At 47.2% G+C, this 121,896-nt stretch overlaps 7 protein-coding genes and 1 pseudogene across 9 annotated transcripts; 1 reads left to right on the top strand and 7 right to left on the bottom strand.

Moving 5' to 3' along the window:
• Positions 1-200: 200 nt before the first annotated feature.
• Positions 201-3,674, bottom strand: MZB1 (marginal zone B and B1 cell specific protein). The gene is made up of 4 exons (XM_049786048.1): positions 3,300-3,674; positions 956-1,080; positions 491-601; positions 201-391 (listed from the first exon to the last, which is right to left on the bottom strand). Exons 1-4 carry the CDS (start codon positions 3,561-3,563, stop codon positions 235-237), a joined length of 657 nt encoding a protein of 218 aa, XP_049642005.1. The 5' UTR covers positions 3,564-3,674; the 3' UTR covers positions 201-234.
• A 2,383-nt stretch (positions 3,675-6,057) lies between these two features.
• Positions 6,058-8,949, bottom strand: PROB1 (proline rich basic protein 1). Its single transcript, XM_049787357.1, has one exon. The coding sequence runs from the start codon at positions 8,947-8,949 to the stop codon at positions 6,058-6,060; it is 2,892 nt and encodes a 963-aa protein (XP_049643314.1).
• Positions 8,950-10,983: 2,034 nt separating this feature from the next.
• On the bottom strand, positions 10,984-19,269 carry SPATA24 (spermatogenesis associated 24). 2 transcript variants are annotated; one of them, XM_049786033.1, is made up of 6 exons: positions 19,128-19,269; positions 17,021-17,086; positions 16,532-16,662; positions 16,371-16,441; positions 11,472-11,574; positions 11,241-11,370 (listed from the first exon to the last, which is right to left on the bottom strand). In XM_049786033.1, the coding sequence occupies exons 1-6, from the start codon at positions 19,242-19,244 to the stop codon at positions 11,241-11,243; spliced, it is 618 nt and encodes a 205-aa protein (XP_049641990.1). In that variant the 5' UTR covers positions 19,245-19,269. The 2 variants fall into 2 exon arrangements, with proteins under 2 accessions (XP_049641989.1, XP_049641990.1); XM_049786032.1 differs by lacking the exon at positions 11,472-11,574 and having other exon boundaries at positions 10,984-11,370.
• Positions 19,270-25,418: 6,149 nt separating this feature from the next.
• DNAJC18 (DnaJ heat shock protein family (Hsp40) member C18) lies at positions 25,419-62,847 on the bottom strand. Of its 2 annotated transcripts, none has more exons than XM_049786025.1 (8): positions 62,729-62,847; positions 60,175-60,361; positions 51,018-51,163; positions 47,635-47,820; positions 44,791-44,900; positions 43,713-43,822; positions 38,312-38,484; positions 25,419-25,704 (listed from the first exon to the last, which is right to left on the bottom strand). In XM_049786025.1, the coding sequence occupies exons 1-8, from the start codon at positions 62,766-62,768 to the stop codon at positions 25,700-25,702; spliced, it is 957 nt and encodes a 318-aa protein (XP_049641982.1). In that variant the 5' UTR covers positions 62,769-62,847; the 3' UTR covers positions 25,419-25,699. The 2 variants fall into 2 exon arrangements, with proteins under 2 accessions (XP_049641982.1, XP_049641981.1); XM_049786024.1 differs by lacking the exon at positions 25,419-25,704 and adding an exon at positions 28,515-28,742.
• A 10,209-nt stretch (positions 62,848-73,056) lies between these two features.
• ECSCR (endothelial cell surface expressed chemotaxis and apoptosis regulator) lies at positions 73,057-76,168 on the bottom strand. Its single transcript, XM_049787356.1, has 5 exons — positions 76,132-76,168; positions 75,908-76,021; positions 75,107-75,205; positions 74,889-74,925; positions 73,057-73,252 (listed from the first exon to the last, which is right to left on the bottom strand). Exons 1-5 carry the CDS (start codon positions 76,166-76,168, stop codon positions 73,093-73,095), a joined length of 447 nt encoding a protein of 148 aa, XP_049643313.1. The 3' UTR covers positions 73,057-73,092.
• Positions 76,169-76,925: 757 nt separating this feature from the next.
• On the bottom strand, positions 76,926-87,601 carry LOC126028343 (40S ribosomal protein S23-like; annotated as a pseudogene).
• A 10,013-nt stretch (positions 87,602-97,614) lies between these two features.
• On the top strand, positions 97,615-100,874 carry SMIM33 (small integral membrane protein 33). The gene is made up of 2 exons (XM_049787355.1): positions 97,615-97,713; positions 100,491-100,874. The coding sequence occupies exons 1-2, from the start codon at positions 97,615-97,617 to the stop codon at positions 100,872-100,874; spliced, it is 483 nt and encodes a 160-aa protein (XP_049643312.1).
• A 2,582-nt stretch (positions 100,875-103,456) lies between these two features.
• STING1 (stimulator of interferon response cGAMP interactor 1) lies at positions 103,457-111,567 on the bottom strand. Its single transcript, XM_049786023.1, has 7 exons — positions 111,470-111,567; positions 110,630-110,856; positions 110,344-110,530; positions 110,022-110,130; positions 108,198-108,436; positions 104,425-104,611; positions 103,457-103,717 (listed from the first exon to the last, which is right to left on the bottom strand). Exons 2-7 carry the CDS (start codon positions 110,854-110,856, stop codon positions 103,539-103,541), a joined length of 1,128 nt encoding a protein of 375 aa, XP_049641980.1. The 5' UTR covers positions 111,470-111,567; the 3' UTR covers positions 103,457-103,538.
• Between the last annotated feature and the right edge of the window lie 10,329 nt (positions 111,568-121,896).

Below are 121,896 nucleotides of genomic sequence, written 5' to 3'. Positions count from 1 at the left end.
CACTCTCCTCTCCTGACCCCCGTTCACAACCCCATTCATACCCTAGTTTTATGTGCTGTGACAGGTATTGGCCCCTGGCCGCTGGAGAGCCACATCTGCCTATCCAGGCCCCCAGCAAAGAGGAGTCACGGCTTGAAGGATTTTACTTTTATTAAGAGTTCACAAAGGGAAGGGCGTGAGGGACAGGTTGGGGGCTGCAAAGGTGGATTGGGCTGATCCTTCAGTCTCCAGGAGCTAGAGATCCTCCCTTGTTGCCTGCAGCCCCTTAGAGCAGACCCCCTTTGGTCCGCCACACAGCAGCGTTTCCAGAGTCCCTTGGCCCTGTTGATAGGCGTTATAGATCTGATCTTCTCCAAATTCGCCCACGAAGTGCAAGCAGGTCCTGGATAGTCTGGGGGGTGGGTGGGAACAGGACCCTCAGCCTTTAGGTGGCCCACACGGGGTATTCAGGCCTCCTGAGCCCAGACCCACCCCCACTCCCAGTTATCACCTGATGGGCCAGAGCCCCCCGCTGACTATCACGCTGATTCTCTGCTCTGGGCCCTGGTTAAGCCCTGGGCCTGTGAGTCGTTTCACCTGGTTCACTTCTCGAACTCCATAGCTGGAAACAGCAGAGATAGGGGAATTAGTGGGGATGGGGGAATTAGTGGGGATGTGTGGAGCCCAGCCAGCTGTTGAGGGGCCCATCTCCACATGATGTGAGTGTCCAGGTTGTTTGCTGAGTCCAGCCTCCCACTCTTGTCTTCCCTGTGGGTAGCTGAGCACAAGCACCAAAAGTGGTGCCTCTGCCCAAGGTACACAGAGATCTCGGTTTCTGGCCACCTCTTACCTCCCCTCAGCCCCCTAGCTCCCAGCAGAGCCCCCTGGTGTATGTCTGGGGAGTAGCAACAGAATGGGAACCACCCTTACCAACCCTGCCCAGAGGAGGAGGAGGAAGGGCCCATTGGCAACTCACTCCTGCCAGGACTGTGAGCAGCTCTGGTCCAGGACGTCTGTGTATTCTGACTCACGCAGCTCCAGGCGGCCCCTGGCATCCGGAGTCTTCAGCTTGGCTTCCGCATTTGCCAGGTGTTGCCACATCTGGAATAAAGAAGTCCCTGAAGCCAAGGTTTTGGAAATTTTGGGGTAAGGTTTTGGGGAGGGAGGTCAAGAAGAGCTGGAGGATCTTGTGGGAAGAATGAGGTGTCAAGGGACCCCTTCAAACTGGAAGCATTCTGTCTGGAGCTGTACAGCAGGTAAAGTGCTGGCCTTGCATGCAGTTGACCTGGCTTCGATTTCTGTCATCCCATATGATCCCCTGATCTGCCAGTTATGATTCCTATGCACAGTCAATAAAGTCCTGATCACTGTGAGGTATGGCCCCAAAGTGATATAGATATAGATATAGATAGATAAAACAACTGGAAGTATTTACAGTTATTCAAATGATCAACAAGGGGGAGGACAAAGAGAAGTTACAGGGTGTATACACAAAGAAACAGACTAATGTAAGTTGAGATCTTACTTTTTTTTTTTTTTTGGTTTTTGGGCCACACCCGGCGTTGCTCAGGGGTTACTCCTGGCAGTCTGCTCAGAAATAGCTCCTGGCAGGCACGGGGAACCATATGGGACACTGGGATTCGAACCAACCACCTTAGGTCCTGGATCGGCTGCTTGCAAGGCAAACGCCGCTGTGCTATCTCTCCGGCCGAGATCTTACTTTTTGTTACATTGTGGCTAGAACTGGAGGGGGTCATGCTAACAAAATAAGACAGAAAGAGAAAAATAAATATCAATGTTATTTTTCTCCAGGATACACAGAAATAAAGCAAGAAGACACGATGTCCAAAGCAAACCCTTTGGACTCTGACCATGGAATGAGATTACCCAGGAGATCAGTAAGGTCAAAGGTGAAGAGAGCTGAAAGGGTCCGGTGGATACTGATGGAGGGATATTGGCACTGGAGGTGGAACAGACCTAGTGATATTTCAGACCTACTGATATTGGGGGGCCGGAAAGATAGCATGGAGGTAAGGCATTTGCTTTTCATGCAGAAGGTTGGTAGTTCAAATCCCAGCATCCCATATGGTCCCCTGAGCCTGCTAGGAGCAATTTCTGAGCATAGTAACCCCTGAGCATAGTAGTAACCCCTGAGTGTTGCCGGGTGTGACCCAAAAACCAAAACCAAAACCAAAACCAAACAAAAAACCGGGCCCGGAGAGATAGCACAGCGGCGTTTGCCTTGCAAGCAGCCGATCCAGGACCTAAGGTGGTTGGTTCGAATCCCGGTGTCCCATATGGTGCCCCGTGCCTGCCAGGAGCTATTTCTGAGCAGACAGCCAGGAGTAACCCCTGAGCACTGCCGGGTGTGACCCAAAAACCAACTAAACAAACAAACAAAAAAAAAAACATTCACTAATGGGACTGGAGAGATATTACAGTGGGCAAGGTGTTTGCCTTCCTAGGGCTGACCCTGGTTCAATCTTTGGCTTCCCATTTGGGATCCTGAAGCAGCCAGGAGTGATTCCTGAGTGAAGAGCCAGAGTAACTAACCCCTGAGCACCACCCATGTAACCCAAAAACAAACAAAAAATTCACACTCTTGTAAGACAAATTATATCAAGTTGAAACTTGAAAACAGGAAGCATCTGGGGAACAGGTCCTCAGCACCCGAAAGTCTATCATGGTGGAATATTCAGCTGTGGAGAGTGGGAGTCACTGAGGTGAAGGTTGGGCCCAGGCTAGGGGACTGGAGCTGAGCGGGGCAGCGGGGATGGGAGGGCTGGCTCCTCCTGCAGACACAGCTGCCTTCACAAGCTATTTTCGGCCACATGAACAAGGGAAGGAAAAAACAACACAAAACTCTGAGGCCAGTCTCCAGGGAGGTATGCTCAAGGCTCTGCACATACATTCACACTCAGGGTACTTAGATATGTCCACACAGGTGCTCACACACACAACTTCACAAACACATAATTCATACACACAGGCACTCATATAACAGATGCTCATACATGTACACACGTGCTCACATACATGTGCTCACACAGAGGCACTCACACACATGAACAGGGCACACTACTCTTCCCACTCATGTTTTAGGGGTGGGGCCACATCAAACCTAAGGGTCTGAGAGGCAAAGTTGGTGCCTCTCAAATGGTGGGTGAGGGACATGTTCTAGGACTGTTCTTTACGTAGACTAGGATACAGAGGGAGGGTAGGGTGAGGAAGTGATGCCAGGATCTGAGCGGGTCCAGCTCCAGGCCCTGTGGTAATCAGAGGTGGGGTGTGAGGTGAGGTGAGGGTGGGCTGAGACTCACCTGGTAGGCCACCGCCCTGCAGGCATCGCAGCGCAAGTGAGGGGGCATGTGAGCTGAGAACTTCTCCTCCTCATCCAGCTGCGGGGAACTGGCTGTGAGGGGGAGCCTGTCCCCAAAGTCCCCTGAACTGGCCCCTACTCTCAGCAACAGCAGGAGCAGTGCCAGACTCAGCTTCATGGTCCAGAGGAGCTGGCTCAGAGAGTGGGGACTGTGGTGGGGGTGCATATATGTCTGTGCAGTGGAGGGACCACCCCAATAACTCATGCAACCAATGGGGAACTAATATCTCACTCTTCCCCCAGATACCAGAGGTGCCACGTGTACATCTCCTCTGGTGGGGCTTTTTTTCTTTTTAAACAGTTCTGGGGTGGACGGAACCCAGTTTTCCATATGCAAAGCATGAGCTCTACCTCTGAGTCACATCTAGAAGGACCTGGGACAGGCCAACTCAGCTCCAATTCACAGATGGAACACAAAGATCAAGAGGACCAGTGAGATAGAACAGGGGTTAAGGCACATGCCTTGCATACAGCTAACCCCAGTTCAATTACCAGCATCCTCCCTTGAGTACTGCCAAGAGAAATCCCTAAGCCTGGGGTAAGCCCTGAGCAATGCCGGATGTGGTCCCCCAAAATAATGATAATAGTAAATAAAAAAAAAAAAAAAGAGCAAGGTAGGCTGAAGCAAACATACAGTGATAAGACTTGCACACAGCTGACCTATGTCTGACCCCAGCACCCCATACGGCTCCCAAATCAGCCAAGAGTATTTTCTGGGTGAAGTTAGGAGTAACTTTGAGCATCGCCTAGTGTGATCCAAAAAATAAGACCTGGGCCGGGCGGTGGCGCTCGAGGTAAGGTGCCTGCCTTACCTGCGCTAGCCTAGGAGACGGACCGCGGTTCGATCCCCCGGCGTCCCATATGGTCCCCCAAGCCAGGAGCGACTTCTGAGCGCATAGCCAGGAGTAACCCCTGAGCGTTACCGGGTGTGGCCCAAAAACCAAAAAAAAAAAAAAAAAAAAAAAAAAAAACAAAAAATAAGACCAAGGAGAGGGTTGGGGTTGGGCAGGGCCTGTGGGGGCTGCAATTCCCTCATGCCAAAGCTTGCCCTGTGGCAGTGCCCTACTATTGGTGGAGATGGAGGAAGTAACTGATAATCTTTTTTCTTCTAGCCCTGAGGATAATGAGATTCAAAAATGACAAATCAAATTGTATCAGCTGAGATTGGAACCCAAGCCTGATGGAGTCGCAGCCCACCAGCCCCTCTACTATGGGAAGAGGTAGTCTACAGTGTGGCTGGGCCCCTTCCTGGAGGATAAGTGTTTGCTGAAGTGGATATACTACAGTGTGTGGTTTCTTCTTCGTCTGAAAGGCTCCTCCACCAAGCCATACCTGAGAATAGATGGGGAAATCAGACATCTGACACAGGCTGTCAGCCTCTGGAGCTCAACAATCAGTGGTTTATTGCACAGCAGGTTGAGGGGCTGCCACGGCCCCTCTCCATGTTCAAAACCAGCATTTCTGCCCCCGAGAGGGGCCAGATCATTTTGACTTAGGGCTCAAGCAGGGGGTGGGGCTCCAAGGGACCCAGACTCTTGAGAGACCTGGAACTTAAATTCTGACCCTAACAGCACTTCTTGCAGTGCCCAGTCTTGCTATCACACCCCAGTGAGAGACGCAGGCACTTCAAGCTCACACCACATGGGACTTTCACACAGAGCAACCCCAATTCATGCACACACACCCTGCTCTATCTCCTTCTGCTCTCCTCAGTGACCCCAAAATTCCAAGCAGTTGGGATTCAGGGTTGTGTCCCGTTCTCTGCTGTGACCAGTCTGCAGAGCTGTCCCTGACCCAGGCTTCGTGGCCACATCTGTTACTAAGAAACGGAACCAGCTGCAGATCCCATGTCTTCCTCTCTGCCCCTTTTACTGCCACTCTGACTCACCCTCCATGCTCCACTGAGGGGTCTAAAGGCCCCTTTGGGACATCCACTCGCCATCCTCCTTGCTTATAAATCCTCCTCAATGACTCACTTCACAGCCCCCATGAAGCCAGCTCAGCTCTGAGGACTCCCAGAAACCAAGTAAGTGGAAGGGTTGAGGGGGGAGAGAGGGGCAGGTCTGGAAACTCCAGACATTCGGCCCCTGCTCAAAATTCCAGTGAACCCCTACAACCTCCTGCACCTTTCTGCCCTGCCCCACCGTCACGACTGCCCGCCTACTGGCCCTTGAACCTTCCAAGGCATAGACTGGAGAGCTTGGGTTTGCCCTTCATCCCACTAATGCTCATCAGTGTCCAGTGTTCCACCTCAGGGAGAAGCCTATGGCTTACTAGCTTAGTGGCAATCCACCCTGAACCAGACGCCATTTCTTGTTGCTCCACCCAATACATCCTCGAGTGGTCACTGGGGACAAGTGTCTCTCTATCTCTGTTTCTCTCTCTGTCTCTATTTCTCTCTCTCCTCTCTCTGTCTCTGTTTCTTTCTCCCTCTCTGCCTCTCTCTTTCTCTCATACACACTTACATACACCCTGGGGATACTTGGGAAGGGGGGCTCCAGTTTTGTTGGGAAGGAAGCAGGCCACCTTTTCCTGAGCTCCAGCCCCAACAGCCTGTAGTAGTGTCAGACATTCTGGGAGAGAGAGAGAGTCAGGGGAGCAGAGGTGATGGTGGAGAAAAAGAGGAAGGCAGGAGCTGGGGGCCAGCGTCTCCAAGGCCATCAACAACAGGTCCTGGACCTGTGGTTCAGGCCCTAGCGTCACACGGGGAACACCGAAGCTTTGCTCAGCGGCGCGGGCCCGGAGCTGGGAGGCGGTGCGCAGAGGAACAAAGGAGGCGCGGGGCTGGGGGTCCCGCTGACTGGCAGGTAGTACATCCCGTCCAGGGGCCCACCCTCCGAGGCCCAGGGGAGCTGGTGGCCACTGAAGGCCGGTGAGGCCGGGCCGGGCGGCAGAGGGAGGCCGGCCAGGGGCCCGTAGGCGGGCGGGAGGAGGCCGGGGCCCAGCGCCAGCGGGGTGTAGACGCGGCGCGAGGGCCCCGGGGGCGAGGGCGGCAGCAGCACCTCCACGTACTGCCCGCTCTCAGGGTCGAAGAGCAGCCGCAGCCGAGGCTGCCGCGGCGCCTCCACGAAGTAGTAACGGCCGCTCTCCGGGTCCACCAGGACCTTCCCGGGCGCCGTGGCCCCCGGCGGCCTGGCAGGCCCCAACGACCGGCCTTCGCGGGCACCGTCAGCGGGAGGCGCCGAGGCCGCGCGGGGCTGCGGCTGCGGCGGGGTCGATGCTGCTCCGTGGCCCGCTCGGGGCTCCCTTGAGAGCGGCTCTGGGGCTGTGGGACTGGCTTCAGGACGGGCGGCTCTCCCCTGCGGGGAGCCGGGACGGGGCGGCCGCTGGGGCGAGGAGCGACCACCCTCGCCGTCAGGGACCGGGCGCCGGTGCTCTGCAGCGCGGTTCTCGACGCCGTCCGGCGGGCGGCCCAGCGCCAAGGCACCGGGCAGGCGGATCTCGGTGCGCGCGAAAGGCTTGGCCGTGCTGTTCTCCGCTCTGCGCCGCGGGACGCCGCCGTTGGGCTGCATGGTGTCCCTGGGGACCGGGTCGTGCGTCGGTTCCGGAGGCTCGTACGGGTGCGACACGACGGGCAGAAAATCCTTGAGGAACACAGAAGTGTAGTGGGCCGGGGCGGGCATCCCCGAGGCCGGGAGCTCCGGGGTTTTGGAGGCGCCGTTCTCCTCGGTGACAACGGGGTCCGCTGGAGGCGCCGGGTGCCCGGAGCCCTGGGGCCCCACGGAGAAGCTGGGCGCGTAGGTGGTCTTCAGCATCTGGCGCACGTCACGGGGTCGCGGGATGGCCACGCGCTTGCGCCCCGGGGCCGCTTCTTCAGGACCCCAGTCTTTGGAGCGCTCGTTGCCTTCCAGGGTATCCGCCAGGCGCTCGAGGGGCAGCTCGGGCACAGCTCTCTCCGGCAATCTCTGGGTGCCAAGAGTGCGCATTTCCCGCGAGGACGGGCTCGGAAGCGTCGTGGACTCGACGGCCCCGGGTTTGGTCAGCGCCACCTCCACGCGGGCGGAGCCGTTCAGGGCTTCCCGCCGAGACACTGCAGGGGGGCTCTGCGCATCAGGGTCTCCCGACTGCCACGTCTCTGCAGGATGCTGCGCAGCCTCCCAGGAGGACAAGGCTGGCGGGGACGGGGAAGGGCTTCTGCTCCCCGCCTGTGTGTGCGCTCCTGCTAGAGGATGCGCGGCCTCCCACGGGGAAGGGGATTCGAGGGACGGGCTGTGGGCCCCGGTGACATCTTGCGGCCACGGGGAGAAAGCAGGAGGGGACGGGCTCCTGCTGCTGGCCGTGTCTTCCACGGCGGAGGCTTCTGCTTCGGGCTCGGGGAGCGGCGGGTCACTCACCCTGCGCGCGGCTCGGTTCCACGGTGGCAAGTGTTGGGGGCCGCGCGCCGTGCCGTTCGGAGCCTGGCGCAGCGGGCTCACGGCTTTCCTGGGCACCTCCCAGGGCTCCCGCGTCTCCAAAGGCGGACTCTGTGAGCTCGGGAAGGTCCGATCTCGGCTCTCCCGGGGGAGCCGCGCCTTCAGCAGCTGCTGGCCTTGTGCCGCGTGGGTCTTCTCTCCCGACTGCAGGAAGATGCTGGAACTCACTGGCCCCAGCGGCTCGGTGCCAGGCGCGGGCTTGTCTCTCCGAATGGCCCGCTCCCGGAGGCTGGGCCACGGTCTGGGGGCCCTGACCGGGGCTGAGCTGTCAAGCGCCCGGGGCAGCCGAGGCCTGGCGTGCTCCGGGGCCACTCGGGGGCCGCCGCGCGCCGCTTCCTGGCTGTCGGGCTCCGGCCGCCTCGCGGGCTGGCAGGCAGCGGCGCACGGGGCCAGGGGCGCGGGGCCCAGTTTTCTGGCCAGCGCCGTCTGCACGAGGTTGGCGGCGGCCTGCAGGCGGCCCAGAGACTCGTCCAGGGAGCCGGTGCGCAGCAGCAGGCGCGGGTTGGGCTCGCTGGCCTCCCGCGGCGGGCTCCGGGCCCGAGGACGCAGCTCGATCTGCCGCTTGGGCACCGTCCGGGCTCTCGCGGGGGCGGCCCGCTCCTCCAGCGCCACCTCCACGCACTCGAACTGCGTCGGCGTGGCCGGGCTCGGCGCGGCGGGCCGCAGCTCCAGGTAAGTGGCCCAGCGGGAGCCGCCGTCGGGGCCCGGGGGCTGCGGCGCGGCGGGGTCGGGAGAGCCGGTCCGGGGCGGGGAGACGCTGCAGAAGGCCGGCGCGGTGGGCAAGGGCGCCTCGCTCTCCGCGGCGTCGGCGCGGCGGAAGAGGGGCCCGGCGTTGAAGATGACCTCCATCTCCCCCGACGGCAGTGTGCGCAGCTGGGGTGCGGCCGGCCGCGGGTCCGAGCCCGGGCCCTGCGGGAAACCCGAGCCGGGCGCGGGCTGCTGGCGGCTATTCTGGGCGCTGACGGACAGGCGAGGCTGCGCGCCCGCCCCCGGCGCAGGGGCCACCCGGGGCCACCCTGCCCGGCCCTCCGCGTCCGCCCCCACGCCCGGGGTCTCTGGGGAACCTGGAGCCGTGTGGTAGGAGCCGGAGGAACCCGAGGAGTCCTGGCGCCGCGCGGGTGTCGCGGACAGCCGCCCCGGGAGCCCGGGCAGGGCGGGCTGGCCGAGCGCGGTCAGCATGGTGGGGCCGGCGCCGCGCACTAGCGCCCTCGCACTCGCCTCCGGACGGACGCCCGCGCGTCCCCGCCCCGCCCGCGGCCGTGGGGTCACCGCGCCTTAAAGCGGACGCGTCCCCTTCGGAGACGGTGGTGCTGCGGGGGGACCCGGGGTCGGGCCCGACCCTACCCGCTTCTCGGACCTGGAGGCCAAGGCCAAGTTCTAACTTGGAACCAGTTGAGAAACTGAGGCTGGCTGGGTAGGGGTCTGCTTGCTAGACACGGGTGTGCAGTGTGGGACAGGGTATAAGGCCTTTAGACCAGGAAGTCTGCTCTTCCCTGCAGACCCCAGCGACCTGTTGTCTTCCCTCTGCTACCTCCAACCCTTCTTCCGTGGCCCTCACCAGAAGGGCAGGCTTGGCTGGAACTCTTGCATCCAAACCGTAGAGTAAGGCCTGAAGGGCTCTGCCTGTCACAGGTAAGCTCTCCCTTCCTGGGATTTCAGGAAGGTCCTGCTACCCTTGGGTAAACCACTGCCTTTTGTGGGGTCCTAGTGGAAGGGCCTCCCGATTTTACACTTTTGGTGGTTCTGAGAATAAGTCTGATGCTGAGGTGCTTACCTGGCAACCCTGGGCTGGATGTTGGCCTGTGTCTTAAGATTCTGCAGAGGCAGTCCACCCCAGCTCAGGCCCTCACCTCTTCCACCACCGAGCCTTGGTGCCAGCGGGTGAGACCTAGACATCACCTGAGTGACAATGGACACTGCATGTTTGCTTAACTCCTTGCTTCAAGGTCCTAACTCAGAACTGTGGCAGGTACCATCCCACCATAATTGTAGGCACCGCACTGGCACACTGAGCCAGAGCACCAGAACTTTTAGACTCTCTTTTGTTTTGGGGCCACAACAGGTGGTGCTCAGGATAAACTCCTAACTGGTTTACTCATGTTTCACTCTTGGCTGGTCTCAAAGCACTTTATTGGTGCTGAGGGTCAAACTCAGGTCTCCCTATACTTTCACTTTGGCCCAAGTCAGAGCACCTTTCAAGACTATTTTCTCACCTTCAAAATACACCGCTTGGTCACCTTCCCATTGTGAAGATTAAGCAGCTTTTGTTTGGAAGAGGTGAAGATGTGGTTCTCATATATCAATATTCTTATATCCGATGGAAATCAATTTCTCAAATTTGTTGTTTTGGGGTCGCACCCGGTGGTGCTCAGGGTTTATTCCTTTTTTTTTTTTGTTTTGTTTTGTTTTGTTTTGGTCACACCCGGCAGTGCTCAGGGGTTACTCCTGGCTCCAGGCTCAGTAATTGCTCCTGGCAGGCACAGGGACGACCATATGGGACTCGAACTGGGATTCGAACCGATGACCTCCTGCATGAAAGGCAAACACTTTACCTCCATATCTCTCCATATCTCTCTGGCCCCACTTTTTTTTTTTAATTTTTATTTTGACCAAAGTGGATTACAAATCTTTCACAGTAATTTTTAGGTACATAGTGATATTGAATCAGGGGCACTCCCACCACCAATGTTGTCCTCCCTCCACCCCTGTTCCCAGCATGCATCCCACATCCCCTTCCTTTACCACCCGGGTTGCTAGTATAAGTGGTACTCAGGGCTTATTCCTGGCTCTACATTCAGAGATCACTTCTGGAAAAGCTCAGGAAATAAACTGGGAAATAAACCCAGGTCAGCTATATGCAAGGCAAGCACCCTGCTTGCTGTTCTCTCCAGTTCTCAATTCCCCACATTTATTGTCATCCTGTAATGCCCCCGATGTCTTTGCACAGGGCTTCTTGCACACATGGACACACATACTTTTGCACACACAGACACATTCAAAGCCCTTCCTGATCTGTAGCCAAGCTCCGAGAGTTAAATTTACCAGGGCACTGGAAGTGGGTGGGGTGTTACCGAGTAACCAGGAATTGTTTATATAGGGAGGGATTAAATGCCTAGAGCAAGAATAGCACTTATTAGATCAAAAGACTTGACACTTGCCCTAGCCTACAAGTCTGTACCCCAAGCTATTACCTGAGAGAGGGGATATGACAGATTGAGATCCGGGCAGCATCCTTGGGTCAGGCATGTCCTGACAGGTGTTGTCCAAGGCTTGCCCCAACGCTTCAGGTCACTGAGGCCCAGGAGACAGGCAGGACGTCGTGCCTGCTGCCCTCCCGCTCCTCTTGGTAAGGCCTGAGGGGAGGGGGCATTGTACGTGTTGGGGAATTGGGACAAGATTGGTAGGAATAGGAAGCCCCACAGCAGAGAAGGCAGAGGTCAGTATTATAGCCAAAACAAAGCGACCACATTTTATTTTTCCCTGCGACGCTGACGCCTGTGGGCCTGATGGGTCCCGGGAGCTTTCTTATGCTTCTGGTCCAGCACCTGGGCCATGTAGTTCTCCTGCTGCTTCTGGATCTGGCAGTCAGATATATGATTCCTGCAATGGAGCCGGCTGTGCATGGGCTGGCCCAGGGCAGGGACCAGCATTCTGGTTCTCCACATCCATTAACAACCCCCAGCCTGGCCCATACCCCTCACCTGAAGATCTGTTTCTGTTGGTTGATAACTTGCTGCAACTCCTTAATCTCATTCTCTTTGCCATTAAGTATATCTTCTTGCTTTATTATATGAGACTCAATCTCTGTGGGGGAGAGAGGCAGGGGAGGGTGGTTCCCAGCCGCTGGCCCTTCCTGAGATAACGGTGCCCTCCCAGGGCTTGGTACTCGCTTCCTCCCTCTGGGGCTGGTACAGTGGTTGCTAAAACAGTGGTATGAATGAGTTTACTGTGGAGTCTTCATAGAATACAATGTCTGATGATGTACATATAATGAGAACCAGGTTGACCTGCAAGCAGGGAATGGAGGGCCCATGGAGAGGGCAATGTGGAGGGGAAGGTAAAGCTCTTTACAGATACCTTCTTTCCCTGGCAAGACCATTTATTCTTTTGCTCCTTTTTTGAAGGGGGGCATACCCAGTGATGCTCAAGGATTACTCCTGGCTCTGAACTAAGGAATTATTACTACTGACGGTGGACAGCGGACCAAATAGGATGCCAAGAATTGAATCCGGGTTGACCACCTGAGAGGCAAAGCCCTACTCATTGTTCTCTCCATCCCCCAAACCACTTCTAGTTTAACAGTACAACCCTCTCCAAGTCTTCCCATCCTCTTTCCTGGCTTTATTTTGCTTCTTGAAATTTTTGTTTTGTTTTGTTTTTAGGCCATACCCAGCGGCACTCAGGGGTTGCTTCTGGCTCTGTGCTCAGAAATCGCTCCTAGCTCAGGATACCATATGGGATGCCAGGGATTGAGCCCAGGTTCTACCATTGTGCTATCACTCCGGCCCCTTCTTGGCACTTACGTTTTTCATTTGTATTTGCCTCTATTAGGTTATAAATCCTAAAAGGAGAAGGATCCTCGCTTTCTTTTGTTTTGGGGCTGCACTCAACAGTGCTCAGGGTTTACTCTGGTTCTGCACTCAAGGATCACTCTGGAGGACTTGGGATGATATGGTTGCTTGGACTGAGCCTGGCGTGGCTGCATGCAAGGTAAGTGTCTGACCTGCTGTGCTATCTCTCCCCAGTTATTTTCTTCTTCTTCCTTCTTATTTTTTTTGGGGAATGAGGGCACCCACTGCAGCTCTCAGAGGTTACTTTTGGCTCTGCACTCAGAAATCACTCCTAGCAGGCTTGGGGGACCATATGGGATTCCAGGGATTGAACCTGAACCAGTTGTGTGCAAGGCAAATGCTCTACCTGCTGTGCTATCACTTTAGACCCCAGGACTTTTTTTTTTTTTAATTATTTCATTTAACCCCCAAGTCTAAAATAGTATCTGGGATTAGTGAGCAGGGTGTCTCCTGGGAGATAAAAGATTTATTATTTATTTTTTGGCTTTTGGGCAACACCCGGTGGTGTTCAGGACTTACTCCTGACTCTGCACTCAGATTTCACTCTTAGTGGGGTCAATGAAATCATTTGAGGTAGTGGGAATCGAACTTGGGCTAACCATGTGCAAGGCAAGCACCCTATTCACTGTACTTTCTCTCCAGCCTCTGGATAAAGCTTTTAGAAACATCACCTTGCTCAGTCATCTCTGCACAAACAGACTGACCAAAGGCCAGCTGGCGTTCAGCCAGGGGAGACTTCGGGGGAGAAACTGTGCTAAAGGAGGCAGCCCCTGAGGGGAAAGTTGGGTTAAGACTGATCAGGGAGGGCCAATCGGTAATACAGCAGGTAGGGCACTTGCCTTGACAGCTGACCCAAGTTCTACTCCCAGCCTCCTATATGGCTCCTCACGCTCTCCCTACAGGAGTGGTTCCTGAATGCAGAGTCAAGAGTAATCCCTGAGCGTCACTAGGTATGGCCCCAAAACAAAAACAAACACAGAAACTAATCAGGGAATGGAACAAGATGAAGTTTCAATAAGATTCACATAGGTAAGGCAGTAGGAGCACAGCCCACGAAAAAGGAAAAGGAACACGGTTTGAGATAAGTTTAAAGAACCAAATCTACAAAAGGAGGTGAGAGGCAGGGGAAGACACACATCAGGGGGAAGCTCAGATCACCAGAGCCTCAGATGAGGGCCTGTTCCTACTGCAGGATTCAGGACTACCACAAGGCAGCTAGACTGTCCCCAGGATTTACACAACCATCCACAACAGTCCAAGCAGCAGGTATTTCTGGGAAAAAGAATGTCTATGGCACCAGAGTTGCCAGAGAAAGCCCTGAGTTGCCCTGAGGGAAATTCGGGATGCCCAGGTAGAGTGTAAGGACTAGGGAACCCATGGCCTTGGGTATGGAGGCAATATTGCTTACTGGGTGGTCAGACAATCAACTATAATGTTTGTCAACTCATCTGGCCAAATCAAAATGGCAGCCTTCTGGCACCTTATAAGGTGGGTAACTCAGCAGAGGGAGAGAAGTTGGACTAGTGGGGAGGGAGCACCTGAGTCTCCAGAATAGGGGCCCTGGATCTATTTTTGGCTTGGATACTCAAAATTGCTGTAGTGCCTGAAGCAGCTGCTATATGTGCCATTCACATCTATAGTTACTAGGGGACCTTCCAAGCAGTGCTTGGCGGACTCAGGGGCCACTCTTGGGGAAACACTGTCAGTAAGAAGAGGATTCCCTGGTTCATTCCCGGATCTCGGCACCAAATAAAAACAAAACAAAAACAAACAAACAAACAAAAAAACCCCAGAGGATTCAAGAATGCAGAACCCTGAGGATGCAGAGCTGTTTAGGACCAAATTTTGTTTTGTTTTGTTTTTTGGGCCACACCCGGCGGTGCTCAGGGTTTACTCCTGGCTATCTGCTCAGAAATAGCTCCTGGCAGGCACGGGGGACCTGGATCAACTGCTTGCAAGGCAAACGCCGCTGTGCTATCTCTCCGGCCCTGTTTAGGACCTTTTAGTGCTTGGGGGCCTCTAGGGTCATATTGGCAGTGCTCAGGGGTCCATGTGGTGCCAGGGTTTGAACTTGAACCCTATAAGCTTTGCAAGCACCTCTCATCACTGAGCTATCTTCTTTTTTTTTTTTTAAGGCTAGTCAAGTGAAGCAGTGGGAGTGGAAAAGGAACAAAGAAATCTGTAACTGGCTGTGATCAATTAATTGTAAACACCACTGCACTCGGATCAGCCAATCTTCTAGCCCCATATATATCTTTATAGTAGGTAAAGGGAGTTTTGCACCTGGGAAAATGAAAGTGCTGTAGAGGTCTGGGGACACTGAGTCCCCCCATAACTCCCATAACTCACAGTGGCACCGAATGAGCCAACAAGTGGTCATAGGCATATGCAAAGAAGAAATGAAAACTAGTAGCTCCCAGAACTATTTCAGCTGGCCCATATATTTCTTTGGAAACTTCTAGATTAGTTTTTAAAACTAAAAGTCAGAAAAGCTAGCATTAACATGGGCTAGAGAGATAGTACAGTAGTAAGACACTTGCCATGCAAACTGCAGACCTTAGTTCAATCCCTGGCACCATCAATGTTCCTCTGAACCCTGTGTCATGAGTGATCTCTCAGCACAGAGCCAAGAGTAAGCCCTGAACTCCATGAAGGTGTGATTCAATAACCAATAAATACAACAAATTAATAAAGAAAACAGATAGTTAAGAGATAGCATAGGAGTTAAAGGACCAGCATGTGGCTTATCCTAGTTAAAATTTCAGCATGGTATAGTCCCCTAAAAACACCATATGTGATACTTGGAGTCAGGAGGAAGCCATTGGGTATGGCCACCAATCAAACCCAACCCAATCCTGATTTTTCTGGAGCTAGAGATAGTCCTCTGGTCTAAAGCACTTGCCTTGCATAGGGCTAACCTATTCTATCCCAGGTCTGCGGAGTCCCTTGAACACTGTTGGCTGTGGTCTCAAACAGCCCCGTTAATAAAATTAATAAAAAAATTAATAAATAAGTTAATAAAAACTGCTTTCAGTTTCTCTTTCTCTTTCCATATCCAGCATCTCAGGGCTTATTCCTGGCTCTGTGCTCAAGGATCACTCCTGGTGGTGCTCAGGGGCCAAGCGCCTTACCAATTGTACTATCTCACAGAAATAGGTCCATCCAGTTTCTTTTCAAAGATCTGGTAATAATGGGTCTCAATTCCCACAGCAGAGGCTCTGATCCCCAGAGGAGGACGGCTTCACACACCCCCATACCCACCCACTCTTTCCTACTGTACCCATGCTGAGCCTCAGGTCCACACCCACATAGGACTATACTTGCTCTTTGTTCATGTCATAATTTCTTTTTTTTTTTTTGGGGGGGGGGTCACACCCGGCAGTGCTCAGGGCTACTTCTGGCTCTATGCTCAGAAATTGCTCCTGGCAGGCTCGGGGGACCATATGGGATGCCGGGATTCGAACCACCATCTTTCTGCATGCAAGGCAAATGCATTACCTCCATGCTATCTCTCCGGCCCTCATGCCACAATTTTTTTTTTTTTTAGGTTTTTGGGCCAACCCAGTGATGCTCAGGGGTTACTCCTGGGTAGGCACTCAGAAGTCGCTCCTGGCTTGGGGGACCATATGGGATGCTGGGGGATTGAATCGAGGTCTGTCCTAGGCTAGCACAGGCACCTTACCTCTAGCACCACCGCGCCAGCCCCCCCTTTTTATTTTCACAGTTTCTAATGCCCATCAAAAGTTGGAAAATAAATGTTGGACTAAGAAGGTTGTATGTTTCACGAAAAAGGGAGCGAGCCCATTTCTTTATGGCCATGAAGAATATTGCACACCAGCTGCTTCCCTCATTTCCGTGACCTGCCTGGTCCCTGAAGGCTTTTGCGAAGGTGAGACCCACAGGGGCCTGCCTGTATCCTCAGGCGGGAACAGAAGTTGGGGTGAAACCCTGTCCGGGGCACAGGCACTGGGCAGTTAGGGAAGAGCCCGGGTATGTAAGCGTGGGAGGGTGTGCGCATCTCCCGCCTACCATTGCATTTGGTGATGAGCTGGTCCTTCTTGCTAGACTCCTGCAGGGCTTTGCTTTTAACATTTGAAAGCCTGGGTGGAGAAGATAAGAAAGGATGGGAAGGCTGACAGCAGATGGGACCCTCCAGTCCCCCTCTCTACCCGCTACCAAGGCCCACTCACGCCTTTTCAAAGGCCAGCTTCTCTTTTTCCAGCTGTTTAGATAGCACCTCTACCTCTCCCAGGGCAAACTGCAGTTTCTCCTCTTCCTTGGCCAGGAGAACTTTGGTCTTGGCATGAGCAGTTTTCTCTTCCTGCAGGGGCAGCAGTGACCCATTATCTCCAGCCCGAATCTCTGGGTCCCATAACCAGCCCCTTTCTCAGAGGGCCACAGGGAAGCCACAGGAAGATTCGTTGTTTCTGTTTTTGTGCTAAACCCAGAGATGGATCATTCCTGGCTCTGCATTCAGGAATCACTCCTGGCAGAGCTTGGGGGACAGTATGAGATATCAGGAATGAACCCTGATCAGCTTGCGGTACTGGTACTACCTCTCCAGCCCCCAGGCACTGTGGGACTGGAAGGGCTCAGGGGTCAGCACCCAATGGTTCTGCTAGCCTCTAGAATCTTGGGAAATGGGGAAATAATAGGAGCCCGCAGAGACCATCTCTTACCACCAGCTTCTTCTCTACTGCCTGAAACTCTTCTTTACTGACAAAATTTTCATCCTGGAGAACCATCTGCAACAGACATTGACTCAGGGTGGGCCTGGGTGGAACTGGATGCCACAAAAAACAGAATGGGCAGTGGATGGTGCCTAGGGCATCTAGACTAAGATTAGGCTTCTGAAAAGGGGGTTTTTGTCTCTCAACATTCACTGAGGTTTAAATATTTACACTTGGGACTAAAGTGATAGTATAGTAGGTAGAATGTTTGCTTTGTCAGCAAATGTTTAAACTATTATAAATATGTTAAACTATAATAAATAAAATTTATAAAGCATATCAAATCCAGTATATCAAAGATGCATAATAAACAGTGCAGAATTTTTTGTTTGTTTTGGGGCCACAACCTGGCAGTGCTCAGGAGTTACTCCTGGCAGGCTCAGGGGACCATATGGGGATCGAACCCTGGTAAGTCCCAGGTCATGCAAAGCAAATGCCCTATTGCTGTGATATTGCTCTGGCCCCAACACTGCTGAATTTCTTTTTTTGGGGGGAGGGGGGGTTTGGGCCACACCTGGTGACGCTCAGGAGTTACTCCCAGCTATGCGCTCAGAAATCAATCCTGGGGTGGGGGAGAGTAGGGGGGGGAGAGGGCCTCAAAAAAAAAAAAAAAAAAAAAAGAAAATCCTGACTTGGGGGACCATATGGGACTCCGGGGATCGAACCAAGGTCCGTCCAGGATCAGCTGCATGCAATGCAAACGCCTTACCACTGCGCTCTCGCTCCAGCACCAACACTGCTGAATTTTAAGAAAAGAATAAATTCACTTGCCAGGTCAGCCTGGCAAGGAGCAAGCAGTATATGGAAGTGAGAGTGGGCCAGAGCCAGGAGCACTGGGACAGTGGTGTGCTTCAGAACTGCTTGCCAACAAGATGTCAGACCTGAGAACGCACAGTTAAGTTGGGTGAGCTGGAAGAAGGAGGCGAAAGAGAAGAGTTTCCTGAAAATACTCAAGACAAAGGCAGTTACTAAGAGGAACTGCTGCGCACCCAGGAGACTGCAGGGGATTCAGTTGCCCAAAGCTGTCTACAACCGTCAGTGAGAATTAAGAGCAGTCAGTTTGGGGATGGAAAAAAAACCTTCTCTCGCCGCCTTAGCATGACAGAAGAACACAGAACAGAACAATGAGGAACTCCGTCATTTTCAGGCTAGCATTTGATCAGGTTTATCAAGTTAATTTGTGGCTCCAATTGGGGCGTGACTGAGAGGGGCAAAAAAAGCAAAGGAACTAACTGTAAGGAGTGAAACGCCTTCTTATAATGCAGTGCTTCTCAATTATTATCTGTCATGCCCCCCTAGGAAGAAGAAAACATTTTTTGCGTAACCCCCCCCCCGCGACTGTAAATAGTCTCTTTATTAAAAAAATCTTTAAGGGGGCCGGAGAGATAGCATGGAGGTTAGGTGTTTGCCTTGCGTGCAGAAGGACGGTGATTCAAATCCCGGCATCCCATATGGTCCCCCAAGCCTGCCAGGAGTAACCCCTGAGCACTGCCGGGTGTGACCCAAACAACAAAAACAATCTTTAACCTGCAAAACAAAAATATCTAAAATAATTTGCACTGATTTTTAGTCAGAGGTGATGTCCGGATGAATGGCTACAATGAGCACGTTTTGCAATGCATGGCTTTTCGAAGCGGGGTTGGAAGCAGGACACAGCGGCTCTCAGCTCCAGAGACGTTCAGAGACATAAACAGCGCCCCCAGTATTTGAGAAGCACTGAATTATGTGTTGTTGCTTTTTCTTGCTTGGGACCCTGGGGGGCTCCTCGTGGAAAACTTGCACGAGAACCAAGGCAAATGCCGGGTCATCCATCCCCCATCAGATGGGGACACATCCAGCAGGCCCCAGCAGCGCGAGCACGGAACAAGGCTTGCAGGTAAATGCGTGCAGTCGAGGATCCGCCAAGACCCAGGCCCGGGCCGCACTCGTCCAGGCCCCGCCTCCTCCGCGACGCGATTGGCCCAGAGCCGCCCGAGGAAGGCCTGGCTCCACCCCCACCATGCAGGCTAACAGAAGGGCCTCCACGCTGCCCCATCTCCCTCCCCGGTTTCCGTACCACGTTCCTCAGCTGGTGGATCAGTTCCTCCTGAGACTCAATCACGTCCCGCAGTTGGTCGAAGGCGAGACAGACCGACCCCGACCCCCCCTGCGACCACCCCAGGGGCGTCGCCATCTTTCGCCCCCGCCAGCTCGTTGGAAATGGCAGCAGCCGGAAGCCGCGCCTCCGCCGCCACCAATGAGAAGTCGACGCCACAAAGCGCCCCGGCAACGGGGGCGGGGTCTGCCTTTGTTCGCGGGGATGTCCCGCCTCTTAAAGGGGCCGCTCGCCCGGGCCGCGGGAAGCGGCTGGCCTGCAGGGCGTTTGCCTTCAAGGAGGATTTGCACGTTACGGTCCGTGCTCTTACGGAATCTAGAGGAGCAGGCCGGACCTGGCAGGTCCGCACATGCATTCAGGGCAGCATGCAAGCATTGGTCCCAAGCCTTTCCCTATGAATCAGCAAACCCTGAAGTTGGCAACTCTAGTTTCTTTAACGTCTTAGGAGGCTCGAGTGCACAACATTAAGGGAAGACCAGACATTAAATAAAAAAAAGGAAAAAGGAGAGTGATCACCTAAGGTAGAGTTCTCATGCCTATACCAGGCTCTTGGTAAAAGTATGAGAGCCTGTTAAGCTGCCGGACAATAAGGCTGTGGATCGCAGATCTTGCCCAGTTTTCTATTGATCTATTTAAAATTTTTTTCTATTCTTCGAAACCTAAATGAGATTAAGATTGGGGAAATCAGAACTAATATTTATCCTGTGAGCATTCACTTTTTCTCACATCATTATGCTTTAATAATATTATTTCATGTGATCCTAGTTGTAATCATGTGAATTGTATTTTAATAGTTCCATTTTACAGATGGTGAAATACAGGTTTTCTGAAGATAAATAACGCTGCTACCCTTAGTAAACCTTAGAATAGTTCCCCCTCCCAAAAGATGCATTACCTATTATTTATCTATCCACAGCCAGGTTTATTCCCAATTCTGTGCTCAGGAATTATTCCTGGTGAGCTTGCAGGACCAAATGGGGGGAGGCAGTGGTGTGGGGATTAAACCTGGGTCAGCCACATGGAAGGCAAGCACCCTAACCACTATTACCTCTCTGGTCCCTATCTTTCATATGTTCTTCAGATTGAACCCATCTCTATTGATCAATCTGAAAGGTCTGAAGCAGGATAGTCCAATAGCATATCTGATAACCATGTTTTGCAGCAGCACTGCCCATGATGGCTGTCAACTAGTCACATGTGGCTATTTAGTTTTTTTTTTTTCTCTTTATTTTTGGTTTTTGGGTCACATCCAGTGGCCCTTGGGTTTCTCCTGGCTCTGCTCTCAGAAATCACTCCTGGCAGGCTGGGGAGGACCATATATATGTATATATATATATATATATATATATATATTGGGATGTATATATGTATATATACAAGCTCTCTCCAGTCCAATTCAGCACTTAAAATGTGGCTATGTGGTTGAGGACTTACATTAAAGAGTTTTAATTAATTTTGGGGGCACATCTGACTGTGCTCAGGGCTTACCCCTGGATATATGTTCCGAGATCACTTCTGGCAGGGTTCAGGGAACCATGTATGATGCCAGGTATTCAAACTGAGTTTAGTCACATGCAAGTGCCTTACCCTCTGAAATGGCTGGTCCTTGTTTTAGCTTGGGAACCAAAACTGGTGGTATTCTGGGTCTTTTTCTGACTCTGCTCTGGTGGTGCTCAGGGAACCATATATGCTGCCAAGGATTTGAATTGGGATCAGCCACATACAAACATGTAATCTTATACTATCTCTGTGGCCCAATTTATTAACAATTTTTTGGGTTTGGATTTTGGGCCACCCTACTATGCTTCAGGTACTCCTTGGTGGGGACCATATGGAATGCTGGGTATTGAATCCTATAGACCCCTTCCAAGGCAAGTGTCCTACCCACTGGCTGTATTACTGATACAGCCCCAAATTCATTACCATTTAAGTGGTAAATAGCCAAATGTGGCTACTGGGCTGGACTGTGTGGGCCCTGAAGGTGCTTTGTGGATTGTGTATCTTAGTACAGAGCTCTCTCAAACTTTATCACATGTGAATTTTCACTTGAGTTACCCTGGACAAAGTTGTACATTTCCTTTGATGTAGTGATCCCTAAGTCTTTTCCATGAACTGTGTTCTCTCTCTAGGATCTTTCATGAGGAGCTTCTTAATGTCCCTTAGCACTCAATATTCACTTCACCTCTGCCAGCTGGAACAACTGGAATTTGCCTGCCAAATTTTGGGAAAAACTTCAGAGGGCAGTAGTAAATGGGAGGTTATGAGCAAAAGAGAATCTTGAATCTAGCTCTGAGCCCTTTGAGATGCAGACACATAAAGGATGGCCATTTGTTTGGGAAACTGCTCACACTGTGTTAATAGACCCCCTGGGTTCCTGGTGACCAGGGTTCAGCCAGGCTCAGGATCACATCATATCACATCACATCACATTACATCACATCACATCAGTCCATGTGACTCTGTGACCCCAGTCTGGGAAGGGCTGCCTTTCTCTAGCAGGGGTTCCTCAAACTTTTTAAACAGGGGGCCAGTTCACTGTCCCTCAGACCATTGGAGGGTCTGACTATAGTAAAAACAAAACTTATGAACGAATTCTTATGCACACTGCATATATCTTATTTTGCAATGAAGAAACAAAACAGATACAAATATAATATGTGGCCTGCGGGCCATAGTTTGAGAACCACTGCTCTACAGGGTTGTTATTCTGGTTCATGTTCTGATTATCTATTGCTATGTAACCCTACCCTACCCCACCCCCCATAAAACAAAAATTATAGGTTAAATGATTTGGGGGCTGGGGAGAGAGCTCAAAATGTTGGGGCACATATCTGGCATTCACAGGGTTGAAGTAAATAAACTCTCTGACATTGCATGGACTCCTAGCATGGCCAGGTATAGCCCTGGCAGCCCCCTGGCTGGACCCCTGGCAGCTGAAGAGACCCAACTGAAACAACACAAAGTGATAATTTGGGGCTGGAGTGATAGTACAGTACACCGGGTAGGGCATTTGTCTTGCACATAGCCAGCCCAGGTTTATCTCTGGCATCCCTGAATACAGAGTCAGGAATAACCTCTGAGTGTCACTGTTTGTGGCCCAAAAGTAAACTAAAGGACTCATTTCTTTTTTGTTTTTAATTATATTTTTGCTACACCTGCTGGTGCTTGGGGCATCATGTAATATTAAGAATTGAAACTAAGAGCTATTATTGCCTGGTCCTCAATACTTAAGGCCTGGTTATTGCCATGGCCCCCAAAATCTAGACCTGGGTCTAAAAACTGGCAGAGTATCATTTCTGTTCTATTCCAAAGTTTAAGGAGCCAGAGTCCAGATTCAAGAAAAGGAAAAATAGCTTTTCAATGAAAATAGCTGAAGAGTTGGGCCTCTCTTCTAGAGGAAGTACGTAGAGGAAGTATAACAGGGTACACCTGGTGCTGCAGGGCTGTTCTATGCTGTCAAGGAATCACTCCCATCAGTACTCAGCACATGTGGTGGCAGGGATCAAACTGGGGTCTGGGGGCTGAAGACAATAAAGAGGGTACCATGGATAGGGCAATTGCCTTGCAAACACCTGATGCTAGCACCAACATCTAAACCAAAAATACCTTCAAATAAGCAAGCTAGGATTGGCCACACATGAGGCAAGAGCCTAAATTCTTTTATTTGGAGGGGGGGGGGGTTTGAACCACACTGGTGATGCTCAGGGGTTACTCCTGGCTATGCGCTCAGAAATCACTCCTGACTTGGGGGACCATATGGGAGGCCAGGGGATTGAACCTCGGTATTTCCTAGGCTAGCGCCACAAGGCGAATGTTCGCCTTACCATGTGCCACTGCTCCAGCCTCAAGAGTCCAAATTCTTGCACTATCTCTCTCAGATGGCATATTATTCCAAGACTCAGTTCTGATAAAACTAGGCTGAAAATTAGTCTAGTGATAGACCATTGATAAATACAAAAATCCAAAAAATAAGTAATTTACATTGTTTCTATGCAGAAACCAAAAGAGAAGAATGGGGGTGATTTAAAGGGAGATGTAGGGGGCCAGAGTGATAGCACAGCAGTAGGGCATTTACCTTGCATGCGGACTATCTGGGGTGGATCAGGGTTCAATTCCCGGCATCCCATATGGTCCCCGAGCCTGCCAGGAATAGTGAGCACCACTGGGTGTGGCCTCTCAAAAACCAACAACAAGAGAGATTTAGCATGGGTAGCGCTTATAGGAGATGGTTTCTGTGAGTCATTGATGTTTGAATTAAAACCTCATACAGGGCATACAGGGAAAGATGTTGGGGCAGGTGAGGGAAAAGAAGCTTCTTAAGGGCCGGAGAGATAGCATGGAGGTAAGGCGTTTGCCTTTCACGCAGAAGGTCATTGGTTCAAATCCCGGCATCCAATATGATCCACTGTGCCTGCTAGGAGCGATTTCTGAGAGTGGAGCCAGGAATAACCCCTGAGCACTGTTGGCTGTGACCCCCTCCCCCCAAAAAATTTATTTAAAAGAAAAGAAGCTTCTTAAATAAGAATATACAAAGGGAATTGTAGAGTATAGTAAAAGGCAATATTAAAGTTGTAAATTGCAGAAAAGAAAAAGACAGGGGCAGGGCAGTGGCGCTAGAGGTAAGGTGTCTGCCTTGCCAGCACTAGCCTAGGACGGACCGAGGTTTGATCCCCCGGTGTCCCTTATGGTCCCCCAAGCCAGGAGCGACTTCTGAGTGCATAGCCAGGAGTAACCCCTGAGCATCACCGGGTGTGGCCCAAAAACCAAAAAAAAAAAAAAAGACAAAGTGAGGGGTGCAGAGGAATAGTGCAGCAGTAGGGCGTTTGCCTTGCAAGTGGCTGACCCAGGATGGACCTGGGTTAAATCCCCAGTGACCCATATGGTCCCCCAAGACAGGAGTGATTTCTGAGTTCCTAGACAGGAGTAACCCCTGAGCATCACTAGGTGTGGCCCAAAAACCAAAAACAAGAAAAAGACAAAGTGAGCAAGTTGATAGAGGCCAGAAAGTAAATGGAGTCTTGTTAAATGTTAAGATGGGTAAACTCCTGTCTCTATTCTCAGGAATCACTCCTGATGGTCTTTGGGGTGACTATATGTGCCAGGGATCTGAATAGGGTTCAGTGCAAGCCATTTAACCCCTATACTATTTCTCCAGCTCTGAGCTTAGTTTTTTGGGAGCTACTCACAACCAGATACTTAAGGGACCATGCAACTCTGGGGATCAGTCTGGGACTTCCTCATGCAAACACTTCAGGTACCTCTCCAGGGCATCACAATTTACCATCTTAACAGGCATGAGGGAGGACAGACACCTTGTGCTACTGGGATTCCAAACACTTCTGCTCCCGAGTTATCCCCAGCCAGACCCCTGATGCTAAGCAGTGTTGGTCCGTTCATCACAGCACTGTTAGCTCAGAGCACTATGGAACTGTGTCCAGAGTTTCCGCCTGCTCTGACCTTACAGCACCGACAGCAGGGGTCAGCAGCATCTCCCAGCCTCAGTGGCTCCAAGGGAATCAGGCAACACACAGCACCCAAGGTCCAAGAACAAAGGGAAACAAGCCATTCTTTTCCGTATAGAAAATTGTTTAATTTCCGTTTCTGTTCAAATACACTCAACCTGGATGCAGCAGATCAGGTGACCTGATCTTGGAGCTGATTCCATTTGTGTCAAACCTGGCTCTGGCCACAGAACACTCACATCTTTAATTCCAATACTGAATGTGATGCAAAAGATGTCATGACTATCTCACACTTGGGTATATAATTACTCAGTGGTCACCACACAAGGCATTAACAATGCAGACTCAGGGGAAAAAATAGTCAGATGTAGAGTAAGCAGCTTGGCCCTTTCTAAAAATAAATAGATCACTAAGCTTACATCTTTTTTTTTTTTTTTTTTTTTTTTTTTTGGTTTTTGGGACACACCCGTTTAGTACTCAGGAGTTACTCCTGGCTATACGCTCAGAAGTCGCTCCTGGCTTGGGGGGACCATATGGGACGCCGGGGGATCGAACCGCGGTCAATCCTACGCTAGCGCTTGCAAGGCAGACACCTTACCTCTAGCGCCACCTTCCCGGCCCCAAGCTTACATCTTAAATGAATCAAAAATAAATACTAAGTGCGTGCCAGTGCCTGTGAGGAACAGTGCATGCAAAGACAATGGACTTGCATGTGTGACCTGTGGTAATAGGAAGCTTCTGGAATCCGAACAGCGCCTCCTAGTGAAGTCAATCCTGAGTGTGAGGCTGAAAATGAGGACACACACTGCCAGGCTGCTGGGTCCCATGGTCCCTTGGGCTTTGTAGTTTAGTGTCATTTTTAGTAGAGTCCAGCAGAAAGCATAGCAATGACATTTTTCTTACCACTCTTTCTCCCAAGCCCTGAGGCCTGGAGCTCATCCAGAAAGTTCCTAGTGTTCTTGTTTGAGCAGATGAAAACTAGGGTTGCCAATGTGGGGATCTGGATCTCTTCTTGCTGTAGAGTCCTTTGTGATGAAGCTTTTCAACCATCCCTCACAGCCACGTGCATTCTCATCCTAATGAATAAGAGTTGTTTCTGTGGGCACCTCACAAGCACCATCTCCAGTTCTGCTCCCCTCACATGTCCACAACCTGCTCCTCCCACTCATACACAGCCCTGTGCTGCACATCAAGTGCCAACAGCACGAATAAGCTTTATTGAAAGCATTTATATGGTTAGGGAGTCTTTCAAAGGGTGCAGGCTAGGGGAAGATGCTTTTTTTTTTTTTACCATCATGCAGACAGCCCTCTAAAATATAACCCAGGAAATGATAGTCTAACAATATGCTGGGCAGTATCAAATAGATTAAGCTACCCTTCAACCCAAAGCAAATGCCATTCCCTGGAGGAAACCCAGATGTGAGGATTGTATTCTATTGGGTAATAAATAAAAAAGTACCACTGCTGCTATAAAAACAAGTCATAGACCTTGCATTTAATGGAGTTAGTATTGCCTCTATTTATATCATTGCAGATAATTCATCTCTGCCGTGAAACTCATAAAATGTGTGCCTATACTATTCATGGACAGCTACAGAGTGTCTTTTAGGCTGTCAAGTCAGTTTAATTATGGCCCATTTTCAGGTTGGGATTGAGGAGAGGAGAAGCTTGATTTCTGTGTGTGTAGAAAAACCTACCACACACCTATCTGGCTCACAGGCACATTTTCAGTGTGAAAGTCCTCTTCCCTCATTAGAGGGGGGAAAAAAGCCCCCAAACCAGGATAGACTGAGTTGGGTAGTGAGGTTGGGCCATCTCTGTTCACACTCCCACAGAGGAGCAGTTGTCCCCTCCCAGGCACCAGGCTGCACTCCTTACCTCTGATCTCATGTCCTGACCTTGTGCAATGCCCATATGTAGAACCTGCTAGTCACGTCTGCCTACATCATGGTTAGCAACTGCAAGGAGAAGCTCTACCCTGGAAATTAGTTTTAATGTAGCCTCTCCTCCCAACAGAATTCTTCTCCCGTCCTGAGGAAAACAGAGTGCAGATTAGTTACTGACTCATCCTTCCACATTCAGATTTCTAAGAGTCTGGGTGGTTCAATCCTGGTTCCTTAGAGGAACCTCATTTTTTTTTTTAATACATAGACCTATTCTTCTAGCTCTTCTGAATGGATGCAGAGCTGCCATAGGATGATGATGGTCATAGGCTGGGGGGTGAATCCATATTTTCAAAGGGGCATCCCTAGAAAATATTCTGCTTGAACCATCTGGCTAGAATCACCTGAGAAATGGTGTGTGTGTTTGTGTGTGTGTGAGATCTCTCATCTTTGTATCTGATCATTGGCCTAGCACTAGCTAGGTGTATGATCTAGGTCAGTCACCCCACCAATCTGAGCCACTGTCCTCATTCTGAAAAATAAACTAATATGTCTATTTCACAGAATTGTGAGGAGACTAAAGTAAGAAAATATATGTGCAATTTCCTGCTTCATATTAGGCACTCTCGAAAATGCTGTGTGTAGGGGCTGGAGAGAAAGTACAGCAGGTACTATACAGAGGACATTTGCCTCATATGTGGCCGACCTAGTACAGTAGGTAGGACATTTGCCTTACATGTGGCCAACCTGGATTCAATCCTCATATGGTCCCCTGAGCACCACCAGGAGTAATTCCTGAGCACAAAACCAGGAGTAACTCCTGAGTATTGCCAGGAGTGACCAAAAAATAAATAAATAAATAAAGGGGAGGGCACGGAAAGATAGCACAGTGGTAGTGCGTTTGCTTTGCATGCAGAAGGACAGTCGTTTGAATCCCGGCATCCTATATGGTCCCTGAGCCTGTCAGGGACGATTTCTGAGCATAAAGATAGGAGTAGCCCCTGAGCACTGCCGGGCGTGACCCCTCCCCAAAAAAAAGAAAAGAAAAGGAAAGAAAGAAAGAAAAATGCAAGAATGCTCTCCTAAAAAAAAAAAACCACGTTTTTCATAAGGTTCACTAAGACAAGCAAAAAAATGTTGGGTACACAGCATCTCATACCATAAACTACAGGACACCAGGTTAAACAAGTTAACTACTGGAGCACACCCAGACCCCTATTTAAAGAAGCTCTTTTCCCACCTCCAGCCTTGAGCAACAACCTGACAAGCCTCCTCATTGACCACTGAGCTTCCCAGGGAAGGGCCGAGGGCAGGACTCAAGTATGACCTACAAGAAGAGATTTTCTGGGGTCCATGATGGAGCAGAGAACCTACACTGAGCAGCTGTGATGCAACTGTGTACGTACTCTCCGGGCCCACCCCCTTTCTGCTGCTGAGGGGACCACCATACTGTTTTACTCCAAAGCACTTCATTTCTGGGACCTCTCTACAAGGCAGGGCAGGCAAGAAAATCAGACCCAGTAGGTCCCTAATGCTCGGAATTAACTCTAACCAGCGATTAGGCAGAAAATGACTGACAAGGACAGTTTACATTTTTCAAAAATACGCTTCCACTTCCTTTAGAGAATGGAAAGCTGAGTCGAAACATGTTCCAAAGACTGAATTCCTATGGAGCTCAGTGACAGTAATGAAGGAAGAGGTAAAAGTCTTCGTGTGAACAGTAAACAACTAAGATCAGCTGCTTTGGCTAAGTCAAGGACTCAATGGGTACTGGGACTTAACTGAAGAGGAAGCAGGAGGAAGCAACATGGATCTATCTGGGATATTCCTGGAGCAGGGAGGTCTGGAGCAGGGGCACTGACCTGTTACTGTGTCATCAATTTAATTCAGATAAGCTGTTCCCGGGCCCTGGCATCAGCCCCCAGGAAGGATTTGTGATGACAAATCTGGCTCCATGCTCAAGTGCCTTCAACTCTGCCCACCAAAGTTAGCACATTTTAAAATGTTCACCAGATGTCCTACTTTTGTATTATAAAATGGAGTTAGGAACATAAATAGTAACAAGTAGCAAAAACCCCAACCCTGTTGTAGGACTCTCTCATCCTCTCAGCCACCTCTGAGGAGGCCAATAATTTTGGAAAGTTTATCACAGTTTTCCAGTTTCAGCGAATCTGCTTTCTGTTTCAGCCGCTCATCTCTGTATAAGCCTGCCAGGTTTGTCAACTCCGACTCTGAAAGATAAAAGAGAGTCACCCATTTGTCAACAGCGTGGAGCAACTGGTTTCATTTCTAAATGCTGGAATCCAAAGCTTTTGCTGGCAGGAAGAGGGAGAAAGACATGAAAAATAATGAGGGTTAGGAGTCAAGGGGACGCAGGTACATCCTTGGTATTAAGGAAAGATAGACCTAAATATTCAAATTATAGCTAATGATACTGAAATCAGGAGACCCAAATGTTAATAACCAAATTAAAAAAGGTGTCAAGATGGCATCTGTCCAAGTGGCAGACTAGGGAGTCAGGACAGGGGAGAGAAGCTGGAGACACTGAATGATACTGGTGATGGGATCAATGCTGGAACTACTGCATGTCTCAAACTCAACTGTGAATAATTGTAAATTATTCTGCTTTAACAAAATTTTTAAAGAAGGTGGGGCCTGGGGCCAGAGAGACAGCATGGAGGTAAGGCATTTGCCATTCATGCAGAAGGTCATTGGTTTGAATCCTGGCATCCCATATGGTCCCCCGAGCCTGCCAGGAGCAATTTCTGATTGTGGAGCTAGGAGTAACCCCTGAGTGCTGCTGGGTGTAACTCCTCCCCCCAAAAAAAGGTGGAGCTGAAGAGACAGCATAGAGGTAGGGTGTTTGCCTTGCATGCAAAGGATGGTGTTCGAATCCCAGCATCCTATATGGTCCCCTGAGCCTGCCAGGAGCGATTTCTGAGCATAGAGTCAGGAGTAACCCCTGAGTGCTGCCAGGTGTGACCCCCCCCCAAAAAAAAAAAAACCAACAGCAAAAAAAGTAAAAGCACATAATATTACTTATTTATTATGTTTAACGAACTATTTTCTAGTAAGTCACTTTAATAGTTATTTTTTTTTTGTTTTGTTTTTGGGCCACACCCAGTGATGCTCTGGGGTTATTCCTGGCTCTGCACTGAGGAATCACTCCTGATGGTCTTCGGGGGGACCACCTGGGATGCCAGAGATCAAACCTGGGTTATCTGTGTGCAAGGAAATCACCCTACCCAATCACTCCAGCCTCCCAAATAAAAATATTTTAATATTAAAAAAAAAAGCAGGGCCAGAACGATAGCACAGTACGTAGGGCGTTTGCCTTACAAACAACAGGAGTAATTTCTGAGCCCAGGACCAGGAGTAACCCCTGAGCACTGCCAGGTGTGGCCCCAAAACAAACAAAAAAGTTTTCGCTGGAGCTCACCATTTTTTTCTTTCCATTACATTAGGCCCTCTCAGCCCCCAGGAAACTCTCCAGGCAGCCAGGCTGCACCAGGTGCTGAGGATTAAAGGACACCTGTGCCCTCTGGCCTTCGGGAGCTGTGCCCTATCATGAAAGCACCCAGTCTGTTCTTATCAATAGAACATTTGGCACCAGACTTAGGGAACCTACACATGTGTGCAGCAAGAGGCGCCTGCTCACAGCCTTCCCCCCAATGATGTTCCCGGGGCAGTTGGCCCAGAATGGAGTCCTAGAGCCTATTCCTGTCACTGAACCAATGACAGCTGCTTCATTCCTTCCCCACTCGCCCCTCAGACATGTGCTCCCACGCAGCCTTCCTCAGCGCCAGGCCTGCCTGCAGCTTGCCTCATCCCTTCAATGCGAGTGAGATCCCTAACTCAAAGGTCACGGGCTCTTGGAAAAGTGAAATCATTTGGAGCCGGTGACCTTTGTCTCCTTGACTACATGCACTTCATTTTCTCTTCCTGAGGGAGAAGGGCATTCTATTTTTAACCAAGCTATAATCTTTGCTTGTCTTCCTGGGCTCAAAGGTGGTTTGGCCGCCTTCTATTTTTGATTCTTTTGTAAAGTTCTGGAGCCACTGTCAGGTAGGACTGCCAGAGAAGTACCTCCAGTGAGGTACTGTGTGTGGCCTTCGTGGACGGGGGCTTGCACGGGAGCTGTGGCTTTGGAAAGGCTCTGACAGCGGTCTTTCGAGGACCAGACTTGGGCAAAGTGTTATTTTAATCGGTTGGGAAGATGTCTTCCTGTTCTTAATAATCTTGCAGATTATGCTTTTTTATTTTGTTTTGTTTTAGTTTGGGGGCTACACCTGGCGGTGCTCAGGGGTTACTCCTGGCTCTGCACTCATAAATTACTCCTGGCAGGCTCGGGGTACCATATGGGATGCTGGAGATTGAACCGGAATGTGCCACATGCAAGGCAAATGCCCTACCTGTTGTGCTATCACTCTGGCCCTTGATTATGCTTTTCTTGGTGGACTGAGAGACACCTCTTTTGATTAACTGGCAGACTGTGTGGAAGCGAGAATGAGTACTTTAGCTGGGGTAATAATGGGAATGAGTTTTTGAAAAAGTTTCTACCAACACAAATGAGTCTGGCATGTCTGCTCACAATGATTATATTTACACCAAATAAGGCCCAAAGAGCAGATTAAGAGCAGGATGACTCCAGGGTGAGGGGTGGGCATGCATAAAAACCCTCCTTCTTGGCCCGGAGAGATAGCACAGTGGCGTTTGCCTTACAAGCAGCCGATCCAGGACCAAAGGTGGTTGGTTCGAATCCCGGTGTCCCATATGGTCCCCCGTGCCTGCCAGGAGCTATTTCTGAGCAGACAGCCAGGAGTAACCCCTGAGCAACACTGGGGGTGGCCCAAAAACCAAAAAAAAAAAAAAAAAATCCTCCTTCTGGGGCCGGATAGATAGCATGGAGGTTAGGTGTTTGCCTTGCATGCAGAAGGACGGTGGTTCAAATCCCAGCATCCTAAAACAAAAACAAAAACAAAAACAAAACCTTCTAAAAAGGAGGCTCAGAGCCTCATTAGCTAGCAGTTGCTGGGCAAAGAGTGAGTGGGTCTCCCAGGCTCCAGAACAATGCACTCTCACCCCTAGCACGAGTGTTCACTGCGTCGACCAGCCAGAACTCGCCTTAGCAGAGTCATCCTTGTAGGTGGATAGGCTCAAGGGGATCCTGCACTGTACCCAAGTGAAAGCCCTTTGCTCCTGAGTCCTGCCCAGAGTATGGCATGGATTCCATTTCGCTGGTTCTCTGGCATGTGGCAAACCTGTCCTGACGGCCTCTGTGCCCTCTGGAGCCATATTATACCTGATTTGGAACAGATTTGATGGCTTTGCTGTTCCTTGAAATTATTTTAAGTATTTTTGTTTACTGAGTTTTTTATTATCTAAAATCTCATTCTAGAAAACACTGTGTTCTTACTGTTTCTGTGCTGAAAACCCCCAGTTATTCATCAGGGGCCAAATTATACAAAAAGGTTCCCTGCACTCGGCAAATCTGCATTTGATTCCTGGCAGCCCATATGTCCCCCAGGCTTGACAGCAGCAATCGCTGACAGTATAACCAGGAGTAATCCACGAGCATTGCTGAGTATGGCTCAAAACCAAAAAACAGTAACAAATAAATGCAGCATGAAGAATGTTCTTCTCGAAAGCACATGTTGCTTTTTATAAAGTTCATTGAAACCAAGGTGCAATGCTCAGAGAATAAGTAAGACCCCTGAGCTGGATCAGTGACCTTTGTACAAAGTCAGTGAACAAAAGGTCAACACATGCTTTTGGTTCATCCTTCTAAGTAAAAAGCTCTAAGAGAAACAGATTAAGAGAATATTTAATTTTTTCCTTTTTGGCTTTAGGGATACACTGGTAGTACTTGGAGGACCATCGGGTGCTGGTGATTGTAGGATTCTGAGGTTCTTTTCCCATGAAAGTTTCTTTTTGTTTTGTTGTTGTTGTTGTTTTTGGTCACACCTGGCAGCGCTCAGAGGTTACTCCTGACTCTATGCTTAGAAATCGCTCCTGGAGGGGCCGAAGAGATAGCATGGAGGTAAGGCATTTGCCTTGCATCCAGAAGGACGGTGGTTTGAGTTCCGACATCCCATATGGTCCCCGAGCCTGCCAGGAGCGATTTCTGAGCCTGGAGTCAGGAGTAACCCCTGAGCGCAGCCGGGTGTGACCCAAAACCCAACCCCCCCCCCAAAAAAAAAAGAAATCGCTCCTGTCAGGCTCGGGGGACCATATGGGATGCCGGGATTCGAACCACTGTCTTCTGCATGCAAGGCAAATGCCCTACCTCCAGCTATCTCTCCGCCCACCCCCCCCCCCCCATGAAAGTTTTTGCTTTTGCTAAACTGTTTCTGTATAACCCCCTTGTTAGCTTGTTGGAATGTGGCCTTCAGATCAGAGTTAGAGACAAAGGGAGACACAGACCCGGAACACGGCACCCACGTCTGTGCACTTGGGATAGGCCTTAACAGATCAGCCTTGTGATATCTGAATTATGTATCCTGTGGCATTAGTGCCACATGCAAGGCAAACACCCTACCTGCTGTGCTATCACTCTGGCCCTTTTATCTGCTTCCTAGGCCTGTACATTCAGTTTTTGTTTGTTTGTTTTTGGGTCACACTCGGCAGCACTCAGGGGTTACTCCTGGCTCTATGCTCAGGATTAGCTCCTGGTAGGCTCTAGGGACCAGATGGGATGCTGGGATTTGAACCACTGTCCTTCTGCATGCAAGGCAAATGCGCTACTTCCATGTTATCTCTCCGGCCCCTGTACATTCAGTTTTGACGCATAGATGTAATGGCTATTTAACTCGAGTGGAAAAGTGACTCAGTGTCCTTGACTGAAAGCCTGTTCTCAGGTAGAAGTCTTGGACCATTAGCTAGCTAAACATATAAAACCCTGCTTTGTGACTTGCACTGTCGGGTGGTCTCTTTGTCTTATCACTGGGCTGCTAGCACAAACCCAACATGATCAAACCCGGACTTTTTTCATGTATAGCAAATGCTCAACCTACTGTACTCTCAGATCTGGAAACACCTTTTCTTCTCTGCAAAATGTTTCCCTTTTTCTGAGTGCTGATGTAACTAACACAAGGACAAAGCACTAACTATGAAGGGTAAACTGATCCAGAAAAATTGTCATGAGAACTATGCTTCAGAAACTCTCCCAGAACCCCAATTTTTTGGGGGGGCCACACATGGCTTGCTTCTGCTCTGGAATCATTCCTAGAGGTACTAAGGAAATCATATGGGGTAGTGGGGATTAAACCAGGGTAGGCTGCATGCAAGGCAAGCACTCTACCTATTGTCCTCACTCTGGCCCCCAGATTTGAGTCTTCATTGTTGAAAGACCTTAAGAGATCCAACACCCTCTGATCCTGCCCCATACTCCAGATATGCAGCTGGACTATCAGGATTGGCCAGGCCTAAATTTCTCCAGAACTTGGGTACTTCTTATGTGCTGAAGCTGTGTTGAGAGTTATGCCTATTCTGCCTTCCAGAATCCCATCCCATTACTATTGGAGGAAATTCATTTCATCCCCACAGCAAGGCCTAAACTTCTACCCACTCTGGTCCCCTCATCCCTGGCGTGAACAGAAATGTTTTTCTCTGCCAGTCAGGGTGACAATTTCAGTCCAGCCTATTCTAGTTAGCCCAGCCCAGCCTGGTGACATGGCCACTCGCCTGGCATCAATTTGATTAAAGCAGCTGTGAGGGAGTAAACATGGCAATTAGTGTTCATAGTAAGAAATTACTCAGAGACTTTCACCCAGATGAAACACCCGAAGGAAGAGCACACAAAATAAATGAAGAAAAGATTTAAGAAAGACAATTGTTCATTTTGCTAAACAAACAGTTTCCATTCGGTATTTTGCCAAGAGGGAACTTTGTTCTCAACTAGGTTTATTTTTACAACTCCTTGCGCTAAATTTAACCTCACTGGCTGCACTTGCTGCTGGATCCGGAGGGCAGATGCTGCTTGTTCTAAAATGGCAGTTTGGTTGTATGGAGGCTCCAGATAGCCCCCATCCTTTAATGCCAGGAATAGATTATTTAGGGGTGTGCACTGATACCCCCCTTTGGAAAGACTGCCTTACCAAATGGGTAATTTAGAGAGTGACAAAGCCTTGTGACTAGGCTTCATGGGGACACAGAAGGAGGTTTACAATCTACCTGAGGTTTAATCCTTGTCACCAGTTCTGTGCATAGTTCTAGCTTATGGAGGTATTTTTTGTTTTTGTTTTTGTTTTTGTTTTTTTTGGGTCACACCTGGCTCTGTGCTCAGAAATCACCCTTGGCAGGCTTGGGGGACCATATGGGATACCGGGATTAGAATCATCGTCCATCCTGTTGAGTGCAAGGCAAACACCTTACCACTCACTGTGCTATAACTCTAACCCATGGAGGTATGTTTTTGTTTGTTTGTTTGGTTTGGTTTGGTTTTTGGGTCACACCCAGCAGTGCTCAGGGTTTACTCCTGGCTCTATGCTCAGAAATTGCTCTTGGCAGGCTCAGGGGACCATATGGGATGCTGCGATTTGAAATATCGACCTTCTGCATGCAAGGCAAATGCCTTACCTCCATGCTATCTCTCTGTCCCCGAAATGCAGGGTTTTATCCTTTTTTTTAGGCCACACCCAGTAGTGGTCAGGAACTACTCCAGGCTCTGTGCTCAAAGATAATTTCTGCAGGCTTGGGGAACCATATGGGATGCTGAAGATCGAACCTAAGTTGGCCTGTGTTAAAATCAGAGCCCTCATTGTTTTTTGTTTTTTTTCCGGACCACACCCATTAGATACTCAGGGGTTACTCCTGGCTAAGCGCTCCTTGGCTAGTGCTTGCAAGGCAGACACCTTACCTCTAGCGCCACCTTGCCAGCCCCACTCCTTATTGTACTATCACTCCAGCCCCTTAACCCAGTTTCTTACAGAAAGCAACAAATTCAAAATCCTCCCATAGCTAAAAATTATGGGAACTTTTAGAACATACCCTGATTTTCACCTGATTTGGATCCATGTATGGACTTGCCTTTTTTTTACTTTTGGAGGATGCCACACCTGGTAGGTGTCTAGGGCTTACTCCTGGTTCTGTGCTCAGGAATTACTCCTGGCAGAACTAAGGGGGAATAAATATGGTACAAGGGATTGATCTCGGATTAGCTGCATGCAAGGCTGCAAGCACTATTATTGCTTCAGTACTATACTTGTTTATTAGTCTACGCGGCATTCAGAGGTTACTCCTTTCTCTGCACTCAGAAATCACTCTTAGCAGGCTTCGGGGACCATATGGGATGCTGGGGATTGAACCCGAATTGACCACGTGCAAGGCAAATCCACTATGCTATCACTTAGGCCCTAATCTAAGCTTTTTAATATTTGTTTTGTTTTTGGTCACACATGGTGATGCTCCAGGCTTTGTCCTCAGGAATTACTCCTGGCTGGCTAGAAGTGAGTTGGGGACATCAAAGGATCAAATCTATGTGCAAGGTAAGCATACAACTTCCTGTACTATCACTCTGGTCCCATAGACTTTATCTTATGCTATTTTCTTTCCTGAATTATTTTGTAACTTAATTTTTATAGTGGTCCTTTTAAATTAAAAAATAAATCAAGATTAAGGCAAAAAAAATTTACTCCTGGCAGACTCTGGTGACCATATGGGATGCTGGGGATCAAACTCGGGCCAGCCATGTGTAAGGCAAATGCCCTATCCACTGCCAGGGGTCTGGGACATACAGTTATCAAGATATGTTTTTTGTCCTCAGAAACCCCACAGTTCTGACTGGTGTGTACCTATGGGAGCACCACATGAGGGCAGCACTGTGTAGCGATGAAAAAAAACAGTACAGATAAAGGACAGATCAACTTGTGTCTGGGTTGGGACCTATGACGAGTCAGTGAGGGCTTAACAACACTGACTGAAGAGCTAATTTTATCGGATACATATTAATTTATTTCATCATACTCCCCAAAGTCTTAAAAATTGAGTCAGAGTTTGCAACTTGAAAATTTAAGCTGGACTGATAAGATAGAACAGGAGTTAAAGTACTTGACTTGCATGTGGCTGACCTTGGTTGGACACCTGGCACTGCTTAGAGTGACTCTGAAGCACAGAGCCAACAGTCACTCCTCAGTACCATTAAGTGTGGCCCCCAAATCCACATACACACATCCAAAATAGACTAGTCCACATGCAAAACATGTACTTCAGTCTTTTAAGCCAGTTCCCTGGTCCCTAAAAGACAAGAAGTCAAGTTTCTGTTTTTGGGCCATACTTGATGGTGCTTAGGGATTACTTCTAGCTCTGTGCTCAGGAAACACTCCTGGCAGGCTCGGGGGACCATACTGTGGGATTGAAACTGGGCTATCTGCGTACAAGGCAAGTACATACCCACTGTACTATTTCTCCAACCCATTAAAAGTTGTTTTAAAGATATAGTAGTTAGGAAGTCACAGAGGTAGTACAGGAGTTTAGGTATTTGCCTTTCATGTGAACACTCTAGTTGAATCTCTAGTACCCCAAGCATGGTCCCCCAAGCATGGTCAGGGCTCATTCCTGAGCACAAAGATAGGAACACCACTTAATGGGGCCCTAAAACACCCTGCCCCTAAAATATAAAGATGGGGGCAGCAGCAATAGCATAATGGGTATGACGTTTGCATTGCACACGGCTGAACCAGATTTGATCTCTGGCATCCATAGGGTCACCCGAGTCTGCCAGAAGTGATTTCTGAGCGCAGAGCCAGGAGTAACCCCTGAGAGCTACCAGTTGTGGCCCCAAAATGGAAAAAAAGGAGGTAGGGGTGTATGTGTGTGTGTGTGTGTGTTTGTGTGTGTGTGTGTGTGTGTGTATGTGTGCACAACACGAGTGTGCATACTTAATTCAAGTAGAATGGAAATGACCCTGCCAGGGGCATACTGCAGAACACATGTAAAATATGACTCTGCTGGTATGAAGTTCTGGGTTCAATTTCTGGCACCCAATGGCATCTCAAGAACTACTGAGTATGTATCTACAACAACTAACTTTGGGTCAGCCACACCTGTTAGAACTTGGGTTACTTCCAATTCTGTATTTGGTGGGGGGTCACTCCGGTGGTATCAGGGGACCATGTGGTGCAGGGGATAGCCACTTCTTCAACCCCAAACCAGTTAAGTGGTAGATACAATCTCCCCACTGATAGCGCAGAAGAGAGTCACTCACACCCTCACTCAGCAGTGAGTCCGGGAGGAACATTTGTTTGGGGGTGATAATGAATGGAGGGAACAGGACGAGATACGTGATCAATATAAAAACCTAGAAACCTTGGATCTGGCTGAGTCTGGCAAGTTCAATCGAATTTCTCTCTAGGGCATGTGGAATGAAAAAACTGTGGAGCAAATCAGTTTGCAATGAGAACTTAAAGAGGAAACTTGTGATAGAAAAAAGGGTCAACAATAAGTGATGTGGGGAAACTGGGAGAGTGACTAAGTGGGTGACAAAAAAATGAATCATGGCAAAAAATGGCTACTGAAGAGAGAGAGATATGAATATGCAAAAGAAGGCAGCTGACAGACACACAGAGGAAGACTCAGCCGGACAGTCTAGAGTTCTGAAGATCCTAAGGTTTCCAAATGTTAGACGTGTGTTCCTGTCAATAACTTCCTATTTTTGTGTTATCCAAATAGACTGCCTTCCTGTCTTTGTTCACATAAACATATAAGCATAGCTCAAACAAGAGGTGAGGGATGATGAGGGAACCAAGGAGGTCTCAGGTTGGGAACTGTAAACACCAACTAAACTCCTTACAGAGCAACTTACTTTGTTGTTTCTCCTTCCAACAGCTTGTTTGGATGTAATCAATATAATCCTTCTCTATAGCTTTCTCCAGGTCATGCAGAGCTGAGCCCCGGTAGGTCTTGTCAAAGTTTTTATCCACAAAGTAAGGCACCTGCAAGTTCTGGGTTTCTTTAGAAATGGTGTAGCCCAAGTTCCTGAAATAAGCAGAGAAGCCCAGGTAAATTTGTTATATTGGGCATCACATCCAGCAGTGGCCTCGTGGACATCATTACCACAGTTACCTCTGCACAAGGCAGATTCAAAGAGTACTTTCTGACATGCACAACATTTTTCCCTAGTGCAGGTTAATAACTGTTAAGTTGTCATTACATGAGCATGTTCATACTGTGGAGTCAGTCTTTTTTTTTTTTTTGGTTTTTTGGGCCACACCAGGTGACGCTCAGGGGTTACTCCTGGCTATGCACTCAGAAGTCACTCCTGGCTTGGGGGACCATATGGAACACCGGGGGATCGAACCGTGGTCCGTCCTAGGCTAGCACTGGCAAGGCAGATACCTTACTTCTAGCGCCACCGCCCCGGCCCAGAGTCAGTCTTGTACAGCTACACTATACTCTTTTTTTGGGGGGGGGCCACACCCGGCATTGCTCAGGGATTACTCCTGGCTGTCTGCTCAGAAATAGCTCCAGGCAGGCAAGGGGGACCATATGGGACACCAGGATTCGAACCAACCACCTTTGGTCCTGGATTGGCTGCTTGCAAGGCAAACGCCACTGTGCTATCTCTCCGGGCCCTACACTATACTCTTAAAAGAATCAACTCTTTTATTCTGCTTTATAAAAGTGACTGCTGATGCTTGACCAATCAATGAGGCTGGAGAGATAGGTCAAATACATGCCTTGCATGCTGGAGACCTTGGTTCTATTCCCTGTACCACAAGGTCTCCCCAAGTACTACTTCTGAATGAGTCTTGAACACTGAGCTGGTAGTAGCATGAACATTGTGATGTGGCCCCCCCATTTTTTTAAATGGCGTAATAGTATGATGACTCATCTCTCATAACTAACAAAATCAATAGTGATTCTCAGCATTATTATAGATGAGCATTATCTGGAGGGCTTTTTTTTTTTTTTTTTTTGGTTTTTGGGTCACACCAGGCAGCTCTCAGGGGTTACTCCTGGCTCTATGCTCAGACATCACCCCTGGTAGGCACAGGGGACCATATGGGATGCTGGGATTCGAACCACCGTCCTTCTGCATGAAAGGCAAACGCCTTACTGGAGAGCTTGTTAAGACTCAAGATTAGGAACTAGAGAACTAGTATAAGAGGGGAGGCACTTGTCTTACATTCTAGTCACATGGCTGTTTTCTGGGTCTGAATAAATATCCAGCACACATATTGTCCTCTGGGCCAAGGTAACTGGTAGGGTTAATTCCTGAGTACAAAAACAGAAATAGCCCCTGAGCACCAGCCACAGTGGCCCCAAAACAACAACAAAAAATTCAAGAGGACACTGATACATTATCTCACACCATTGGGAATGGCACATATCAAAAATAGTAAGAACAATCTGTGCTGGCGGGGATGTGGTAAAAGAGGAATTCTCATCCTCTGCTGGTGGGAATGTTGTCTGGTCCAATACTTGTGGAAAACAGTATGAAGAGTCCTCAGTAAACTTAGAATTGAGCTGTCATATGACCCAGAAATTCCACTTTTGGATATCTACCCCCCAGGATTTAAAAACATTCATTCGAAAGGACACGTGGGGCCGGAGCAGTGGAGCAAGTGGTAGGGCATTTTCCTTGCAAGCGACTAACTTAGGATGGGCCACGGTTCAATGTCCCAGCATCCCATATGGTCCCCCAAGCCAGGAGCAATTTCTGAGTGCAAAGCCAGAAGTAACCCCTGAGCATCACTGGGTGTGGCTCAAAATCCAAAAAACAAAACAAAACAAAACAACTAGAGGACTTTTACACCATTATTCATTGTTGCAAAGAGAATAGTCACTAAAACATGCAATCAACCTAGGTATCCAACAACATATGAATGGACATGAAGTTGTGGTATATATAGATAATTAAATACTATACAGTTACAAGGAACAATGAAATCATGCAATTTGCAGCAGCCTAGTAGAAACAGAAGATAGCCTGTTGAGAAAAGTAAGCCTGAAAGACAAAAGACAAACGCAAGATGATGTCACTTACTATGGTACATAAAATAGTTGGTTGAAGAAAAATAATGTAGTAAATAAGGGATGCCTACATCAGTCCTGATCCCAGAGGTTAGGGAGAAGGACAAAGAAGGAAAGACATCAATGGGGAAGGAGAAAGATGAAAAAGGGAAGTAATGTGGAACCAGGGCTGGGGATTTCAGTTATTTTGGTGATACGGGGGAGTAGTATAGCTCTACATCCAAAGCACAGACTTAACTACAAGGACAAGGTGAGATCTAAGCTGCAAGCACCAAACTTTGTAATGTACTTGTCAAGGTGACAGGCAGGAAATGGGATGGAGAATAGGACCACTGGCAGAAGAAAGTAGAAACTGGTGGTGAGACTAGAATGGAAATATCGTATATTTGGGCCCGGAGAGATAACACAGCGGCGTTTGCCTTGCAAGCAGCCGATCCAGGACCAAAGGTGGTTGGTTCGAATCCCGGTGTCCCATATGGTCCCCCGTGCCTGCCAGGAGCTATTTCTGAGCAGAAAGCCAGGAGTAACCCCTGAGCACTGCCGGGTGTGACCCAAAAACCAAAAAAAAAAAAAAAAAAGAAATATCGTATATCTAAACTCAACTGGCAATAACTTTGTAAGTCACGGTTCTTTAATTTATTTTATTTTTATAAAAGATATTTATTTATTTTTGGTTTTTAGGCCATGCCCGATGGGTCTCAGGGGTTACTCCTGGCTCTGCGTTCAGAAATCACTCCTGGGAGGCTTAGGGAACCACATGGGATGCCACGATCAAACACAGGTTGGCCCCATGCATGGCAAATGCCCTACCCACTGTGCTATCACTCCAGCCCCTATGGTTCTTTAATTAAAAAAAAAATTTAGGGGCCAGAGAGATAGAACAGCAGTAGGGTGTTTGTCTTGCACGCAGCCAACCCAAGATGAACGGTGGTTCGAATCCTGAGCCTGCCAGGAGCAATTTCTGAGTGCAGAGCCAGGAATAATGCCTGAGCACCGCTGGTGTGACCCCAAAACAAAAATAAAATTAAAAAATAATTGGGGCTGGAGCAAATACCACAGTGGGTAGGGAGTTTACCGTTCACATGGCTGGCCTAGTTTTAATCCCATAAGGTTTCCCGGTCATGCCAGGAGTAATTTCTGAGCACAGAGCCAGGAGTAACTCTTTTTTTTTTTTTTTTTTTTGTTTTTTTGGCCACACCCGTTTGACGCTCAGGGGTTACTCCTGGCTATGCGCTCAGAAGTCGCTCCTGGCTTGGGGGACCATATGGGACACCGGGGGATCGAACCACGGTCCGTCCTAGGCTAGCGCTGGCAAGGCAGACACCTTACCTTTAGCGCCACCGCCCGGCCCCAGGAGTAACTCTTGAGCACTATTGGGCAAGGCCCAAAAAAGCCAAAAAAAAATGTGTTTATATAGCTTATATTGCTGGTGCTCAACACCAAGTTTCTTTCTTTTTTTTTTTTTTTTGTTTTTGAGTTATACCTGCTGGTGCTCAGGGGTTACTCCTGGCTCTGTGCTCAGAAATCGCTCCTGGCAGGCTGTGGGATCATTTGGGATGCTGAGAATAGAACTCAGGTCTCTTCTGGGTCACCTTCGTGCAAAGCAAATGTCCTACCGCTGTGCTATCTCTCTCCAACACCAAGTTTCTGATTCAATAGTAAGACCTAAGGCTTAGTGTTTCTTTCTTTCTTTTTTTATTTTAAAAATTATTTTATTTTATTTTATTTATTTATTTTATAATTATCTTTATGTAAACACCATGATTACAAACATGATTATAGTTGTATGATTACAGTCATGTAAAGAACACCCCCCTTCACCAGTGCAACATGGCTTGGTGTTCCTAATGTGTTGTCAGTTGATGCTGATGTAAGTCTGGAGATAAAAATCTAAAAATGAACTTAATTGACAAATTAAAAATGCTATTATACTTAAAATATACATGTAATAAAAATATCAATGGATACCTATATTTTCTTTTTTTTTTTTTTTTGGGCCACACCCGGTAACGCTCAGGGGTTACTCCTGGCTATGTGCTCAGAAGTTGCTCCTGGCTTGGGGGACCATATGGGACACCGGGGGATCGAACCGAGGTCCGTCCAAGGATAGCGCAGGCAAGGCAGGCACCTTACCTTTAGCGCCACCGCCCGGCCCCGGATACCTATATTTTCAACAACAGCAAAAACAGCAGAGTCTCTGACTATGCTTTGCATAAATAAAACTTTTTTTTTGCTAGTCAGGCCACACCCAGAAGTGCTCAGGTTTCATTCCTGGATCTCTGCTCAGGGATCACTCCGATTGGGATTCAAGAGAGCTGGATATAGAACTAGGCCACATGTGCTTTACTCGGCTGTATTCTCTCTCCAGCCCCAAAACTCTTATTTTTGCAATATTATAAAATTGAAAACCATCACTGTGTCTCATTTACTATGTTTCAAGATCCACAGGGTCTTTGGATCTTGCCACAATAGGATCCTTTCTAGTTTTAACATGGTATGATAAAGATTTAATTTGAAACTGTAATTAATCTATTGATCCTTGAGAAACTAGCTGTAGTTCTGCCACTGACAGGATGATGTCGCTGTCGAACAAAACAAGTCCATTCTGAGCCACAAGGGAGCCTGCTGCCTATGGTACCGGTAATTCTCTTTTTCTTCAATCCTCATACAGGTCTATACTGGGGCTGAACGACATTCCTGGTCCTATAGGATTTTTAGTTTCTGTACTATCTGCATTGTTGCTTTAAATATAAAACCAGTGTTTTCTAAATAGAAAGGTGAAACCGGATACTGTGCACTAGCAAAATTTTTAAGATTTTCACATTCCAGACTAAGAAAGGGGGCCAGAAAATAGCTCACAGAGCTAAAGTGCATATTTTACAAGAGAGACACCATAGTTTTGTGTGTGTGTGTGTGTGTGTGTGTGTGTGTGTGTGTGTGGTTTTTTGGGTCACACCCGGCAGTGCTCAGGGGTTACTCCTGGCTTCATGCTCAGAAATTGCTCCTGGCAGGCATGGGGGACCATGGGGGATTCGAACCGATGACCTTCTGCATAAAAGGCAAACACCTTATCTCCATGCTATCTCTCCGGCCCCCAGACACCATAGTTTAATCCCTGGTACAATGTGATCCTAATAAGCACACACACACACACACACACACACACACACACACACACACACACACACACACCCCAATATATACATTTTTAAAAATAAATATTGACTTACGATTTATAGAATAGACTATATGGAGGATTAGCAGCTGACAGTTGGGTAATAACAGATATAACAATAATCACCAGAACTGGAAGTACTTGAATAAATGCAGAATATGTAGTCTGAAAAAGAAAAAAAAATTCAGTATAACAATGCATATATAGCTTATTGCAAGCAGGATGATTTCCCCCAAAGCCAGTCTCAGCATGTTTCTGGGAATACTACTCTTTCTGCATAGAAACACCGGAAAACTCTCATTCTCTCCACCTGGAATATGGAGGCCTTCCCACTCTCTGGACTGATATCCAGAATCCTGCATCTCCTTTTGCTAATTACCAGTGAAGCAGACACCATGGGTTCAGGTGGAGGGCCAGACTGCGACTCTCCCAGAACAGGTTAGATAGGATTATGCAGCTTTGTTTGCCACAGAGGACATGCCTGACAGGTCAAGGAGCATCCACCTTTACAGGGATTCTCCGTGCTAAGACCTTGGGACTGAGAATCTCCCATGGTTTCTGGCTAGACAGACCTTGATGAAAGGACAATAAAAGCAAGACACTGGATATTATTACATGGACTGGATTTTTTGCAAGGCAAAACAGAATAAGCCTGGATGCCTAGAGACCAGAGCTGATGCTGAGAGGCAAGAAAATGGGAGCCAATCTGGCCACAGAGTGAGCACAGCTTCGTGGTGTGAACAGCACCTGTCTCTGGTTCTCACATGTCAGAAACCCCGTTCTGCTTTCTGCCTTTTAGCCTCTGAGTCTCTCCTGATTCCTTACTTTAAACCCCTGATTATTCCCAATATTTTGAAAAGAGTTCCTTTATCTGCAGTCATAAAAACCAAGACCAAAATGTCTCTCCAGAGAAATTTTGATCCTGGGAAAATGGGTGGGGTAGAAGGTCTTATTTTGCTCTATTTGGGCTCAAGATCTCCTAACCCAAGATCTTTTACCCATTTCCTGATCACTTCTTTTTTTCCTAAATCACATTTTAGCAACACAATTCAAGTTAAATTTCTAAAACCCAAATCTATGCCAAGAGCAGCTAAGTTCATGTGTTCCTAAGCAGCAGTTCTTCTGACAGACACCTGAGGTTTATCTTCTTCCTCTTCCTTCCGGGTTGGCACCTTCTCGTGTCGGTGCCACTGGTGACAATAGTGTGTGTCATCTGTCATGTATGAGAACATATGAATATTTCCTGGAAAAGAAGGAAAACAAATATGCAATATGGGATATAGCAGCACTTCTTGCCTTTCCCAGGGTCCTTTCCCCCAACTAGGTTTTTTGTTGGCATTTTTCCATATTGTCCAGTAGGAAAATGAGAGCACGAAGGATTAGAGTCCCAACAGGAGAGAGATGTGTGTGTACATATACTCCTTATGGTCCCCAAGCCCAACCAGGAGTGATTCCTGAGATCAGAGTCACGAGTAAGCCTTGAGTACCATCAGGTGTGATAAAAAAAATTTTATATAGAAGAACTAGGGTGATATCACAGTGGTTAGAGTGCTTGCTTTGCACATGATTGATGAGATTCAGTCCTAGCACCCCATGTCCCTTAAGTACTATCAGGAGTGATCCCCGAGTGAAGAGCCAGAAGTAAACCCTGATCACCACTGGGTATGGCCCAAAAGCCAGAAAGAAACCCAACCAATTATATATAAAGAGACAAGTACACACACACACAAACCAGAAAAAATATTATATAGAAAGATTAAGTGTATATATATACACACATACACTTTGTGAACAGGATTTGGGCACATACATACACATGCAAACACTCTCTCAAACACACTGACATGCACACCTCTGAACTCTGGTTTCTCAGAAGTTCCTATTTGAAGATCTGAATAGTGAGATGATGGAGAGTGGAAATAAGAATTTGAAGTTTGGGGCTAGAGTGAGAGTACAGCAGGTAGGGTGTTTGCCTTGCATACGGCTGATCCATGTTCAATCCCAGCATCCCATATGGTCCCCCAAACTGGCCATGAGTAATTTCTGAGCACAAAGCCCAGAGACCCCCATGAGCACTACAGGGTGTGGCCCAAAAACAAACAGAATAATGGAATCGGCAGCCGTAGATGATTTTGACTAAATTACTTGGTCTCTTTGTTTTCTCACCAGAAAAATGCAGCTGGAAATCACCTACCTCACAGGCTGCTACAAGGATTAGATACTATTTTGGGCATCCAATCCAGGGCTTCATACATGCAAAGCATGTATTCTTCTACTGAGCTCAATCCCCAGCAGAGGACCAGATACTATTATTTATTTATTTTGGGTTTTTGGGTCACACGCGGCAGTGCTCAGGGGTTACTCCTGGCTCTGTGCTCAGAAATCCCTCCTGGCAGGCACAGGGGACCATATGGGATGTCAAGATTCGAATCACTGTTCGTCCTGGATCAGCTGCATGCAAGGCAAACGCCCTATCGCTGTGCAATCTCTCCGGCCCAACTACTTTTTTTTGTTTGTTTGTTTTTGTTTTTGTTTTTTTTGTTTTTTTTGGGCCACACCTGGTGTTGCTCAGGGGTTACTCCTGGCTGTCTGCTCAGAAATCGCTCCTGGCAGGCACGGGGGACCATATGGGACACTGGGATTTGAAACTAACCACCTTTGGTCCTGGATCGGCTGCTTGCAAGTCAAACTCCGCTGTGCTATCTCTCCGGGCCCAAGCCCAACTACTTTTAAGTGCTTTATTATGTATTTGTTTGTAAAGGGGTATTTTGAACCACACCCAATTCCTGACTCAGAAGTGACCCTGGCTGTGCTCCAGGGACTATACATGGGTGTTGGAGAATTGTACCAGAGTCAGTAACATTGAAAGGCAAGAGTTTTTTTTTTGTTTGTTTTTGATTTTTGGGTCACACCCAGCAGCACTTGGGATACTCCTGGCTCTACGCTCAGAGATCGCTCCTGGCAGACTCGGGGGACCATATGGGATGCCGGAATTCGAACCACTGTCCTTCTGCATGCAAGGCAAATGCCCTATCTCCATGCTATCTTTCTGGCCTCCTGAAAGGCAAGAGTATTAATTTCTGTACCATCTCTCTGGTTTCCTTAAATGCTTTAATAATAAGCATCAAAATTGAGGCCAGAGGGGGGGGGCAGAAAAAAAAACAAACTGAGGCCAGAGCAATAGCACAGCAAGTAGGGTATCGATCGTTGGCATCCCATATGGTCCCCTGAGCCTGCAGGTATAAAACAAAAGAAAAAAGAAAAAAGATGTGGGGGCCAGGGAAATGACTCAGAGGGCTGGGAGGTATAGTGTGTATGCAGGAACCCCATGTTTGGGGTTAGCTCTGTGTTAGGAACAAACATCCCTCTCCACAGTGCTGCTTGCAGTCTTGCCAAAAAGAGTAGATGGAAAAGTACCCCCAGGGAGTTGGAAGTTGGTATTATTAAGTGCCCAGAAAATAAATGTAATTTTCTGCATTGTTACTAAAAATACTGACAACATAATATGATTTGGGGGCAAGGGAATGGACTTAAGCATATCAAACAGGATTGATGAGAACTGTTCCTTCTTCACTAGGCTTGTAGGATTCTCTCACCCACCACAAAGTATCATTTAAATAAATGCAGGATCTGGCTGTGACTCAGCGGTGATTTGTGTGCTTGGCCTGTAGGAGCTCCTGGGTTCAAGATATAATTGAAAATTGCAAAATATAAATGCAGGAGCAAGAGAGATAGCAAGTAAGGTGTTTGCACTGCAAGCAAGTCAATGTGGGTTCGAGTTGATCCCTGGCATCTCTTTTGGTCCCCAGAGCACCTCCAGTAGTGATTCCTGCATACAAAGCCAGGAGTAACCCTGAACATCACCAAGTTCACCCAAACAAACATAAAAGGTGGCAGGGATCAAACCCAGTTCAGTTGGGTGCCCCGATTCTGGGGCCAATATATAATTTTTTAGATAAAAGTTTGGGGATACTAACCTGTAGGAAAACGTCCTCCAAAAAAGACATTGAACAGCTCTTCTGGAGTAATGTCAGCTTCAAAGTCCCTGTAATAATTGTGTGGTCGGGCTCGAGGGGCAGTGAAAGTCACCTGCTCATCACCATACTCGTCATAGCGAAGCCTCTTGTCAGGATTGCTCAGGACAGCAAAGGCATTTCCTATCGCTGCAACCAAAACAGACAGCTACTAGCAAAGAGTCTTCCCTGTAGCTGGAAGGGATCACAGAAGCAGAAATGAAGAGCTTGGAACTGACAGGTGCTGGATGGCCAACAGAGACGCAAGGGTAAGAGCTCAGGTCTAGAAACTTCACTAACGCATTTGCACTTGCTCTTGTTCCCATGAGGCAGTTTGAGAAGCCAGAATCAGCACTGAGATCCTGATGAGCTAACTAAGAGTTACTGTTAAAGTGAGTTGAGAATTACTCAATGCTCACCCCCACTGTACCAGAAATCAAGACTCTCCCACGGGCCAGCAGTCTAAATGTGTTTGTACCACAGATGCAGCTTGGTGGTGGAGTGCAGGCCTCATACATGTAAAGCTTGATCCCTGAGTTTGATCCCTTGCACCATCACAGATATTTGTGAGGCAAGGGACATAGCTCAGTTGCAAGGCACTTGCTTCCCATGTATTGGCTTCAAATTCCATCTCTAGGTTTTCCCCCCATAGCATCTGTGCTTCACCTGAGATTCATCCACAAATATAATGTTCTAACTCAGTGCTTCTCAACCTTTTTCTGTCCATACCCCCCTTCCTAAGGACCCACTGTCCTAACAATTAGCTCCCTAGTCCATGCTGTGACCCTTCATTTAGACAATTTTCACTCTTTTGCCCCCAGATGAAAAATGCTGTTCTAACTTGAAGTTTGAAACAATCTCTTGAATAAAATAATCAGTTAAAAGCCTCTTGCTTAGCTAAAAGTAAAGTTTTCATTTTAGAAATGAAAACTTGCTTTAGGAAATGGTCTTTATGGCCGGAGAGATAGCACAAAGGTAGGGGGTTTGCCTTGCATGCAGAAGGATGGTGGTTCGAATCCTGGCATCCCATATGGTCCCCCGCGCCTGCCAGGAGCGATTTCTGAGCGTAGAGCCAGGAGTAACGCCCGAGCACTGTCGGGTGGGACCCATAAACCAAAACCAAAACCAAAACCAAAACCAAAACAAAACAAAAAAAGGTATTTAGACATTAATATATAAACTTCAGTATCTTAATGTGGAATCAAAAACTGAATTAATTATATACTTACCATCACCTCTCTTTCTTCTGCATAAATGTGCAAATTTTACCCAGTTTTACTTAACCAATAAATCTTGAAAAATAATTAGTTTTGCTTTGGGACACACCTAATGGTGCTCAGGGCTTACTCCTGGCTTTGTGCTCAGGGATCATTCCTGAAAATGCTCAGGGGACCATTGTGGTGCCAGGGATTAAACCCAAGTTAGCCTCATAAAAGGCAAGTTTTTTACTGCTGTACTATCCCTTTGGCCCCAACATTCCTTCTGGTGGGAGGACACCCAAGTGTGGTTAATGGGTCCAATGGACATTCCTAGTGATTAGTGAATTTTTGTTTGTTTTTGTTTTGGGATCGCCCCAGTGATGCTCAGGGGTTACTCCTGGCTCTGCACTCAGAAATTGCTCCTGGTAGGCACGGGGGACCAGATGGGATGCTGGGATTTGAACCACTGTCTGTCCTGAATCAGCTGCGTACAAGGCAAATGCCCTACCGCTGTGCTATCTCTCTGGCTCTCACTGTATTATCTCTAAGGCATGGTGCTGAGGTAACTCTCTGAATAAATTTGTTTAAGTTATATACATATGAAATATAGTTGATTAGTATATTCATAAAATATGAGACCATCACTACTGTCTAATGCAAGGATATTTTCATTACCCCAAATCCTGGTAACTAGTTTTGCTATATCCCCAAAAAGTGTATCTGTGTGTGTGTGTGTGTGTGTGTGTGTGTGTGTGTGTGTGTGTGTTTTAATTTTTTGGGTTACACCTGACTGCACTCAGGGGTTACTTCTGGCTCTACGTTTAGAAATCACTCCTGTCAGGCTCGGGGGACCATATGAAATGCTGGGGATTGAACCTGGGTCAGCTGCGTGCAAGGCAAATGCCCTACCCACTGTGCTATCACTCCGGACCTCCACCAAAAAAGGTTTATTCTAGGTATTACATGAAAGAAATGATATAACTCATGTTCTTTTGTGTCTGACTGCTTTCACTAGCTCAGTGGTTTTATTTGTTTGTTTTGTTTTGTTTTGTTTTTTGTTTTTGGGTCACACCCAGTGGTGCTCAGGGGTTACTCCTGGCTCTGTACTCAGAAATCGTTCCTGGCAGGCACAGAGGACCATATGGGATGCCGGGATTTGAACTGCCATCTGTCCTAGATTGGCTGCATGCAAGGCAAATTGCTCTACCACTATACTATCTTTCCAGCCCCAGTGTTTTTTTTTGGTTTTTTTTTTTTTTTTTTTTTTTTTTTGGTTTTTGGGCCACACCCGGCGGTGCTCAGGGGTTACTCCTGGCTGTCTGCTCAGAAATAACTCCTGGCAGGCACGGAGGAACATATGGGACACCAGGATTCGAACCAACCACCTTTGGTCCTGGATCGGCTGCTTACAAGGCAAACGCCGCTGTGCTATCTCTCCGGGCCCCAGCCCCAGTGTTTTTAATGTTTATTCATGGTGATGTGTATATATTATGGGGGCCACATGACATGGTACTTAGAAGTAATGTGGTATCAGGGATTGAACTCTAGCCCACCAAATTGTTTTTATTTTGGGGCCACACCCAGTGTGTACTTAAGAGCAAGTCCTAGTTTGGTACTTGGGGGTTGTACCTGGCAAAGCACACATTCCAGCCTATGAGCTAACACCTCAAATATTTTTTAATCCTGGGAGCCCAGAGATACCTCAAAGGACTGGAACACATTTGTACATGAGAATCCTGGATTCAATCTATAGCATTGAATCTGAGCATTGAGCAAGAATAATCCTTGAACACTGAAGGAATACCCTGTAAATAAAAACAAAACCACCATGTATTTAGGTGGCCAAGAAGATGATACATGTAGAACAGTACAGGCCCGGCATATGCAAAGCTCTGAGTTTGATCTCCAGCATCAATAACACCCAACAACTGGGTGTGGTTCTTAGAAAATATCATTCTTAAAGTATCATGCGGAAAAAAGATTTGATCTATAACTGAATTTATGCTCTTTATTATAACTTTTTCATAGAGCATATTAATAAACAGGTATCATGACAAGGAGGTCAATGGCCTGGGAATTACTCTTTCACCTTCATGATCAAACATTGTGAGAAAAGCAGAATTCAGCACTATTAGTTCAAAGTCAAACCTTTGAAAGCTTCTGTCGCTCCAGGAGCACAGTTCTTGTCGGGATGAAATTTCAGGGCAAGTTTGCGGTACGCTTTCTTAAGCTCTTCGTCACTGGCATCCCGTGGAACTCCCAGAATTTCATAGTAATTTCTGCATCTCTTGATCCTAAAAAAACACATCAGAAATATGTCTCAAAAAATTTCCTTCTGTATGATTCTTTGTAAAATAGTGCCACAATCAGGGCCCGGAGAGATAGCACAGCGGTGTTTGCCTTGCAAGCAGCCGATCCAGAACCTAAGGTGGTTGGTTCGAATCCCGGTGTCCCATATGGTCCCCCGTGCCTGCCAGGAGCTATTTCTGAGCAGCCAGCCAGGAGTAACCCCTGAGCACCACTGGGTGTGACCCAAAAACCAAAAACAAAAACAAAAACAAACAAAAAACAAAATAGTGCCACAATCCTCTTTCCAGTGTGTAAGCCTCCAAAACACCCTAAGTAAATATTCATGAACACGTTAAGAAAATAACTTGCAGGGCCGGCAATGTGGCGCTAGAGGTAAGGTGTCTGCCTTGCAAGCGCTAGCCAAGGAACGGACCGCAGTTGGAACCCCCAGCGTCCCATACGGTCCCCCCAAGCCAGGGGTGATTTTTTGAGTGTGTAGCCAGGAGTAACCCCTGAGCATCAAACGGGTGTGGCCCCCCCAAAAGAAAATAACTTGGGGCCAGAGTAATAGTGAAGAAGGCACTTGGCTTGCATGACCCGGGTTCGATTTGTGGCATTCCATGTGGTCCCCCGAGCTGCACCAGAAGTAAATCCTGAATGTAGAGCCTGGAGAAACTCCTGAATATCACTGGGTATGACCCCAAAACTAAGTAATTAAAATAATAAAACATGGAGAGTTTGTATATAGTTTCTCAAAACTCAATAGTATAATATCATGAAGAAATGACAATTTAAAAATGAAGTATGTTTTTATATCATTATGAAAATAATTTTAAGTTTACAGATTTCCTCTGAAAGAACCTGGGGGTACCCAAACATTCTTAAGAACCATTGGACTGAGGCTGGAGAGATAATACAGAATGTAGGGTGCTTGTCTTCACACAGCAAATGCAGGTTCCATCCCTGGCATCCTTATGGTCCCTTGAGCACCACCGGGAGTGATTCCTGAGTGCAGAGCCAAGAACAATGCCAGGGGTAGCCCAAAAGCAGGGGGGAAAATAAATAATGCACTGGTCCAAAGAGATAGTATAGCAGGTAAGGGCTTACTATGCACCCAGCTGGCCCGGGGATCAAACTCCAGCATATCATGCCCATTAATGGCAATCCCTGAGCACCACTGGGCATGTCCCCAAAACAAAAAAAAAAACAAAAAAATGCCTTGGTTGAGATCTGATGTGCTGTGTACATAACCTCCTTGCCTTGATGGTATATTCTTCAGGAGATAATAGTCTTCTAGTGGACTAACAATTATACTTATGTTACACAGAGCTCTAGTTAGTATTCATTAAAAAGGCTGATAGCATCTGACATGACTTCAATATGAACTTTTTATTATATATATCTATAAATAATAAATATATATTCATCAAATTATTTTTTAAAAGCTATGTATGGGTTCTGAGAGATGGCTCAATAAACTGAGCACATGCTTTGCAAGTCAGAAGCCTGGATTTGATTAATGGTATCATATGATCCTCCCAGCTTTGCCAGGGGTGACCCACAAGCACAGAGCTTAAAGTGGCCATGAGCACCAACAGAGGTAGCCCCAGATCCTATCAAAAATGCCTGCTATTACATTTTATGGGCAAATACATACATACATACATACATACATACATACATACACACACATATATACCCTAGGCTAATGAGCATTTAAAAGCATTTAATTCTACAACATAGAACAAGCAGCAACAAGACTTGTTGACAGTTCTTGGCAAGTCAGTGACACAGGCTGGACTACAGTGTAGGGTCAGTCCTTTGGATCCCCAAGTCCAATTTTCAATCTCTGCTTTCATGGCAGATACAGCCTTACCTCGTTCTCTTATAAATTTATTATTTTACTAATAAGAGATTTATTGATACATAATTCACACATCGCAAAGTTAGCTCCTTTTGTTTGTGGACTACATCCGACAGTGCTCAGGACTTACTCCTGGCTCTGTGCTCATGGATCAGTCCTGGGGGGTTCAGGGGACGATGTTGGTTCCAGTCAGTTTCATATATGACAAGTGCCCTACAAGCTATTTCTACAGCCCCACAAAGTTAACTTTTTTAAACTTATTTGGGTTTTGGGCCACACCTGGTGGTACTCAAGAGTTACTCTTGGCTATCTGCCCAGGAATCACTCTTGGTGGTGCTTGGGAGATCATATGGGATGCTAGGGATTGAACCTGGTCACCTACATGCAAGACACTCTTCCCACTGTACTATGGCTCTGCACCCCCCAATTAACTCTTCTAAGATGTGCAATTTAGTGTTTTTCTAGTGTTTTCAAATTTATATATCCACTACCACTACTTTATTCCAAAATATTTTTATCTCCAGAGATACCATACTAGCAGTCACTTCTCATTTTCTTACTACCCAAACCTGCAGTAACTAATATTTCTGTATCTAGAATTCTGCCTATTGTAGTTTAGAAAAGGAATGATATAATACATGGTTTGTGTGTGTTTGTGTGTGTCAAGTTTCTCTCATTTGCACAATGTTTTCCAGGCTCATTCATGTTGTATTTATCAGTATTATATTCCTTTTATTATCAAAGTGTATCTATTGGGTTGAATTTTTTCTTATTTTACCCATTCATCAGTTAGAAAAATCTAAATGGTTTCTTTTGGGAATATTAATAGTAGTGACAAATTAATGTACTACTGCAAATTTTCAAGTGAAAGTTTTTTTGTTTTTGTTTTTTGTTTTTTTTGCAGGGGGGGATTCTTTCTTTCTTGGGCTACTCTCAGTAGTGCTCAGGCTTGCTCCTGGCTCTGCACTCAGGGATCACTCCTCTTGGGGCTCTGTGGATCCTATGTGCTGGAGATCAAACCTGGGTTAGTTGGATACAGAACAAGAGTACTACCCACTATACTCTAGTCCTTTATGTGCAAGTAATTTTAAATTTCTCTTGGTATATGCTGAAGAACCAATTGTGTGGGGCCGAAGAGATAGTATAGGGGTTAAGGCACTTGTATTGCAGGAAGCTGTTACTATTTTGCTCCCAGCACCATAGTCTCCCTAGCAATGCCCATTGATCCCTGAGCACAATGCCAAGGGTAAACTCTGAGCACTGCTGGGCAGGGAACACCCCCCACCCCCAAATAGACTCAACTGCTAGGTCATAAGCTATGTTTAACCTTTTGAGGAACTGTCATACTGATTTTGCTGTAGGGTTTTTTGTTTGGTGCTCAGGGCTTATCCCTGAGCGTGTATCCAGGTATCACTTCTGGTTGGGCTTGGGGCACCAGCTGGGGTGCCAGACATTGAACTCAGGTGAGAGTTGTGCAAGGCAAGCACCATACCTGTTGTAACTTCGCTCTGACCTGGAGCTGTCATACTGTTTTCCAAACTGGCAGCATTATTTTACATTCCTATAAGCAATATACATTATATAGCATCCAAGTTTCTCCAACCCCTCATTATTTTCCAACTTTTAATTATAACCATTCCAGTGGCTATGAGATAGTATTTTATTGTACTTTGTATTTCCTGAATGACTAATTATGTTTAGTCATGTGCTTACTGGTCATTGTATGCCTGCTTTGGAAGAATGCCTCCAAAAAGATCCTTTGTTCATTTATTCCAATTGTGTTGTCTTTTCATTATTGAGATGTAGAATTGTTGTCTAAGTTCTAGCTACAAGTCCCTTATCAGAGATGTACTTTGAAAATATTTTCTCTCATTCCATGGGTTGCTTTTCACTTTTTTTTTTTTTTTTTTTTTGGAGGGGATCCACACCCGGTTATGCTCAGGGGTTACTCCTCGCTATGTGCTCAAAAATTGCTTCTGGCTTGGGGGACCATATGGGACCCCGGGGGGATCGAACCATGGTCTGTCCTGGATCAGCCACATGCAAGGCAAACGCCCTACCGCTGTGCTATTGCTCTGGTTCCATTTATGTTTGTTTTTTGAGCTACATCCAGTTGTACTCGGTGCTTACTCTTGGCTTGATGTTCAGGGATCAACACTGATGGTGCTTGGGTGACCACACATAGAGCCAAGATGTTTGGGCTATTCTGGATCCCATGTATTTCTTTCTTTGGTTTTGTTTTTGTTTTTTGGGCCACACCTGGTGGCACTTAGAGGTTACTCCTGGTTCTGCTCTCAAATTACCCTGGTAGGCTCAGGGGACCCTACAGAACGCTGGAAATCGAACCTGGGTTGGTCGAGTACAAGGCAAATGACCTATCTGCTGTGCTATTGCTCTGTCCCTGTCCCATGTATTTCTGTTTTTATTTTTGTTTTCATTTTTGGGTCACACCCGGCAGCGCTCAGGGGTTACTCCTGGCTCCATGCTCAGAAATCGCTCCTGGCAGGCTTGGGGGACCATATGGGTTGCCGGGATTTGAACCAATAACCTTCTGCATGAAAGGTAAACGCCTTATCTCCATGCTATCTCTCCAGCCCCCCATGTATTTCTATAATTCTCTTTCCCTTTTTTTCTCTCTTGTGTTATTTATTTGTTGTTTTTTGGGGGGACCACACCAAAATATAATTTCCCCTTCCCTATTTTTACTGTTCTTTCTCAGATCACTGGCAACTTTAGCAGCAAAGAAGACAAAGCACTGGGGCCAGAATTATAATAGAGCAAGGAGGCTGTTTGTCTTGAACCTGGCTGACCTAGGTTCAATTCCTGGTACCCCGTATGGCTCCTTAAACACTGCCAGGAGTGATACCTGAATACAGAGCAAGGAATAAGCCCTGGCTGAACAAAGCCAGATATGGCTCCCCAAAACAAAAAGATGACAAGGTACTGTAGTACTATAGCTCTATTTGAATACAGATTTGCCTAGCTGAAAGTAGGGAATTTTCTTCCTAATATCTTAGATTAGAAAGATAATTAATGGGCCCGGAGAGATAGCACAACGGCGTTTGCCTTGCAAGCAGCCGATCCAGGACCAAAGGTGGTTGGTTCAAGTCCCCCCCCCCCCCCCCCCCCCCCCCCCCCCCCCCCCCCCCCCCCCCCCCCCCCCCCCCCCACCCCCCCCCCCTCCCCCCCCCCCCCCCCCCCCCCCCCCCCCCCCCCCCCCCCCCCCCCCCCCCCCCCCCCCCCCCCCCCCGTGCCTGCCAGGAGCTATTTCTGAGCAGACAGACAGAAGTAACCTGGGTGTGGCCCAAAAACCAAAAAAAAAAGAAAGGAAGGAAGGAAGGAAGGAAGGAAGGAAGGAAGGAAGGAAGGAAGGAAGGAAGGAAGGAAGGAAGGAAGGAAGGAAGGAAGGAAGGAAGGAAGGAAAATTAATTATAATTAATGATAAGAAAATTATTGCTACTCAGCCCATCCCAACCAGCTATCAGCCAGCTCCCAAAGCAAAAGGACAGCCTCCCAGTCTGCCTTGCCTCAGCCAGAGAAAGAAGCTGCTGCAGCAGCTGCTGATTTGCTCTTGACAACCCCTTTTCTCCCACCTCCCTTCAATGTGGACTGTTGCTTGCTACCAGATTTGGCTTTTGAGATCTCAACTCGAGGACATTTCCTGATCTGTGATTGATGGAAGGTAATTTTCAGACTCCACAAGACCATGTTACAGGATGAAGCTGTGCTCCAGATTTTATTCCCCTACTCAGACTATTTCAAAAGACTTAAAGGGTATATGTATATTTCCTTAGATGTATTTCCTTAGGGCTGGAGCATTGTAGGATAGCATGGCAAATAGTAGGGCATTTGCCTTGCATACAGCTGAAGGGGCTGAACCCAGATTTAATCCTCAGTATCCTTATGGGCCCCCAAGCCTGCCAGAGCAGTTTCTGAATGTAGAGCCAGGAGTAACCCAAGTGCTACTGGGAAGGGCTCAAAAACCAAAAAAAAAAAAAAAAAAAAAAAGATGTGGGGCCTGAGTGGTGGTGCAAGTGGTAAGGTGTCCGCATTGCCCGCACTAGCCTAGGATGGAACATGGGTTCGATCTCGGCATCTCATATGATCCCCCCAAGCTAGGAGCAATTTCTGAGCACATAGCCAGGAGTAGCCTCTGAGTGTCACTGGGTGTAGCCCAAACCCCCCCCCCCAAAAAAACAAAAAAGATGTATTTTCTTTAATAGGTATAATTCTTATTGTTTATTTCCTCACGTAAATGTAGTTTTCCCCATCTCTTTTTGGTTTGTTTGTTTTTGCAGCACTCACAGGTTAACTTCTGGCTATACACTCAGAAATCACTCCTGGCAGGCTCGGGGGACCATATAGGATGCCGGGAATAAAACCTGGGTCCATCCTGGGTCAACTGCATGCAAGGTAAACACGCTATTGCTGTGCTATCTCTCCAGCCCTCCCTATATTTTTTTTGGATTTATTTAGTAGGAAATTTTAGTAAATAAGTTCCTCTTGGGTTCTGTGTTCATATTAGAACCAGCTTATAGGGATTGTTTAGCTTGTTATTTTTACTCCCATTTGCACCAATAGTATCATGTAGCATTGTTTCTTTTTGCATAGGCACATTAAAATGGGGAAATCTTACATATAGAAAGTTCTTATCTAATAAGGATAGGAACTCTTTTTTTTGGTTTTTGGGCCACACCCGGCGGTTCTCAGGGGTTTCTCCTGGCTGTCTGCTCAGAAATAGCTCCTAGCAAGCACGGGGGACCATATGGGACACCGGGATTCGAACCAACCACCTTTGGTCCTGGATCAGCTGCTTGCAAGGCAAACGCCGCTGTGCTATCTCTCCAGGCCCAGGATAGGAACTCTTAAATTTTATATAGCAGAGGGGCCTTTCACCCTGAACATTTGTCATAGTGACTTGACTTAGGCTTCAGTTGATTGGACATTGGCCGTTCACCCCTGAACCTTGGATCCCATTTTTGGAACCTGCACCGTTTTCTGCAGCAGCACCAGGAATCAAACTACCAGGGAAAGCCCAATGCTGCCCTGGCACAGACTTGTTCCAAAGTGGGTTCATATGAACACCTTGCTGACTTGGAAAGAGCAACAACTTGCTTTCAGGGGAGTTTTCCCTGCATCACCACTTAACAGTGAGATGAAACCAGAAGATGTTCCATGACACCCTGATTTTGACCTAAGATCTGTGCAAAAACCAAGATCTCTAATTATAGAACTTTGACTACAACAACTGTCATTGAGGAGAACTTTTCCTGGAACCATGAAGAATGATTTTTGGGGTTACTATACCTGGCCTGTAGTTAGTCTTATAGCAGGATGCTTCATGGTTTAGGGACACCCTAATTTTTAGACCAAAGGTTTTTCTTATCTTCCCCAACTTTTGCTGCACCTATGCAAAAACTGCCACCTACCCTCTCCCCTTACCTCCCCTCCCCTCCCTTTTTTTGGTTTTTGGGTCACACCCAGTGCTCAGGGGTTACTCCTGGCTCTATGCTCAGAAATCGCTCCTGGCAGGCTCGGGGGACTATAGGGGATGCTGGAATTTGAACCACCGACCTTCTGCATGCAAGGCAAACACATTACCTCCATGCTATCTCTCTGGCCCCATCCCTCCCCTTTTTTTGATCTTTTAGATAGGAGCTCCTGCCTTTTCCATAGAACCTTGGGACACAGATTATTTTGTTTTACCTCATATTTCTTCCTCCCTCCCTCCCTCCCTCCCTCTCTCCTCCTTCCCCCTCCCCCCTCCCTCCCTCCTTCCATCCTTCTCTCCTTCCCTCCCTCCCTCCCTTCCTTCCTTTCTTTCTTTTTTGGTTTTTGGTCCACAGCCAGTGATGCTCAAAGGTTACTCCTGGCTATGCACTCAGAAATTGCTCCTAGCTTGGGGGACCATATGGGACACCGAAGGATTGAACCATGGTTCATCCTAGTTTAGCACGTGCAAGGCAAATGCCCTATTGCTTGCACCACTGCTCCAGCCCCTATCTCATGTTTCTGCATTTTTCTATAAAGTTAAAAAGAAAAAAAAAAGATAGGATAGGCGCCAGCGGCTAAGTGGTCTCAGGTGCATTGGTGGAGAAAAAGAAAAGGACAGAACTAATATCCAACCAAAGTCAACAACAATAGAATCAAGAGACCTAAACTATAACCATCTAAAACTTAAAATGGGCATGTTATACTGGCAGGCCAGGGAGCAAAAGGTGGTGTGGTATCGCATGCACTCTGGAAACAGGTGGAGGGAGGTCTACACTAGTGGTGGGAATGATTGATTCATTGTATATTTGACATCCAACTATGAAGGACTTTGTAAATCACAATGGTTTCAGTAAAATAAAATTTAAAAAGTTGCTACTGGGGGACAGTAACCTGACACAAAGTCAGATAGTTCACAGTACTGAATTGGTCCCAATCTTCATTACTGAATGCTCATAACAAACTGCTGAGTAATTTAATAATTTATTGAATTAATTAAAATGAGATGGAAGACAGAGGCATACTTTGTCCCAGCAATAGAATTCAAGGAGAAATCCAAGCCTTAAAGGGATATTCTTTAATTTCTTTGTTCTGGGCCCTGTCCCAGCAGTGCTCAGGACTTATTCCTGGCTCTATGCTCAAGGATCACTCCTGGAAGGGATCTGGAGACTATATAGGAAGCTGGGATTGAACCTGGGAGAGCTACATGCAAAGCCAGTATACTACTCACTTATAGGTCTGGCTTCTCATCTTAAATTTCTCTAGGTATGGGGCTGGAGAGGTGGTGCTACAGATCTGCCTTGCAAGCACTAGCCTTGGTTCAATCCCCTGGCATCCCATATGATCCCCCCAAGCCAGGGGTGATTTCTGAGCACATAGCTAGGAGTAACCCCTGGAAGTCAAATGGGTATGCCCCCCCCAAAAAAAAAAGAAAAACATATTTTTTTCTAGGTATGTTTTATGGCCTAACAAAAGGCCTATCCATAGCCTCTCCTTCAGTCAAAAGACTACATCCTAGTATTCTATTGCCACCTAGTTTGACCTCGAGGCCATGAAGCTACTTTGCTTCATTAATAATAATACCCAAAGTAGTAGCCAATACAGTCTGTATGAGACACTCCAGCCTAAGGTCATAAATCATTTAATCCTTCATGGGCTCACCTTTGTACCCCGAGCAGCTGCTCCTCCGTGTAAGTGGTGGTTGCCTCTCCCTGCCAGGTCTGACTCCACTCATTCTCAGATTTCTTTTCCTTTTGTGATTTCATGCAGTTACAGCAACCACAGGGGTCATGACTTTCAGAAGATCTGTCTTCTGAGTATTTGTTTCTTCTAATCGCATCAATGTAGGCTGCAAAGCAAAAGACCTTTTCATTAGGCCTATAGAATTGGCTAGGGCCAGAGCAATAGTACAATAGTACTTGCCTTGCAAGTAGCCAACCTAGGTTTAATCCCCAGCATCCCATGTGGTCCCTTGAGCACTGCCAGAAGTGATGCCTGAGGGTGTAACCCTGAACATTTCTGGGTGTGGCCCAAAAAGAAAAAAAAAAGAGAAACTGTGCCAACTGCCCTAGCTCTGTGGGAGGTTGCTTGCAGGCATGAGTGAAGGTCAGGATAAGCATCCTCTGAGTGAACAAATTTTGGGAAAATAATATAGAAAATAAGTAAGTAGGGGCCAGAATCATAGTACAGCAGGGAGAACAAAATTTGCCTTACACACAGCAAATCTACATTCATCCCGAGCATCCCCATATGGTCTCCCAACCCCACCAGGCGTGATCTCTGAACACAGAGCCAGGAGTAAGCCCTAAGCACTATTGGTGGTGACCCCAAAATAACAATACAACATCAACAAAAGGAAAATATAAAACTTATAAGTTAGAAGTATGAAGCCTAGCAAGATCCAACACATGACAGTGAACTGACATCAACTCACACCGATGAAACTCAGAGCAAGAAATGGGGAAGCCTATTTCTCTGTGGTCCTTGGTCAGAGGTGGTATTTCTCATGAAAAAAAAGTTTTGGGGCCACACCTGGCACTGCTCATGGCTTACTCCTGGCTCAGAACTTTGGGATCACTCTTGGCATGCTCTGGGGACTATATGAAGTACTGGGGATAGAACCCAGGTCAGCTGTGTACAAGGCAAGTGCCCTACCCACTATCCTAACTCTCTGGCCCCATAAAATAGATATTTTTGGTTGCTGTTACACTGATTCTAATCACAAAAATTTAAATAGAGCTGAGTTCATCTCTTTAAACACTTATAGAATACACACAAGACACTTGGGCTCCAGTAGGGTAAGACCTGCTCCTGACCACAGGAGCAAAGTAATTAATCATAATTGCTGAGTTCATCAAAGAAGGCCTAGTACTTATGCCCTGTCTGGAGGAGCTCGGAAAGGCTTTACAAGCATCTTTCTCTACTCAACATCCCTTAGTGATAGCCCATTGCCACCTGTCCATATTCTTATTAGTCTGCCTCTCCAGCTTTGTCTCTCACTACCTCCACCTCTCCCATTCTGTACTCTAGCCATATCAAACGCCTTAGGCAATGTTCTTTTCTCAGGACGTTTGCACAGTCTTCTACTACTTGCAATGTTCTTCCTTTGAGTCCCCCCTGAGTAACAAAGGTACCCTTTGTCAAATGTCACACTTTCTCCTTGAGACTTCTATTAACACCCCGGCTGTACGGAGCCAGGAATAAGTTCTCCAAACATCCGACCTTGCAGTGTAGGTCCTGTTTTGTCATGGGTAGTTTAAGTCGCCAACCTTCTCCCACCTTCCTTCCCCCAGTCCCCTCAGTTGGACTGAGGCTCTGGGAGTTCAGCGGGTCCGAGTCTGTCAAATCCCTACTGCAATAATCGATTAGCCCAGTGGTTCTCAAATAGTGGGGCGCACTCCCGGGGGGGGGGGCGCGGCTCCGTAAAGGGGGAGCGCATTTGACCTCGGCAAACACTGTCCTAACAAGCTAAGCCCGGTGTTTATGTCTCTGTATGTCTCTGGAGCTGAGAGTCGCTGTGTCCTGCTTCCAACCCCGCTTCGAAAAGCTATGCATTGCAAAACATGTTCATTGTCGCCATTCATCCGGACATCACCTCTGATTAAAAAATCAGCTCAAATTATTTTATATATTTTTGTTTTGCAGGTTAAAGTTTTCTGTAATAAAGATACTATTTGCAGTCGCACGGGGGGGCGTGAAAAAATGCTTTATTCTTTCTAGGGGGGCATGACAGAAAATAATTGAGAAGAACTGGACTAGCCCAAAGCCGGGATGCAAAAGCTGCATTAGATCGAGGCGACGCCAGAGAGGTGGAAGGAAGGCAAACGCCACCCCAGCGGTGCTGAGGCGTGCAACGTCGTGACTGAAGGTCAGGTGGCGCGGTTTGGCCTCCAGGGCAGGGGCCGGACCAGCAAGATGCGGGCAACGGGTCCCTGCACCTGACTGACCCTTTGGGCCCTGGGCGGGGCAAGGCCGGGGCGGGGCTGGGGGCTGCGAGGCAACAAGTTTCCACGGAGCCTACTAGGCGCAGGTTGTCAGATCCCGGCCCCTACCCTGGGCGAGCCCCAAATCTGGAGCCCGACTCGGGTGCAGCATCTTTCCGTAGGCCTCCATCCCACCTCGGGCCCGGGATTTCAGCTCTGGACGTCTCTGGGAGCACCATCTCAGGCTTCTCCCGTTCCCCGGCCTGTCCCGCCCTCCGATCAGGACTCGGTACCTTCTGTCCAGCGTTCCCCGCTGCCCAGGGTCGCAGCCATAGCGGTTCCCGGCCAGCAGCAGGTCGGCGGAGCCTCCCCCGCGCCCGAGACCCAAAGGGGAAGGGGGGCAAGAAACGCGGGGTATGCTGGTCATTGTAGTCCCTACCGAAGCAGCGCTGCGCACCAACTGCAACTCCCGGACTACAACTCCCGGCAGCCTCAGCGCGAAAGGCTGCCGGAGAAGCTTCGGGGACAAACTAGGTGGCCCTGGAAAGAGCGAGCCGTGGAATGTGTTGCTTCGGAAACGTTGGCAACCACGATTGCGCATTTTCTCCCATCTTTGGAATAGGAGTAGTGGCTTCAGCTCTACTTCAGACTAGGAGGACCCAGGGGGTTCATTGGTACCCATATGGGGAGCCAGCGAGATAGTACAGCGGTTAAATACACTTGTCTTGCACCCGGTGACCTGAGTTTGATCTCCGGTAGCCCCTACAGATTCAGAGTGATTCCTGAATGCAGAGCCACGAGTAGCCCTGAGGACTGTCAGGTGACACTGTCAGGTGTCAGAAGACTACCTCCTTGCCCCACACCTTCACCACCACCACCCCCCCTCCAAAAAAAAAAAAAAAAAAGAAGAAGAAAAAGAAAGGAATCTATGAGCTGTTTTTCTCCTCATGGGATCGCTTTTAAAAATATACCCTAATATCTGTTCTGTGCCCAGTGTATACTAGAATCTAGATTGAGAGATGGCATAGGGGACTGCTGACTTCTACCCTGGGGTCACAGAACAACCCTATTTAACAACTAAAAGGGCCAAAACCTTATTGGGTGCAATGCCAACCTACCCTGCAATCAGCCCTAGGCTGTACTAGTAGCATCAGTAGGCTCAGAGACTTGGTGAAGAATTCACTTGAGCTCTAGTATTGCTACCAATAGTCAAATATAAGAAGGAACTCTGGTGTTTTGGAGACTTAAGATTATTCTATTCCAAAAGATGAACAAGGGAGGGAAGGGTGGAGTGTACTTTGGAGTCCAGGAGCTAAGGTCTCAAGGTATCTTCAGTAGCATGAAGTTAGAGATATCTAGCTAACAGTGGGGATGCCAGAATCCTGTGGGGGTAATTGGATTGAGAAGGAGATAATAGAAATTATTGACCTATGCAGTAGTATAATTCAGGTTCTATAAGGCTAAATAAATTTTAGTCCTCTTCTAAATAACTCATTTACTGCTAGATAAGAAAAACTAATGGTAGCTCAGAGAGAGCGTACAACAGAGAGGACACGTGCCTGCCTTGAATGCAGCCATTTCAGACTTCATCCCCAGCACTTCCTACATAGGATTCTCTGAGCCCTGCCAGGATTAATCCTTGAGCAAAGACCCAGGAGTAAACTAAATGAATACTTTCAGATGAGTCCACAAAACTAAACAAACAAACAAAAAGGTCCAGCTTGATAACCTCAGATATTGCCATGCAAATCTACCTTTCAGTTAAATTAACACCTCTGTGTGAATTTTTGTGATAGCTGCATTATCAAGATACACTGAATTCCCTACCTCAACATTCAGAACACTTTTGTGTTAGTTTGTGTGTGTGTGTGTGTGTGTGTGTGTTAGTTTTTATTTACACCAGCCACTCAACAAAAATTATTCCCACTGTAAGGGGAATAACGCAGTGGCAAAAGTACATATTCATCATGTATAAGGCCTTGGGTTTGATCCTGTATCCCTTTACCACCTCTTACCCTAAAATTATTCTCACTGTCAAATACAATCTCTGTTTCTATAAAAGAGAAGACTGTGGTCTGAGCGGCGTTTGCCTTGCAAGCAGCCGATCCAGGATCAAAGGTGGTTGGTTCGAATCCCGGTGTCCCATATGGTCCCCCGTGCCTGCCAGGAGTTATTTCTGAGCAGACAGCCAGGAGTAACCCCTGGGCACCGCCGGGTGTGACCCAAAAACCAAAAAAAAAAAAAAAAGAGAAGACTGTGGTCTGAAAGGGTTCAAGATGGGGGTACCAAGAGCAACAAACAGCAGGAAGAGGTCAGGAAGGACATCTAAAAACCCAGGAGTGAAACTGGTGAATAGAACCTACAGTGTTTTTAGCCGATTCAAATATAATTAAGTGGTGATAGTCTGTTTAAAATATATTACCTAGAGGAACTGGAGTACTAGAACAGGAGGTTGGCACTTGCCTAACATGCTGCTAACCTCCATTAGATCCCTGGCACCCCATATGGCTCCCCCAAACTCTAGAAGTGTTCCTTGAATGCAGAGCCAGGAGTTAACCCTGAGCTCTACCCTATGTGTGGCCCTTAAACAAAATACACACACACACACACACACACACACAATCTGGAGACAGTCTCAGACCTTTTTTTGTTTTGTTTTGGACCACATTCACTGATGCTCAGGAGTTACTCCTGGCTCGGCTCTGCACTCCTAATGGTGCTCAGGGATCCATATGGGATGCCGCGGATCTAACCGTGGTCAGCCACATGCAAGGCAAGCACCTTTCCTACTGTACTATATCACTCTGTTCCTAGTGTAAAACCTTTTGTTGTTGTTGTTGTTGTTCTGTTTCTGAAACACACCTGATGGCAGTACTCAATGTTTTCTCCTGGCTCTTCATTCAAAGATCACTCCTGGCATGCTCAGAAGACTATTTGGGGTGCCAGGAATTGAACACAGGTTAGTTGAGCGAAAGGCAAATGCAAATGCCCTATCTGCTGTATTATCACTTCAACCCCCAGTCTCAGATTTCTATCAGCATTTGCTACTTTTAGAAACCCTTCTTGCATTGAAGTGAATTTTTGCTGGTGCTAGAATGCTTTTCTGTATGTCCTGTATGTTGGAGATGCTGCCCCATCCAGCCCAGGAAGAAAGATGCTAAGTAAACGAGTCCCTGTCCAGCAGAGTCTGTGCTGGATTGTTAGATTCCCTCCTATCGAATAGGGGAAGAGGGTAGAGAACTCAATGCAGCAACCTTCCCATTCGTTCCACCTGTTCCTCCTGTGGGAACATGCAATCCAGAGTTAGAATAGGGAGGAAGTTGTCTTGTAAATGGACACCATCCTGTTGTCTAGACATCAAGGAAGAGATACAGTCACAGGGAAGCTGCAAGAACCACAGAGGCTGCACTCAGATTTCCTCTCGAAGTGGGTCTTGTATTTGGATAAATAGAAGGACCCAGCAGAGTCCCAATCTAACATAGATTGTCAGGAGAGCAGAAATCAGCATTAGGTGAATTCTTTCTCCACTCCTTCTCAAAGGAAGGAATTTAGTAACAGAGAAATCAGCCAGGTTAATGTGGTACTGTAATGTCAGTTTGGGAAAAAAGCATTTCAATCTTATAATACAAGTTTCCTCCCTCCCCCTACATATAAATAAATACCTTATGTCTAACAGCTCATATTTGCAGGACATTGTCCAGACGGGGGAAATTTGTGGCTTATAAGGGAAATGTCAACTGAGTTACCGAGAATGAAGCCCAGGTCCTTGACCTGATTAGTCTGGTATGATAAGCAGCGGAACTGGGTGCTCATGGCAATTGGAAGAACAATAATAATTCAAAAGAATCCAGGACTTCTGGATATTCTTAGGTCACTCCAAGTGTTCTATTACTTTCTGTTACTAGTTGGCTAGTAAGTCCTGTGTATTTTGCTGTATGATTTAAATCAATATTTTTCCGTCGTTTACTTCTGAAGGTGATACCTGACTTGTGCATCAGTTCAAGGACTAGGAGTAAGAACCTAAGGGTCAAACGAGTATTTTTTTTTTTTTTTGGTTTTTGGGCCACACCCGGCGGTGCTCAGGGGTTACTCCTGTCTGTCTGCTCAGAAATAGCTCCTGGCAGGCACGGGGGACCATATGGGACACCGGGATTCGAACCAACCACCTTTGATCCTGGATCGGCTGCTTGCAAGGCAAATGCCGCTGTGCTATCTCTCCGGGCCCCAAACGAGTAGTTTTTAACCTTTCTATCCCTTTAGACTCACATCTGTGGACTAGAGGTTGGAGACCACTGGTCTATATGAAATCTAACTAAGGGCCAGGAATGCCATTCAGCAGTATAGTATTTGCCTTATATGTGTGAGGCCTTGGGTTTGATAACTGGTACCACACAAAAGGAAAGAAAAAAATTAAATTTATTTATTTATTTTTTTTTTACTAAGGGTGACTAGAATCACACCTGGGACATCTTAGATACAAGTATATACTTTATCACTGAGATATACCCATTTATATGAATTATTTTTCAAAATACTAATAGCTGTTATAGGCTAGGTGCTCCAGCCAATAGGCTCAAATCTGCATGAAGAATAATATTGCTGAGTGCTTCTGGAAATAATAATAGTAGAGAAGTGATATTCAGAAAGAGAAAATGGACACAAGAAGTCCAGGTCTTCATCCTCTTCCCATCCCATTAACCAGTATCCAACCACCTCTAAGCCCTAAGCAGAAAATACTCCCAACAACTGTGGGGACAAATGCTTTGATCCTGAAGTTGGATTGGGATGTGTGTACCCCACATTGTCTGCTATAATTACCAATTAATGATTCCCAATGTCTTCACATTTTTAATAATTAATTAAAATTTACTTGTTCCTTTTTTTGTTTTGCTTTGTTTTTCGGTCACATGTGGCAGTGCTCAGGGGTTACTTCTGACTCTGTGCTCAGAAATTGCTCTTGGCAGGCTTGGGGGACCATATGAGATGTCGAGGACTGTACCAGAGTCCATCGTGGGTCGTCTGCATGCAAGACAAATGCCCTACCACTGTGCTTTTGCTCCGGCCCTAATTTATTGATTTTTAATTAAATACTATGGTTACAAGGTTGTTAATACTACAGTTTTTTGGGTTTGTTTGTTTTGGTTTTTGGGTCACACCCAGTGGTGCTCAGGGTTTACTCCTGGCTCTGCACTGAGAAATCGCTCCTGGCAGGCTCAGGGGACCATATGGGATGCCGGGATTTGAACCCAGATCTGTCCTGGGTCAGCCGCGTGCAAGGCAAATGCCCTACCGCTGTGCTATTACTCTGGCCCCAATACTACAGTATTTTTTCTTTTTTATAAAATAACTTTATTTTAGCACTATTGTTACAAAATTATTCATGATTGAGTTTCAGTCATTGAATGTCCACTACTCTTCACCAGTGCACATTTTCTGCCTCTAATTTCTCTCTCTCTGTCTCTCTGTCTCTGTCTCTCTCTCTCTCTCTCTGTTCGTGTGTGTGTGTGTGTGTGTGTGTGTGTTTAAATTGTGGTTTGCACTATTGCTAATGAAGGGGCAAAATACATTTTATTTTATCCACTTTTATCACCCAGTTCTTGTCCAGAATGATCAGTTCTTTTTTTTTTTTTTTTTGTTTGGTTTTTGGGCCACACCCAGTGGTGCTCAGGGGTTACTCCTGGCTGTCTGCTCAGAAATAGCTCCTGGCAGGCACGGGGGACCATATGGGACACCGGGATTCGAACCAACCACCTTTGGTCCTGGATCGGCTGCTTGCAAGGCAAATGCCGCTGTGCTATCTCTCTGGGCCCAGAATGATCAGTTCTAACTATCATCGTCACAGTGGACTGTTCACTATCCTAATTGAATTCACCACTCTTATTGGCCAGCTTTCTACCATGGACTGGTCCTCCTCATCCTCATCTCAATATATTGTCTCTGGATATTATTACCATACTATCTTTTATTTTTAATATCCCACAAATGAGTGAGATTATTCTATGTCTATCACTTTTACTCTGACTCATTTCACTCAGAAGAATAACCTCCATATCTATCCACATATAAGCAAATTTGTCTCAATGTTTCTTACTTCATTTTATCTCTCAAGTTGCCTGTGAGGTCTGCATGTCCCTCTGCCTGTGTTCTAAACAGTAGCAGATGCCTTGATTTTGCTATGCAGTTGTTGCACTATTCTTCCCTGTCCAAAAAATTGATTGATAATCTTTCATTACATAATAGTCACATGGCACAATTCTATTTGTCATGCCTCTTAAAAGGTAAACAGAATATCTAGGTATGGACCAGTGGCACATGGATGGGCATTTGTCTTTTTATGCACTTAGAATCACGGATCTAGAACTCTCAGCACATGCAAGTTGTAGTTATATATCTAAATGCTTCCTTGTGTGGTTGGTTTGCAGTGCTTCAGTTTTGGTTTTGTCACTCAAAACAATAAGTGTTGTAGGCAGAAAGGGAGTGGGTGGGGAAGTGAAGCTGCCTTGAGTAAGTCATGTGATAAGGCAAGACTAACATCCTCCCAGGCTAGATAAAACATTCATCAGCCAGTGAAACATTAACGAGCAAAGGTTTTCTTTCTGATTATGGATTAATATAAAAACTATTCCATGGGCTTCAAGCTCTAAGTGTTGACTTGGGCTATTAAGTTTTAAGATCTATTCATGAATATTTCATGTATCCACATCTTGAGCCAAGACAGATTAGTATAAATAATTTTAAAGTAGTATCAGTATAGTTTAAAAAGAAAAGCTTCACATAATGGTTGCATTGCATTTTATTTTGCAAAAGAATTTGCATAAAATCTGCTATGATTATGCATTGAAATATAGCACCCTAGGGGCCGGCGAGGTGGTGCTAGAGGTAAGGTGTCTGCCTTGCAAGCGCTAGCCAAGGAAGGACCTCGGTTTGATCCCCCGGCGTCCCATATGGTCCCCCCAAGCCAGGGGCAATTTCTGAGCGCTTAGCCAGGAGTAACCCCTGAGCATCAAATGGGTGTGGCCTGAAAAACCAAAAACAAATAAATAAAATATAGCACCCTAGAGGGGGTGCTGAGGAAATGGTTCAACAGGTTTGAATGCATACTTTGCATGTAGTAGATTTGGTTTGAGTTCTAATACTTCATGGTTCCTGAGAACCACTGAGAGATCCATTTCTCAAAAAAGATTAACTTGAGTACTTCATACAAATATACTCAGATGATTTCTTCATTATTCTCTCCATTTTCATTCCAATGTTATGATAGAGATGCCTATTACTAAGAAACAGATTACTGTGCTAAAGAGATACTTCTGTGGGCTAAAACACGTGTTTTGCATGTGGGAGGCTCAGGTTCAACACCCAGCATGACATGGTCTCCCAAGCACTGACAGGATTGATCCCTGAACAATGAGCCAGGAGTAATTTTTTTTCTTTTTTTTTTTTTTTTTTTTTGGTTTTTGGGCCACACCCTGTGACGCTCAGGGGTTACTCCTGGCTATGCGCTCAGAAGTTGCTCCTGGCTTCTTGGGGGACCATATGGGACGCCGGGGGATCGAACCGCGGTCCGTCCTAGGCTAGCGCAGGCAAGGCAGGCACCTTACCTCCAGCGCCACCGCCCGGCCCAATTTTTTTTTTTTTTTTTTTTTTTCTTATAATCAGATAACACCCTAAAGTTCTCCTCCTCTTTGAAAGAAATTGTATAGTTTGTGATCATTTATTTTATTTCTTGAGTACAAATAGCAATATAGGGTCAAACAGGTGGAGTTTTTTGTTTGTTTGTTTGGTTGGTTGGTTTTTAGGTCACACTCAGCAGTGCTCAGGGGTTACCCCTGGCTCTGGACTCAGAAATCGCTCCTGGCAGGCTTGTGGGACCATATGGGATGCCGGGATTCGAGCCACTATCCTTCTGCATGCAAGGCAAGTGATCTACCTCCATGCTATCTCTCCGGTCCCAAACAGGTGGAGTTTTAGTGATAAAATAACATGCACAGTCCTCCTAAAACCTTCCCAGCAAGTACTGTGGCTCAAGTGCTTGACTTACACAAGTTCAATCTTCAGCACCACATATATCTCCTTGAGCCCCACCAGGTGTGATCCCTGAACACAGAACCAGGTGATCCCAAAACTCAGATAATGAGCAAGCCAGGTGTGGCTTCAAAACAAAACAAAAACAAAGCAAAATAAAACTAATTTTCCCAGCAGTTGTCCTAGTTAGAATCTAGTAGGGGACAAAAGGTGCTTGCTCTCTTGTTATTCAACTCAAACTTTGAGGCCTCCTGCTCAAAATTGTGTTGTTATGAATTTACTCTCCAGAATTCAAACTTCCTTGTTGGTAACAAGAAGACACTATGCACAAACTCCTTGTCCCCTCCTTTTTAGTGCTGTTGCTGGTGCAGTTATTGGAGGTAGCAACTCTCACCACCTGCTTTTGTTCCTTGCACAACTGATTGTATTCCTTGCACACATGTTCCCTGGAAATATCACTCCTTAGATATAGTGTTCACACACACTTCAGCTGGAGTGCCCACCAAGGGGTCACATCATTGTATGTGCATAGGACCACTGTTTAGTTGCAGTGCTTGCATATGTTGTTTTGGTTCCCACAATACTTGCTCGTACAATGTTGCTGATTACACACTTTGTTGTGATGTGGGAAAGCCCAAAAGGCAGTGCCACTAGAATTGTGCTCAGTGAGTGTTGGGTGGTACTATGGAGTCAGCTTGTAGCCTCACATTTGCAAGGCAGGAACTTGGTCACTGAGTTCTCATTGGCCCCACTGTTAGGGTAGAGAGTCAACCAGGTGAACTGATGCAACCTGACAAAAAGTTCTTTTCCACCTCACAGAATTCTCAAAGAGAAATCTACAAGGCCAGAAACTTGCACTCAGGTCTGAAGCAATAGTACAGTGAGTAGGGCCTTTGCCTTACATGTAGTAGACCTGAGTTCAATCTCTAGTATCCCATATAATCCCATGAGCAACACAGGAGTGATTTCTGAGTACAGAGGCAAAGTAAGGAGTAAGAGCACTAGGTGTAGCAGAGGAAGAAGGAAGGAAGGAAGGAAGGAAGGAAGGAAGGAAGGAAGGAAGGAAGGAAGGAAGGAAGGAAGGAAGAAGGAAGGAAGGAAGGAAGGAAGGGAAGGAAGGAAGAAGGAAGGAAGGAGGAAGGAAGGAAGGAAGGAAGGAAGAAGGAAGGAAGGAAGAAGAAGGAAGAGGAAGGAAGGAAGGAAGGAAGGAAGGGGAAGGAAGGAAGGAAGAAGGAAGGAAGGAAGGAAGGAAGGAAAGGAAGGAAGGAAGAAGGAAGGAAGGAAGAAAAAGAAGAAAGAAAAAGAAAAGAAAGAAAGAAAAAGAAAGAAGAAAGGAAGAAGAAGAAAGAAAGGAAAGAAAGAAAGAAAGAAAGAAAGAAAAGAAAGAAAGAAAGGAAAGAAGAAAGAAAGAAGAAAGAAAAAGGAAAGAAAGAAAGAAAGAAAGAAAGAAAGAAGGAAAGAAGAAAGAAAGAGAAAGGAAAGAAAGAAAGAAAGAAAGAAAAGAAAAGAAAGAAAGAAAGAAAGAAAAAAGAAAGAAGAAAGAAAAAGAAAAGGAAAGAAGAAAGAAGAAAGAAAGGAAAAAAAGAAAGAAAAAAAGAAAGAAAGAGAGAAAGAAGAAATAAAGAAAGAGAGAAAGAAAGAAGAAAGAAAAAGAAAGAAGAGAGAAAGAAAGAAAGAAAGAAAGAAAGAAAGAAAGAAAGAAAGAAAGAAAGAAAGAAAGAAAGAAAGAAAGAAAGAAAGAAAGAAAGGAAGGAAGGAAGAAAGAAAGAAAGGAAGGAAGGAAGGAAGAAGGAAGGAGGAAGGGAGAAAGAAAAAAGTAGAGAAAGAAGAAAGAAAAAATAAAAGGAAGGAAGAAAAGAAAGAAGAGAAAGAAAAAGGAAGAAAAAGAAAGGAAGGAAAGCAAAAAGAAAGAAATAAAGAAAGAAAAATAGAAAAAAGGAAAAAAGAAAGTTGCATGTCTTGCTAGGGAAAAGACACCCCAAAACATTATTAAAAACTATTGTGGGGGGCCGGGAATGTGGCGCTAGAGTTAAGGTGTCTGCCTTGGAAGCGCTAGCATAGGATGGACCCAGCGTCCCATATGGTCCCCCGAGCCAGGAGCGATTTCTGAGCACATAGCCAGGAGTAACCCCTGAGCGTCAAATGGGTGTGGGCCCCCCCCCCAAAAAAAAAACTATTGTGGGAAATGTACATTGGAACAGAGACCTTGAAGAAATTAAACGGCAATTCAGAAACTCATTTTAATGCAAAGGAGAAATCCAAATTTCTCCCAAGTATGACAAATCCACTTTGCCATTTTCCTTGCTCTTGCTTGAATGATTCTCCATAATAGAAAAGAGTCTCTCATCTTGATAGTTTGCTCTCAAATCAGGAGGAATTCTAGAATCCTTCAGAACTGGGAAACCTTGTAAAATCCAAAAGATAATTTAACTGTGGATCAGTGTCTCTGGCAATTTCACTGTATTTCTTCTTTCAGTCACAGGACAGAGGCATTGTCTGAGGACCCAAAGGACTCCAGATAGCACTTAAAGAACCTGTGGAACCAATCCATAGTTAGGAAGAGAACTTCTTGGGAGTGGAGAGGTAGGGAAGAGAGGAAGAAGAGCCTGGATCTTTGAGAGGATCTCCTTTCTGTCTAAGGTAGCTGGGCCTGAGGGTAGCAGGAGGAAAGAGAGGGAAGGAGGAAGCCGGGGAACTTCACCTTCTCTGTGGAGAGGCCTCCTTTGCTGTTGTTCGTGTTGATATTCTTCATGGAGAGGAGGGTGATGCTGTCTTTCTCTGCATTAGTTGTGGAGCTACAAGGGACAAGAAGGGAAGAGAGAGAGAGGAGAGCAAGCAAGATAGTGGAAGTGGGGGTTAAGAAACTGGGGTAAGGCTATTAAAGTAGACGTATTTTGTGTTTTAATGGTAGGCAAGGGTGAATTGAGAATGTGCTTTCAATTCCAAAAGACTTGCGGGTCATGGGACCAGTGATAGCATAGTGGTAGGGTATTTGCCTTGCACGCTGCTGTCCCCGGATGGACCTGGGTTCGATCCCTGGCAACCCATATGGTCCCCTGAGTCTGCCAGGAGCGATTTCTTAGTGTAGAGCCAGGAGTAACCCTTGAGTGCCGCCAGGAGTGGCCCAAAAACTAAAAAAAAAAAAAAAAAAAAAAAGATTTGCCTTGCACACAACCAACCCGGATTCAATCCCGAGCATCCCATATGGTCTTCAGAGCCTACCAGGAGTAATTCCTAAGCCAGAGCCAGGAGTCATTCCTGAGCACTGCTGGGTATGGCAAAAAAAAAAAAAGAAAAAGAAAAAAGTAAAACCAGAAGACTTGCAATTAAATTTTAGATTTTCTCATTACTACATGGATGATTTTTTTTAAATTTTATTTTTGTGAGCCCGGAGAGATAGCACAGCGGCGTTTGCCTTGCAAGCAGCCGATTCAGGACCAGAGGTGGTTGGTTCGAATCCCGGTGTCCCATATGGTCCCCCCGTGCCTGCCAGGAGCTATTTCTGAGCATAAAGCCAGGAGTAACCCCTGAGCACCGCTGGGTGTGGCCCAAAAACAAAAACAAAAAAAAATTTTGTTTTTATTTCTGTTTTTGGGAGAGTCACATCTGTTCAGGACCCATTCTGGGCTAGGTAGTGGTACCAGGAGAATACCAGGTACGTAGTACCTGGTCTAAAACCTGAGCTGTCTCTCTGGCCTTACTTGGATGAGCTTGAGCAGGATATTACCTCTGTAAAATCTAAAATGTTAAATATTATTTTAATATTAATTAATATATTTAATTATAATAAAATATATTGATATCTGCTCTGAAGAACTATACTGTAAGGATATGAGATAAAACAACAGAATGTCTACTACAGTGCTTGGCACAAGATCAGTATTCGATGAATTTAGAGGGAATATTTATTTTTTGTTTTCTTTTTTGTTTTTTGTTTTTGCCACATGAGGCAGTGCTCAGGGATTACTCCAGGCTCTGCACTCAGGAATCACTTCTGGTCATGCTCGGCAGGGATTGGGTGATGGGGAATGGGATCATATGCAATACTGGGGATAGAAATGAGTTGGGCTGTGCAAGATAAAGGCCCTACCCATTGAACTATTGCTCTAGCCCTGGAATGTTTTATTTAAAAGGTTTATTAGAATTGGAACCCTCTACTTTTCCTGAAGGTTTATAAAGGTGGGATTAAGATTCAACACCATTAAAAAATAAAAACAAAAACAAAAAAAAGATTCGACACCATTTTTGGTCACCTGTTTATGTGCTCATTCCTTCCTACCACTGTCCTCTGTAGAGGCTGTCAGGATTGTGTGTGTGTGTGTGTATGTGTGTGTGTGTGTGTGTGTGTGTGTGTTTGTATGTGTGTAAGGAAGATCGTGTATATGGGAGATTAGAGAGAAGATTCCTCCTTCACACCTCTGATGGTCTTACCTTTCAGACAGCCCTGAACTCCCTGGTTTCTGGGCATCTGTAAAATCCAATGGTGAAGAAGGAAGTCACACACTGTAACTCAGAAACTCACCCACCGGCTTCTCCACATCATCTAGTGGTGCTGGCGTGCCTTCTCTTCCCTCAGTAGGAATTAACTCTGGGTCCACCCAGAAAATGGGCAGCAGTAGGGGAGCACTGAGTAGTAGGCATCTATCTACCTTCAGGCTCCTTGTTCTTCTGACACTTGAATCTCAGACTGACCACACTGACCAGGACAATCACCACCACCACCAGAATTACAATGAAGCTGATAACACCTGGAGCAGGAGAAGGATGGCATGAAGGGGAGGCAAAAGAGGGGACAGGCATAGGGAGGGGGCAATTGGAACCAAATATCATCCAACTGTGTAGATAAGGCTCTTATAACAAAGTGAAGTCCCCCCACTTTTTTTTATCAACCCAATGAGCTCTTAGTCTATAAAGTACTAAGAATCATCCCATCTAGCCCATAAGCAAATAGAAACCAGAGATTCAAGATGAGTTTAATAGAAGTATGCTGGTTTTTTTCTTTTTTTCTTTTTCTTTTTTTTTTTTGGGGGGGGTCATACCCAGTAGCGCTTAGAGGTTACTCCTGGCTCTATGCTCAGAAATCGCTCCTGGCAGGCTCGGGGGACCATATGGTATGCCAGGATTCAAACCACCGTCCTTCTGCATGCAAGGAAAACACCCTACCTCCATGCTATCTCTCTGACCTCTACTGGTTCTTTTTTATGGGATGTGTCTGTCACACCTGGCAGAGCTTAGGGTACCATATGGGATGCTGGGGATAAAACCCAGGTGTGTATAAGACAAATGCCCAACCTGTTGTACCACAGTTCCAGACCCTGAGGATGGTTCTTAACAGGATCACTTTCATGAGCCTGGAACCAACTACTTGGATTTAAGTTAGTACTTCCAGACCCAAAGTCCAAGTTGCCCTCAGGTGGGGCACCCTCCCTTACACCGCTCCTCTCTCTCACCAAATGCAGCCACGGTGAGCACTGTCTCTGAAGTAGGGCTGGCCAGGATGAGCATATCAGTGTTTGTCCGCAGGTCTGTGGTGACTGATTTGGGAGTAGGCCCTTGAGAGGTGTCTGAAATGGAATGGATGGACATATCAGGGAAGGCTTTGGGGGCCTTGGGTGGAGCTATCTGCTTTCCCAGACAGGAAAGGGCCCTGACAGAGATTGACTGCATTCCTGACTCTCAATCCAGACTCCAAGGGAGGAAGCCAGAACCATGGTCATGGGGATCAGGATACTTCCCTTATTGTGCTCTGCCCAACAGCAGTGGGGGAGCTGAAAAAGAAATTTGTGTTGCAGAAAGGGAGACAGCCTGGGCAGAGCAGCACCTTCTGTGCTTTGCCAGGGACCAAAGCAGGAGGAAAGTAGCAGCAGTTCTTTGCTCCTGAGCTTATCTAACAGGCTGTCCGCTGGCTCACAGACTCTCATTTCTGGCTCTTTTTAGAAGTGCCATAGTCCCAAAATAAACTCAAGAGTGTGCAAAATCCCAGAGCCCAGGGTGGGAGAGAAAGGACAGGGATTTGAGCAGTGAAAGGACATCATGCCCCTCTGTTCATGGGACCCTGAAGGCCAGACTTCTCCCAGCTCCCCTTTCAAGTGTGGGGGCAGGCTGCCTGCGGGAGGGGCACATACCCTTCCCTCACTTCTGACCTCTTGCTTCATCATTATTTTGTGTTTGCCTTTAACTCCTCTTCTGGAGCACCTTTATTCTATCCTGGTCGTTTTCCTTTTTTTTTTTTTTTTTTTTTTTTTTGGTGAGGTGGGGGGATACTCAAGTGGTGCTTCAGAAGCCTAGGGCCCCATCCTCTGATTCTTAGTTAACCAATCAGTGATTCAATGCAAGGCTTGAGATAAGGTGCTGCTCAGGCCCTGCAGTGTTGGAGACTTCCAAGGGCTGGTGCTCAAGCTACACTTAAGGATTTCCCCCCACTAGGTATATGAAAATTTTTTACTACTGTACTTTCATCATCACTACTTATGATCTTGGTCTTTCCTTCTTGTCTTTGTATAAGGCCAGAAGAGAGACACTGGCTACTTTGACATTCCTGGCAGACTCCAGGAATGCCACCAACAGCATGCCCTTTGCGACCAAATCCAGCAACCAGAACTATATCGTTTTCCTCAATGAAATTCAAGCAGTCATCATTGGGTAAAATCTTGCCGTTCTTGATCAGCTGTACGCGGACATATTTCTTAATAGCAGAATTTGGCTGTTCGGCCTCAATTCCAACTTTCTCCAGCACACTTCCCTTTGCATGGGAAGTGCCTCCAAAAGGATTGGCCTTCGGGGCTGTGCCCAAATGCCCTTTTTTGTACTGCTTGTCGTGCCGTTTCTGATCTGCCGGTGGCTGCAAAGCTTCCGAGCCATACAAAGACCTAGACACTTACCAATCCAGCCAGCAGCACGAGTCCAAGCGAAAAGCTACACTTAAGGATTTTAAAGGACCTTGTAGGGTTAGGATAAAAATCAGGTCTGCGGGCCCGGAGAGATAGCACAGCGGTGTTTGCCTTGCAAGCAGCCGATCCAGGACCAAAGGTGGTTGGTTCGAATCCCGGTGTCCCATATAGTCCCCCGTGCCTGCCAGGAGCTATTTCTGAGCAGACAGCCAGGAGTAATCCCTGAGCACCGCCGGGTGTGACCCAAAAACCAAAAAAAAAAAAAAAAAAAATCAGGTTTGCTGCAAGCCAGGCTCATACTTAAGTCTGTATAATTTAACCCTTTCCTTTTTATTTTACTTTATTTTTTGGTTTTGGGGTCATAACTGGAAGTTCTCAGGGTCATGTTTAGAGGTGCTGGGGACCATATGCAGTGGCAGGATTCAAAAGTGTAGGAAATGCAGGCTAGGCAAGAACCTTAGCCTTTTATTTGTTTGTTTGTTTATGTGTTTATTTATTTATTTATGCATTTTGGCAGGGGCACATCAGGTTGTGCTCAGAGATTATTCCTGGCTCTGTTTTCAGGAATCACTCCTAATGGGTTGGAGGGGACCATATGAGGTGCTAGGAATCAAACCCAGGTCAGCTGTATGTAAAACATGTGCCCTACCCATTGTACTCTTGGTCTGCCTTCCCCCACTTCTTTTTATTGTATATTTTTAATCATTTTTTATTTAAAGAAAATGTATCACATAGTTGACATAACTGATCATAATACATTTGTTTCAAGATGAGGGAAAGCAAAGTTATTTTAAAAAATATAAAGACGGGGTCAGAGAGAGCATGGAGGTAAGGCGTTTGCCTTTCATGCAGGAGGTCATAGGTTCGAATCCCGGCGTCCCATATGGTCCCCCGTGCCTGCCAGGAGCAATTTCTGAGCCTGGAGCCAGGAATAACCCCTGAGCACTGCTGGGTGTGACCCAAAAAAAACACTAAATAAATAAATAATTAAATAAATAAATAAATAAATAAATAAATAAAATAAAGAAAAGGGACCGGCGAGGTGGCACTAGAGGTAAGGTGTCTGCCTTGCAAGACCTAGCCAAGGCAGGACTGCGGTTCAATCTCCCCGGCGTCCCATATGGTCCCCTCAAGCCAGGGGTAATTTCTGAGCGCTTAGCCAGGAGTAACCCCTGAGCATCAAACGGGTGTGGCCCAAACCCCCCCCCAAATATATATATAAAGAAAATAGAAAGAAAAACTAAAATAGGGCCCGGAGAGATAGCACAGCGGCATTTGCCTTGCAAGCAGCCGATCCAGGACCAAAGATGGTTGGTTCGAATCCCGGTGTCCCATATGGTCCCCCGTGCCTGCCAGGAGCTATTTCTGAGCAGACAGCCAGGAGGAACCCCTGAGCAACACTGGGTGTGGCCCAAAAACAAAACAAAACAAAACAAAAAAGAAAAAAAAAAAAAGAAAAACTAAAATAGAAACTAAAAGCTAAGAAAAAATAAAATGGAAGAGAAGAAAAAAGAAGAAAAAGTTCAGTAGTAAGTGTATTTATGAAAATTATTGTATCTCCAATAAAGTCATTAATACAATAGCAGAAGGTATAGCAAGCTCTTTTTTTTTTTTTTTTAAGATAAGAGATAAAAAATAGGGCCCGGAGAAATAGCACAGTGGCATTTGCCTTGCAAGCAGCCGATCCAGGACCTAAGGTGGTTGGTTCAAATCCTGGTGTCCCATATGGTCCCCCGTGCCTGCCAGGAGCTATTTCTGAGCAGATAGCCAGGAGTGACCCCTGAGCACTGCCAGGTGTGGCCCAAAAACAAAAACAAAAAACAAGAGATAAAAAATATATAATATAAAGGTGTGTGTGTGTGGCAGTTGGCATTGTTTGCATAGACACAGCAAAATATGGAGGAAATCCCCCACTTCTTTTTAATAGGGAGGAGGCAATAATTGGAGGCCCAGTGGCCGCTCTGAGTGATACTTAGCCTGGAGGTGTAGACTCAAGGTTACTGCACAGGGTCTGTGGGGCCTATGTTCTGGGGTCATGCCCAGCCTGCTATGGGACCACCAATTCTGCAAACCTCCCATGTGTTCTCCCAAATCAGGTGCTGCTGGCCTGGATTCATTCTTTCTTTCTCTTTCTTTCTTCTTTCTTTCTTTCTTTCATTCTTCTTTCTTTCTTTCTTCCTTTCTTTCTTTCTTTTTTTCTGTCTTCTTTTTTCTTTCTTTATTTCTTTCTTATTCTTTCTTTTCTATTTATTTCTTTCTTTCTTTCTTTTCTTTCTTCTTTCTTTCTTTCTTTCTTTCTTTTCTTTTCTTTCTTTCTTTCTTTCTTTCTTTCTTTCTTTCTTTCTTTCTTTCTTTCTTTCTTTCTTTCTTTCTTTCTTTCCTCTCTCTCTCTTTCTTTCTTGTTTTTGTTTTTGGGCCACACCCGGTAACGCTCAGGGGTTACTCCTGGCTATGCGCTCAGAAGTTGCTCCTGGCTTGGGGGACCATATGGGACACCGGGGGATCGAACCGCGGTCCATCCAAGGTTAGCGCAGGCAGGGCAGGCACCTTACCTTTAGCGCCACCGCCCGGCCCCCTTTCTTTCTTTCTTTCTGTCTTTCTTTCTTTCTTTCTTTCTTTCTTTCTTTTCCTTTCTCTTCTTTCTCTTCTTCTTTCTTTCTTTCTTTCTTTCTTTCTTTCTTTCTTCTCTTTTCTTTCTTCTTTCTTTCTTTCTTTCTTTCTCTTTCTTTCTTTCTCCTTCTCCTTCTCTCTCTCTCTCTCTCTCTCCCTCCCTCCCTCCCTCCCTCCCTCCCTCCCTCCCTCCCTCCCTTCCTCCTTCCTTCCTTCCTCCTTCCTTCCTTCCTTCCTTCCTTCCTCCTTCCTCCCTTCCTCCCTCCCTCCCTCCCTACCTCCCTCCTCCCTCTCTGGGGACCTCATGGGATGCCGGGATATGAACCACCATCCTTCTGCATCCTTCCTTCCTTCCTTCCTTCCTTCCTTCCTTCCTTCCTTCCTTCCTTCCTTCCTTCCTTCCTTTCCTTTTCTTCCTTCCTTCCTTCCTTTCCTTCCTTCCTTCCTTCCTTTCTTCCCTTTCCTTCCTTCCTTCCTTCCTTCCTTCCTTCCTTCCTTCCTTCCTTCCTTCCTTCCTTCCTTCCTTCCTTCCTTCCTTCCTTCCCTCCTCCCTCCCTCCCTCTCTGGGGACCTCATGGGATGCCAGGATATGAACCACCATCCTTCTGCATGCAAGGCAAACACCCTACCTCCATGCTATCTCTCTGGTCCCTAGTCCACAGTGTTTTTCATCCCTAAACCTAGAGACTCACCAAGTTCCGGTGTGTACTTCTGTGTCTGGGACTGAGTTTGGCCCGGCAGGGTTGAGGTGGGGCCGCCGAAGGTGCTAGTCGAGGGCATCTGGGCTTTGCTGGTTGCTGTGGGAAGTTGTGGGCTATCTGAAGCTGCTGTGGATGCTGCTGTGGATGAGGAAGCAGGCAAGGTTTGTTCAGCCAGATTTGGTCCTAGCCCTGTTTTTTTCCCCATTTCCCACTGCCATCCAGTCCTGTAGGCACCATTCTCTGTCTCCCTTGCCCCCTGGCCTATGTCTCTCCACTCCCCATTCTCACTCAGCCCCTCTACCCACAGAGCATCTCTGATGCTGGCTTCAGTGTCCTCACTTCAGAGGACACGCACTTAAACTTGGCATCCCTGGAACCGTCTGAAATAGCTGTTGTGCTGTGGAGCCCTAACATCTCACTCTGCTCTGTGCTTGCCCACTCGAGGGTCCCTCTACCTCAGATGGGCAAGCATTTATACCCTTCCTTGGAGCAAGATCTGTGTCAAACACCACCCCCCCCCATGAAGCCCAGCAGATGTCAGCAGATGTCCTCTGTGTACCCGGGGTCCTGGTGCTGCGTAGGGGCCTTGAGTTGTCAGGCTCTGAGGAATTGCCTCCTGCAAGGCAGAGGCAGTGAGATGCAGGAAATGAGGCAAGGGAGGTGATGCCATGCTTCTTCCCCCATCAGACTTTCCTGAGCTCCCTCCCAGCAGGTCTGAAGGGTCAGACTTGCAGGCTTCTGGAAGGGGGGTTGTGCCCATACTCACCTGGGTTAGCAGCAGTTTGCTCTGTGGTCAGATTGAAACTGCCGAAGCCTCCTGAAACAGACCAGTTTGGGCTAAGGGCCTGCTGCCTCCTTTGTTCAGCTTCACATGCCTTTTTGGCTTTGGGGCTACACCCAGTTTTGTTCTGTGCTCAGGGATCACTCATGGTAGAGTGAGATAGAACTGGGTTGGCTGCATGTAAGCCTTATCTGCTGTACTATCTCTCCAGTCTCAGCCTCCTCTTTCCCCCCAGTGCCTCTCTCCACCCCGATCATTCTCCCCTTTCCTCTTTCAATTAGATGGAGCCAAACTGGACAAAATGCCCAGGAGATGAATGAGCTCTGGACCCCATGTTCTAATAGGAAGTCAGGTCAATACAGGCCCAAATTACCTCTTATTCTTCCAAAATGAAATGCCAGAGGCTGGACCACCAGTGTGGTTACAAAAAAAAAAAAAAAATGAAATCCCAAGCCAACATGAAACTTACTCTCAGGGCTGGATGGCTGCTTTGTGGTGGGCTGGGAGCTGAGGCCTGCAAGACATAGCAAAACGCATGGAGGTTGGTAAGTCTCTTGCCTGGCAACAGCTTGGAACCCAGGCCTTTGGGCTAGAAGACACACACACTTGGCAGTGAGCAGAAGCCTTTGGCTCCAGCTCACTGTACTGGCCTCTGTAGAGACTTTGACTCAGTAGCACCATCATCACCTTGTGCGCCACTGTCCCACAAGAACTGATGGTTTTGTTTTATTTCACTTGGCTTGAATTTGGGGCCACACCTGGTTGGTGCTCAGAGTTTACTCCTGACTCTGTGCTTAGAAATTACTCTAGAAGATCTAACTGGATTCCATCCCATGCAAGGCAAATACCTTAATTCCTATACTATCTGTTAGCCCCCTCCACACGGACAGTTATATGTGACATAAATGATAGGTCAAGGCTAGAAGGCAGTGAGCTGCTACATCTAGATCAGGGTCCAGTATCTGGTCCAGGGTTCAGGGTCTTTATATTCCTATACTAAATGTGCTCCCTGTACTTACTGCCAATGGGCCATCCATTTTCATTTCTCTTTAGAAGGATGTAGGTAGCTCATTTAGTAGTATTGAGGGAATACTAACAGCTCCATGCTCAAGATTTCACTCCTTGTGGTGCTCTAGGGACCCTGCCGTGCTGGGAATTTAACCTGGGCCTCCCACATTCAAAGCATGGTCTCAGCTGCTGAGCTGTTTCTCTGGCTGGGGTCCTCCATTTACCATTGCAAATACTTTCATCCTGGCTGTGCCCAGTGGGAAGATACAAAAAGATGTGGCAATACAAGAGTGTTTGGAGGTAGGGGTGACATCTGGACTATTTCTGCCCTCCGTCTGCTGAAGGAAGGTATGTTCTTGGAACCAAGTGGTGCTGGGGCTGGAACCCTGGTCCTCCACACGCTAGCAGCATTCTGACCTTTGACCTATCTCCCTGGACCAGAAGGCACATGAAGTAAACATAGGCATAGAGAAGCTCTAGAATAAGCAAACCAAAATTCATTCTCACAGGCACAGGCTACTTCAGAAATGGTGACTGTGATCAAACCCAGAGAAGCCTCTGTGATGAGGAGGCCCAGCTCGAAGCCCCACCCACTTGTTCTGCACATGTAATTCTGGCCAGGGGTGGTGCCTGCGTGTCTGTGGGCCCATGTATGCATCCCATTGCCTGTGTGGGACCTGAAAGGTCAGGTTGTGTTTGCTCATTTTCCAGAATGAAATCATTCTTGAAACCTGTGAACAATGTGAAAGGAAAACAAGGCAGGGAAGTGGAGCCGCCCAGCTGGGCTCCCGTTCCTGCTCAGAGGGCTGAAGCGGCCACCTCTGGCTCTCTCCTCTTGCTCCCGGCACCTCATCATCAGGGAAGCATAGAGGACTCACAGGGCTTGGTGCCATCCAGCCTGGGGCAGCCTCTGTTTGTTTATTTTCCTTAGCTCAGGCATTCCTCCATGGGGCTATCACTTGGATAGTGTGGAATTGTTTCCAAGCCTAGTTTGTATAAGCTCTGACAGGATTTCCCCTCCCCATTTTTTTTTTTTTTTTTTTTTTTGGTGATTCTGGGAATCGAACCCAGGGCATTACACATGTAAGACAAGTTTTCTACTGCTGAGTCACATCCCAGGCTGTGACTGGGTTGCTCTAGGTCACCATTTCTGACAGTGGACTGGAGGATACAGAGGTAGATAGATAATTTACAGGCACCGCTGGCTTGAGCACTCTTGCCAGCTGGAAAAATTCTGGAAAACACTTTGTTTTTTGTTTGGGGACATGCCCAGAGATGCTCAGCGCTTACTCCTGGCTCTGCACTCAAAGATCATTCCTGGTCTTGGGGAATCCTATGTAGTGCTGGGGAGTGAATCCAGGTCAGCTGCATATGAGGCAAGCACCTTATCTATTGTACTATCTCTCCAGCCCCAGAAGAACCGTTTTAGTCTGAGACATGGTCAGAAAAGGTGATCAGTTATTGATCCAGCATACTAAGGAAACAGTCTAAGACATAACTTTCCTTATTAGGGACAGAAGATATAGCACAATGAGTAAGACATTTGCTTACTTACACATAAGATGCTTGGTTTATTTATTTATTTATTTATTTATTTATTTATTTTGAGTTTTGAGTTTTGTTTTTTGGGCCACACCCAAAGGTTACTCCTAGCTATGTGCTAAGAAATCGCTCCTGACTTGGGGGACTGATCATATGGGATGCCGGGGAATCGAACTGCAATTCAATCTAGGCTACTGCAGGCAAGGCAGATGCCCTACTGCTTGCGCCACTGCTCCGGCCCCAAAAGATGCTTGGTTTTGATTCCCAGCATCTCATGCTCCCAGCACTTTCAGGAGTAACCCCTGAGCACAGAGCCAAGTGTAGCCCTTAAGCAAGGAGTGTGTTCCAAAATAAAGAAGTAAATAAGGGGCATATAATACAGCAGGTAAGATGCTTGCCTTGTACACAGTTGACCCAGATTTGATTCCCTGAGTATACCAGGTGTGCCCCTACCCAAATAAAGCAAAATATCATTGGGGTTTGGATATGTAGTTCAAGTGATACACACCTAGCATATTAGAGGCCTGGGCTTGATCTCTAACCACTGGGTGTGACCCCCCCATAACAGTAAAACAATATTTTTCCTTTTATTCAAATACTATGGTTACAGAGTTGTTCATGATTAAGTTTTAGTCTTACAATGTACACCAGCTTTCACCTACGAACATTTCCCACCCACCAATGTCCCCTGTTTCCCTCTCAGTTTCCTCTCTTCCTCCAGTCTACCTTTGGGGCAGACATTTTACTCTCCCCCCTCTCTCTTTCTTACTCTCTGTCTCTCTCTCACACACACTTTCTCTCTCTCCCTTTTCTTTCCTTTTAAACACTGTAATTTGCCTTATTGTTAATGAAGCAGTACCATGCATATCACTTTAACCCCTTTCATCACCCATTTCTTGTCCAGCATGATCAGTTCCAACTATCATTGTTATAGTGGTCCTTCTTTACTCTAACTGCACTACTCCACTGTTTGTAGCAAGCTTCCTATACTGGACTGGTTCTCATGGCCCTCGTTCTCTTTGTCTCTATTATTACCATGCTATCTTTGCTTATATCATACAATTGAATGAGATTATTATGTCTATCCCTTTCCTCTGACTCATTTCACTCAGCACAATACTCTCCATATCCATCCCTGTATAAGCAAATTTCATGACTTCATTTTTCCTAACAGCTACATAGAATTCAGTTGTGTAGAAGTACTTTAGTTTCCTAATCCACTCATCTGTTCTCAGGCACTTGGGTTGTTTCCAGATTCTGGCTATTGTAAATAGTGCTGCAATGAACATAGGAGTGTAGAGGGCTTTTCTGTATTGTGGTTTGGGGTTCCTAGGATATATCGCTAGGAGTGATATTTATGGATCATATGGAAACTCAATTTCTAGGGCATTTTTTTGGGGGGGGCACACTGGTGATGCTCAGGGGTTACTCCTGGCTATGCACTTCAGAAATCGCTCCTGGCTTGGGGGACGATATGGGATGCGGCGGGGATGGAACCGCAGTTTGTCCCAGGCTAGTGCATGTAAGGAGCTTGTGTCATCGCCCTGGCCCCTAATTTCTAATTTTTGAGGAATATTTGTGTTTTAGTAAAACAAAATTTTAATGACTTAATCAAATTAAGTGCAAGTATTTCTTACAATTACAGTAATGTTTGTGAGGATAAGAAACTGCCTGAGAGATAGTACTGAGGTGTTTCCCTTGAACATGACAGACCTTGGTTTGATCCCCAACACTACCATGAGAGGTCTCTGAACACAGAGTCATGAGTAAGTTCTGCGTGTCACCAGGTATGGCCCAAATTTACCCCCTTTGTCCCCCCCCCAAAGAAACGGTGTAGAAAAAACTTAATACAGTGCCTGACCACAATTCATGTCCTTTAAAGACTAGACTTTTAAAAGGGGGTTGGGAGTCCACACGTTGCAGTGCTCAGGGGTTACTTCTGGCTCTGTACTCAGGAATCACTCCTGGTGATGCTCTGGGGACCATATAAGGTACCAAGAATTGAACCTGGGTCAGTGCTTACAAGGCAAGTTCCCTACCTACTATACTAGTGCTCTGACCCCAAGACTAGACACTTTTTGTTTTGTTTTGTTTTTGGGGGGCCACACCCAGCAGCTCTCAGGGATTACTCCTGGCTCTGCGATCAGAATTCACTCTTGGCAGGCTTGGGGGACCATATGGGATGTTGGGGATCAAATCTGGGTCAGCATTGTGCAAGGCAAATGCCCTACTGCTGTGCTATCACTCCAGCCCCAAGACTAAATACGTTTGTGTCCATAATCTCGACTCTTCCCTGTCTCATGTGTGCCCTGTCTCTGTAGCCTCCATCAAAACCCTTTGTGGGCTTGAAGGCCTTGAAAGAATTCCTCAGTCATCAGAGGAGGGATACTACAAGTGCTCTGAGTTATTGTGAGGGAAGGTTCAAAAAGTCAGGGTGAGAGGGGTGAGGGCACCTCAGTCCTGCACCTGCCTGGCCTGTCGACAGGCCAGCAAATGGGGGAGCTGGAAGAAGCAGAGGCTGAGGAAGGAGCCACCTGTAAAGCTATCTCACCCACTTCCATGGCTTCTACAATGTAGACCCCAGCTCCAGACTGGGGATCCCCAGACTGGGGATCAGAGCTAAACTCGAATCCATGGCTTTTAGAATAGGGTCAGCAGGAATCAGCTGTCCTGTTAATGGCCTCCCCACTACAGAAAGAACCCCCCAGCCTCTCTATCTGAGCACACTTGGACCCTCTGCTGCTGCTCTAAGCACAGGCTACAGAATATCTCACATGGGACTCATGGTGAGATGGGGGTGGGGATGAGATGCCCAAGGGGAAGTTGCTGCCCTGTGACTCAGAATCTCCTGGATTTCTCATGGTTCCCAGCAACTGCTCCTTAATGGGAGGCCCCAGGAGCGCCTCACACTCATCAATGGGGGAAAAGCTCTGACTCAAGGGGAGCTGTTTCGCTGGTCCCCTGGCTGAGGGTGCCATGTCCTTTCTTTCCACCAGTTAGATCTTTGTATCTAACTTGAGCCCTTCCTTCTGTGAGCAGAGCTGAATGTTAGTCGGTGTGAGAAATTCCCAACATTGTTCTGTTGCTCCTCCTAGGGAGGAAGAAAAAGATAGCGAGGTCTGGGAGAGATGTAGGGGTTAAGGTGCCTGCCTCACACCGCTGGGTGTGGTCACCATTGCACCCCCATCCCCAAAATACCCACCAACTCAGGGGGTGGACAATTTTGCGTTAGAATATGGTCAGCACAATTGCCCAAAACTCACCCTATGTCCGGACCAGAGCTTCCTCCGCACAGCTTGGCAGGAGCAGCTCCACCCAGTCCCCCTGGAGGCCATCACTCTCCACTCCTCAGGGTCCCAGTTCCTGGAGGGACCCCACTCTCCCCAAAGGCTTGAACCGTCCCCTGGTTAGTAATGGCCATCTCCCAATTCTTGGGACCCCTTTCACAGAGAGATCCTGGGATTTCTGGACGCAGCCTGGATATTGGGCTCAAGTGGTCTGTCCAGGTCCGGGACAGGTGCCCAGTGAAAGCGAGCAATACCTCTTACCTTGGAGGAGGAGGAGGAAGCCCAGGAGCGCCCTGGACAGCCGCGTGGCACTGCCGGTCCCCATGTCAGCCGGGTGGGAGACGGGCAGGCAGCTGGGCTCTGTCCATAGTGGAGAGAGAGAGGGAGTGCTGCCGGTGGGGGCCGGCGCTCTGGGAGTTTCCTGTCAAAGAATAGAAGGAAACAGATTGGGACTAGCTCCAGGGGCCCTGCTCGGGCCTGCAGCTCCATGAGGATGTGAGGGTGAAACACTGTGTCCTGGCCGCCCACGTGCAAAGCAAAGCGGGCCAGAGGGTCCCCGCACACACCACCCTAGAGGTTCCTGACCCCACGGCAAGCCCTGCCCTCCAATCTGTTATCTTTGAGCCCCACTATTCCACCCCCTCTCTGGTCACATCATTCTCCACCACAGTCCTCTCCCTCCTCTGCTTCCAGTGAGAACACGGGACTGCCGGCAGCGTCCAGGGAGGCCTCACAAATAATTGCTCCTCTCACAGGAAGCCCGAAGAACCACTTCCAAATGCCCCTCTCTCTCTGGCCTTTCTCTCTCAAGTGCTCCCTATGCTCTGCTCTTAATGTCAGGCACTACCACGCAAAACCCAGGGTTCTTAGATCAGGACTTCATGTTTTGTGGGGGACAATCAGCATCAGTGAGACTCAGTGCCTATTCCTGGTGGTGCTTAGGAGTAATCCCTGACAGTGCTGGGGGACCAGATGTGGTGCTGGGGATTATAGTAGGGGTCTGAAGCAGGCAAGGCAAGCGTTTTACCTCTGTACTATGTCTCCAACCCAGGACCATTACTTTGATCAATAATAGTGATATTGTAAAAAAAAAAAAGTGGGTCCAAAGTGATAGAACAGCGGTAAGGTGTTTGCCTTGCATGCAGCCAACACCTGACGGAGCCCAATTCTATTCCCGGCATCCCATATGGTCCCCTGCCAGGAAAGATTTCAGAGCGCAGAGTCAGGAGTAACCCCTGAGCACTGCCAGGTGTGACTCAAAACCAAAACAAAAGTATTTTAATGGGACCAAAGAGACAGTACAGTGGGTAGGGCACTTGCATTGCATGTGTCCAAACCAGGTTCCATCCCTAGTCTCCCATGTGGTCCCCTGATCTCATCAGGAATGTTCCTGGGACCAGAGCAATAGCACAACAGTAGGGCATTTGCCTTGCATGTGGCTAACCCCAGACAGACCCAGGTTTGATTCCTGGCACCCCATATGGTCCCTCAAGCCTGCCAGGAGAGATTTCTGAGCACAGAGCTACAAGTAACTTCTGAGCACCAACAGGTGTGGCCCCCAAATTTGAATTAACTGATTAGATAATTAATTTAAAAAAAAAAGGAATGAATCCTGAATGCAGACGAAAGTAACCCATGAGCACCACAGGGTGTGGCCCAAAAACAAAAGAAAAAAAAGGATTTTAGTTAAAGTAAATTTTCTTATTAGTATATCTGAAAACTGATACATAGCATTATCTCAGCACCATGTTTAATGAACTAAACTCAGAAACAACTGATAGGCGAGGGCAGGAGAAATAGTGCAGTGGGTCCAATCCTCAGCACCACATATAGTGCCAGAAGTTAGGAGTAAACCTGAGCACTACCAAGTGTGTCTTCTCCTTCCTTCCCCCAATTCCAAAAAGGAGCCAGAAAGACAGTATAAAGGTTAAGACTTTTCATGTTGCTGACCCTGGTTCAGTCTCTGGCACCACGTTCCACCTCCCTTCCCCAGCTCTGCTAGGCACAGCCCAAGAAGGTCCCAGAATTTCCAGGGCAGCCCCAGTGATCCCCAGCACCACAGAGCCCAAGTAGTACCACATCCTCAAGCCTTCACACTGATCTGCAGGCCTGGTTGGCCAAGAATCATCGGACTAGGTGATGATCCTGGGCCTCCTGAGCATTGCTTAGAGACATTCTCCCATAAAAAGGACAACACATGGGGCAGGAGCAATGGCACAAGCGGTAAAGTGTCTGCCTTGCCCACACTAGCCTAGGAAGAATCGTGGTTTGATCCCCTGGCATCTCAAATGGTCCCCCAAGCCAGGAGTGATTTCTGAGCGCATAGCCAGAAGTAATCTTTGAGTGTCACCAGGTATGGCCCCAAAACAAAACAAAACAAAAGGACATCACATGGAACCAGAGCAGTGGCGCAGCAGTAGGGCGTTTGCCTTACATGTGCTGACCTAGGACAGACCATGGTTCGATCCCCTGGTTTCCCATATGGTCCCCCAAGCCAAGAGCGATTTCTGAGTGCATAGCCAGGAGTAACCCCTAGACGTCACAGGGTGTGGCCCCCCAAAAAAGGACAACAAAATGTTCCTTTATTCCAAATATTTTAGTGTATTTTTTGCAAACAAGGACATTCTCTTATATAGTCACAATACAATCAAAATGAGGAAGTTGAAACTGACCAGTTAAAACTTTCTAACATGCAGATATTTCCATTTTGACAGTTGTCTCAATAATATACTTTTCAGCAAAAAAGGTTTGTAATTTATGTAAAATTACTCCTGGGGTTAGGGAGAAAGTATAGCGCTAAAGGTAGCTTGCCTTCCACACAGCTGATCCCAGGTCAAATTCTGGCATTTGGTTTTCAGAACACCATTAGGAGTGATCTGTGAGCACAGAGCCAACAGTAAAAGCTGAGCACTGCACTGCAGGGTGTGGACACCCCAAAAACCCAATATTTTAAAAAATTAGCCCTCCCCAGGCTAAAGCAATAGTATAGTGGGTAGGAAGCTTGCCTCGCATTAGCCAACCCAGGCTCAATGTCCAGCATCCCTTATACATCCCCCAGCGGGCCAGGAGTAATTCCTAAGTGCAGAATCAGGAAGTAAGCACAGAGCATCACTGGGTGTGGTCCAAAAGGAAAAAAAAAATTACCCCTAACATGCTTCTTAGTTTACTTTAGTCGAGAATAGCTCTTTTGTCTTTCTTTCACTTTCTTGACACTTTTGAAGTTAATTTGTACAGTGTTGTTAAGTTAGATTTGTCTATTATCATCTATCTATTATCTATCTATCTATCTATTATCTATCTATCATCTATCTAACTATCTATCTATCTATCTATCTATCTATCTATCTATCTATCTATCTAACCTAGCTTTCTTGTTTTAGAATGTTGGGGATCAATCCTGGTGGGCTGTATGCAAAGCACAAAATTTAACTGTTGTTCTATCTCTTTGGCCCCATTGTCTGTTATTTTCTTGTGATTAAAATTAGGTAGCAGGAATGTCATAGCTGTGTCCCTCTCAACTGGTGTGCCATTTTTGAATTGTTCCTTTACTGAGGGTTCTTCTTTGTTTAGGAAGGTGGTGTCTGTTAGTGTATTAGTTTCCTGTGATGTTTATTTCAGCTTTTTTCTGACCATGGCCCCCTCTGACTTGTTTCCCTCCTGTGATTCTCCTGCCCACCCCCTTTTCTCATGCCATGATCCCACAGGGGTCCATATGGTTCTGGCTGATAAACACCGTGTTAAATAATTACCATAAACTGGTTGCTTAAAACAACAGAAATTGGATCTGGAGAAATAATACAGTGAATCCCTGGCATCTCACATAGTCCCCAAGCCCCACCAGGAGTGTAATCCATGAGTGCAAAGCCAAGAGTAAACCCTGAGCAGAGCCAGATGTGGCTAAAAACAAAAACAAAAACAACAAAAACAATAAACCACCATAAATATATATATTAATACTCCTAAAGACCAGAAGTCAAAATTAAGTTACTTCCAGAGCTATACTCCCTCCAAGGTCTCTAGGGAAGATTCCTTCACTCTTCCAGCTTTTGTGGCTGCTGTACATCCCTTGACTTGCAGCCCCATCACTTGAGTCTCTGTCCCTGTCTTCACTCTGCCTTCTCCACTGTGTCTTAGAACATTTGTCGTGGGATCTGGAACCCATGTGGATAATCCAGGATGCTGGTGATTTTTTGGGGATTTGCTTTTAGGTATTTTTTTGCCACGCCCTGCAGCGTTCAGGAATTACTCCTAGTTCTGTGGTTAGAAATTACTCCTGGCAGCATTGGGGGACCATACAGGATGCCGCAGATCAAACTTGGGTCAACTGCATGCAAGGCAAACATCCTACCCACTGTACTATTGCTTTGGTCCATTATTATTTTTATATATATTTTGAACCAAGCCTAGTGCTGCTGGATGGAGTGGTGGAATTGTCTACTTTCTCTCATCATTTTATTTTTGTTTCTGTGTTATGGGCAAGAGCAGTTTGGGCCACATCCAGCTGTGCTCATGGCTTATTCCTGGATCTGTGTTTAAGGATCACTCCTGGGGTTTTGGAACCATATGTAGTGCTAGAAACTTGGGTCTGTTGTGTAAAAGGTAAGTGCCTTACCCACTGTACTAGCTTACCACCCCTTAGCTTCTTGCTTGAGGCTAGCTCCTGATGATACTTAGAGGAACACATGGGGCCAGGAATCAAATCAGGGTTTCCTGCAATTCTTTGAGCAATCCTCCTGGCCCTAATTTTTTTTTTGGGGGGGTGGGTGGGCGGGCTGAGCTCTGAGCACATCAGGTACTACTCTGGCCCTGTGCTCAAAGATCACTTTTTTTGTTTTTAGGTTACTGCTCTGCTGCCTCTATACTTAAAAATCACTCCTGGCAGTGCTCAGGAAACCATATGGGATGCTGGAGATCAAATCAGGGTCATTCATGTGCAAGACAAATGCTCTACCCACTGTACTACAATTTGGCCCCTCAAGGATCATTCTTGATTATGCTGACAGTTTTTGGAGAACCATATGTGTTGCCGGGGATCTTCAACTTCCCTAAATTTTAACTTTTCAAAGTAGTATTAATGTTGTTTGCCCCATTATTCCTACTCTTCTTTCCCCCAATCACCTTCCTCTTGGTGGGTAGCCTGAGTTCTGTTGTCATAGTCCAGAGGTTTATTCTGATCTACTGTTGGGGTTTTAGGGGGTTTTGGGTGGGCTCATTCCCAATATCCTTAAGATTTACTCCTATCTCTGAACTCAGAGATCACTACTGGCCATGTTTAGGGAACCATATTGGGTGCCAGGATTTGAACCTGGGTCAGCCACATTTAAAATAGCACCCTACTTGCTGTATTATCATCCTGGCCCTCATTCACTATTGTTAGGATAGTATTTTTAGAAGGTCACTATTCAATCCTTATCAGTTTTATCCACATTAAATTTATGTTTTATTTTCCCTTTGTAACTAATGTTCTTGTAGGGTGATAGAGGTTTCCCCTGTTTTTGTTTGTTTTTTTGTTTTGGAAAGTTAAGCATATGCCACTTTGATTTTAAGAAATATCTACATTAGGACCTATTTTTAATAATCCTTCCAAAATATGAGCCCAATATAGTTCAGCAATAAAATTCAGCTTGTTTTTTTTCTGTGTGAGTTCCTGGGATAATAAAAAAAAATCTGAAGAAAATTTTTCTTTTTTTTTAAATTTTTGGGTCAGCGGTGCTCAGGGGTTACTCCTGACTCTACAGAAATTGCTCCTGGCAGGTTTGGGGGACCATATAGGATGCTGGGAATCAAACTGTGGTCTGTCCTGGGTTGGCTGTGTGTAAGGCAAATGTCCTACTGATGTTCTATCGCTCCCGAAGATTTTCATTTTTGTGACAATATAGGAAAAGCAAAATGGAAGTTTAGAATTTGTCTGATCTAGAGCCATGCCAGTACATATGCAGGCCTGCCAGAGGGCGCTACCACACTTCTTTCCTATGACCTAGTGATTTTTGCTGTATTTTGCTGCTTTGAATATATGGTTATCTATTAGTGCTATTTTGTTTGCTTGCTTGTTTTCGGTCACATCAGAGGTACTCAGGTGCTCAGGAGCCATTCCTAGTGATACTCTGGGAGTTATATAATACCTGGAATTGAACTTGAACGTCTAGCATGCAAAGCACAGTCAGCCAATTTCTTTATCTCTTTGGCTTTATCACCTTGAAGGACCGATGTAATTTTTTGCTAGATTGTTTTTTTAGAGGTTGGAGAACACTCAAAACTTTTTCCAGGGGCCAGAGTGATAGCACAATGGGCAGCCAACCCAGGTTCTATCCTCGGCATCTTATATGGTTCCTCGAGTCTGCCAGGAGACATTTCAAAGTGCAGAGCCAGGACTCATATACATTTTTCCACATAAGTTAATGACAATTTTTTGTTTTCTTTATGCCATTTCCACTTAGGAAAGATTTCCTAGGAAAGTTTTATTTTAAATAGTGGGGGAAATTGTATTTTGTTGTTTTGTTTTTGTTTTAGGGCCACACTCAGGGGTTACTCCTGGTCCTGCACTCAGAATTACAACTGGCAGGTTCAGGGACCATATGGGATGCTGGAGAATTGATCCTGAGTTTTCTGTGTTCGAGATAAATGCCCTATCCACTGTACTATCACTCCAAAATCCCCAATTTTCTTTTTACTTTTTTTTTTCTTCAAAATTTTACTTTGAAATGCTGTAACCTACACATTGCAATCACTTATTAATTTGATTCTCAGACTGTCCCTATTTTAGAACCTAATCTAGCTGATTTGGGGATACTTTGCTGCCCTGTCTCTTGCATTATTTGAACATTTGTTGCTTTTTGCCATGTCCAAATGTTTCAGGGTCACCTGAAACTTTTTCTCCGGCTGAAGCTCTGGAGTCAAATATTTTACCAAGAAGCTTTTGGTTTTTATTTTTTTCTCCCCCATACCAGGTTTATGGGGTTACTCCTGGCTCTACACTCAGAAATTGCTCCTGGCAGGCACTGGGGTGCCATATGGGATGCCGGGATTCAAACCATCATTGGTCCTGGGTAGCTGCTTGCAAGGCAAATGCCCTACCGCTGTGCTATCTCTCCAGCCCCAATAATAATTATTTTTTAACATCAATGCTGTCAGTCCTTTGTGTTCTATGTAATCACCCTCCTGGTTTTTTAGTATGGCAGATGCGACTTTCCATTATACCTGAACTTGCTGGGAACTGCTGTCATCCTATCATATCCTTCTTGTTGCCTGAGCCTATATAAAGTTGTGGTGCTTTTCATTGCATTCTTTTTGGGGATTGGTTTTGTTTTGGAGCCACACCCAACGGTGATCAGGACTTATCCCTGGCTCTGTGCTCAGTCTTCACACCTGTCAGGGCTCAGGGGCCCATAGGGATGCTGGGAATGGAACCTGTGTCAGCTGTGTTCAAGGTAAGTGCCCCCACTCTTTCAGCTCCCTCTGAGACCCATTAACCCCACTTCAAGGCACAGAATGTCAAAGAATGTTGCCCATTTTTCTCCCTGGGGAAGGGATGTGGCCCCCCTTAATATGTCTGAGCCTTGGGCCCGGAGAGATAGCACAGCGGTGCTTGCCTTGCAAGCAGCCGATCCAGGACCTAAGGTGGTTGGTTCGAATCCCGGTGTCCCATATGGTCCCCCCGTGCCTGCCAGGAGCTATTTCTGAGCAGACAGCCAGGAGTAACCCCTGAGCACCGCCGGTGTGGCCCAAAAACCAAAGAAACAAAAACATAAACAAATATGTCTGAGCCTGTAAAGGCAATGGTGGAAAGACCCTGAATCTTTTCTTTTTTTTTAATTTTTTTAAATTTATTTAAACACCTTAATTACATACATGATTGTGTTTGGGTTTCAGTCATGTAAAGAACACCACCCATCACCAGTGCAACATTCCCACCACCAATGTCCCAAGTCTCCTTCCTCCCCACCCGACCCCCGCCTGTACTCTAGACAGGCTCTCCATTTTCCTCATACATTCTCATTATTAGGACAGTTCAAAATGTAGTTATTTCCCTAACTAAACTCATCACTCTTTGTGGTGAGCTTCCTGAGGTGAGCTGGAACTTCCAGCTCTTTTCTCTTTTGTGTCTGAAAATTATTATTACAAGGGTGTCTTTCATTTTTCTTAAAACCCATAGATGAGTGAGACCATTCTGCGTTTTTCTCTCTCTCTCTGACTTATTTCACTCAGCATAATAGATTCCGTGTACATCCATGTATAGGAAAATTTCATGACTTCATCTCTCCTGACAGCTGCATAATATTCCATTGTGTATATGTACCACAGTTTCTTTAGCCATTCGTCTGTTGAAGGGCATCTTGGTTGTTTCCAGAGTCTTGCTATGGTAAATAGTGCTGCAATGAATATAGGTGTAAGGAAGGGGTTTTTGTATTGTATTTTTGTGTTCCTAGGGTATATTCCTAGGAGTGGTATAGCTGGATCGTATGGGAGCTCGATTTCCAGTTTTTGGAGGAATCTCCATATCACTTTTCTTATCCAGCAGTGGATAAGAGTTCCTTTCTCTCCACATCCCCGCCAACACTGTTTATTCTCATTCTTTGTGATGTGTGCCATTCTCTGGGGTGTGAGGTGGTATCTCATCGTTGTTTTGATTTGCATCTCCCTGATGATTAGTGATGTGGAACATTTTTTCATGTGTCTTTTGGCCATGTGTATTTCTTCTTTGTCAAAGTGTCTGTTCATTTCTTCTCCCCATTTTTTGATGGGGTTAGATGTTTTTTTCTTGTAAAGTTCTGTCAGTGCCTTGTATATTTTGGAGATTAGCCCCTTATCTGATGGGTATTGGGTGAATAGTTTCTCCCACTCAGTGGGTGGCTCTTGTATCCTGGGCACTATTTCCTTTGAGGTGCAGAAGCTTCTCAGCTTAATATATTCCCATCTGTTAATCTCTGCTTTCATTTGCTTGGAGAGTGCAGTTTCCTCCTTGAAGATGCCTGTAATGTCCTGGAGCGCAATCGGTTAGCGCGTGGTACTTATACGACCCTGAATCTTTTCACCGCTGGTTCCAGCACTCAACCCTCTAAAGCTGGGGCTTTCTTTTGTAAAGTCAGCAGCTTCTGGTTATTTTAGCCCCTGGACCTTACTAAATGACTCAGGGATGACAAAAACCCAGGAAGAGACAAAGAGGAGTCAAGGAACACTGTTGCAGGGGAGAGAAAGGGGCTCACCTGCAGTTTACAGGCCTAAGGGGGTTCTGGGGTTTTTCCAGTTGCCCACAATAGTCAGCAAAACTTTGTCTGGCACTTGCTGTGTAGTGCCACGCACTGTGTTAGGGTCTGGCACACTGGCAGGAATGTCCTCATGGGGTTCACAGGTCAAGCAGCAAAATGAATAGCATCCCTCCCATTAACCCCCCTCTGCACACACATCCAACATCAAGTCTCTGGGATTCACAGAAGAGAATGATGGGTAGACCTGTTCTAGAGGAAGTGACGCTAGAGCATGAGCCATAAAGTGATGAAAGTTCAAATATAGTGAAGGGAGAGGTTAGAGGATCAGTTTTTGTTTTTGTTTTTGTTTTTTTGTTGGTTGGTTGGTTGGTTTTGGGCCACACCCTGTGGTGATCATGGGTTCCTCCTGGCTCTGCATTCAGAAATCGCTCCTGGCAGGCTCAAGGGACCATATAGGATGCCGGAAATAGACCCCTAGAGGGTTTTTTGGAAAGAAATTTGACCAATTAATAATAACTGAATTGGGCCAGAGACTGTGTTGATACATTATATCGACACTTTCCTGTGTGTTTGCCATATCGCGCAGTGAAGATAAGAAAGAATGAATGAAAAAGAATGAGAAAAAAGCCAAGGGCAGTTAAATGCAGTTGTGAGGTGGAGAGTGTAGGTGCTGCTGAGGATGGGGTGGAGTGAGATGAAAGCCTGGTATCTGGAAGAGGGGGTCTGAGCCGGCCCAGCCAGGCCCCTGAAGTTGGCAGGGGCAGAGGGAGAAGGGGAGACAGGAGACAGGAGAGAAGCATAGAGCAAGATGAGCGGGGGCAAACCATAGTAGAGCCAATGATATCCCTGGCGATACTCAGGTGTCCTGAGTGCTGAGCCAGGAGCAAACCCTGATCACCTGCGGGTGTGCCCCCCAAAAAGGAGTGAGATGAAGGTATCAGAATCAGAGTCTGAGTGCAGGGGAGCTCCGGTGCCGGCGGAAGTGAAAGCGCGGGGGAGAGGCGGCGAGGGTGTGTGCAGAGGGTGTGTGCCAGGGGCCCCACGACGTGGCAGCTCCGGGTAAGGGGCCCGCAGAGCGCCCGGCTCTACAGCCAGCGGCCGCCGGTGCGGAGGGAGCCTCGCCGGGCGGACAATGCACCAGGTAGACTATCCTCTGGGCTCCCGCTTCCCTGAACCCCGCAGGGGCCCCGCTTTCCACTGCCCGCCTTGCGGGTGCAAGCTCTTTCTCCAGGTACATCCGGAGGTGCTTCCCCACCCCCACTTGGTCCGGAAGCTCTGTCATCTGGGGCCCCAGACTCTAGTCTAGCTGGTGATAGGGCAGAGAGATGGGGCAGCAGTCGGGTACTTGCATTGCACTGGGCCAACCCAGACCCAGGGCAACTGGACCCAGGGCATCCTCTATGGTGTGGAGTGGAGTCCGAATCCCGCCAGAGTGATCCCTGATCCCAGAGTCAGGAGTAAACCCTGAGCACCCAGGGGCGAGTGAGGGTCAGGAGTGGGCTGAAAAATGAGAGGAAAGTCTAGCTGGGTGGTCTAGTTGGGAGAGTCTAAATGAGGGGTGGACAGTGAATGGAGGTTTGTCCTGACAGCCTTCCCTGGGTCCTGTAGGAAACTCAGGCTTAGGTAGCACTGGGGAGTGGGCATTGCTCCGAGTGGTCCTGCTGGAAAGGTTTGTGAGACTGAAATGACCCCAGCAACTGAGTTAGGAGGTTTGTGGGACCCCCTAGCTCAGTCCCATTCCCACGTGTACGGGGCTGAAACAGAGGAGGAGCTCAGGGCTACCACTATGAAGGAACTAGAAAGCCCAGGGGCTGAAGGAAGTAGTGATGGGTGGGATGGAGATGTACAGGATTAAGGCACGCACCTTGCATCCTGTGGACCCCGGTTCTAATCTCAGCCCCATGTAGGACTCCCTCCCTCATCCCAGCATTCCTAGGGGTCACTCCTGAGCACAGATCCAGGCCTAGCCCCTGAGCACCGCTGAGTGTGGCCCAAACCCCCCTCCCTACAGAGAAAAGAGGAAACTCCAGGCATGCGGTCCCCTTATTCAAACCTGGAAACAGCAGATCTAGGAGTGAGGATGGGGTGGGGGGTTTGAGCACTGCAGTGTGGGATTAATTCCTCCTCCGGGGCTCATATTCCCTTTTCTTCTCCCTTCTGCCTTTCTTGTGAGTCAGTCAGTGGGAATGGAAGTTTGGAAGTTGCTGGACTTAACTTTTCCCAGAATTTCTTTCAACAACATCTACTGCTACCCACTGTGGAGGCCTGGTGGCCAGGACCTAATTAACCATTTTGCTGAAGATGGAAGTGAGGATAGTGGGAAGGGACTTGGCTCCCAACTCTATGTGCAGATTGAGTGCAATGATACCTCTCCCCCACTCTTTTTTGTTGTTGTGGGGCCACACCCAGTAGCCCTCAGAAGTTACTCCTAGCTCTGCGCTCAGAAATCGCTCCTGGCAGACTTAGGGAACCATATGAGATGCCGGGAGTTGAACCTGGTCCTTCCCTGGTTGGCCGCATGCAAGGCAAAAATGCCCTACCGCTGTGCTATCTCTCCGGCCCCTTTTCGTTCCTTTCTGGGTTTTTTGTTTGTTTGGTTGGTTGGTTGGTTGTTTGGTTATTTTTTTGGTTTTTGGGCCACACCCGGTAATGCTCAGGGATTCCTCCTGGCTATGCGCTCAGAAGTCACTCCTGGCTTGGGGGACCATATGGGATTCCGGGGGATCGAACTACGGTCCGTGCTAGGCTAGCGCTGGCAAAGCAGACACCTTACCTCTGTGCCCTTTTTGTTCCTTTCTAAAGAATTAACTTTCCCTTACTATCTCTGTCTCTCTCTCCTCCCTGCTCTGTTTTCTGGCCACATCTGGTGATGCACAGGGTCACTCCTAGTACATGGGAAACATGCAGTGGAAGGAGGTTGAACTTTGGGGTTCCAATCCTTTGAACCCGCTTCCTTAGCCTCTCTTTCATTGTGTGGTGGTGGTGGGTTTTTTTTGGGGGGTGGGCTTCACCCAGTGATACTCAGAGGTTGTTCTTGGCTCTGCACTCAGAAATTATTCCTGGTGGTGGTATTCAGGAGACCATATGGCATGCCTGGGATTGAACCCAGCTTGGCTGTGTGCAAGACAAATGCCCTCCTCACTGCACTATCAGTTAGATCCCTTTTGCTCTTTTTTGTTGTTGTTGTTGTTGTTGTTGTTGTTTCTGGGCCACGCCTGGTGGTACTCAGGGGTTACTCCTGACTGCACTTAAATCATTCCTGGTGGGCTTGAGGGACCATATGGGACATCAGTGATCGAAACGTGTAAGACACACTACCCACTGTGTTATCGTTCCAGCCCCTTTTTGTTCTCTTTTCTTTTCTTTTCTTTTTTTTTTTGGGGGGGGGGCCACACCCAGCGGTTCTCAGGGGTTACTCCTGGCTGTCTGCTCAGAAATCGCTCCTGGCAGGCATGGGGGACCATATGGGACACCAGGATTTGAACCAACCACCTTAGGTCCTGGATCGGCTGCTTGCAAGGCAAACACCGCTGTGCTATCTCTCCGGGCCCTTTGTTCTCTTTTCTATCATTCCTCTGTCTTTCCCTCTCTTTATATTGTCTCCTTTTATTCTTTTGTTTGTTTTTTGGGGCACCCCAAAACACCCAGCAGTGCTCAGGGGTTACTCCTGGCATTGCGCTCAGAAATCACTCCTGGCTCTGGGGACCATATGGGATGCCAGGGATCAAACCTGCATCCGTCCTGGGTCAGCTGCATGCAAGGCAAGCACCCTACCACTCTACCACTCCAGCCCCTCCTTTTATTTTTTCTGATGCTGTGAGTATATTTGCCTCTGTGATCCTTTCCTTTTCTCGTCATTCCTCCATCTTTTGGTTTCTCTTCCCTTTTCTTTCCTGTCACTGTCACGATCTTTCAGTTCCCTTTGATGTCTGTCTCTAGTCTTGACCTTTTCCCCCTGTGCCTGTGCTCATGCCACCTTTTCTCTCTCTCTCTGCCCTCCCCTCCCAGCAGCCTTCCTGGATTTCCCCACCTTTAAATGGCTCCTTGGAGCAGGAGTCTCAGAAGCAGCTGACAGAGGTGCTAGGAGGGACCCTGGACTGCCCTCGTGAGGATGGACTGGCAGTGCTCACTGCCATTGTCGCTGTCTTTGTCCTGCTGGCGGTCTGTATTGTGGTGGTGGTGCACTTTTGGCCGAAGCTGCATCATGGCTCAGCCACTCTGCCCACGGAACCTTCAGCCCCAAAGCCAGAGGGCGGCATCTACCTCATCCACTGGCGAGTGCTGGGCTTCCAGGACTGTCATGAAACTATCCGTCAGGGGCCCTCTGTTCCTGGTGCCTGTCATGTGCTGGCAGGGCCCAGGCTCAGCCTTGAGGAAGTCACATATCTATAAGGGGACAGGCTGGGCTCAGAACAAGATACGGAGCAGAGAATTGAGTCCAAACTGGGGCGGGACTTTGGAGTTTCAGAAGGGCTCATGCAGCCTTGACTGGAGCTGAGTGTTCATCTGGAAAGCCCTGTGGCAGCCTGAAGAAATAAAAGGAGCTACAGAACCAAGCTGAACCAAGCGTCCCTGTGCCCATGCCATCCCTGCATTGCTCCTCCCTTCTCTTCTAGACTACAGATCCTGAGCCTCCTCCTGTTGGCATCCTCCACACATCAGAACAGCCCCCTCCTGTGAGGTCACAGAACTTGCAAGGCCATTGCAAAGCCCCAAGTGTCATTTTGGTTTGTTCCAAATTGTTTGTGAAGAGAAGCCACTGTGTTTTGCCTTCCCAGGATGGGATTCTTGGGGCTTACATTACAGACTGGGCCTGTGGAAACCAGTCTAGTCTTAAATGTCTTAAGGACATTTCCCAGAGCCAGAACCTTCTAGTGGTAGAAAAAGGAAAGGAAAGGAAAGGAAAGGAAAGGAAAGGAAGGGAAGGGAAGGGAAGGGAAGGGAAGGGAAGGGAAGGGAAGGGAAGGGAAGGGAAGGGAAGGGAAGGGAAGGGAAGGGAAGGGAAGGGAAGGGAAGGGAAGGGAAGGGAAGGGAAGGGAAGGGAAGGGAAGGGAAGGGAAGGGAAGGGAAGGGAAAGGGAGGAAAGGGAGGAAAGGGAAGGAAAGGGAAGGAAAGGGAAGGAAAGGGAAGGAAAGGGAAGGAAAGGGAAGGAAAGGGAAGGAAAGGGAAGGAAAGGGAAGGAAAGGGAAGGAAAGGGAAGGAAAGGGAAGGAAAGGGAAGGAAAGGGAAGGAAAGGGAAGGAAAGGGAAGGAAAGGGAAGGAAAGGAAAGGAAAGGAAAGGAAAGGAAAGGAAAGGAAAGGAAAGGAAAGGAAAAAGGAAAGGAAAGGAAAGGAAAGGAAAGGAGTTCATGAAGCTTGTGTGGAGTGAAGGCGAGAGTGGGCCCAGCCTGTAGGGGAGAAAAGTGGAGACTGGAAGATGCAAGAGGCCAGAGAGGGGCTCGGGAGATGTCTCTAAGGGCTGGCACACCTGCTAGGCTTGCACAGGCCTAGGGTTCTGTCCTGAGCACTGGAGAGTTTCCCCTTGCTGAATCTCAATAACTGGGCCCAAGCATTGAACCATCTAGACCACACATCTGGACTCTAACTATTGTTTGGAAGTGCACCCAAATAATTCCAGTCACTGGGACCAGAGGTGTAACTCAGTGATACAGAGCTAACATATTTGTATTGCTTCACATATTTGAGTTCTGGGTTCCATCCCCAGAGACCCAGTTTCTTGAGTCAGATGATCCAGCCAGGGAAAGAGGGAATACTTGGATGAATCATCTGATGAATGTGTAAAATAGGGAACTAGAGTGAATGGAGAAATAGTACAGCTTGTAGGACACTTGCCTTGTAGCTGCTTATCTGGGCTGGATCCCTGATATCCCTTATGTTACTCAGAGATACCAGGAGTGATCCTTGATTTCTTTGCCAGGAGAAAACCCTGAGCAATAATGTGTGTGATCCCCAAACCAATACATAAATAAAATTAAATAAAAGGGGAAGTAGAGATCTGGAGAGATAATACCATGTACATCATTTGCCTTGCATGTGGTGGACCTGGGTTCAATCCCAGCACCCCATATGGCCTCCCAATCCTACCAAAAAATGATCCCTAAGTACAGAGCCAAGAGTAAACCCTGAGCCCCACCAGGTGTGACCTAAATACCTCATCCCAAATAAATAGATTAGGGGACAAGTAACCAGTGACAGGACTCAGTGCAGAATCCATGTGTGTCCGAGGCCCTGGGTTTGATCTCCAGCACCACAGACAGTTAGAAACACATAAAGAAGAAACTAGAAGGGGCCAGAGAGATAGCATGGAGGTAGGGCATTTGCCTCGCATGCAGAAGGACATTGGTTCGAATCCCGGCATCCCATATGGTCCCGTGAGCCTGCCAAGAGCGACAGAGCACAGAGCCAGGAGTAACCCCTGAGTGCTACCGGGTGTGACCCAAAAACAAAAAAAAAAAATGAGAGAGAGAGAGAATAGAAAAGGTGTGGGATAAGGAAACCATAATGAGTGTGAGTACTCTGAGAAGGGCCTTGGTGGGGAGCCCACAACCCTGCTAGGTGTGTAGGACAAGGGGAAGGAGGCAGAGAAAGCCCTCAGAGACCTTGACTAACAAGGAGGGAGCAGCAGGAATAAAGACCCCACCTTGGGGCCGGGCGGTGGCGCTGGAGGTAAGGTGCCTGCGCTAGCCTAGGACGGACCACGGTTCGATCCCCCGGCGTCCCATATGGTCCCCAAAGAAGCCAGGAGCAACTTCTGAGCGCATAGCCAGGAGTAACCCCTGAGCATCACAGGGTGTGGCCCAAAAACCAAAAAAAAAAAAAAAAAGACCCCACCTTCCTGCTGAGACTCCCCATTAGATCATGTGAAGGAATGAGAAGCTGCAATTGGGGGGGGGGGGGAGGGAGGAAATTTATGTAGAATTTACAAAATACAGGAAGCACCCTCATAACCACCTGTTTGTCTCTCAGAGAGGTTCTTCTTGGAGCAGTCCTGTAGTCACTGAAGACAACCCCAGATGTAGATAAGAGCTTGTGGGAGTGCAGGAAGGTGACCTGGCCTCAGCTGAAGTTGCTGTGCAGTGATCGGGGCTGGTCCATGCCACTTATGAGCAGCTGGGGCTCCTGGGACAAGGTGGGAGGTACTGACCTCCTTACGCTGCCCATAGGAACCTCCTCCCGTTCCTGCCTCAAGTGCCACAGAATCTCCTGGGACAGGGAGTGGTTTCTCTCTGCAGAGTCTGAAAGGGTAGAGCGCAGGGGAGTGGGATGAGGACCTCACACATTCCCACTTCCATATCTCTCCACAGTACCAGCCCTCCCATTTCTCCTCCTCACAGCCTCTATACCTGGCTACTGGGGCTGATATCCCTGCATCCCAGCACCAATGTGACATTTTAGGTGATAGAGTCCCAGACTCTCATTTGTAGAAGTGATGCCTAGAAAGGGCATCAGACACCAGCTCAAGGCCACACAGTGAGGGAATGGTAGTGCCAGCCCAGGCAGCAGCCCCATTCCATTTCTGCTTTCGTGGCATCTCAAAGAGGAAGTAAGATTGGAGCCGGAGAGATAAAACAGCGGTAGGGCGTTTACCTTGCACGTGGCTGACCCAGGACAGACCTCGGTTTGATCCCTGGCATGCCATATTGTCCCCTGAGCCTGCCAGGATTGAGTTCTGAGCGCAGAGTCAGGAGTAACCCCTGAGCACTACTGGGTGTGGCCCAAAAGCCAAGGGGAAAAAAAAAAGAAGGGAGGGACCCCCCCCAGAACACCCTTCTTTCTGTTCTACCTATTGCCAAACAGCTCAGAAAGCATTATTGCCCAAAGGAAGAGGCCAAGATGAGTTCCTGATCACTTGGAAAGTCCTGGGCACAGATAATGTGTCTATTCTGCTCCTGGACATCCCTAGGGGCCCTGCTCTCTGTCCCCTGGTCTGTCAGCCTCTCACCCTCATAGACAATGAGGCGGTAGTTGTCTCGACATTCAAGGGCATCATCTAGGATGTCTCCAAGTGTGCGGCAGAAGAGTTTGGCCTGTTCCAGCCGATCCTCCCGACTGAAGCCTGCACGGCTATCCTGGGACATGGCCAGCAGTGTCTGCAGCGGCGTGGCGTACTCAAGCACACAGATGCCTGCCTGAAGAGAGAAAGAGATCAGACGCAGAGCCTCTGAGTCTCCGCACCATCTCTACAGATAGATTCTGATCCTGCACAGATACAGTGCCACTATGATGGGATGTATATCCTGTGGCTGACCTTTGCCACTGGACTCCTGAAATCAGGAGCAGAAGAGCTAAACAGATCATCCTCTTTAGTGGCCCCAAATGTGTTGTCCACTACTCAGCGGGAAATTAAGCCTGGGACTGGATTCAGGGGTTCTACTGGCCTGGATGCACATAAAGTCCTAAGGCTTTATAATCAAGAGCATGGTCCTACTCTTGGCTGTGTGCTAGTAATCACTCCTGGCAGGCTCAGGGGACCATGTGGGATGCCAAGAATCGAACCTGGGTCAGCTGCTTGCAAGGCAAATGTACTACCGGCTGTGCTATCACTCCAACCCCCTGTAATTTGGGTCTTAACTGTCCCAAGGCCAGTCAACCAGGTGTTGATGAAACACCTGGAACAATGTCAATTGTGGAGGGCTATTGACACTTAGTGAAAACTGTGGTGTAAAAACTGTACCCATTTGAGGAAGAAGGGAGGTCCCACACATAGGAATCACTCCTGGCAGGTTCAGGGGACCATATGAGATGCCGGGGATCCAACCTTGGTTAACTTTGTGCTGGACAAGTACCCTACCTTCTGTATAATCTCTCTGGCCTAGGTAACCCTAAAAACATAAATACATAGGGGCAGTGGGTAGGGCATATGCCTAGCACATGACCAACCCGGATTCAACCTGATATACCCATATGGTTCCCGAACTTGCCAGGAGTAATTTTTTTCTTTTTTTTGTTTTTTGTTTTTTTGTTTTTGGGCCACACCCGGTGGTGCTCAGGAGTTACTCCTGGCTATCTGCTCAGAAATAGCTCCTGGCAGGCACGGGAGACTATATGGGAGGCCAGGATTTGAATCAACCACCTTAGGTCCTGAATTGGCTGCTTGCAAGGCAAACACCGCTGTGCTCTCTCCAGCCCCAAGGAGTAATTTTTTCTTTCTTTTCGTTTCTTCCTTCCTTCCTTCCTTCCTTCCTTCCTTCCTTCCTTCCTTCCTTCCTTCCTTCTTTCTTCTTTCTTTCTTTCTTTCTTTCTTTCTTTCTTTCTTTCTTTCTTTCTTTCTTTCTTTCTTTCCTTCCTTCCTTCCTTCCTTCCTTCCTTCCTTCCTTCCTTCCTTCCTTCCTTCCTTCCTTCCTTCCTTCCTTCTTTCTTTCTTTCTTTCTTCGTTCCTTCCTTCCTTCCTTCCTTCCTTCCTTCCTTCCTTCCTTCCTTCCTTCCTTCCTTCCTTCCTTCCTTCCTTCCTTCTTTCTTTCTTTCTTTTCTTTTTTGTTTTTGGGTCACACCCTAGGTTTGCCTGCAAGACAAACACCTTACCACTTGCACCACCGCTCCGGCCCCACCAGGAGCAATTTCTGAGTGCAGAGCCAGGAGTAACCCCTGAGCACCACTGGGTGTGGCCCAAAACCAAAAACAGGGGCTGGAGAGATAGCATGAAGGTAGGGTGTTTGCCTTGCATGCAGAAGGACAGTGCTTCAAATCTCGGCATCCCATATGGTCCCTCGAGACTATCAGGAGCGATTTCTGAACATAGAGCCAAGAGTAACCCCTGAGCACTGTTGGGTGTGACCCCCCAGAAATGAACCCAAAAAAATAAAACCAAAAAAAAAAACCCCACAAACACATAAAAATTACATAAAAATGTAAACACAGAGCAATAATACAGCAAATAGTGCACTTGTCTTACAATAAATAGCCCAACAGGGTTGATCCTGCCAACCCCTATCTGGTCCCCTGAACACCACCAGGAGTGATCCTGGAGTGCAGAGCCAAGAATAAGACCTGAGCTCCACCAGGTTTGGCTTCTTCAAAAAAAAAAAACAAAAAACAAAAAAAACGGGCCCGGAGAGATAGCACAGCGGCGTTTGCCTTGCAAGCAGCCGATCCAGGACCAAAGGTGGTTGGTTCGAATCCCGGTGTCCCATATGGTCCCCCATGCCTGCCAGGAGCTATTTCTGAGCAGACAGCCAGGAGTAACCCCTGAGCAACGCCGGGTGTGACCCAAAAACCAAAAAAAAAAAAAAAAAAAAAAACACACACACATAAACATCTACATTATTGAGAAAGACAGAAAGAAAGAAAGAAAGAAAGAAAGAAAGAAAGAAAGAAAGAAGGAAGGAAGGAAGGAAGGAAGGAAGGAAGGAAGGAAGGAAGGAAGGAAGGAAGGAAGGAAGGAAGGAAGGAAGGAAGGAAGGAAGGAAGGAAGGAAGGAAGGAAGGAAGGAAAGGAAGGAAGGGAAGGAAGGGAAGGAAGGAAGGAAGGAAGGAAGGAAGGAAGGAAGGAAGGAAGGAAGGAAGGAAGGAAGGAAGGAAGGAAGGAAGGAAGGAAGGAAAAAGTAAAAGAGAGGGAGGGAGGAAGAGGAGTGTGGGGCTGGGGTTGCATGTCACCAACCCTGGTTGATCCTCAGTACCATATTGTTCCACCAGCAAGTGAGCAGGTGTCCTGGGCAATTCCTTATAATGCAGGGCCCTAGCAGCATTCCCAAACCCAGTCTTTGCATTAACCACCAGTCCCATTGGCCAAGAATCACTGGGAGTGGGACCGAGGTGATAGCATAGTGGGTAAGGCATTTAAATGCCTTGCATGAAGCAAACACAGGTTCAATCCCCGGCATCCCATATGGTCCCCCGAGCCTGTCAGAAGCGATTTCTGAGTGCAGAGCCAGGAGTAATCTCTGAGCACTTCCAGTGTGACCAAAAAACAAACAAATGGGAGGGTCCCATCTTCACACACACACACACACACACACATATACACACACACACACACAATTAGAATTGTATCTAGAATGAGTAAAGGCTAAATAAAAATCATATATGGTACTGAGGATTTGAGCCTGGGTCTCAAGGCATTGTCACATGTAAAGCAAGTTTCTCCTTCCTTCCTTCCCTCCCTCCCTCCCTCCCTCCCTCCCTCCCTCCCTCCCTCCCTCCCTCCCTCCCTCCCTTCCTTCCTTCCTTCCTTCCTTCCTTCCTTCCTTCCTTCCTTCCTTCCTTCCACCACACCTGGTATCACTCAGAAGTTAATCCTGGCTGTCTCAGGATTATATGGGATTCCAGGGATTGAGCCTGGGTTGGCCTCATGCAAACGCCCTACATGCTGTGCTATTGCTCCAGCCCTATGAGGCTGGAAGTTTCTTTCTTCTTGCACTATCTCTTCAGTTCCTTTCTCCTGTGCTATCTCCAGACCCTAAATGTTGTTTTTCAGAGAGGAAAGAAGGAAGCAGAGGAAAGAATCACTAGTATCCCTCAAGCTAAATCTCTCTCAGCCCTGAATCAACTGGGCAAACAAATTTACAGGAGTGAATTTTCTCAGTGGTGATGGGTAAAAGGACCATTCCCAGATATACAGGTCTGATGGTGTGGTACCTGGACCTGCAAGGTGGGTTCTCTCTCTGCTCTCTCCCTCTCTCTTTCTTGCCCCCGAATTCTTATCAGTATTTAACTAGGACCCAGAGTTCTAAAGTTCTGGATCTGACCCCTCCCCAGAGAAACCCACCCCTGCACTCACCGGCTGTCCATTCTCCAGAATCTCATAGACACTGTTGCTATATACACGTTGTTTGATACCAGCCCGGTTGGCAATTTGCTGGGGCAACTCATGCAGGAAGCAAATGTTGGGGTCAGCCACACTCAGGTCATCAGGAACCCCACAATCCAATGGGAAGAGGATGTAGAGCCGATGTGTCCCTGGACCCCTCAGGCTGTTGTTGTGAAGCTTATTGTAAATTTGGATCCGGTTCCGGAGTCCTGGGGTACAGAGGTCAAGAAGCTATTCTTACTCTTATTTCTGACCCATCCTGGGACAGAGACCCTGGCCATGGTCCCCTCAATGTGAGAGTGCAAGGGAACAAAGAGTCCCCTCTATATCAAGAGTCCTGCAGGGAGCAAGCCTCCCCCACTCTCCTCTCCTCCTTGCTGCCCTGAGTTTAGGTTTCAGGGCACCTCACTCCTTCCCATCTCAGCTCTCAGGGCTCCAAGAGGCAAGCAGTACCCGGGAGGTGACAGTCCCTCCTCCGGGCCTCTAGCTCCAATGCAAGCCAGAGCAACAGGTCAGAGGAGGTGACACATATGTGACTCAGGGCAGGATGGTCAAGGTCCTAGGTGCCAGGCAGACCTGGGTCCCAATCCTGTTCTTTCCTTCACCAAAATGAGAGACTTTCAGCAAGTCAGTCTCTCTTAGAGATACTTTTTCTTTTTTGCACTTATTTGTTGTTTTTGTTTTGAGGCCACACCCAAGTGCTTGCTTACTCCTGGCTCTGTGTTCAGAAATTACTTCTGGTAGGACTCAGAGACCACATGGGTTCCAGGGATAGTACAAACACCCATAGTACCACCTCTCCAGGATGATGATTTTATCTTCCTCCTGGGACTATGAATTAAAAGAGAAAATTTGGCCTGAGTGATCTGTCAATGACTGATTGTATACTTTCCTTCAGGAGGCCAGGGTTTGATTCCCAGCATGTCATGCTTCCATGAGCAGTCCTGGGAGTGGCCTCTTTAGCATAGAGCTAAGAAGAGCAGCACCAACCAATCACTGGATATAACCCCCAAACAACACAAATAGTCATAATCATAATGACTTCAAGCCCTGTATTTCTTCCTATTAACTGGGAAGGAGAGATAGCAAGGAGGTAGGGCATTTGCCTTTCATGCAGAAGGACGGTGGTTTGAATCTTGGCATCCCATATGGTCCCCTGTGCCTGCCAGGGGCGATTTCTGAGCATAGAGCCAGGTGTAATCCCTAAGTGCAGCCTGGTGTAACCCAAAAAGCAAAAAAAAAAAAAAAAAAAAAAAACTGGGCACACACAGCATTAAGATTTTTTGCACCTACAAAACTGCCTTGAGAATTGTTTTTGTTTTTGTTTTTGTTCTGGAGCCACACCTGGTGATATTCAGAGGTTACTCCTGGCTCTGCTCTCATGGATCACTCCTGGCAGTGATGTGGGATGTCAGAGATTGAACTTGGGTTGGCCTCATGCAAGGTAAGCACCCTACCCACTGAACTTTCTCTCCTGCTCCAAGAATTATTTCTAAAATTCTGAGACCAGAGCAATATACAGTGGTAGGGCATTTGACTTACACGCTACTAACCCAGGACAGACCAGGTTTCGATCCCCAGCATCCCATATGATCCCTTGAGCTTGCCAGGAATGATTTCTGAACTCAGAGAAAGGAGTAACCCCTGAGCACCACCAGGTGTGGCCCAAAACAAACACAAAGAATTATTTCTAAGATTCTAAGATATGAAAATGCTTTAAAGTCTAGAGCTCCCTGGGTGGAAGCAGCTATGTCTGTAATCATTGCAGGCTTGGAAACACAGGGAATGGCCCACCTGGGAGGATCAGCTTCAGGTACCCAACATAATAGGACCAGGCCAGCCCATGGGCCACGTTGAACTTCTTTCCTTCACAGACCTCAGAGATCTCAGCAGAGGAAAGGTCCTGTGGACAGCACCAAGGGAGCTTACACGGGGCTTTCAAGAGGGACAACCAATGCCCTTCTCTCCCCCAGGGACCCCAAACAGCTGCCCACCCACTCCCTTCCCTGCCAGAGCTGAACCCTGTTCCAGGCCTTTAACAGCACTGTTTCCAGGACAGAGTTCAGAGCAGGTCACATCCCCACTTCGCCATCCCCCACCTCCCTGTATGTCGAACCTGGAAACCCAAGAGGATATGCAATGAGTGAGAGAGGAGTAGAAAGACAAAGGTCTGTGTGATGGGCAAGTGAATCTCCTGGGAGGGCTTGAAGTAGAAGCAGTAGGAGAAAAGCAGTAGAGTCTCCATCTGGAAGAGGCTGGAGTCCAGGCAGGCCTTCACCACCTTCCAGAAGCTGCTTTGGTACCTACAGGGGACAGCTCAGCCAGTGAGGCTCAGGGAGGAGGCCCGGGGAGGCAGACATATTAGGAAACACCCCAAGGGACAAGGGACTGCAAGGAGTCACCTGGTGTGGAGGTGTTTCCATTCCTCAAACAGCTTGCAGAAGCCCCTGAGGATCAGGCCCAGCTTCAGGAAGCTCAGGTGGAAGACACATTCCCATACAATGTGGTCCACGGCTATCTCCAGCAGCCAAAGGATCATCAAGCTGACCGCCAACATAAACATGGATGCTATTCTGGCCCAGTTTCCCCTGGGCCGCGGGATAGACTTGTGCAGGCTTACATGAGTCATCTGTGGGTCCCAAGAGATGCACAGCTAGATTTCCCCTCACCCTCCACTGCTCCAGGGCAGATGCTCTGACAAGACCCACCCACCCCCAACAAACAACAAACTCCTTCCCTGAAACCAGCTGCCTCTGGGTGGCAGAGGCCCACCCCAGAGAACCTGTTCAAAGTGCAGGTACCCCCTACACACACACACACACACACACACACACACACACACACACACACACACACACACACACACACCATGATGTGAAAGAGAGAAGGCCTGACTAGAAAATACTACTGAGGGGTCATCGTTTTGGGTGTCCTTGTTTACAGGGTTGCCTTCTCCCCAGAACCCACTCTGGGGAGAACCTGGATGAAAAAGCAGAAAACTTCACGGGAGTGACAGTACGCAGGTAGAAGCTTGCCCTGCACACAGCCAAACCAGGTTCAATCCTTGGCACTCCATCTGACCCCCCCAAGCCCACCAGGAGTGATCCCTGAGCACAGAGCCCGGAGTAAACCCTGAGCACTGCTAGGTGAGGGCTCCCTCCCCAAAAGAAGCAGAAAGTCAGAGTTCAAGGGACAGGGCTGCAACCCACCTTTTGTCTTGGGGCTCAGGGTAGACACCCTACCTTCTATCTCTCAGACAAGGACTTTCCGGAAAGATGCCGGAAAGAAAGCCCAATGCACAACTCAGCAGCCAAGACAGCCTGACAAAAGAACATTCAGAGCAAGTGATTTTCTTCACAGCAGCTCAGAACTAGCGGAAGAAGCGTTCCGCCCCTAGAAGAAAAAGGGCCCTCCTCCAAGACCGGGCAACCCACAGCCCAGGACTGAGAGGGGAGTCTGAGAAGACCCCTATTCCACTGTCCTTTGCCACCCCAAAGTGGAAAATGTTTATGAATCTCTTCGTGTTCCCCTGCAGCTAAAGCCCTGAACCACAGCTTCCTCTTGGAGCCCATCCAGTGAGACACACACAGCTACCAACCCTGCAGGCCCCCCCACAGGCAGGCACACATATGCTAGTCCAGGCTCCCCCCAGATCCTCTTTCCCTCCAAGATACCAATGGGGAGGAAGGGCCCATGAAGTAATTTCCTGTAACAACAGCATTTGTAGTAAAGGGCTGGATGGGAGCAGAAAGCCAGTTAAGGTGTAGATTTTGGCTGATCAAACAGCCACACCTTATGATTTTTCAGAGAAGCCAGTGAGTGCAGTCAGAAGTCTGTCATGCCGTCAGTAATAAATGCATAATAATAAAAATAAACCAGACAAATAGAATGCTTGCCATGGTCCAGAGATTATGCCAAGGGTGTGGATAGAATATTTTTTCTTCAGCCACTCTGTCAGGTAGGTGTGACACTCTCCATGTGACGTGGCTAAATAAGCAGCAGGTTCAGTGGGTGAAGGAGCCAATTCTGCCCCCATGGCCAGGAGTAGTTTTGAGGAAGGAGTGTGACTTTTTTTTTTTTTTTAGGAGTGTGACTTAATCTCAGCAGGCTCCAGGCTCCAGGGAAGGCTGTGCCTTCCCTTTCTATGAAAGAGACCAAGTTTCATGCTTACTTACAACCTTTCCTACTGGCGCAATACTTCGTGGCGAACTGGGATTTATGGGATTTGAGGAGCATCAATCAAGGTGAGTGGTGCTAAGCCCCAGGGTGCCACTAGGGGTAGGTCCTAAAAATAAAAAATAAATTGAAATAGGGCCAGGTGTTGGATTAACCAGTCTTCACCTTAAACAATGGTGATGTTGGCCTTCACCCTAAACAATGATGGCTTCCTCTTTTACATCCCAAAGGCCCACCTTAGAACTTTTTTTTTTTTTTTTGGCACACTTGTCAGCACTCAGGGGTTACTCCTGGCTCTCTCACATAGCATGTGGAGCCATTTACAGCCAGGGAGATAGTTCAAAGGTCTGGAGTTTACCTCCCCACCAGCACACCAGAACCTAGCAATGAATTGTCAGATCAGATAAGTTGAATACCAGGACGCCACCCTAAAGAAAAGAAAAGAAAATCAGTAAATATCTTGGGTTGGAGAGATAATACAGGGGTAAATTCTTGTACATGACTGACCCCAATTCCATCCCTAATACCACTCATGGTCCCCTACCACTGTACTATCGCTTCAGCCCCTCCAAAAGTTATTTTTTAAATGACTGTCTTTCTTTTTAATTTTTATTGAGACCAATGTAAATTACAAGTCTTTCACAGTTATATTTTTTTTTCACAGTTATATTTAAGGTAACAAAAGTCAACGGTGCACAGTTGCCTATTTCAGTGGTCTCTATGGTCATAAGATTTAGGTCATAGTAGCAGACATAATCAAAAGGATATGGATAAATTGATGTTTTGTTAAAACATTGTCCAGAACCAAAAGGTGGTTGGTTCATATCCCGGTGTCCCATATGGTCCTCCATGCCTGCCAGGAGCTATTTCTGAGCAAGACAGCCAGGAGTAACCCCTGAGCAATGCCGGGTGTAACCCAAAAACCAAAAACAAAAAAAAAAAAAAAAAAAAAAAAAACATTGTCATAATGAGCACTTTATTTGGAGTCCAGTATGTAGAGCACTGAATTGAGAAATTAGGGTGTCCAACCTCTATCTCCAAGAACCATTGACTTTCTGTTCTGAGCTAGCTTGGTAAATGGCTGTCTTTTAAAAATAAAAGTGTCCGGGGCCGGGAAGGTGGCGCTAGAGGTAAGGTGTCTGCCTTACAAGCGCTAGCCAAGGAACGGACCGCGGTTCGATCCCCCCAAGCCAGGGGCGATTTCTGAGCACATAGCCAGGAGTAACCCCTGAGCGTCAAATGGGTGTGGCCCAAAAACCAAAAAAAAAAAATAAAATAAAATAAAAAAAAAATAAATAAATAAAAGTGTCCATCAGTGTAGGCTGATGGGTGGAGGGAAATGGAAGGCATTGGTGGAGAATAGCGAACACTGGTAAAGGGGTTAGTGCTGGAACATTGTAAGGCTAAAACTTGTCATGAATAACGCTGTAATCTATGGTAACTAAATAAAAAAATTTTAATAATAAAAATTAAAAATAAATTGGGCGGGCCTCGCATGCAGAATGACGGTGGTCCGAATCCCGGCTTCCCATATGGTCCCCCGAGCCTGTGAGCCTACCAGGAGTGATTTCTGAGTGTAGAGTCAAGAGTAACCCCTGAGCACTGCCAGGTGTGGCCTCAAAACAAAACAAAACGAAACAAAAAAGAATTATGTTAGAAAATTAGAAAGAAATCTCTCTTTTCCTGTGTAGCATCTCTTCTTAGCATTAATTTAAAGAACTATTGCCTAACCCCAGTCTAGATTCACTTCTGTGCTTTCTTCAGAATTTAAGTTTCACTTTGGTTCATTTTGCAGTATTTCTCAGTATGTGGCATTAGGGGGATCATATTTGTTCTTTTTCAACTAGATATATGGTTAACCTATAGCACCATTTGTGGAAACAAGCTATTTTCTCTGCATTTAGTTGTTCTGGGGCCTTGTCAAAAATCAACAAACTGTGGGGCTAGAGCAATAGTACAACTGGTAGGGTTCTTGCTTTGTAAATGGCTGACATAAGTTTGATCCCTGAAACCCCATATAGTCCTCCAGCACACTGCCAGGAGTGATCCCTGAATGAGAGCCAGGAGTAAGCCCTGAGCACTATTGTATGTGGCCTCCATTCCCCATCCCTCAAAAGCCTTATGACTTCTTCCTTAATCTCATCTCATCTCCTCTCTCTCTCTCTCTCTCTCTCACTCTCTCTCTCACTCCCCCTCTCTCAGGTTTGGGGTCATATCCAGTGATGCTTAGGAGGTATTCCTGGCTTATCATTGACCCTTGGTCATTCTAGGAACCATATGTAGTACCAAGGGTTCAAACCAGAGTTAGAGGGTCAGAGGAATGTAGGCCAAGTGCCTTAACTCTGGTGCTATCTCTCTGGTTCTTTCTTTGATTTTCCTTTGATTGCTTTCTGGGGACAGTCATCAAGCATGATCCCTGGACATGTTAGGACATGTTAGGGATATGTTTCAGGTCCAAACCTAAGACAGTTAAGCAGCTTTGGAGAGAACCAAGTGGTGATCTGTAAGGTCTTCTATTAATAATCAGCAACAGCTTTCTAGCAGTTTTGGAAGCAAAGCTCTCAGCCTCGCCAGTCACTCAGCTGTCTGCAGCCCTGCCTGGCACCCCAGCAAGCTTAAAAAAAATTCGGTTCAACCACTCCCACAGGCCTACTTCTGAGACACTATGTAATCAGTTGGCTTTCTTGCCTGAAGCTCCTATATTAATGAGTAATGTTTTACAAAATAAAACTCATGTTACCTTAAAAATGTTGATATCTGGGCCTGGAAATGGTTCAAATCCCTGAAGCACATGGATGTTATAGGCAGGAATCCTTGATTCTAGCACCATGTGGTCCCCTAACCTCAAGGAGTAGGGGACTAGCTGCTCAGTACCACTGTGTAAAGCTCCAAACACAAAAACAAACAAACAAACAAACAAAAAAAACATTTGCTATTTGAACTGTTTTAAGTTGTTTCCCCTTTCTTTAATTTTGTTTTGTCCATACCCTGCTATGCTCAGGGGTTATGCTGGCAGGCACAGAGGAAGATATGGGATGACAGGGATCAAATCTGGGTCAGTGGCATGCAAGGCAAGAGCCCTATCCTCTATCTCTCTGGCCCCAGTTTCCTTTTTCTTTGCCTGATCACAGGTAATCTTCCAGGGAAGACCTATTAGACACCCCCCCCCCCATTCTGTGTCCATTGTCTTTTGGCTCTGTGAACTGCTTCTTGGGTTTGCTAGGCAAGCTACAAGCTGGGAAAAAACAGAGAGCAAACTTACTCACTCTTTTTTTTTTTTTTTTTTTTTTTTTGTGGTTTTTGGGTCACACCTGGCAGTGCTCAGGGGTTACTCCTGGCTCCATGCTCAGAAATTGCTCCTGGCAGGCACAGGGGACCATATGGGACGCTGGGATTTGAACCGATGACCTCTTGCATGAAAGGCAAACGCTTTACCTCCATGCTATCTCTCCAGCCCCAACTTACTCACTCTTGGTCATTCTCTGCTGTGGCCCTGAGGCCTGACACCCAGTTTGTCAAGAGAAATGAGCAAACAGTATCAGAGAACCTGAAACATTTCTCCCAAAGGGCTGTACATGGCTGAAGAAATTTTCTCTTGGTGACCACAGATACGGGACAGATGCAGAATAAATCAAAGCCAGTGTCAAATTTTGATCCTGTATCAGGAAAATTCTGAGTTGTGTGGGGGCATCTGCAGTTACCAATGAGTGTTACAAGGAGCCTTAGGGCACACAGAGAATTCCAGAAGGCACAGAGGTGGGGGATTTCCTGACATCCCCGGAAGCAGGGTTAAGGCACAGGGAGGTGGAGGGGAGTGGGGAAGGCAGGAACAGTTGGGTGGGTTTTTTGTTTGTTTGTTGTTGTTATTGTTTTGTTTTGAATGCTTTGACAACTGATTTATTCAGGTTGGCTGAGCAGAGCTGGTCAGTTTATACTTGCCGATCCCTGACTCTCCACAGAGCTGGCTGGGGTATTGTGGCTGCCACGAGTGACACCTAGTGGCTGATTAGACTAGAGGCTATCTAATTACTCCAGCAGAAGTCCAGCACCAGCCAAAAAGAATTTTTATCATTATCAATAATGAATAATAATTAGAATTATCAATTATTATTGGCTGGCTGGACCTATAAGATCCCCCCTCCCTCCCTCAGTGAGGTGGGGTGAAGAGTCAGTGTGGAGAGTTTGTGGCAGTTTGAAGATGCAGTTGCAGCAGCAATCTGACTGAACTGTTTCTACTCCTAGCTAGGGCTTTTCTCCCTGATTCATCTCTTCTTCATCTCTTGAACTAGTTATCCTTTACATTGAACACTTGCTTCCTCTTTACATGGCCCTCAATCTGACCTTACCCTGGTCCCAAACCCAGTTTTCTTTCCCTCTCTTTCTCTCCCTCTCCCAGGGGTCATTCAACCTTTGAGAGAGAGAGGGAGGGAGGAAGGAAGGAAGGAAGGAAGGAAGAAAGGAAGGAAGGAAGGAAGGAAGGAAGGAAGGAAGGAAGGAAGGAAGGAAGGAAGGAAGGGAGGGAGGGAGGGAGGGAGGGAGGGAGGGAGGGAGGGAGGGAGGAGGAGGAGGAGGAGGAGGAGGAGGAGGAGGAGGAGGGAATGATGGCTCAGCCATGTTCCGAGACCCCTAAGAGAAGCACTGAGGAAAGGGGCCTCAAGTATGGAGCCTCGGGGCCGGAGAGATAGCATGGAGGTAAGGCGTTTGCCTCTCATGCAGGAGGTCATCGGTTCGAATCCCGGCGTCCCATATATGGTCCTCCCGTGCCTGCCAGGAGCAATTTCTGAGCCTGGAGCCAGGAATAACCCCTGAGCACTGCCGGGTGTGACCCAAAAACCACAAAAAAAAAAAAAAAAAAAGTATGGAGCCTCAAGGAGCAAGTGCCAGGCCTGGTGATACCCACACCTGCCTTTCCTTCCAGCTGTAAGGCCGAGACACCATTTTCCCCAAATCAAGTGTGCACTCCCTCTCAATTCACCTAGAGAGTCCCCCCTCTCAGTGTCTCTGCTTTATACTCCTTCCTCCACTGTGACAACTTATTTGACCTTCATGACCTCATTTCCTAAGCTGCAAAGGGATTGTTAATGCCTGAGAGAAGCTCCATGCAAAGTGCTCAAACTGCATGCACGCAAATTGCCATTCTATCAGAATCACACCTGGTCACTGAGGCTGAGCATAAGTTTCCCCCTGACTCCCAGAAAGACGGAGACATATTGGGGAGCTGTGTCAGAGCTTGCCTCCAAGGAAAGCCCCACCACAATGGAAATTTGCGTTAGCTCAGGAGCACCTACTGGCTGGCTTCCCTTGGTGCCTGCCCCACAGGCTGGGCAGGAGTTCAACTTGACGTCTGAACCTGGTTTTTCAGCTTTTATTCCTTGAAGCTCTGATGACTTATTTGTCTGAAAAGGACTTGGGAGTTTCTCTGATGAGTCACAAAACAAGACAGACAAAGGTGCTATAGAAGTACAAAGATGTTGTCTCTGAAACCTTGGGGTTGATCCCAACGAAACTCGAGACCCCTAGCAGAGAAGTAGACGGTCATTTCACAAGGTGATAGAGTGGAGAGCTGGTATTCGGAACAGGTTTTCTGCCAGGTGCCAGGGGCAATAGCTCGAGTAGAATTGAAGGACTCAGTCCCCTCCTGTCTCCACCCTCAGGCTGACTTGTTCAAGGCTGACTCCTCCCTCACTAACTCCCCATACCAGGTCCAAGTTGTGACCCAAGCTTGGACCTTGTCCAAACTGCCACTCATACGTCCATTGTTACATAATAAGTATTTATTTAGCCATTTTTCTGTGCTGGGCACCTTATCATAGGCATCTACATTCCATGTGGTAGAGAGATAAAGAGCAGATAGCAAAACTCCATTTCATATGACCTGCTTTTGGTGCAAACTCAAGATCTAAGGAGAAGTGCGGCCAAACCAATAGTATAGCAAGTACGGCACTTGCCTTGTATGTAGCCAACCTGGGTTCAGTCCCTGGCAGCACATATGTTCCCCTGAGCCCACCAGGAATGATCCCTGAACACAGACCCAGGAGTGAGTCCTGAACAGTGCTGGTGTAAAAAAAAAAAAAAGATCTAGGAGAACAGAAAAGAAGTTCCCTTTAAATTCCCTCTGAAGGAAGTAGAGGAAGTTAAGTCTTAAGCAAGCAGATCCTGTATACCTGCCAAGAAGGAAAAGCCCTGGGTTTTTGTTTGTTTGTTTGCTTGCTCTTCCATTTGTGCTGGTGCTCAAACCCAGAACATCAGACACGCAAGGCACACTCTATAGCTCTCAGCTTTATTCCAGCTCCCAGGTGTCCTCTATTTTTGAGGAGCTACAAGAAGTGGGTCTCAATCACAGACACCTCATTCAACTTGGGAGCTGCTCCCAGGGCTTGTGACTTGGTAAGCTTGAGGCAAGGACCAGACCTGCACACTTCACAGATCCCATGGCACTGACACAGCTCCAAAAGGGGAAAGAGAGGCTGGAGGCAGGGTTCAGGCTGTAAAATATGGAGGAGCACACACACACACGGAGGAGCACACACACACACACACACACACACACACACACACACAAACATACAGAAGGCCGCAAAAGATCGTTACTCAACAAGGGAGCAAAACACGAGGTAAGTGTGGCAGGAGGCAGGGGCCAGGCTGCAGGCTGTAAAACACACATAAAGGAGTGTGGCACACACACACACACACACACACACACACAGGAGTGTAGCACACACACACAGACACACACACACACAAAGGAGTGTAGCACACACACACACACAAAGGAGTGTAGCACACACACACACACCAGAAGGCTATACACACATACAGGCTACCAAAGACACACACACACACACACACACACACACACACACACACACACGGCTACAAAGAATGTTACTCCTGGGACCAACATAAATTTTGCAAAGACGCCTCAACTACTGAGGGGCTCAGTGTGTGCCTGGCCTACAGAAGTGGAGTTTGAGCCCCAGCAACACAAGAGCCCACAGACCACGTGGATCCCCAGCACCTCCAGGAGAAACTCCCAGTACAGAAATGGGAGTAGTCCTGGAGCACCTCAGGATGTAGGCACACAAACAAAACCCCCCAATTGCAGCTGCCCAGTAGAAAGGAGGAGGGGCTGCGGGCCCATGTGGTCTTCCAGCCGGGAAGAACAGAGGCCAGGCCACAGGGAAGGGAAGGAGGATGTCAGGAGTGACCACCAGTTCGTATAATGCGAAGAAAGGGTATTCCAAGGACAGGGCAGTGGATGGATGATGAGGAGCCAAAAAACTGGGAAGGGCAAGCTGAAGGGGCAGGCAGGGACTGCGCAGGCGCAGAGTGCACTCCACGTCCACAGCTCCGCGTGGCCAGGACCTTGGCCTTCAGCCCGAGTAGCTGCTTTCCCGGCATGCCTCTGGGCGGTGACCTCATGGCGCGTGCGTGCCAAGGCGCGGACCTCCGCTAGGTGGCGCTGTTACCAGCACCCCGCAGGCCGGGCCTGCAGCTGAACCCACTGGCAGGCGGGCGGGCGCGGGGTCCCCTTTCGACGCTTTTGCTGCAAGAGCCTTTATTGTGGCACGCTTCTCCCAGAAACTGGGGCATCCTCACACCCACATCCCGGTGTCTCCGAATGCGCTGTCCACTTCTGGACTGTCCTGACCAGGCCTTTCTCTGAACTGTTTGCAGAATCTTTCCCTGATGGCCACTCTCTCTAAGGCCAGCTAGCAAGAGGAATAAAGGGACAGGAGGTCCATGGTCAAAGTCCTAGCTGTAACATGGAAGATATAATCTTCCTCGTCTTTGGTTTCCTGGAAAATGAGATGGAGGGGCAGGAGCGACAGCATAGCGGTAGGGCTCTTGATCCCCGGCACCCCTGATGAGCACTGGCAGGAGTAATTCCTGAGTCAGAGCCAAGAGTAATCCTTGAGTATTGTCGACTGTGCATCCCTCCTACACTCTCCCCACCAAAAAAAAAAAAAAGAAAGAAAAGGGAAAACGAGATGAAATAATATCACCACATAAGTTTGTTTGAGAACTACATGAAATCATCTTTCTCATTGCAAAGCAAAGTCAATAAATCTGAGCTATTTAAAACAATTCGTTGGATGGGGGTGAATGATAGATAGTACAGCGGATTGAGACTTTTCCTTGCACACAGCCGACCTGGATTCTATCCCTCTTGATTCTATGTTCTGGGATCACCTGATCCCAGAATGATGCTTGAGTGATCATATGAGTGCCAGGGATCAAACCTGGGTCAGCAGCGTGCAAGGCAAGAGCCCTACCCGATATACTATCACTCCAGTCCTGGAATATAACTTTTTTTTTCTTTTGCCACACCCATTGGCACTTAGGGTTACTCCTGGCTCTGCGCTAAGGAATTGTTGCTGGCAGACTCGGGGATGGGGAGTTGGGGAACTGAGGAGCATATAGGATATTGGAGATCAAACCCAGGTCAGCTGCATGCCAGGCAAACACCCTACCCTGTGTGCTATTGCTCTGTACCAGAACATAACTTTTTTTCTTAATATTTTTATATTCTCCAGATAGATACCTCAAGTGAATTGCCTTCCTGGATCATATGGTAGGTAACCCTCTCTATAAAGCTGTTTTTGGGGGTGGGGGCATTTGGGTCACACTTGGTGTTGCTCAGGGGACCAGGTGTTGCTGCAAGGGATCAAATCCCACTTGGTTACTTGCAAGAATTTAATCCATTTTATTTCTCCAGCCCTATCTTTAGCTTTCTGTGGAAGCTCCAAAGTATTTTCCAAAATGGTTGCCCAATTTAAATTCTCTCTTTTTGTTTTGTTTTGTTTTGGTTTGATTTTTGGGTCACACCCGATGGCACTCAGGGGTTACTCCTGGCTCTGTGCTCAGAAATCACTCCTGGCAGGCACAGACTATATGGGATGCCGGGATTCGAACCACTATCCATCCTGGATAGACTGTGTACAAGGCAAATACCCTACCATTGTGCTATATCTCCAGCCCCCAATTTACATTCTCACCAACAATACCTCTGTACCTTTAACAGTTTTTTTTGGGGGGGGGGTTGGTTTTTGGGTCACACCCGGCAGCACTCAGGGGTTACTCATGGCTCTACACTTAGAAATCGCTCCTGGCAGACTCATGGGACCATATGGGATGCCAGGATTTGAACTATTGTCCTTCTGCATGCAAAGCAAATGCCCTACCTCCATGCTATCTCTCCTGCCTCAACCTTCAACACATTTTACTGCTTGCTGTCTTTGTTCAGAAACACTCTCAACCACTATTTTAATACTCTCTGTTGCTAGAATATATTCACTAGCCCAAAACTCTTCTGTGACTTCTGATTGCACTCAGGATCCAGTCTGGGTCTGCAAGGCTCATTCAGTCTCATTTCCTGTTAACATTCCATCTCTCCCTCTCCTGCTTCCTTGGTTGACATCATGGACTCCTGTGGGTTTTTGCCCCTATTTCATTTTCTCTACTTGTTCATACTCTCCTCATCACTTTAGAC

The sequence above is a fragment of the Suncus etruscus genome, chromosome 14, assembly GCF_024139225.1.
Source record: "Suncus etruscus isolate mSunEtr1 chromosome 14, mSunEtr1.pri.cur, whole genome shotgun sequence".
Lineage (NCBI taxonomy): Eukaryota > Metazoa > Chordata > Mammalia > Eulipotyphla > Soricidae > Suncus > Suncus etruscus.
The sequence above is the reverse complement of the archived record's forward strand: the minus strand, read 5'-3'. Positions and strand labels throughout refer to the sequence as shown.

Bases quoted from the DNA above. Each gene is read 5' to 3' on its own strand.
- SMIM33 (XM_049787355.1), top strand. From the start codon at position 97,615: ATGCACCAGGTAGACTATCCTCTGGGCTCCCGCTTCCCTGAACCCCGC. The intron at 97,714-100,490 runs GTACATCCGGAG...CTCCCCTCCCAG, and splicing joins GGTGCAAGCTCTTTCTCCAG to CAGCCTTCCTGGATTTCCCC.
- ECSCR (XM_049787356.1), bottom strand. From the start codon at position 76,168: ATGGTTCTGGCTTCCTCCCTTGGAGTCTGGATTGAGA. The intron at 74,926-75,106 runs GTAGATAGATGC...TGGATTTTACAG, and splicing joins GAAGAACAAGGAGCCTGAAG to ATGCCCAGAAACCAGGGAGT. The intron at 73,253-74,888 runs GTAAGACCATCA...TGTCCCTTGTAG, and splicing joins AGTTCAGGGCTGTCTGAAAG to CTCCACAACTAATGCAGAGA.
- DNAJC18 (XM_049786024.1), bottom strand. From the start codon at position 62,768: ATGGCTGCGACCCTGGGCAGCGGGGAACGCTGGACAGAAG. The intron at 60,362-62,728 runs GTACCGAGTCCT...TTTGCTTTGCAG, and splicing joins CGGGGAACGCTGGACAGAAG to CCTACATTGATGCGATTAGA. The intron at 38,485-43,712 runs GTAAGTCAATAT...TGCTTATTTCAG, and splicing joins TATAGTCTATTCTATAAATC to GAACTTGGGCTACACCATTT.
- SPATA24 (XM_049786032.1), bottom strand. From the start codon at position 19,244: ATGGCGACGCCCCTGGGGTGGTCGCAGGGGGGGTCGGGGTCGGTCTGT. The intron at 16,663-17,020 runs GTAAGAGATGGT...CTGCCCCTGCAG, and splicing joins CAGTAGAGAAGAAGCTGGTG to GAAGAGAAAACTGCTCATGC. The intron at 11,371-16,370 runs GTAGGCGGGAGA...GCTCCATTGCAG, and splicing joins GCTCATCACCAAATGCAATG to GAATCATATATCTGACTGCC.
- STING1 (XM_049786023.1), bottom strand. From the start codon at position 110,856: ATGACTCATGTAAGCCTGCACAAGTCTATCCCGCGGCCCAGGGGAAAC. The intron at 104,612-108,197 runs GTGAGTGCAGGG...TTCTCTCTTCAG, and splicing joins TTCTGGAGAATGGACAGCCG to GCAGGCATCTGTGTGCTTGA. The intron at 103,718-104,424 runs GTGAGAGGCTGA...CTACCCTTTCAG, and splicing joins CCGCCTCATTGTCTATGAGG to ACTCTGCAGAGAGAAACCAC.
- MZB1 (XM_049786048.1), bottom strand. From the start codon at position 3,563: ATGAGTTATTGGGGTGGTCCCTCCACTGCACAGACATATATGCACCCC. The intron at 1,081-3,299 runs GTGAGTCTCAGC...TCTTTATTCCAG, and splicing joins GCAGGGCGGTGGCCTACCAG to ATGTGGCAACACCTGGCAAA. The intron at 392-490 runs GTGATAACTGGG...CCCACCCCCCAG, and splicing joins GGGGGGCTCTGGCCCATCAG to ACTATCCAGGACCTGCTTGC.
- PROB1 (XM_049787357.1), bottom strand. From the start codon at position 8,949: ATGCTGACCGCGCTCGGCCAGCCCGCCCTGCCCGGGCTCCCGGGGCGG.